Here is a 144,179-nt window from a genome sequence, read left to right as displayed (position 1 = left end):
GTGGTCATAAAGCTTACAATTTGCAGCATCACAGTGGTTGCTACTGCAAAACCCCTTTTTAGAGTTGTGTATAACCTTCATGAATGACAGAAGGGGTTCTGCATCTTACTTCATATTGGAATTTGGAGGGGCAGTGGAAAGGGTGCTATCTTCAAATTGCAATTTACAATGACATATATCAATGGTTTTCAAACGCAATGGCAATCGCAAACCATTGATCTGATACCAATACTGAGCTGCAGTTGGTACATGATTCAGAAAAGAAAAGTTGTCCCTTTGGGATAGCTTTCCCTTCGTGAATCATGGAAGGCGACAGTGAGTACAGACAGTGGTCCAGGGGCTACACTCGATGCTGCAATGAACATGAGGGACTACCCCATTGGAGCTCAAGGCGTAAACTCTTTAATGCGTCTCATAAGCAGACCCTTCTGTAATACTAGTGCTTATGGTGCAAAAAACAGGCATATCGTGTGTGGTGCAGACACTTCTGTTCAGTTTTAACTCTTTTTCAGTTGTCAACAAAATATTTTAATTCATATTTTGGTTTCCATTGTTAACTGTTTTTAAATATATCCAATATTTTATTTTAGAAATAATGGATATATTAAAAAACGTATAACAACAGTTAACAATGGAAACCAAAATATGAATTAAAATATTTTGTTGACAACTGAAAAAGAGTTAAAACTGATTATTCCCATGGAAAAGAAATTGATGAAACTTTAATGTTCGCTGAAAAGTGTGTGGAAAATTATTACGATTTTGGTAAACATTATCTGCGCCATCTTGCCTTTTCCCGGATGCCACACTTTTGTCGTGCGCACCCGCCATTTTTGGTGCCTCGATCAGAACCACCCTCTGCACGCCACTGACCCCCCAGCATAACCCTTCACCCCCGCAAAGGCCCGCGCGCTGACAACCCCCCCCGCTCTCACATGCCTTGGGTCATAAACCCCTCTCTAGCGCAGCTCTGCCTCAAAGCCCCATCCTGTTCCCAGCGCGACCCCTCCCTTCATTCTTTTCATAGTCCCAGGCCCTTTGATGCAAAACCCCTTTTCCTGTGCCCGTTTGTCTTCCTCGTTCCCAGGCCGACACTTAGCTCTGCCGACACTATCTATTGCCCCTCCCCGTACAGTAGAAAGCCTCCCACATCAAAGGACCCCCGAGTTGATCAAAGCCCCCACCCCACGAGATCCGATCGAAACCCCCGCATTCCGTGAATCGGCGGAATGTCCAGCTGCGCGATAATCATCACCTGTTGTGACCAGGGTGGGGACTTCAACTGTAAATGTGTGTGGGAACGGGCTTGGAGCGGGGATTCCGAGAATGTCTTTCCGTACATCAAAGTATCGCCAAGAATGTGTTATATGTAATAAAGCAGTAAACCAGTATATAAGAGGCCAGGCCTCAGAAATGCAGTTAGAGCACCTCATGACGATACCTGCTGTCTAACTGATGTGTTCTCCTCCGGAGAGAATAAACCTTGTTTCCTGCCTTCCCGTCTCCAGCGCCTGCCTCTTCATTGATTAATAATTCGTGGGTTAAAAGGCGATACCGCCGGGCAAATATCGATTGTCCCCGACCTAGTTTCAACAATTGGCGTCCCAAGCGTGGGGCCCATCAGCGACTCGTGGATCCAGTGGGAGAGGTCCTGACGACAGAGTGAACGACTGCAACGATCGGGAGAGCTCTTGCCCAATAGACCCTCGTCTGGCAGCCGATCATCCGAACTTCACTAGTTCCGAACAGACCTCTCTCGAGTGATCTACGGTCCTGACTGGGAACCATTAGGAGTGCCGCGAGGAATACGAGAAAAAGAGGACGATCGGGCGCTGGATTCGGAAGACAAGAAACTGTCCATACGGTCCGGGTAAGGTCGTGTAAACACGACAAACCGCAAAATAATTGTTTGATTGTTCAGAAAATACTAGTATTACTCTTTGTTGACCTATTTGGAGATTCACTGTCTGCACACGGAGAAACAGTAGGCTCTTTCCCTTTTGCAAACAGTGAAGGATAGGTAACGCAGCCGTCGTGCCTATTTTTCTCCCCCACTGATTAATTATTTATTTTAACGGACGCTGATTAACTGTTTTTGACCCCGAGCTACTGTTCGCGGATTGTTTTCTGGAGGTTCTCTGTCTACAAACAGGAAAGAACAGGTTCCCCTTTGCAGATAGTGAAAGGGTAGAGGACGCAGACTTTTGCGGATCTACTTACTCTCCCCACTGATCATTTATCTATTCATTGTTTTGTTATTGGTTCATGAGGTATTCACTGCCTGCAAACAACGTAGAATAGAAATATTCTGTCTAGTCTTTGCACACAGTGATAAGATAGGCAGTGCTGACTTTTTGTCCCTCGTTGCGAGCCGTCATGTCTGTCTTCTCCCCACTGGTCGATAGCTGGTTCAGCCCGGACCGTTTATTAGAGGTGGATCATCTAGCTCCGCTGGAAGGCACCCCTAATAAAGACATGTTCATAAACTATGGATTAGTTACCATAGCCTATAATAAATTGTGGCACAGGTATACCAAAGAAAGTCGAGACAAACAGTGGCCACTGGTAGGATCCTTCGATCTTGACAAAATAGAAACGTTAGAAATAGCCCTTCGTAATAATAAGACAACGCCTATTATGCTCGACTGCCTCGGTATGTGGCGCAAAGAAGCAATGCAATGAAAGAAAAGAGACGAGGACAGAGCAGGTAGAGGAATATATCAACAGGACAACCCCTGGACACCACGACCCGAAAGTTATCCCCCGACACTACACACAGGACGGCCAGACTTAGGGCAAAACCAATGTGCTTTTTGTAGATATGCCGGGCACTGGAAAGCCCAATGCCCGACTCTACTGAGCGTGAGTAGGAGCAGAGGGCCGACAGGAATAACAGGCCGGCAGAAAGGGAAAAGGCGCGAGACAAAGATGAATCGGACTGACTTGGACAGGCCAGATAGAACCACCACGTTCGATTATGCCCGATGGCACAGATTTCGCCAAGCCGATTTCAGTGACATGCTCGAGTTTTCATAGATCGGACAATGATAAGACGGGAACCCAATCTAGCTCTAAATCAACAGACAGAAAGAGATAATTATGGCCAATCACTGTTTTATGTTTGTCTTTGGGTCTTTGTGTGTCATACTTTTACTGTCTCCCCGTCTGAGTTTGTGTGTACGTAATGTAAGAATCTGCGTCATTCCTCTGCCTGTGTTACCGTGGTACTTAAACTTCTGTTAACAGAAATTTTAGCATGAAACAACCTGGAAAGAAAGGAATGGGAAACGAAATCAGTAAGCCACTGATGAACACGAACTTTTATTTAACATAACAAGCAAGAAACAATAACGTTAGAAACAAGAACGGTAAACTGTAGAAAATAAAAGTCAGCAGAACACCCCCCCATTCTGGAACCTTCCAAAGTAGGGCAGGGTTACGGCTACGCCCAACCGGCGGCAACCCATATAAGGCGGGCCCTGCTGCCAACACTCGGTCAGGAAATCTTAACATGTGGGGGAGCCAGAGGAGAGGCAGGGGCCAGCGGTCCGGCCACGGTGGCACGTGACAGTTGCAGGTAGTCCCGCCACATGCCTCCCCCGGCCCGGCCACCAATGGCCAGGGACTGGGGCCAGCTGGATCCGGCTGCAGCCGATGAGCCAAAGAACCCGTTCATGGGGCCAGAGCAAGGGGCGTCCGGCCGACATCCGCCGGAAGCCCGGTCCAGAGAAGGACAGGACACTTCTTCCTTTTCTCCTCCGTTATGGCAGCAGCAGCACGCCAGGCGCCACTTCTATCATGAACAATGGCCGCGACAACTCTGGGGAGGAAGGGATGTCCTGTACATACCTCCACGAAAATTAGTCCTGGTCGGGCTGGGAGGGAGAGGCGACGCGGACGAGCCTCTCCCACCTCCACAGATAGGAGGCTTCCCAGCCCCAGTCCGGCCATCACAAATACCTCTGCAGAAATGTGTCCAGGTTGGGCTGGGAGGGAGAGGCGACGCGGATGAGCCTCTCCCACCTCCACGGATAGGAGGTTTCCCAGCCCCCGGCCCAGCGCCGAACTCCTCCAGCCAGGCGGTGGTGCCAATACTTGCGCAGCACCGAACATGCAACGGTGCCCATATTTTCGCAGCACCGAATATACAATGGCTGCACCGATACTTGTGCAGCACCGAATGTGCGCCGCAGGTGGCCATACTTCCACAGCACTGAGCATGAGACTTGTGGAGCACAGGATGTGGAGAGACCTTCGTGCAGGCCCATGAAAAAGAGCAGCGTGGAGTGCACCGGGAGAGGGAGACGGCGCAAACGAGTCTCCCCCCGCTCCCCAGGTGGGGGCGCCACGGCTGCACCCTAGCTGAATGTCCTGCTCCTACGACACAGAGTTCCTTTTCTTTCACTCCAAAGGGTCTCTTCCACTCTTGCAGGCTCGACGAAGGGTGGCCCCTGCAGGGCCTTAAAATGGCGTCTGAGCCCCTGGAAGGCGGGTCTAGGCCGCTAGAGTAACTTTGAACAGCAATGTAACTCGGACGCTTGCCCACCGGGGCACGAGCCCCCACCTCCGACAGCATCTCCACAGCCTTGAAGATTCTACAAAAAAATCCCCGGAGGAGCCCTCAGCCCCTGCAGGCTTCCGGTAAAGGACAACTGCCTTGATCACTAACGAAATAAGCATGACATAGCCACTCCTTCTGTTAGCATGAATTCTCGAACTGCCGAAAAGGACTCTGGTCCAACTGCCGGTTGTATGAAACATTTTTTTCCTGATGCTACTTCCGGACTAACCCGGCCCCGCCCAAAATGGCGCCGGTATCAATAGGAACTTACGAACACCTCGTGGTGTTCCTTTGCACTAATACAAAACTTGATGTTCTGAGACATATATATGATCCTTTGTACACTTGACAAGAAAGAAGGAGAGCTCACTCGACGAACATGTAAAAGGATCCCGTTAAAAATGTTGATTACAAATGTACGATGTATTATATTTTTATTATAGCCGATGTATAACCTCGCTTATGACGCACGCACATGGTATGCATATAGGAAACCTGATTACAACTAGTCTGACTATGCTTCTAAATTATGAAATAAATGCCCCCGATCCCCCAACCAATTGATAGACGTTTTAGTTTCCTACGAATTAATGAATAAATCCTTCAAATGTTTTTATCGCTGCAAAACAACACCCCACTGTACGCACTTTAGCCATTGCCGTGCCCGGCCAAGTACGACTGCACCCTCATATCCTACGTACTGAATGATTTTGCAAAATAAAGGTTTTCGAAACTATGAACGGGTATTGCATGCTTTATTTAAAATATGGGATCGGCGGGAGAGTTCTTTTCTGTGCACCCTACTCTGCTCTCTCTTTAAGGTTATTAGAAGATGGTTACCCAGCCCCGGATGAAGGATCGGATCTACGACACGATACTCTGCCTTCAGATACGCGACTGACTCATGAACTCACGCATGGAGAAAGACCTCGACTTCTGAGGATGGGTAAAACGAAACGGTATAAATGATGGAATGTAAAAGATGGGTAAAATGAAACGATGTAAATGTTATAAAAATACGACGCTCAAAGGTATTAGGGAACAGAGTTGACCGAAGAACTGATAAACCTTAGAACGTCACAGCGTTGAAAGAGATTTAAGGACCCCGATAGCGAGATACATCTACCAACTAGATACCTCGCACTAGGTACCTCTAGTTTCCTTTTTACGTTTCCCTGCACCCGACCTATAAGGACGCACTACCCCACCCCTTCCCCGGCTTCGGAAACTAAGACCTCAGGGATTCTATCCCGAGGAGAAGAGACGAGTATGAGGTAAATAAAGAACTTTTGTGCCCATGCATCGAAATGCGCGAATGTTGTCTCCCCCCCCCCCTTTTTTCCTCCCTCTGCAGGTTACATTAGAATCACGACTTCGGTATGATGGAGATCCGAAGTCGCGCCATGCCTGATGCACGAAGCGGACTAACGTTGCCAGATGGCACCTAAGCACACCTGCAAATTTCCCTTGTAGTGGGAGAGCCAAGAGGTCGTATGATACGATAAAACACGGTCACCCCTGTGCCGTGTTGCGTGAATGGGCACGTGTCACGTATGTCTGAACCTGTGCCGTGTTACGTGAATGGACACGTGCCGCGTATGTCTGAACCTATGAGGAAATGTTTTTGTACGACTGAGACGTGGACTTGACTGATCGAAGGTCCGAGAATGCGAGAAGTGCGATACAATGGTGTTTTTCACTACTTAAAGCATGTCCCCTCTACCCTGCCTAATGTTTGCCCGTCCTGAACCGCATGCCTTCAAAATACTAACACCGACCCGCGATGTCTCGTGTCAAGTAATGCGCTGAATAGTCTATCTTAAATACACGGCCGCTCCCTATGTTGCACGTGTACTATCTAGCACATCTCTCTCTCTCTCTCTCTCTCTCCCTCTCTCTCTCCCTCTCTCTCTCTCTCGACTCTTCCGAACGACTAGCACCTAAATTGGCAAACCGCCACCCCTAGCATACCACCCAATTGGCTCCAAATACCGCCAGTATTTGCACAAAACTTGTCTTTAATAAACCCACCCTGACGCCTTGTCACTACCTCTCCTTTCTGCTAAAATTGATGGAACCGAGGTTTGGCTATTAGGGAAAGGACGGGTAAGACGACTGAGGTTCCCTAATCTGACCTGAAATAAAAGGGAACTACATGTCAACGGCTCCTGTGTTATAAAAAGATGCCTCAGATAAACGCGACCTTCCCCGTCTCGAATTGTCGAAATACCCAAACAGAATGATCGAAACATCCTCATGTTCCAGGAACGCCCCCTGTTTCGTATCAGCTGCCCCAGACGAGAGTTATAAAACTGTCCCTCACCCCCGGTCATAAGAGATGGGTCTACTCACGCCCTTACCACCGTTTCCTATGTCCCTAATTGTTTCCCATAAGACCCTTGTCCTTTCTAATTAAGTAATCAGGTCGTAAGAGGCTATGTAGGAACCAGAATGATGTTTTACAAAGTTAAAGATTAGGCCGAAGCGAAGAAAATCATTGCAATGAACCCTGTTGAAAGCAAAAAATGTTTAGTTAAAAGGCAGGATGCATTGATAGAAAAAATGTTTAGCCTATGTTCGTCCCTCAGCAAGATACCTATCAGACCATGTTGATAGCTCACAGCACCCTTTATAAATATAAAGCCCTGGAGAACGGTGTAGCTTTGTAAGGCTCATATTACGAAGGTGGGTCTCCATCAGAAGAACTGTCGTAACTGTAATAAAAAAAAAAAGGGGTACCAGATCCCGCACCACGACCAACAAACACCAAAGAAATAGTCGTGAAGGAAAGTCATAGTAAATCCAGCAGGCCCATCATCGATCATTTACATGTTAATTGTGAACCCTAAAATAACGGACGTTTTCATTTTTTGCCTGGAGCTGGGAGAGAAATAGACTTATGTGATTACCTTCCTCTGCCAATTCTCTAAAGACTGTCTTTTCAAACTCATTTAAGGGTACGACTGCCGGAGGAAAGAAGGACCGGATGTGGGAGCACGTGGCCTGGCTACGGACTATGGAACATCTGCGACATTGGCCAAGGCGAGACCGCGACGATGAGGAGCTGCGGGACGAGGCACTGTTTTCGACAAAATAAGAGGAAAGGGCTGGCCTGATGCCCCTGCTCGACGTCCGACGTGTGCCGAAAAGCCCCCGCTCTCTGAACTCGGTCATGAGCCTGCCTATCTGAAATTTTCCGTCCCCCTAGTCTGTTCCCGATCTGGCCCTGCTCCATCCCCCTTTTTTCTCCGACCTACCCTAAAGGACTGCTCACACGCACCCTTCTTCCATCTGAACTTTTTGACAATCAACTCAAAGGACACAGGGAGAAAGGGACCTTTCTGACCAGAAATGCGAGGGAAAGGTCGTGCCCTGCAAAGCGGGACCTAGAATAGAGCTGGACCCGTAGCTCCACCGCCGGTGCTCCACAGCGCCAACAAAAGACGACAAAGAATACTGAGAACTCATTAACTTCGAACATTTGACACCCTCAGTCATCGTTTCTACTACGTCTCATTTCTCTCCCAGCCACCATTGTATTGATTATGCTCCAATCCAAATCTGATCAGAACTTGTATATGTAATAACCTATCAGTTCACATTATGAAATGTACTCACTGCTCTCGCTACAGAATCGTTTTTGTATTGCATTACTATGACTTTCCTGCGAACAAGTTTTTCGATAGACCCGCCTCCTAAAACGAAAGATTTTAAATGTAATGTTTATAGCTCCTTCACCTGGGTTCCTACTTACTTATGATCGCCACAATAGACATGAATAGGAAATAGACCAGCAAGATGTCTTGGATATGTTAAAGGGAGGACTGTGGAAAATTAGTACGATTTTGGTAAACATTATCTGCGCCATCTTGCCTTTTCCCGGATGCCACACTTTTGTCGTGCGCACCCGCCATTTTTGGTGCCTCGATCAGAACCACCCTCTGCACGCCACTGACCCCCCAGCATAACCCTTCACCCCCGCAAAGGCCCGCGCGCTGACAACCCCCCCCGCTCTCACATGCCTTGGGTCATAAACCCCTCTCTAGCGCAGCTCTGCCTCAAAGCCCCATCCTGTTCCCAGCGCGACCCCTCCCTTCATTCTTTTCATAGTCCCAGGCCCTTTGATGCAAACCCCTTTTCCTGTGCCCGTTTGTCTTCCTCGTTCCCAGGCCGACACTTAGCTCTGCCGACACTATCTATTGCCCCTCCCCGTACAGTAGAAAGCCTCCCACATCAAAGGACCCCCGAGTTGATCAAAGCCCCCACCCCACGAGATCCGATCGAAACCCCCGCATTCCGTGAATCGGCGGAATGTCCAGCTGCGCGATAATCATCACCTGTTGTGACCAGGGTGGGGACTTCAACTGTAAATGTGTGTGGGAACGGGCTTGGAGCGGGGATTCCGAGAATGTCTTTCCGTACATCAAAGTATCGCCAAGAATGTGTTATATGTAATAAAGCAGTAAACCAGTATATAAGAGGCCAGGCCTCAGAAATGCAGTTAGAGCACCTCATGACGATACCTGCTGTCTAACTGATGTGTTCTCCTCCGGAGAGAATAAACCTTGTTTCCTGCCTTCCCGTCTCCAGCGCCTGCCTCTTCATTGATTAATAATTCGTGGGTTAAAAGGCGATACCGCCGGGCAAATATCGATTGTCCCCGACCTAGTTTCAACAAGTGCACACATCCATCGGAACAGAAGTGTCTGCACCACACACGATATGGTATACGAAAGGGCACCTAAAGAGTAGGTACCAGGATGTAGCAGCACCAACAAAAGAAAGGAATATAGCTTGAGTACGAATAAATCACGAGTGCACAGAAGGACTTTCCAATTGATCTCGCAAAAAACAGGCAGACACACCCATTGCATCTCTGGGCGAATTGTGTAATTCGGTGCCGGCGTTAATGAGGCTTTGATGGTTTTCACCCTTCCTCGGGCCCCTGCCTGCAGCTCCACTCTTCCTTAGCTTGAAAAATGTAACCCCCACCCCCCGAAATTCGACTCTAGGTGCGCCTCTGCTTCAAGCTGTGGGAGCAGGCAGCCAGGCCCGGACCTTCTCTCTTGCCCATCAGCAACAGTTTTCCCGCTCATCAAGCAGGACCGTCATTGCAAGCGCTTACTCACGCTTTTAAAATTGACGGCCCTGCAGACAAACACCACTGTGGGGGCTATCAATAGTGACGGACCGGTGTTCCAGGGGGGGGGCAAGTCTAATCAGACAAAGAGCTTAAATAAACAAAGAAACCCATGGGGTGGGAGAAAAATCATGTGAGACTTCACAGCAGATTACCTGGCAACCACAATGAAACAGAGGAAAAAACAAACAAGCATTGGCATAGCCAATAGGTCTCGCCTTTGGGACCTTATAAGTGTTTAGCCATGCAACACTTGAAGTTGTTGCACCAAGGATATTGTACTAGACAACTAAACACCTATAAGGTCCCAAAGGGGAGACCTATTGGCTATGTCAATGCTGTTTTTTTTTTTAAATGACGAGCAGTGCTATATGGCTCCGGCTGCCACTTAGTCCACCACATCCCACGTAGATGCTGCAGCCATCTTTGAATGGTTTTAAAGCCAATTCAAAAGCTGTCACCAGTATATGTTAATCCCTATCTCAACTGTGAGACTGCTCTCCTGCTTCCCAATTCTATTAAATACAAATGATGTAAAAAGAACATCCCTTTCTGAGCTGCACGGCTCATCCTACCCACGTTTCATACGCAGATTTAAAATACTGATGGTTTGGGCTTCCCGGAATTCAACTGGTTGAGAGGTAGACAGGTGTAGAGAGGTAGAGAGAGAGAGGTGTAGAGAGGTAGAGAGACAGAGCTAGAGAGAAGTAGAAAGAGAGGTAGAGAGAGAGAGGTAGAGAGAGAGAGGTAGAAAGAGGTAGAGGTAGGGAGAGAGAGAGAGGTAGAGAGAGAGGTAGAGGTATAAAAGTAGAGAGAGGTATAGAGATAGAGGGAGAGGTAGAGAGAGGTAGAGAGAGAGAGGTAGAGAGAGAGAGAGAGAGAGAGAGAGAGAGAGAGAGAGGTAGAGGGAGTGAGGTAGAGGGAGAGAGGTAGAGAGAGAGGTAGAGGTAGAGAGGTAGAGGTAGAGAGGTAGAGAGAGAGAGTGGGAGAGGTAGAGAGGGTGAGAGAGGTAAAGAGATAAAGAGGTAGAGAGAGAGGTAGAGAGAGAGAGGTAGAGACAGAGAGGAAGAGAGAGAGGTAGAGAGAGGTAGAGAGGGGTAGAGTGAGAGGTAGAGAGAGGTAGGGAGAGAGGTAGAGAGAGAGAGGTAGAGGTAGAGAGGTAGAGGTAGAGAGGTAGAGAGAGAAAGAGGGGTAGAGCGAGAGAGAGGTAGAGAGAGAGAGAGAGGTAGAGGTAGAGAGAGAGAGAGAAGAGAGAGCAGTAGAGAGAGACGTACAGGTAGAGCGAGAGAGAGAGAGAGTGGTAGAGAGAGAGAGGTAGAGAGAGAGAGAGAGGTAGAGTAATAGAGGTAGAGAGAGAGGTTTTCACCCTTCCTCTGGCCCCTGCCTGCAGCTCCACTCTTCCTTAGCTTGAAAATGTAACCCCCACCCCCCGAAATTCGACTCTAGGTGCGCCTCTGCTTCAAGCTGTGGGAGCAGGCAGCCAGGCCCGGACCTTCTCTCTTGCCCATCAGCATCAGTTTTCCCGCTCATCAGCAGGACCGTCATTGCAAGCGCTTTCTCACGCTTTTAAAATTGACGGCCCTGCAGACAAACACCACTGTGGGGGCTATCAATAGTGACGGACCAGTGTTCCAGGGGGGGGGGGCAAGTGCCCCCCCTTGCCCTCCCCTGCGGACGCCCATGTCTGGTAGCCCCGTCTCTGGAGACACGCTAAAGAGGCTCTCGTCAGGCCGAGCCCGCGCTCTGTTATTAATTTCCTGTTTATTTTTACAATTCATTAATCTTTTCTCTTCAATGTATTGCAAGAATAAATAAGAGAGCGCTGGCTCCGCTAGGTCTGTCACGGCGACGAGAGCCTCGTCAGCATCTACAGAAATAAAGTCTTCTCCTCTCTGGAGTTTGCAATAGCCACTACCTGGGCTGGATTCCACAGATGACACCAGCAGTGGTGCACCTTTTAATCATTTTTTAAAAATAAAATAATGCGATTTTGGGAAACAGCAAAACAAACAAAAAACGGAAAAAACGGGATATGGGTAGCAGTGCTCTCAAATGTTTCACTTGCGACTTTTATATTATGAATGGAGAACGAATCATGTGGTCCCAGGCAGGGCCGGTCCTAGGATATGTGGGGCCCCGGGCAGAATAGGAAGATGTGAGGCCCCTAAGCAGAGGCCACGCGGAATCGGATCGGGCCGGCCAAAGAAAGTTTTTTTTTATAATTAAAATTAAACCAAATTGCACACCCTCGACTGGGTTTTGTCAATGGTTGTTAGCTGTTTAAGCTAAATGAGCAACTACAATAAATTATTTTCCTTTCACCTTGTTGCGTTGACCAAAAAGTAGCTCTTTCACACACATTTGCATAGAATCACAACTGGAATGCAGGACCATTGCTCTTTGTGCTCTGCAGAGAGGCCATATTTTGAATGATCATGTAATCTGAACACCCTTTGACCCACAGACAGGCATAATGTGAACGTTGTAATTCCTTCATCCTCAACTCCGAAGTGCTCAACTGTAGCCCGTTATAAACACCTGGAGGCGACAGTACAAAGGGTGCATCATCCAAGAGTAATATGCTGTGAAATGAAATACAGAAACACACATGCTGAAAATAGCTAGCAATCTTGAGGAAAGAAAGATTAATTAAAGCATGTGAAATATAAACAGGAACAAAATCACTGCAAAGTTTTACCCTAACATCAGGACCACTGGAATTATGTGGCAGGGTGAGTAAATGATGCGGCATGAAAATGCAAATTATGCGGCATAATCGGCACATTTTGAAATAGTATTACTTCATTTTTTGCCATTTTTAAACTTGGTAACACTGTTTGGGAACCGGTTGCACCCCATTAGTACCATTTTAACACCCAAATTTAGCCGTGAGAAATAGGAGATTGACTATTCCAGCTTTTCAAAGGGCCTTCCCACATGCGCAAGACGTGTTGCTGTGTTTTTAGTAACTTTTGAACTGTTTGAGATGGAAAGCAATTTTGTTGTTAAAATCTGTAGATTATGCAGCAGATGATGGATTATGTGGCAAATGCGTCAAATGCATAATTGTGCAGAAATTGCTGCACAATCGCATTATTCCAGTGGCCCTGCCTAACATGCAGCATCAGACTGGGAAAGAAAATAGGCCCCAGTACCAAAATAAAAGGGGCCCCCATTAGTGAGTTAGTTAGCTAGAAAAGTGTCTCATGTTTGCAAACTAGGGCAGTTTTAAACTTATGAAGCCCTGTTGTATAAGTTTTTTGTAAGGTATGGAAGACTGCACTGATTTTAGTTTTCTGCAGGCAATAAAAGCTTTAATATCATGAAAATCAACCGTAAAAACGGGCTCACCTGACCATAAAGCAGGTCAACAACTAGCCAAAAAAACGGCCAACATACTGACCTGACAGCAGGGCTTTAAGTGGGATGAAAAAACTAATGGGGTCTTTCAAAGGGGCATGGCTAATGTAGTTAAGGGAGTGGCTTAAAAACATGTAAGCTATATAAATCTATACTTAGCATAGTGCGCCGCCCAACTGGTATTTTGCTGCTTCTGTCATTGCCTCCAGATAAATATTACAACAAGTAAAATTACACCTATAACATGCCAGTACTATTGGCTTTGTCAGTGATTATCAGTTGCATACGATAAAAAAGCAACATCTATGGCTTCCTTGTATATAATATCGAAAATGCTCCAGTTCTGACATGATGAGACTGTGAAAGAACTATAACGAGTGTTGTTGAAGTTGCATTAAAGGCAGCAGAGAGTTGTGCTGCTGCAGAGTTAAGATTTGTGTTTTCACTCTGAGGGTGACTGCAAAAATGGAGAGCGGCCCGTCTCATCACCTGCTTTTCTGAACTTTCATTTGTTTTGCAGACACTTGATTGATGTTTTTGCAGGAAAAGTTAAGGCCCCTTTTCAATGTCCATATTAATTTAATACCAGGTCTAAGACTCGAGTAACCCAGCAGACTTTAAACTCTGCTCCATCCACTTTTGCATGCTGATACTGCTCCTCTGCATGCACCTCTTGTCTCGTTGCCATACTCACACCTATCTGCTCCAACCCCCCTTTATTCTGTTTATCTTACCCCTGTTATTCACCCCCTGCTCCCCTTCCACTTGTCCTAGGTGAGGAGTTTCCATTGTGATGCGCCGCCATTCTTTTGCTCTGCGCCCAGCAGGATATCTTGCCTTTCATTCATACAGGGGCAGGGCGCACTTCCCAGGCAAGGGCACTTCAATTAACTTTCTAATCACTGTCATCGACATGCAGATGCAGCCATTAGGCCCACAGAGACAGGACTGCAGGGGAGAGTGATAAAAAAGAAGAAATGTAATCTCTTAGGGGGCCCCCTGGACCTCGGAACTCTGGAGTCCTTAAAGGCGCGAGGCCCCAAGGCTGCCAGCAGGCACGGGGGCCCTGGGCAGCTGCCCATGCTGCCCATGCCTAGCGCAGGCCCTGGTCCCAGGAATAGGATCTGCAAACAAATTGTGAGAGCTAATTCGTTAGTATCACATTTTTTCCCCCAAAACTCTAAAACAGCCTTCTTTATTAATGCATTCTTGATAGAACAGTATTACTTCAATGAAGGGCCCCATTCACATGACAAAAAACACAAAAGGCTTTATGAATCAGAAACACTACAGCTCTTCATAAGGAGTTATAGCAAATAATGAAGATTAATTCAGGCATGCAAAGTGTTAATTTTCCGCATTGATTAGATTGTAAACAACATATGTACAGGTGCCCAAACAGTTTCTTAGGAGAACACCACTTATTCTCCTCCCTGCCATCCTCCACCATTGACATCACACACTGATTGCATAGTGATTTCTAAGCTAGATCCCTCCTCTCTATTTCAGGGAGAGAAGTTCTTTCTTGCCACTATTCTGAACTTCTTACGTTTAACTCAGCCTGAGGCAAGGCACAATCACTGGCATTTTGTTTTGAAAACGTTTTGGATGAGAAAAAAACAACATTTCACAATATGCGCGCCAAAGCACAGTGAGCATTAAATTCCTACTTCATTGTATTTGGTTGATTGCTGTAGCATATATCCTATCTGGCAAAATGGCCAATGTTTAAGCAGCAAATAAGGAAATAACCTTTACAACGCAGTCATTACATTGCACTACACTTACAACACAGTCATTACATCGCAACATCCTTTACAACGAATGTCACTACAACGCAGGCATTACAACGCATACAATTACAACGCATGACACTACATCGCGTGTCACTACAACGCAGGTTTTACAAAGCATACCATTACAACACATACCATTACAACGCATAGTACCCCGACACTATCCAACACTTAACCTACTGTTGCACCCCCTAGAGTTAGAATAGTAATTTGTATCCCTACACTATCCAACACTTACCCTACTGTTGCACCCCCTGTAGTTAGAATAGTAATTGTTACCCCTACACTATCCAATACTTACCGTAAATGCAATGTAATGGTATGCATTGTAAAGGTAGTATGCGATGTAATGGAATGCATTGTACAGGTAGTTTCTAAAAATGCGATGTAGTGTCCTGCGTTGTGAAGGATGTTGCGATGTAAAAACTGCGTTGTAAAGGCATGCGTTGTAAATGTATGCGTTGTAACATACATTCCAGTAAATATTCAACTAACTGGTACTGCCAGTGCTTAAGTTGTAAATAAATAAACGCCGGTGCCTGAAGCTCTGCTCAAAAGCCCACGGCCGGTGGAATCATTGCTAATCTGTGTACATGTTTAGCACTCTTTAACTGGGCCATCCGTTCTCGTTCTCATACAGTGTGCCGACCACTTTCAGCTCTGCCAATGAAAAGAAATTCTGTCGTAATTGTGCATTATGTATATATACATCTTTATACTACAGACTTGTCAAAACCGTGTTGTATAGAGTGGTTGTGTAAGATCTGTTCGCATCTCTATACTCCAGGCCAAGAGCAGATGTTTTGTTCTGCCTCTACATTCCATGTATAAATATGTTTTTACTGGGCTTTGGTAGTATTCATAAAATGTGTTGATGAGGGTGGTTTGTAGCATCTGTACAACCTGTCTTTCTACATCTTTATACCGCAGACAATACAATGGGAGCACATTTGGAAGTGCGGGGGGAGGGGGGGCAGGGTCAACGAGATGTCCTCAGCATAAAATCAACTTTCAGGGATATCAGTGTCCACCGTGTCTCTCTAGTGGTGGATGGCGATGGCAAGGGGTTCTAGTAAATCCCATCGAATTCCGCAAAACCACATCCCTGTACTTAACGTTACCTAATATTCCCCATCCGATTTATTCATGCCATACACAGAGTGAGTTGCCTCGGGTTTTACCAGCAGTAGCAAAATGTACTGCCTGCCCCATCAAACTCACCACGCCTACAGCTTTAGCCACAACATGCCACTGTACAGCACAAAATACTATTCCATATAATTAAGCTCCATAACACAGGATCCCATTCTACATAATTAAAATGCACTCAATGCCACATAATTAATTTCCACAGCTCAACATGCCACATAATTCCACTGCACAAATCCACTTCACACCGCACAATTCCACAGCTAGCAATTCCAACCCACCCATTCCACTCCACACCACAAACATCCGTTCTACTACATACCAAAACGTATAGGTAAAAAACATTGTCATTTAGAACGCAAATAGCTCTCTCACAAATGGGAGACCTACTGCATTGCAAATGCTTGTGTGTCTTGCATTCTGAAACAGGACGTGTCCCTCCGGCCTAAATCAGATTTGTTTCCCTTCCTTCTCCCATCTACATCACTTCCTGCCACTGTCACTCCCATCCCTCCTTCCTCCTGTAATGTCCTTTCAGGTCAGTTTCACCTAGTGTTGCCCCTCCATCCAACCCCTAGCCAGCATGGATATGTCGTGGCTGCTATGAGTCTGCCTGCTGCTGGTGATCCCCTACATACTTATGGAGATGAACAGCGTTCTCAAATTTCACTTCAATAGAGTGTCTTGGCTACTCCTCCTTTCTCTTCCTCAAGGACTGGCGGGACGCTTTTCACAGAACAGCCATGAGGGGAACGGCCGACATCGCTGCGCTGCTCATTACCCCTTGAGCCGTGAGGGGAACGGCGGCATTACTTCACTCGTCTTCCCGAGCCGTGAGGGGAACGGCGGCCAAAGAACTTCATCCCCCAGTAGCCCCTGGGAGCGGGCGCAGGGAGGCGGCGTCACTGCGGCCCTGAAAGGCGCCCAGCCCTCACGTATTAAATTGGCTTATTACCTCAGTCCTGCGGGACGCGCGCGGGCGAGCGCCGGGCTAAACACGGGCAAAAGGCGGGCCCTCTGAGGCCCTCAGAGTCCTGAGGAGACTAGGCTGGGCCACAGACCCTGATTTCGTCCCTAACTGTTTACTAACTGCTTGATTCACGTGAGACTTTGGTGTTTTTTTTGTAATTTTTACTTGTGTAAAGTGCTTTAGATATTTTCCGGTTGTGTTTTCATTGTCCACATCTCCCATTGTGTAAGGATAACACTATGTAATGTCCAAATGTAAAAAAGATAAGTCTGCTCCCGGTTTGGGCACCATGGATAACTATTTGGGTAAAAAGGTGACCCAAATCAACAATGATAGAAGGACTTCTCTGGGTCGAGTGAGTCTCCCCTTGTTACTTGATGAGGCTTCGCCTCCACTGGGGGACATCGCACTAGAAAATAGTGATGTTATAAGTGACCGGGATACTATAACCACAGTAGTACAGGTACATAGGGAGACACCTGATGTACTGCCTGATACTTCTATTGAGGAATTAGAGCAGGTGCCACCAGTAACCAGACCTGTGAGATTCTGTAGAAAATTTCAATCTAAACGTGGGGTGAAGTACAGCAAAAAAAGAGAAGATCCTCCACGAGTAGTTTGCAATGGCCCTATCCCAGGACCTTGTCCTGTGGATGGAAATAAAGAAGGGGATACGCTCATACATTCGGAACAATTTGCCCTACTTGTTAGCTCTATAGTAGCAAAAATAGAGGCTAAAATGGAAGATCTGTTGAGACCCCTGACCACTAAGCTGGACACTGTGTTGCTAGAAGTGGATAAACTGAGTGGAATAGTGTCAGCATATCTAGCCACAGCCCCAGTTGCTCCACCCAAGGTAGTAGATAAGGGTCAGAGACCCGGAGAGAGAATGTGCAGCAGATCTGTCAGCAAGTACCTGCCACTGAATCTGCTCCCCCTGCCCAACCACTAGCAATTGAGCAAAATAGACAACCCATAGTAGAGTCTGACTTCAAACATATAAGGAAAAGCCGCTATATTAATTTGCCCCCTGATTGTGCTCCTTATGTGGTGGTTTTAACAAATGTTCCGCCTATCAATGACTTTTCTGCCCAGCTTCATGGGGAATCTCACGATTCCTTAAAAAACAAAAGAGTTGCGTGGTTGAGTAAAAATTGTGGATTTCCAACCAAATACTCTAATCAAATACTATCAGCGCGAAGGGTGAATTGGATTGGTCCGCCTAGTAAAACCACCAGTGGGGATTGTATTGTCGCAAATTTCAGACACCCGCAACATGTGGCAACAGTATTATTAAGGGCGGCCTCTCTAGTATATAACGTGACTAGCGTATGTGCCCGCCCACTTGGCTATTTTAATGCCCATCTGAATGTAGCCCCACCTGTCCCCAGGAAATTTAGATCACTGACTCAGTCCTTGACACCGGCACTGAAGACATCTTATCTGTATAATGTTAACGGCCACCGTTGGAATGACCCTAATGTGGAAACACATAATAGACATAATGCTGCTATCCATTGTGGGAATGGTTATAATGTGGACATTCAGAACAGATATGACTTGCTCTCTGGCCTGGAGGCGTGTGATTGACGCAACTAGTGTGAGGGGCAAGGAAAGGACTATGTGATAGAAGAAGGTCATGAAGGGACTGTCGAGGCTATAAGGAATGGTAACAATGTAATCTGTTGGAACATTGCAGGATTGGGTTCAAAGATGGGAGATTGTAATTGGAACAGGTTCATTAAGCAATATCAGATCATCTGTCTTCAGGAGACCTGGTCAGTTGGATGTGATTTCTTCCTTGAAGGTTATAAATCATTTTATGTTCCCGCGTCTCCATCTAGCAGGGGTAGGCCAAAGGGGGGATTAGTTATTTTAATTTCTGTTGCTTTACCTTGTAATATACGTAGAGTTTCAACGGACAACCCAGGTATTATTGGGTTGATATTAACTGGAGTTAACTGTTCGGCTGGCCTGGTTAATTTTTACAATGGTGTAAATTTTTGCTCAGCTCTCAGCCAAGTATGGGCACTAAATGATTTTATTCGCTCCTCTATGAAAGAATGTCTTCATAACCTCCTGATTATGGGTGATTTTAATGTCCATCCTTCTGGCGACCTCTTGCTGAAATGCATTTCGGATTTGCATTGTGTATGATCCCAGGGCCTGCACATGGAACACACAGTCGAAGGGGAATTACTCAATGATCTATTGAATGATCTAGACTTAATAATAGCTATGGAATTGAGGGACCCTACTAAGTGTTTTTATATCCCTACCTTTAAAGGGCATGGATGGGGAACCTTCATTGACTATGTGTTACTCACATTGCCAATGCAGTCCTTTGTGGACTCTTTCTCTATTGAAAATAGTGAATTTAGCGATCATAACCCACTCACCGTTCAGTTGAAGGGTCCCTGGGTAGTTAAGGAAAACCTGAATTGTGTTTCAGGTAGGCTTAGCACAACTGATGGAAGACGCCGCCTTAGATGGTCTATGATTGATGCTGATTTGCTGTACAAAAAAATAACAGCTACTTGTACAGATGAAATCTTGAGATGTACCACAGCTGGGAATGAACCAATTAGGGTCCTGGGTGCTTTTCAAAATTTGTTGGATAAAGTATCTCAGTTGATGTTGGCCTCTGCAAAAAACATAGAAGTCAGGGGACCAAGATGGTTTAACCAGGCTTGCTCTAAAGCAGCACGCAATTTAAGGCTGGCTCTGGTAGCCAACCCCAGAGTAAAATCGACTGTTCAAGCGTGTAGGAAAGAATATAAATCAGTTATTGCCACTCGCAAGGACTTTTTAAGAGAGGAGGAATGGAATGAGATTCTTGATCCAGATACCTTGAAGTGTAGCTCTAGATTCTGGGCATTGGTAAAGAAACCTTTCCTGGTGCAGGATTCGGGTGATGGTCTGGAATGTTGCATAACTTAGGATGAGTGGGTAAATCATTTAAAAAAATTATACTGCTGCACATCGATGGAAATCCCCAATTTTCCCCCTTGCGACAGTGAAAGCATTATTAGGTTTGAAAGAAGCGAGATTTTGGAGGGCATAGTCGGATTGACAGCTGGGAAGGCTCCGGGCCCTGATGGGATCCCCCCAGACTTGTATAGGTCTGACATACTGGAGGCGGTCTTCAATGCAGCTGCAACAGCTGGTTGTCCACAATCATGGGGGGTCTCCACAATTGTTCCAGTCTTCAGGAAGGGGGACAGGAGTAGCCCACTCTGTTATAGGCCAATCTCATTAATAGATTCTATGGTCAAAATAGTAGGTAGAATACTACTGCAGAGACTGTCGGACTGGGCGTTGGCAAATAACATCATGTCCATCGCACAGTATGGCTTCTGCGGTGGACGTTCGACTATAACACAGTGCCTTAATCTCTTCCTAATTCTAAGCAAGTACACTGTAGCGAAGAGGGGTACAATCCACCTTGCCTTCATGGACTTGTCCTCTGCTTTCGACTGTGTTAACAGGGGAAAGCTTTGGCAGTCCATGAGGGAAAAGGGTGTTGATAATGGGATTGTTAATTTCCTTGTTGACCTACACAGTAATACTAGTGCCAATGTAAGGTATTCTCAGGATCTGGGCGTAACTAGTAATTTTGACATCAGAAAGGTTGTGCGTCAAGGTTGTATCCTTGCCCCCTTTCTTTTCAAATTTTATATTAACGACCTAGATAGCGACCTGCAGAATATTCATGCCGACTGTCCTAGAGTCGGTAGGCGGGGTATTCCTGTTCTTTTATATGCAGATGATGTGGTTTTAATCTCTAGAGGGGACTCCAAGCTCTACTTAATGCTTTTAAACTGTTCATGTCAGACAGAGACTTATTGGTCAACAATTCCAAATCATTCATTATGTAAGTTGGCCAACAACCAAGTAGAAACTTCTTGTTTAAGCTAGATGATGTAGTGATCCCTGTATCGAAATCATTCTTGTATCTTGGGGTTATTTTCGATAATAAACTTTTTTTGGGGTCCACATCTTGTTAAGAAGAAAGGTGAATTGGCCAGGGTGAATGCCTCCATTTTTAACTTTGCGGCAAAACTGGGTAAAAAACCTACTAGTGCCATGATGAAACTTTACAATGCGAAATCAGTGGCTACTGCTGTTTATGGCAGTGAACTGTGGGGATATGTCGTGGGGGAGCAGTTACAGACTGTTGAAAATTCTTTCATGAAGCGTCTCTTGTGTGTCCCAGTTGGAACTTCTAACTTTGCTGTACATGCAGAGCTGGGGGCACAATATTTAAACGACATTTTTTCTTTACGCCCGCTGACTTGTTGGCTAAACTTGTGGCTAAATGTGGACATTCTATTGACTCATTTGATCATGAAAGACTTTTTGTCCCAGGATAAGGCAATGGGCACCCCATGGGTAAATTACTTGAAATCTAGTTTCTCCAGGCTCGGGCGTTTGGATTTGTTTGAACATCCGAGCAGGATTGTAAAAGGGGATGTGGAGGTGATTAAACAGGCTTTCTTAATGGACAGGAATATGCAAAGGGAAGGTGTGGAGCTTCAAAAACCAACTGTAAGAAAATCTGTAATGCTAATATCATGTGAATCAATGGAGCCATATTTGACTGGCTCATTGACTGACTTCACATGAGAAGTTCTTGCTAACAAGGTTTAGGCTAAATCTTTACCATCATCTGCTGATTAGACCCAAAAGTGACATTTTTAATAAACTTTCAGCCACTTGGCTGTGACGGAAAGTCTCCACAGGATATGCTGCATTTTATATTTTTATGTAGATTTTATGATTACCCATGTAAACGCTATCTGGTTTCTCTTTTAAAAAAACTTAATTTTAATCAGATCAGACCAGCCCTTATGTACCTAAAACCTTTGCATAAGGACAGCATCCTTCAAGTTACTGAATTTTTAAAGCTATGTATAAAGATGAGAAACTGTTTGGATCAGTGATGGTCCTCTCTGTTGATTTATTTCTCTCATGAATTTACTTATTGTATGTAAATAACTGACCCTCGTACTTTGTGCACTTTACGGTTTACTTTTATATATTGAATTTTCAATCTGCCTTGTTGCATATGTGCTTTTATGGTTTGATACAAAACCGAAATAAAGTCTCAATTGAATTGAATTGAATTGAGTGTCTTACACTACGCCCTGCTTGGTGTTGTCCCTGGCAGTGTCTTTCTGTCTGATAAAGAGTGGAGGCAGAAATGTGGAAGAAGTAATGTGGAGGCAATGAGGCAAGTTCTGTCGTGCTTTTAGACTAACTGGATGTTATTGTGCTTTTGATATCAATACTTTAAATTGTACCGGGCTCCTCAATATAGTAATCTGATTGTGCACTGTGTATGTGGAGTCAATATGGAACAGCTGGCTAATCACTTAAATGTGCATGTGGCGTTTAGTCAGTTTATTTTCTAGCTTCACTTTTAACTATTATGGTAAGGGATGCAGAGGTGTGTGAAATAAGTGGCCAAATCACAGTTTGCAGCTTGGATTTCCTGGTCCTGAAACCTGGTGATAAAATCCTAGATCAATACATGTTGATTCCCAATTGGAACAAAATTGGCACTCATTACTGGTGCCAGTCCCTGACAAGAAAGCAGTCCATTCATTACTTTGACTGTAGGTACTGTTATGTTATAATGGCGATCGGGGGATTGCCATAGTGAAAGCTCAACCTTTTAAAAATCCTAAATAAACAAATAGAGACGTAATGCTTTAAAAAGGCAAGCAAACACGTTGGGGCACTTAGGCTAACATATCTGAACATGGCAAACATAAATTATTGACTTGACTTTGATAACCAGGTGAGTGGGTAAGTTTTCTAGCATAGAACACATTTCACACAGAATCGCATCCAGCTTTTTTGGGAGTACATTAGTCCTTGTGAAACGCGCCTGTTTGTGAACAAAGGAAACAGAAATCAACTATGTGATAGCAAACATTTTTGTATTGGCACATAGCTGACAAGTGACCCTATGGTTTGTGTGACACTCTCTGTCAGTCCTGGCATTTAGCTAACAGCACTTTTGCTGACATTTGTAAGCTAATGAGTATGATGGTGAAACCAAAACAAGTTCAACAAGCATTTGCAATGCAATGGGTCTCGCATTGGAGGAAGTTTGAGGTTTTGGCATAGCAAATAATAATGCAACGACAATAGCTCAAACTTTCAGTGATGGGAGACGTATTGCATTGCAAATGCGTGTTGTAAATAGTATTTGATGGTATGAGGCTATTTATTTTTGCTGTTGTTTTGAGTACATGGGGATTATTTCCAGAGACTAGTTTTCTACAGTGATAGTGAGTGGTCTGCCAAAAGCATTTGGATAGCGATTTGGTAGTTTTACATTTATATTTGTTTTTGCAGACTTGTGCCCTCATTGCCAGTGATCGCTGCTTGGTGAGATAACCTTGAACATGTGGAAGCGAAATCACAAGTCCTGGAATTTAGTTAGGGTGCGAATTTTATCGTAACAACCGGGCGCGATGATCATCCCAACACCTATAATTTCGATCTCCAAGCAAACGGTGTGTGAGTGTGTGTGCATGTGTATGTGCCACTCGCAACGAGGGCCCCTGAGAGGATCAAGGGTTAGATGTAGTCTTTACATTGACAGCGATTTGAAGTAGCAGGTGTAGGTTGCGTCACCATAATGAGGTCAGATGAGAAAAAAGTCATCAAGGCAAGAGCCTTTTAAGAACCTAATACTGCAGATGTCATAATTGTTGCAACTGGTTTAGAGTAGACCATAAATGTTAGTCATTGTGTTGTCAATTGGCCCACGTGGTAGGAGGAGGTGGAAAACTTTGTGGAAAAGTAAACTGACAAACACATAGGGTGCAAGTTATAGTTGGAGCGTCACACTTAGGTCCTCATTACGAGTTGGCCTTTAAATACTGATATGGGCATTAACTTTTATTATGGTAAATCTGCTGGTATTTATTGTTGGATATTGCCTGGTTAATTCCAGAACATGCACATAGGGGCTGAATATGTAATCCTAATTTACTGGTACAGAATCAGAAATCAGCAACACAAAGCCCTTATTATGATAGAGCAGACAGCAGTGTAGAACGAAATATTTCCCTTCAAGTTCAAGCGATATAATTTCCTTCAAGCCTGGTGCCCAGGTTAGGTGGGTTTACTGTACCAAGGACGGATGAATGTCAATCTAAGTTGTGTTACATCTGATCAGGAGGTGTAATCATCATATCTATAGACATTTTTTAAATTTCGTTTAATTCGGCATTTTCAACTTTGGATACACGTTAAAAACGTCTAATAAAGTATAGAAGAACCACAGGAAAATGTACCACCACAAATGAGGTGGGTTAGGATGCCAGACGTCTTCAAGAGGACTGAGTGGATGGTAGTTGATGAGCCCATCTAATGCCAGAGGTTAGCAACATATAACTTCATTGAGGACAAGTAAGTCGTGTGAATTAGATCCAGGCACAACAATGGAACCAAAATATTGAGTAAGTTTGTTACCTAACTAAAGGACAAGCTTGGGTCAATACCAGTGAACAGTGTGTTATGGCATAGATAGAGGTTATGGAATAAGATAGCAGTGATATGAGTCAGTAGAAGAAGGGCAGAGGGAGGCCAAGCAAAAGACTGAAGTAGAAGGGGATGACTGAAGTTGGCAGCTTTGGACATGAGCATGCTATGGACAGACCGGTGTATGTTGCAATACAGAGCCTGATTCTGTAACTTATGGGAAATATATCTTCTGGAGGTAGGCGTCTAATTTAAACCAGATATGAGTAGGTGGGCGATTTCAATCTTCAATTGAGGGTGTGGGCTCTTGGACTCCTCTCAAGTATGTGAGCCAGGCCCACCAAGTGTGTGTAGATAGTCGCCCCACAGATTTCCATTCTGAAAGGATGAGTTTATTAGTGACAGCCAGGGCCGGACTGGTCATAGCGGGCACCGGGAGTTTCCCCGGTGGGCCGCTAGCCTGGGGGCCGGTTTTGGGCCCCTGGAGGGCTGTTTTTGTTACCGGGGGTCGGCAATATCGGCCCCCTGTAACAAAATCGGCCGAAACCGGCCCTCGCAAACTGATCGGCTGCGCTCCCCCTTACCGCAGGGGGGGCCGGCTGAGCAGTGTGCCAAGGCCGGTTTCTGTTCCCAGTCCGACCCTGGTGACAGCATACTGAGCTCTACGAGGGAAAGGTAGGTGAGTCTAAAAGCAGTTTTGCCGTAGCAGTGTGTACACCAAGTGTTGCTGAGGGAAACTCCAGATTGAGTTGTATTTTAAAATGTCTTTAATGTGTGCAACTGCTAACGCGGGATTACTGGTTACTAATTATCTTACCAAATCCCAAACTATGTCGACTGAATCGTTGGTACCTGTCGTTGAGTAAAAGGTAATCTCGCAATAAGTCAATCAATTTAAGAACTTACACCACGCTAAATGACCACTGACCAAATTTTAGTTTTAAAGATTTAATATAAAGTCAAAGATAACTGAAGATACAAACTTCTCAAAATGAGATTCAAAAGGTAAATTGGTATCACTATAAACATGAACTTCTTGAATAATCTAAGTCTGAAGAACAAAATAATAAGTACAAGCTCAAAAACCATAAGGGTTGTCAAAATAGAAATAAGTTGCAATCTCAAAGTCATTACAGAAAAGAAAATTAAGGTTAGTCTGTCCCTACGCTATACTAAGTGACATCCCTACTTAGCAAGATCTTAACCCTCTAGGTGTCAGCCGTGGTGACTTCCTAAGAAGATCACGCACTTCTCTTTGTCTCTTCTCTGATAATGGGTCTCTCCTGATCAGCCTATCTGCCTACCCATCCGCTTCCTTAGGCTCCCAAAATCATCTGCTCTGCTCTCTTCCCGGGTCTCTTTCCCTAATACCAAATCACATTTTCAATAGAAACGCCCCTTGGGACGCCCCTCACGTGGTACATCTTTGCGCGGCAAACTCCATGATGGTACTCTTGAAGACCCTCGTTAAAGTTGACCTTGGTTCCCAGGCTTCTTCTCCAGTGCGCTGATACCCCCTGAAATTCCTGGAAACTCCTACAGGCCTGCGCAAGGCGCCACTGAACAAAGTCCCTTTCATTCGAGCTGATTAGGACCCTCGCACCTGCATACAGCTCGTCCTGCAGTGGGCCTCAAATTCCAGACTCCACCATATCTTAAGTCGTAAAACACTCTCAAAGCTCGGTGCTGGACACCTCGCGACCTCTTCTCTAACGAGCACATGACGATTTACACGACATGACATTATCTCCTCTGGCCTACTTGATTTACATGCAGCAGGTCCCTGCACTCTTAAAACGTTAACTTGATTTAAACAGCAAACATTCTTAACTAGCATACGTTTCTAAAATAACACATCTATAAAGCATATACTTTTAACCCTAAGTTCAATAGTACATTTGGAAGAACCATGTCAACCTTATCTCACATTAATTTAGCAGCACGTTCAGGTTTGCTGTGAATTGCCCTAAGGCCTACACATTATACTGGATTTTAAAGTTACATTTAATTCGGACATGATTCTTTTAACATGAGAACATGAGGTTTTCACATATATTCCAACATTTCTACATTAATCTCACACCGTTATAATTATAGTTACTCTACTTAACATTCTATACATTTCACTACTGAATATAAACCACTCTGTATATTTCACTCCTGGATATAAAACACTCGTGTGCAAAACATGTTTAAACTAACTACGTGCTTGTAAATATGGCGTACTTATACATTTTTTTCCCAAACTTGTGCTCTCTCAGTCCCCCCTTTGATGACCTTCAGGGGTCATCATCACCAAGACACTAAAAATGTAGAACCCTTCAAAGTGAAGACAGGGCAGTTCCACCTCTTTTCATACTCTCTAATGCTTTCAGACTCTTATATTGAGTGTCCTGCATCGCTGTCAACTCTTCTTCCTGTTTCTTCATAGCTCTCTGTAACCTATTTGCTCTATAACATTGATACAAACGCACCAATCCCCACAAAGTGATTACACAAATCACAATTATGATGATGGGTTTCAGTATGTACCAAACGATACCCTTTCCTAAGTTGGCAAACCAACTTCCAACTTTACCCATTCCATGACCTACTTTTTCCCACACATTTACCTTTGCTAGGTCCTCAATTTCGTAGTGTATGGCAGTGATGTTTTGTATATACTTCTCTAGAGGTTTTGAATTGTCTGGAATGTAAGTACAGCATTCCTGGACCTTCAAAGCCTTACAGACTCCTCCCTCTTTTGCTAACAGAACGTCTAGAGCAAGTCGGTTCTGAAGAACCATTGCCCTAATCGATTGCATCTCACCTTCTATCAGCATCAATGATCTTGCAGTACTAGCAGATAGCCTATCTACGACTGTAGCTAACCTCCTAATTTTGATGTCATTCATTATCAATCCTAAGAAAGGGAATGCAGCACCTAGTACATCTCCAACTAGTTCTGCTGCACCCAGCCCTCGTTTCCATCTAGTTGATATTTCTTTCTTAGGCGTGTCTAAATTCTCAACATGATATATTTTAGGGAAGACAACAGCCAAATAACATGATCCGTACCAATTATCTGGTAACTTCACATAGGCATTTCTTCCACATACAAAATATACATTTGGTATTGCTTGCATCCCTTTCAAAAAGTTCTTAGAGTAATACTCCAATTGAAAGGCATGTTCACAATGGACTTGACCTACATAAAAGTTTTCATAATAGGAGTAACTCCTGTGAATGCACAGTTTTCCCCGTTTATCCTTATCCAAAGCAATTGGACCAATACTACCCTTTCTTTGATGTGCCCTCTCCTCCTTGGTCCAATCTGTTTCCCATTGTCCTGATGCTTTCAAAATCTTCTGCCTCCTGTATCTAGTATCTACCTGTGCTATAAACTTTTTCTCAACCTCTGATATTTGACAAGTCAGATTGTTTCTTCGAGCATGTGAAGTATCTAACGTTTTCCATGGAATAAACCATTTGTGTAATCTGTCTTCGCTTTTGTAGTAGTCCCATTTGTTCAAATGCTTGAAATTCGGAACCTCTGGCAATGTCGAGTCGAAATTCGAGAAATAATACTCGAATCCTTCTCGTCCATAAAACATGCTCAACAATAAACTGCACGTTATTCCATATGTCAACGGAAGATGATGGTATCTGATACCCTCCTCCACTGAAGCTGGTAATTGCATACAAACGTAACAATCCTTCACTTCCATGGCATCAACATATTCATAAAGCAATTTAGCATAAGCATTTGACTTGTAATTTCCCTGTGACTCATCTGTGTGAAGCCTTTTTATTTCTGCATCTAACAATGCTTTGTCTTTCTCATTGATGTTTCCCTTCTCTTTAATAATGGTAGTTTTCGGTGTTGATACTCCCTTATCCTCCTTGACTGCGGTTTCATCCCCTTCGTGTCCCGCTAGGAATGAAACAGTTACCACTAAAATTATAAGATAAACCACTACTCCTAAAAGTGTAACAGCTATACATTTTGCCCTGCGGTTCGGGTTGCCAGCCTCCATGTTCTCAAACAGTGTAGTTCTTGACTTTCTTCCAGCATTCACTTCTTCTCCTTTCTTTCTCGCAATGTCTTTCTTTTGAACACTTGGAAGCTTGACAATTTATTCCCACAAAACAGTTCAAAGTCCAGTAGAAAATAGACAACCCTAGCCCTTCTCCATCCACTAAAATGAAACCCCTACCATTTTTCTTCTTCCACTCGGCGCTAGGTTATCTTGCAAAAAATTTTTACAATTTCTTTTCAACAGTCTTATTTTCGTCTGAAGTTATGTATGACTCAAGGAGTGACACTACGTCTTCATAAATGTCCATCCGAAGTATCATTCCCTCAGGTTCTGGGCAGTTCGTACCACAACATGGAAAGTCAACTTTTTCTAGGATTATTCTCCTTATTTCGCTCAAGACAAGTGGACGGACAAAATTGAGAGTTAGCGTTTTTTCAATTTCCACTCCTGGTACTATCAGTTCTACATCCACAATTACAAAGGGGTCCGTTCTAATCAAGATCACTTTCTTCACCTTTCCAGTTCTGCGCCCCTTTGAAGACATTCACAATATGGTATTAATCCACAACAATAAGCGCTCCTAGCATTTCTACTATTCGCTCAAGCATTTCCAAACGAAGAAGAGTTCCCTCCAATATTGGATATCGTGAACAGCAAACTGGAAACTCAACTGTCTCTAAAATCAATTTTCTTATTCCACTCAGGAGAGCAGGATGAACGATGTTGAGTGTCAGCAACCTTTCGGTCTCCGCTCCTGGCAGTAGAAACCTTATTTGCACTGTGATGATCGGGTCAGTTCTGATCAGTTCCACTTCCCTGATCCTCCCTGTTCTGTGTCTCCCAGACATCTGCAACAAGGTAGGTCCAGTCGGGAGTAGAGTATCTTCTGCTAGGCACTCGCACCCTTCTTGATCTTCTAAGACCCTCCTCGGCTTGATCCTGGATATCTTCTTCTGGATCCGAGTCTTCGGATATAGGAGCAAGCGTTTCTTCTTGGGCCGACCTCAAACTTAGCCTTCTTCTCCTTGCTGGCCAAGTGGCAGCTCCAAGCCTTATTCTCCTATTCCTTGTCCTCTCACTTGGTTCTTGGTCGCTCTGATACGGATCTGAGTCTGAGTCGTATTCACTTCTGCTCTCTCCTTCAGTTGCGTCTTCTGTCTCACTGCCGTCCTGCCTTCGCTCTTCTTCTGAATCCGTTGCGTTCCCAACTTCTTCTGACACCCCCTCAGCTGCCTCAATCCCTTCTTGCGACTCTTCTTCCACTTCCGGGCTTTCGTCTGGGATGGGAGCTGTTCCTTCTAGAGGTGCTGGAACTCTTCGAGTATGGGAAGCATGGATCCAATTTGGCAGCCCCCCGCACTTCACCGCGGTGTTCGTTATCAGGATTACCTGAAAGGGCCCACGCCAGCGAACATCTAGGCAGTTCTTCCGGACGTGTTTTTTAACTAAGACCCAGTCCCCTGGGTTCAGGTCATGACACAGGTTCCTCGATGCTGGAACTTCAGCCGCATGCACCTGAAGGGACACAGAATGGATGGCGTCAGACAGTCCTTTACAATAATCCAAGATCAGATCATGTGTAATATTCAATAGAGCAGTAGTTGGAACTGTAGGAAGTCTCATGGCCCTCCCCATCAGGATCTCGTGGGAAGAGAGACCTGTCCTCCTGTCAGGTGTGCTGCGCATGCTCATGAGCACTAAAGAAAGAGCATCTGGCCAACTCAAAGATGTGGATGCCACTACTTTAGCCAATCTATTCTTCAAAGTACCATTCACTTGTTCCACAATTCCTGAAGCTTCTGGTCGATAACTACAATGCAGCTTTTGATCGATATTCAGTGTGGAGCACAACATCTTCACTATTTCGCTGTTAAAATGTTTTCCTCTGTCCGATTCCAAAGAGGCAGGCACCCCGAAGCGCGGTATCAACTCCCTGAGCAACAATTTAGCCACTGTGAGTGTATCGCACCTACGTGTAGGGTACGCTTCAACCCATCTGGAAAATACGCATACAATCACCAACACATACCTAAGGCGATTGACTCTTGGCATTTCGATGAAATCTAATTGCATTCTATTGAAAGGCCCCCCCGACCTCCCAATGTGACTCAGTGTGACTGGTGTTCGTTTGCCTACGTTCAGTTGTTGGCAGGTAACACATCTCTTACATACTGATTCTGCTGCTATTCTAAATTTAGGGCAATACCAAGTTTGCCTAAACACTCTCATCATAGCATCCCTTCCTAGATGTACTGGACCATGTATTTCTCTCGCCATGGGATTGGCTAATTCTTCAGGTAACACAGCTCTCCCATCTGCTGAAACCCAAAAATCCATTTCACTTCGCACACAACCTGCTATTTCCCATGCCTTTTTCTCTGTTTCAGGTGCGTTCTCCTGCATTATTCTTAAATCCTCCCAAGTGTCTACAGTTTCTAACATCATACTTAATTCAGTCTTTTCTTCTGCACCTTCTATTTCCACCTTTGGGAAAGAATAATTTTGTTCCGCACAATAGCGTGCGACTTCATCAGCGTATCTATTGCCTTGTGACACAAAATCTGTATTCTTAGTATGAGCTACACATTTAACTATTGCGATGTCAACTGGACCTTGCAATGCTTCTAACAACAGCCGCACAAATTCTCCATTTCGAATGGGCGAACCAGAGGAGGTCATGTAACCCCTCTGAGACCACAACTGCCCGAAATCATGAACCACACCGAAACCATATTGGCTGTCCGTGTAGATGGTGACTCTCTTTCCGTTTCCTGCTATGCAGGCACGAGTTAGGGCAATAATTTCTGCTACCTGTGCGGAATGTACTCCTTCCAGGCAAGCGGCTTCCACAACTCCAGTAATAGTACAAACAGCATAAGCTGCTCTCAACCGACCAGTATCGTCTCTTAAACATGAGCCATCAACAAAATAAATTTCATCGGGGTCAGACGATGGCTCATCCACAATATCTGGTCTGGGTTTCGTGCATAGTTCAGTCACATCAAGGCAATCGTGGTCTTCACATCCTTCGCCTTCTATTACAGTAGGTAATGGCATCAAAGTAGCAGGATTCAAGACAGAGCATCTCCTGAGAGTCACGTTCTCTGCGGCAAGTATAACTTGCTCGTAGCGCGTGAGCCTACTATTGGTCAGATGCTGCGTCTTCGTCCTGGTCATTAGCAATTCAACTGAATGTGGTACATACACCACCACTGGATGTCCCATCACAATACTCTCGCTCCTTTCAATGCTGACACCCGTTGCAGCAACGGATTTGAGACATCCGGGCAACGCTGCGGCTACTGGATCTAATGTAGCCGAAAAATATGCAACTGGTCTACGGGCATTTCCGTGGGTCTGTGCCAAGACTGACAAAGCACATCCCTCTCTCTCACAGCAATAGAGTGAAAATGACTTTTCGTAATCTGGCATTCCCAGAGCCGGAGCACGACATAAATCGTCTCTCAGCTGTAAAAACGCCACCAAACATTCTTCATCCCATGGTACCGGATCACTCACCTCCTTGTGCGTCAGTTTCTGTAAGGGCTTTGCTTTCAGTGAAAAGTTAACTATCCACTGTCGGCAGTAACCCACCATTCCTAGGAACATTCTAACTTCTCTCTGTGTTGTAGGCGCATTCATTTTCATTATCGCCTCAATCCTCTCTGGTGACACCTTACGTTTTCCTTTCTCTAACCGGTGCCCTAAATACTGTACTTCTGTCAGACAATACTGCAACTTGCTTGGAGATACCTTATGTCCATTTTCGGCTAAATGGTTCAGTAAGGCAATTGAATCTGCTTTACAAGCTTCCTCTGTCTCTGACGCAACAAGTAGGTCATCTATGTACTGTACCAGAACCGAATTCTGTGGCAGTACTAGATTTTCGAGATTCTTCTTCAACAACTGGTTGAAGATGGATGGGCTATCTGTGAATCCTTGTGGGATTCGACACCATGTTAAAACGCGATCTTCCATTTTAAAAGCAAAAAGATACCTGCTCTCTTCATCCAATGGGATTGAAAAGAAAGCCTGACAAAGATCTATCACTGTGAACCATTCTGCTTGACATGGTATTTGAAACAATATCACTGATGGATTCGGTACCACGGGACAACATGAAACGACTATGTTGTTAATTTTTCGTAAATCCTGAACTATCCTAAACTTCCCGCTAGGTTTCTGCAAACCCATAATCGGGGAGTTACAAGGACTACCCACGATTTCTTTCAGTATTCCCTGCTGTATCATTGACTCGATCACAGGCTTTATTCCTGCAATCGTTTCCTGTGACAATTTGTATTGAGGCGTTCTTGGAAACTCAACATTTGGTTTTACCAAAATTTTTACCGGCTCTACCCCCTTAATCAATCCTATTTCTTCTCCTGTGAAATCCCATACCTCTGACGCCACTGCATCTCGTAGGTCTTGGGGAAGATCTTCTATTGTCAGAGTAGGATATAGTTCTACACATGATTTCGAATTGGCCACCTTAAAAGTAGCATCTTCGTCGGTAGTCTGTACCTCCACTCCTTGCGGGGTGCAGTATATGGTGCAGTTCAATTTGCACAACAAATCCCTTCCTAACAGACATACCGGACTCGAGTCACAAACCACAAACTGATGTTCGTTCATGTGGTTTCCAATTTTCACAGACACTGGTTCTGTCAAAGGACTAGTCATTCTTTTATTTGCGACTCCTACCACCTGAATTGTTTCCCCTGACATCGGCAAGTCTGGAACCACCGCTGATCTCAGAGTCGAACGAGTAGCCCCAGTGTCCACTAAGAACGTAGTGGGACACCCTGCCACTTCTGCCTCAACAAATGGCCCTCTCTGATCCACTTCTAGGACTGCCCCAAGGGTACAATCCTCTTCACTGCTCACCCGTTGTCCTGTCAATGGATCAATGTAATAACACTTTTCTTCCTCGATAAACAGAGGCATCTGCTTAAAGACCTTACCCCCTGTCGCTACCTTCGGTGGCTGTGGGAACTGGGCCCGTGGAGCCGAAGTCCCCCCTTTGGCCACCTTATTACTTGGGACTGTCACCTTTTGCACTGGGACTTCTTGGACCTGCTCTTCTACTTCCAGCTCTCCATTTTCAGGGTTAAAGGGACACTCTCGTCGCCAATGCCCCACCTGGTGACACTGATGACACTTAGTCGTTTTCTTTAAGGTGGCAAAGTCTATCCTAGGTCTCTGCCCTTCCTCATTGTCCTTATTCTGACCGTTTGGCTTTCGTCCCATCCCCTGTTTCTGCTGGCCACCCTTCCCAGCGGACTGCATTTGCACCACCATCAATTTCTCCTTTAGATTCTTGGCTTTAGAATCTATCTCGTCACTGCAGTACCTCGCATAACGTAAAATCTCATCTAGTGGTTTGTTCTGCCAACAGATTAAATGTTGCTGTATCATCAAACAAATATCAGGTCTCAACCCCAAGACAAACTTTGACACAAACTGCCCTATATCTTTGGGATCCATTACATCTAGTCCACTGTATTGCTTGAATGTTTTCAATAATCTTTCATAAAACTCGTGAACTGTCTCCTTGGGTTCCTGCCTTGTTCGGTCTATTTTTACCCAATCTATGTCCTGTGGTGGTAACTTATCTTTCAGCCATGCTATTACCCTTTCATACTTTTGCATGACAATCTCGGACGGTCCATTAGTCCGAGCATCCCTCACTGGTTCAGTATTTGGCCATTCAACACTAGTCTTGCACGGGGTCCACAGATCAGATGGGACCACGATGTCAAACAACGTGTTCAAATCAATCCACAATACCTTCGAAATTTTAACAAACCTTTCTACCTGCTTATACCACTCTACTGGATTGTCCCGCAACTTCGGAAATGAGTTGGTAAATGCAGCTAAATCTCCTCTACTCCAGGGCACATGTACATAATTTCCGTTTGATATTTCTCGCAAAGGGAATGCCTCCATGTGCATTACCCTTCCCTCGGGGGTCATCACATTTGCACTTCGTCTAACTGTGCCCTTTTTCGACCACCTTTCTTCCCATTTATCCAGTTCTCTCCACACTCTTATCCCTGATACCAGCTCTCTTATGTGTGTTTTTAATCCAGTAGTTCTCTTCTCATCTAGATCCTGGTCTGCGTACTGTAATCTGTGGTTACTCTGTAATGCCCTTGTCCTAGATAAATCCACGGCATACCTGTCTGCCAAATCAGTCAATTTCTCATGAAACGCTCTAGCTTTCCTAGTAATATCCTTTGCCATGAACAATAACTCATCCTGTTCATACAATTCTATCCTTTCCAAAGGTAATGTTCCATCTATTATCTCGTCAACATCTGATTTTAAACTAGTAACATCAAGCCTTTTTGCCTTAATTTCAGCTTTCAAGACACTCAATTTAGCTCCTCCATCCGCATCTCTCCCATCCCAGCTCCGAGATCTCCGTTTAGGTATTGGTGAGTTATAGGGAGTCCTCCCCTGTTCCCATCTCTCTAGGTCCCATGCCTTTCCATCTTCTCGGGGTGGGTGGTGAAACACTCCTTCATGCCTCATAGCACCTCTCTCCCCATCCTGACTAGTTTCACGGGATGCAGGGTAAGATGTTCCATTACTCCCTCTTTCTTCCCTACTTCCCTGTGATTCCTGATTATTCGAGGCGTGGCGGGACCTATCGCTGTTCTCCTTTCTCCAATGTTGAACGTCTTCCCCAAGTGTATGATGAAGGCACCTAAACCTATTCTGAAAAGCCCGTACCGCCTCATCTCCTCCTTTCCCCCAGAGACGGGACATTTCCTCACATTCTACAATCCTAGTATTTTGTTCCGGCTGTTCTCTCTGATTTGTAGGACATGCATCCCCTCTATTCTCTTGACTTTGGCCTTCCCGGCCCTGACTGCTTTCGCTGGCCCCGCAATGAGATACAGTCCCGTTACCCCTGTTTTCCCACTCTGGTTCTGTTCTTGTCCTGTTACTTGGAGATACTATGGACCCGTCCCATTCCCTCAAATCAGCTCTTAACTCTGAAAAAGATCTTGGCCGTGGTCCCCTTAGATCCATTGGTCCTCTCGGACCTCCCTGTTCTGAATTGGGACCGACAGTTGTGTCTAATGGGGTGTTCCATGTTACCGAACCTGGCAATTGTTTCCATGCATTTGTCACATTATTCCTCCTTTCCATCTCAATCCTTTCCCTATCCAATTGCCTTTGTTGTTCCCCTCTATCTCTCTCAGAATTATAGATCGAAACTATGGGTCCTATGGTAACAGGCACTTGAAGAGCGTCTGGCAATCCCACAGACTCAACCCTTTCTGTGGTTGGCGTTTTCTGCACCACAAACCTTCCCACTACACTCTGTACAGTGTTGTTTGGAGGTGTTTCTCCGCCTTTGATAGGTGTCCATTCCGATATAGGGAGTGGTGTATATCCCTCTATGTCATTTCCATCTTCCCTTGCGAGCCCTCTATCTTCTATTAACCCCACTCTCGGAGGTGGTCTATCCATTAACAATCTGTTTATCAGATTGTCCTCCGACTCGCTTTCCTCGTCTTCTTCCATGAGGTTTCCTCCTCCTGACACCTCCCTCATCGGATACATTTTCTCCACCTCAATAGTCTGTACTCTCCAACGCTTTTCCTCCTCATCCCATTTGGAATCTCGCACTGCCCTTACCGATCGCGTCAGCCTTTGTTGACGCCTGTTCAAATTTCGGTCGTGTGCAGCCTTAATCCATGCATTAAGAGCCTCAAACTGTGTTGGTCTGGGCGAGGGTTTCAATGAGGACATGGTTGCTTTTAGCCGATGTAACACCTCTAATTTAAACGTCCCGTACCTCGGGAACTGCATTTCCTCATTTCCTTCCGTAAGCTTATTCCAAGCCCCAATCCATAATATGGTATGCAGCCCCACATTCGTTGCCATATAATGAGCTGGCGTACCCTCCGGCGGAGCCTCTTCCCCGTAATAATGTTCACTTCGTTTACGTTTAAAAATCCCTTTCAAACACTTAAAACACTTCATGATTTCTCTTTTCTCCGCGTTTGTTTACTTCCTGATGACACTCCACCAATCTCAGCGCCGTTCTCACTAACTGGCCTATCCGTACGCGACTTTCCTCCGACGTCACTCTAGCCGCCCAACCAGAGCGCGGCTCTAGCTAACGTCACACCAACCGCTCAATCAGAGCGCGGCTCTAGCCGACGTCACCCGTCCCCCTTCGCAGCAGTTCCCCTCCTTTCTCAGCTCGTCTCCTCGGTCATGCACGCATCCCATTCATACTCTGAAAAATGATTACTTCCGTCCAAGCGATCACCTTTCTTTGACTGTACGCCCACAGTCTTTCTGTAGTTGTCACCTTAACTTGGCGAAATGTCTTTCCGTTTACTTCCAGACAATCGCCTTCTCCGATAGGTTACTCACACACAGTAACTTTCGACCAGCGTCCGTTACTCATACACTCACTCTTACACTCCCCCTATCTTGGATCCACGGCGGTCAATGGTACCTCGTGACCTCCGTACTATGGTCGACAACTACCCTGGATGTTCGATACACCCAAAACCACTTAAGCTCTGGCCTGAACTTAAGATTTCACCAGTTCACCCGTTTACCAGGTTACCAGCTTACCAGGTTGCGCGCGCTCACAACCTTCTCTCATTCACACTACAGGCATTCAACTCCGCAAGACATTACAATACAAATACAACACAAAACACCGCAATCTGTTCACGCATGACCCTTTTTATACTCACTCTCCGATACTGCTGCTTTTCTCGCACCGTCTGCACCTTTCGGCACACGATTCTTCCGCTGCTCGTCTCTCGACGTCTCGGGCCTTGGGGTAAACTAACCTCTCTAGATTACCTTCCTCAAGAAGATAACCATCCTCACTCTGCTACCAACTGCTAACGCGGGATTACTGGTTACTAATTATCTTACCAAATCCCAAACTATGTCGACTGAATCGTTGGTACCTGTCGTTGAGTAAAAGGTAATCTCGCAATAAGTCAATCAATTTAAGAACTTACACCACGCTAAATGACCACTGACCAAATTTTAGTTTTAAAGATTTAATATAAAGTCAAAGATAACTGAAGATACAAACTTCTCAAAATGAGATTCAAAAGGTAAATTGGTATCACTATAAACATGAACTTCTTGAATAATCTAAGTCTGAAGAACAAAATAATAAGTACAAGCTCAAAAACCATAAGGGTTGTCAAAATAGAAATAAGTTGCAATCTCAAAGTCATTACAGAAAAGAAAATTAAGGTTAGTCTGTCCCTACGCTATACTAAGTGACATCCCTACTTAGCAAGATCTTAACCCTCTAGGTGTCAGCCGTGGTGACTTCCTAAGAAGATCACGCACTTCTCTTTGTCTCTTCTCTGATAATGGGTCTCTCCTGATCAGCCTATCTGCCTACCCATCCGCTTCCTTAGGCTCCCAAAATCATCTGCTCTGCTCTCTTCCCGGGTCTCTTTCCCTAATACCAAATCACATTTTCAATAGAAACGCCCCTTGGGACGCCCCTCACGTGGTACATCTTTGTGCGGCAAACTCCATGATGGTACTCTTGAAGACCCTCGTTAAAGTTGACCTTGGTTCCCAGGCTTCTTCTCCAGTGCGCTGATACCCCCTGAAATTCCTGGAAACTCCTACAGGCCTGCGCAAGGCGCCACTGAACAAAGTCCCTTTCATTCGAGCTGATTAGGACCCTCGCACCTGCATACAGCTCGTCCTGCAGTGGGCCTCAAATTCCAGACTCCACCATATCTTAAGTCGTAAAACACTCTCAAAGCTCGGTGCTGGACACCTCGCGACCTCTTCTCTAACGAGCACATGACGATTTACACGACATGACATTATCTCCTCTGGCCTACTTGATTTACATGCAGCAGGTCCCTGCACTCTTAAAACGTTAACTTGATTTAAACAGCAAACATTCTTAACTAGCATACGTTTCTAAAATAACACATCTATAAAGCATATACTTTTAACCCTAAGTTCAATAGTACATTTGGAAGAACCATGTCAACCTTATCTCACATTAATTTAGCAGCACGTTCAGGTTTGCTGTGAATTGCCCTAAGGCCTACACATTATACTGGATTTTAAAGTTACATTTAATTCGGACATGATTCTTTTAACATGAGAACATGAGGTTTTCACATATATTCCAACATTTCTACATTAATCTCACACCGTTATAATTATAGTTACTCTACTTAACATTCTATACATTTCACTACTGAATATAAACCACTCTGTATATTTCACTCCTGGATATAAAACACTCGTGTGCAAAACATGTTTAAACTAACTACGTGCTTGTAAATATGGCGTACTTATACATTTTTTTCCCAAACTTGTGCTCTCTCACACCAATAAGGCCACAAGGAGGGTGCATACATTGGCAGCTGAAGAGCCTACTTCATCTTGAGAGCGCCAGCATTTGTCAGACCGTATCAGCCCCTAATTTGGCTAATTTAGCTAGAGTCCAAAAGGTTTGACGGAGCAAGAAAAGGTTAGAGTGGGAGAGCGAAGGAATTGTTTTGTTTTTGGCAAGTGTTAGGGTAGATGTCCCGCCTGACTTCATTGGTAAAGGGAGGTCTGTGTATGGCACTTATTAAACTGTTCCATTTGCAGTAGGCAGTTTATTCTAATCATTTGCCTTGATAATCTTGTACATTTTCGATGCTAATTGTCCAAATTTGCTAATTTTGTTGACTAGGATAGATAGGTGTGGAGGCCTCACTCAGCGCAGTTTGGGTATTTTAGTTTTAAATTGAAGGAATCTGTAGAATTTCGTGTTGTTGAGTGAGTGCAGGTCTTGAAATTCTGCAAAAGAAAGAGGCCTGTCCACAATTTCAAGGTCCTTAACTACAAAGCTACTTTATCTATTTGAATTGACCAATGGGTGGTTTTGTTGTTCTTCTCCATTCCCTTGTTCATTGCTATTGATATCATTCACAAGATATGATGTGATTTGCAACATCTTAGTAGTGTGAACCGTGTGCCATTCTACTCTGGCTTGAAATTTCAGGAATTCATGTAGGCAAGTTGCCACTGGTTTGAAGGTTGCCCATAGTGGATTCCCTTTATTGCTATACACCTTGTATATTGCTTTTCCTGATGCGGCCAGCTGTGGCAATTAGAATGTGATCCAAATAGATTTATTTTACAGTCTATAGATGTCCATTTTGGTCCTAGGCCTAACTACGGTCATTATTTTTGCATACAAAACTCTCCATGTTTGTCCAGTGAAAGGCACACCTTTCTTCTTCACAGTGGCTGTTCCTTAGGACGTCGCAGGACACAGAGGAAAAGCAGAGGTAGGATTTCTCTAAATCGACAGGGGGTGCCTCTCTCAGGCGAGGTTAGGGCCACTGGCCACAGAAATACAATATTAGGTACATTTATTACTTCAAAAATACTGTAATATCATCACTTTTACAAAAACAGCTGAAAAATAATGTTGTCTGGTTTGATTAGAAAAAAGAAAGGCCATGCCCAGAGGGAATCTGGCTGCGAAGTGGACTCATTGTTTATTTGCAGAAGACATATACACATGATTTATATTTAGCATCTGCTAATCTTGCTGATGGAGAACAAATGTCTCTCCAAATTCCTCCTGAACTAAAGACTGGCAAGCCTCAATACTCCTCCCCATGGGTATCCACAACATGGAGAGGTGATGCCCTTGAAACGTGCTCTCCTGCAGAGGATAAGTGCAGAGTCCTTCATAATGGACCCAGCCCTGCATTATCCGGGTCAACTGCCTGGGATAGAGAGAAGGCAGAAGGACAGCTCTTCAGGATCCTGAGAAGGTTAGATGGAACTCCTTCCTGGTCTGACATTTTGAGAGCGGTAAGGAAAGTTCTACCAGGCATGAGCCAGAGGGGGAGGCCCCAGGAACATGTTACACTGTGAATGGCACTCTGGCTCCTCTCCTCATATCTACTGGACTGGATAGCCCCAGAATAACCCAAAGTTTGGGGAAAAAACACGACTGTGCCTTTCGTTGCTCCTGCTCTCCAAAGCAAACACTCTGGAATCCTCAGTAGAAAATAAGCTTATTAGTTACATATCAATAACTCCTATTGTATTAGCCTCTTTGTGTCAACTGGTTAATAGTTCATAAGTGTGTTTTCTAACCCTTGTTGTCAGTGGTGACTCAACAAAGGCAGTCATGCTGGCCACATGGAAATCTGTAATGAATTTTAACCTATTTATAGACATCACCCTCAGCCACTCAGATAGCCAGGCATTAGGGAAAGGGTCACTTTTACTCAAAGGGAACATCCATCTGTAATCACAGGAACCCCTAAGGATCTCGTGTTACTCGTAGGGTGCAGAGAACATGAGAAGAGGCAACAACAGAGGCAAATATGTGTCAGAGAGGGTTCAGCGCCCCTGGGCCCAAACGTTGGATCCACCCAATAATCAGGCAGCACCCAAGATCCCTGACTTTGAGTCAGTGGATTAACACCCATGGGAAGATTCCACCATCTAGGTGTGGAGTGAAGTCATACCTGCCCCATTGCATCCACCCTAGCCCTAAAAGTGAGGATGTGCCATGTATTGCCCACTGGAGTGGATATCCCTAAATGCCCTGCAGGAGTCCAGACAATCCTGGTTCCCGTCTGCTATCTCCCACTTCCAGCCTTTCTACAAGCTGCCAAAGTGGTGAGAGGCCCGCGAGCCTTGGACAATCAGGACCCTCGAAACGTAAACAAACCTATTGCTGGTCCATCCCGAGGGTCCCGTCTCATGTCATGAAGAGCTCATACCAGGCTGAACCACATGAGAGAAAATCTTCCCGCCCTAAACCTGCTCTGTTGGTTCTTCTCACCCTCATGCCAAGCCCAGTTTCAACCAATCGTCCCCCAGCAAGCGCTGCCATTTAGTCTATAGGCTAGGCCTGCATCCTACCTACAACAGCCACAACCCTCCCACAAAAATACCACATCTTCCATGTCACACCCAGGTTCATCATACTACACTTGCATCCATCCCTGAAGGCAAGTACTCCTGACATGTTACAGTATTCCGAAATGTGGCAGCAGGATCATTGGACCACAATATTCAAGCTGAGTGTTACTGTACGCTGTTGAATTACTTTTACAGATTTGTCACTTACCCCGACCACACAGTAAAAAAAAAACAATACAACGGATTAATATTTCATTAAGCATTTATTCAGCAAAATCAATTTTCTTTAAGCAAAAAAACACTTTACCTGGCAGAAATAGTAGCATTGTAGAGTGTAAGGAGTACAGATTCCTATTTTGCATTGCATCTATATAGTGTTTATATAGCCTTCGTTATATGCATTTAACAAAGTCTGCTAAAGGTTGATGATACACAGGAAGTGTGGGTTGAGCAATCAAATAAGGCAGCATAAAAACCGGAAAATACTATTTCTATTATTACTTTCATAACCTAGATTTGTGGCTCTGAACCTGTGGTCCGGGGACCGATGGGGGTTCGCCAAGCCTGCTCAGATTAATAAAGTGTATAGAAATAAAGAAGCAAAATGTAAAGCTGAAAATTAAAAAAAAGTTGTGTAAATGTGAAGGAATTTGAAATTGGAGGCTAAAAATTAGGTTAGTATCCTAAGATTGATTCATGAAAGCAGTGCAAGTGCATCACACAGAAAATAGTACGGACGATCAGTGGCCTCAATTGAATCAAGTAAAGTTCCACACTTCCGGGATTTTTTTTTTTTTAATGTATTATTTGGTGAATTAAATAAAACATTTAATAATTTGTGTATTTCTTCCAAAAATGCTTGTTTTTGTGTGTATTGTTTCTGGTTAAAATAATGGGAAATGCTTATTACTGGGCCCCTCCAGTAATGACTCTGTGGGAGTCCCTTGATTCCAATAATGAGTTAGTGGGAGGCCCGGGTTCCAGAAATGATTAACTGGGGGTCGACAGAAGTCAAAAGGTTAAGAACCACTGACCTAGATATTAAGTAAATAATCTGCCATTCAGACATATTAAAAAGATGTTCACGTGACTTTCAGGAAATTTGAATAGCGTTGAAGGTAGGCAGGTACAGTAGCTTCATCACGACTGAAAAAAGCATAACTCGCATAGCTTGAACAGGTCGCAGTCTCTAACTGTGCACCGCTTACTGGTCGTACCTCTTCTTTCGGGAAGATCTATGGACATAGCATAAGAGAAATGTTATGCTTTCACTCATCATTCCTTCACCACATATGTTCTGCGTCACGAGTTTCTCATTTTATAGACGAGGCCACACGCCAAGGTTATCAATTTGCATTAAATGTTTACAGTCGAATACATTTTAAGTGAACTGGGTCCTGCCTTGGTAGGTTCTTCGGTCTTCATGACGTCACTATCAATCACACCCTTTCAAATTCCACCTTTCTTTGAGGCGAACCCACTTGAGAATAAAGCCACTCCTGTGCCCAGACATGACGACAAATATTTCTAGCCCCTATCCCGCCATTTTCATGGAAGGGGCAAATGCGGGATTTGTGAAGGTGGGGTGTTTGACATCAGTAGAATGGTACCACTGAGGGCCCACATTTTGAAGCGGAAGGGGGTGGTGAGGTTATACTACCCTCTACATCTCCGCCTCCTCAACAATCAACTTGATGGAAGATAATGGCACAAAACATATAGATTTAGGCCTCATACTGAGGGACCAGTGTGCATGACCATTCCACGTACAAACTTCACCTTAAAGGGTTAAACCTCTTATTTTACTAATAAACGGGAACCATGTTTAGGTCTCACCTGAGACAGCACATGCACAGTCACTTGTCAGTCTATTGTTTTAAAAACAACTCTAAAAAGGACTCAGAAAGATCCATTACTTACTGGTTGGATTCTTTGTCACTGTCTTTTTCTTTTGTCTTCATTTGTCAGTGAAACTGGTTAAGTCAATCCTGGGCAGCACATGCGCTGATTTGCGAGGCATGGTGTATTGGAGTATGGACTTGAAGCCCTGTCCACTCTCCACCCATATTTGTCATTGGCTTGTGTCATTGTCCTTCGTAAATGGTGGCTTCTGATTAGTTAATAGGCGTGTTAGTCCCTCCTTAGTAACGCCTTGTCTTCATTTGTAACCTCCCATGAGGTCTGGCCCTTTTACTTCGGTTGTTAGACAGTACGTCTTATTTAGTCTGTAAGCACTATTTTAATGCGGTTCTCCTACTGCAGGCACTACATGCTTTCCTGCAACATTCAGGCATTCAGCGGGCCAAGCGCGTTTTCATGGAACGCTTTTACAAAAAAAAAAGCATTTGTTTGTCAACTTGACAAACACATGCTTTTTTGGTAAAAACGCCCCATACCACACTTTCACTTTAATAGTGGCCAGTCCTTTCTTTAGACACAGCTCTTTTAAAGAAAGGGGTGTGCCCTCTATTAACGGGAAAGCATAGCATGGGGCCTTGTAAACAACAAGCATTTGCGAAGCAAAAGGTCTCGCATTTTAGAAACTTTGATAATTTGGTATTGTAAATTACAATGCCAGTTGCTCAAAATCTCACACTTGTGAGACCTATTGCATGGACAATGCTTGTTTTCTTTTTCTGGTCACTCCAAACTGCTTTTGGAAGATTTAGGTTTTAAATTGTATTGTATTGTAATTGCATTTATATAACACTTACTACCCCTGACAAGGCGTCGAAGCGCTTTTTCCACGAGTAGCACGCTACTCCGGGACCCATAGAGGATTAGTGTTGAATTAGTATAGTCAAACATGCAAGTACATTTTAAGTAGTTGATAGGTTAGTCAGTTATTTGGATTTTGAATGATAGCAGAAGGATAGAGGAGGACAAAGGTTTGTATTTATATAGCGCTTGTTGACGCACGCTATTCAGGAAGCCTACAAAGGATTAGTGGTGAATTAATATGGTGAAATATGAAGTAATTTCGGTGGTGGATATTAGTCAGTTACTTGGAGTGAGAAGGATAGCGGATGGATAAAAGGGGAAGAAAGATTTGCATTCATATAGCACTTGTTACCCCTGATGGGTGTTGAATCGCTTTTCTGGCGAGTAGCACGCCACTCAGGAACCCATAAAGGATTACTGTTGAAAATTAGTCTAGTCAAAAAATATGAAGTAATTTGAGTAGTGGATATGTTATTCAGTTTTTTGGGTAGTATATTAGTATAGTTTATTATGGATTTGAGAAGTGAACATGTTAGTCTGTTAATTTCGATTGAAAAGGATAGTGGAGGGATAAAAGAGTGAAAGATTTCTTTTTTTTTTTAGGTCTTAGCAATAGGAGGAGGCTTTTGGATGAGTAAAAACGAGTTTTGGAGGGGAGGACTCAGAGGAAAGAGTTTAGAAAGGTTTGTTTTAGGAGATCGGTATAGTAAAAGAGGTGTCAGATGATGCAAGGAGGGGTAGAGTAGGAGAGAGTCTAGAAAGGGTTATTTTGGCAATCATAGTAGTGGTATGGGGTTTGGGATAAATGAGAGAGTAGATGTAGAGGATATATTGATAGATGTATAGGATTAGACATAGGGTAGTGCATTGGATGGAGTAGTAGAAGAAGTTTCAGATGAGTCAGAAGGTTGGGCTAGAAGATATATTGAGCGAAGTATAGGCTTAGAAATAGGGTAGTGCATTGGAAATGCTAAATTAGAAGAAAGTGATAAACATATAGATCCATAATTACATTGAAAGTATATAGATACATAAAGGAGGTAAGTATATGTAGATTAAAGATATTGATAGAGGCAAAGGATGAGAAATAGGGTAGTGCATTGGATATGCTTTTTCTGGAGAAAAGTAACAGACACACAGATCCAAGTACTTGGAAGGTACATAGATGCACAATGGAAGTATGTACATGTAGACCAAAGATGATTTTTATGTATTTATTATTATTTTTTCTCTCAACAACATAATTATTTTACATGTTTATACAAATACACAAAGATAGATACATATCTATAGTGAAAAAAATGCTTGTATATAGAGGTGTAAATTTCTGTTTGCATCCCCAAATGCGATGCAGTGAGGGCAACAAAATTAGTTTTATTTATGTATATGTTTACTTACCTGTAAAACTCTGTAATGCATACATTACTACCCCCCACCCTGCCCCTCCCACTCCCCACGTCACTGCCCTGCAGGTACACCCACTACCGACCGCGGCTGCACTTTCATTTTCTTTACTTATAGCCATGTTACACAGAGGTCACGCTGCTCTGCAACATGGCTAAAAAATATTGACAAAGCCAGTAGAGCTCGCAAAGGCGAGACCTATTGCCTTTGCCAATCCTTGCTAGTAAACATTGTTGAGCCAACAGAAAAGTCGGTCAGAGGCAAGCTATTCAAAATGCTTCTGGAACGGGTCGATACTTTCTAAGAAAGGGACAGCTAATTAATTCACTGCAGTCTTGGTATCAACACTTTCATATTTAGGAGTATAGAATTTGCACCAACCCATCCAAGCTTCACATTTTAGCCATTTTATCGGCTCCACAAAAAAAGAGCAAAGCAAGGATCCACCATTATGATGCAACTGTTCTGACCTGGTAAGATCTGCTGTAGCTTGGTTATATCTTCACCCTTCTTCAAGCAGCAAACAAAATAATAAATTAAATGTGCTTGTAAACACCAAACAAAGAAAGAGCCGCCTGACATCAAATTGCATCTGCCGGACCCTTAAAAAAGACATAACAAATTAAGTAAAGAAATTGTGGTGTAGAGGGCAGGGAAGCAACGGAGGAGCGGGTAGGATGATCTTTTTTTTACTTGTCAATGCCAGCAGGGCCGGACTGGCTACCGGGCAGTTGTGTGACCTGCCGAGCAGGGGGATGATTTCTTTGTTGGGGACCTGTGTGTGCAAAACAAAATTCGTTTTGCTTTTTTTATTTCAAAGCGCACGCAAGTCCCCATCAACGAAATAAGCCCACACCACAGAGAAATTAGCCCCCAGCTCGGCAGCACACACAACTGCCCGGTAGCTAGTCCGGCCCTGAATGCCAGGACAGAGGGTGTGGAGCAGCAGGGAGCAGGGGGTCGAGGGAGCAGTGGAAGAGTATGGAGGGTGACAAAGAAATTGTAAAAAGCTGCAAAGCTGGACTGTGTGTATTGGGAGAAGCAGTGGACGAGTTAAGGGAAGGACTAAGCAGCACAGAGAGTGCAGGAGTGAGGGGGATCTGGTGGGGGAAGAAGCACACATTGAAGAGAACAAGAAAACACATGCACTCTCATGGATTTCTAAAATCAAAATATAAAAGTAGTTCCTTGAAGGTGAGCAGTGTAAGGATACAAGCCATCAATCAAAAGGAAGATACAAAAATGTATGCTCGAGGAGAGGGACAAACGTAACTGGAGAAGGGAAACTATTGAATAAGAAATATGCAGATATAAGTTACATGACAGCAAACCGATGGTAAGCAGTGGGCTGACCCAGAGCCCACATTATGTGTTTGTGCTGTCCTACAACAGGTGACACCTAGCAGTAGCTGGGATGGCATAAAAGATCTTGGTAGCATATACTAGATGCTAATTTTCAACCTCAACAATAATGGACATTGCCATTTATTACATCTTCATCCTCACAAGAACAGTATATATTTATTTGAGTTTGGTGCTTCTAGGCAGAGGGTGGTCCACCACTCCTACCAGGGACTGACCTGTTTTTTTAAACATTTATGTATGATTCTGGTCCCAGCACTTAGCAAAATGTATCTCCCATTCACTAAGCAAGCACTTTGTGGGTCATATCCTGGCCAGAAGGCCAACTTTACTATAGACCACCCTCCCATGCCCAACATTGGGACCAAAAACTGCTGTTCTGGTTTAGATAAGACACCTGCAGGTGTATTACATAAAGTGCCCCGGGTGCAACGGGTGTTTGTGCCTGCTTTGCGTGCTCCTGGGCACTTTGGTATTACAGAAGGGGCAGTAGACGCTTGTGCGGCCCCTTCTGTAATGCCAATAGCGCTGGTGCACATAAAGCGCCAGTGCTATCGGCAGGGGGCGTTCCCTCATTTGCATGGGAGGACATCCCTGTGCCCTGTGGCCATGCCGTATTACCGATGCGGGCGCAGAGGCAAAGAAGACCTCAGGAGGTGCACTGTCAGTGCGCCTCCTGAGAGCAGCCCTTTGAAGGTGTAAGGGTGGTCCCATGGACCTCCAGACATCCCCTTACAGGTGGGCGGAGCCACTGACAGCAGCCACCTGCAAGGGGATCTCTAATCCCCTTCAAAGGTGCAGGTGGGTTGTCACCTTCACAGTGAAACACAGAGCGGCCGTAAAGCAGACATTCCGTATTTCGCAAGAATGCGGTGCCCCCAGGGCAGCACGAGTAAGCGGCTGCCGTGGGGGCAGCACAATCCCCATAATTCGGCCCACTTTCCTTCATTGCGCCGGGTGCAACTTTTGAAAGGTGCGCCCGGCGCAATGAAGGAGAGTGTGCTGCATGTGTAATGCAGCCCCTGGATTCGGAAATCTGAATTCCTACTATCCACCAAACAGTGCACAAGTAACCGGCATGCATGACATGTCTTCCAGATTTTATTGTGAAAAGGAAAGAGATGGACCAGAGTACTGCTCCACTGAATATATTTGTGCCAGTAACAAACTGTTAAAAGATGAGCTCCTGGCCTATTGATTGGTATCATTGAACAGTTTAACGTTGGATTTTATAATTTAAATTGTAATTGCTAACCATTTTGTCAGCTGAAGAAAGTTGTGAATTAGTTAAGTGAAAAACAAACTCAAAAGTCATCATGCAGCATGGTGGGTGGAGAGACACTAGATACAGCCATTTGACGTGGAAAGAATCGCCTCATGGAGCATAAAACACTTTGCCACTTTGAGTCTTTGCTCCTCTTGCATTTATGATTGTAGGGGCGTTTTTACAAATTAGAAAATGATGCCTAATTTAGATGTGCTTTAGTTAGCCTGACTAGGCCTCAAGCATCGTACATTGACATTCATATACATAAGAATTAAAAAAATGTACACTTTTATTTGATGTGAATGAGCCTTTACACAAGCATGTCTCTGAGTGCTTTTCAATTTCAGAAAATCAGCAAAAAAAAGACTACGCCAGGGTCTCTGTATTCATAATTTGTACATATGTGCGTTCCTTACAAGGAAGCCATGCTAAGGATGTCTCTCTTTTCTAACTTTCGAAATGCTTAGCTCAAGCCATTTCTGTGAACTGTCTATTGTAGTTCTGTAGTATATCAATGTGATAAAAGCTCCTTAATTTCCCATACACACCTTATTAATTAATATGCAGAAAAGAAGGTGTTTATAGATGCCTCTTTTTTAATGTATCTCATGTTTTCGAATGTTCATTGGTTTACTAGACTGCCACATTGCTAGTTCAACCCTATTACATCATAGCTCACCATGCATGTGTTTGGCTTTTCTAAACCCTATAAAAGATTACATTTTTGGGATATGTAAAAGACTTTCTTTGCCCTTTAAACAGACTCTGTCTGTCGTAGCCTGTTTGTTTGCTTTATATTTAGGTCTGGCTATTGATTTGATTCAGAGCCTGACCATGTGTTAGTCCTCTTGCAGGTTATGACTGTGTTTATTTTGATTAAGCTAATTAATAATGTATTAACTGATCACTTTTTGCCTGCTGTAATGATTTTAATTTTGATAAACCTATATGGGTTGACATGAAATTCAAATTCTGTCTCACATAAGCCATGTGATTTGGCTTTGTACTCAGTCTTATGAAGTCTCACACAGTCTTATCAAGACTTGGATAGACCTAATATAGGGGCAGATTATGATTGCGGTGAATCCGCATCCTCCGGGCCGGCGGAGGCCACCGCCGGCCCGGAGGATGCGGATTCACCGCTGCGTTGTTTGTAAAGACCCCCCCGCCAGATTAGGATGGCTGGGGGGTCATCGGCGGACAGGGAGACCGTCCGCCGCTTTTCCGCCGCGGTCGCCTTCAGACCGCGGCGGAAAAGCTCTAATATGGTGGCGGTGTCTATCAGACACCGCCAGCCATATTAGGATTAGCCTTGGGACATGCCTTTCCGCGGCAGCAATGCCGCCACGAAAAGGCATACGGTCTTTTCTTTAGGGGCCCGTTGCGGGCCCCCCGGATGAAGGGGGGGTGTGGGTGCACATGGGGGGTACGTATGGTACCCCCCTGCATTTGCATGCACGAAGCGGCAGGCACCGCGCGGTGCCTGCCGCTTTGTGCATGCAAATGCACTGCATGCAGTTTTAACATTGCGGCGGGTGCTGCTTCAAGCAGCACCCGCCGCAATGTTAAAAATACAGGATGTGACCGCCAGGGTGGCGGTCACATCCTAATTCGCACGGAGGGACCGCCGCTGCACCTGCGGACGGTCCCTCCACCTCTGGGGTGGCGGACGGACGCAGGTCCGTCCGCCATCCTAATAGGCCCCTTAATGTCTCGATCCTCGTAAATATTTAAGCAGAGCATCCACACTAGAATGTCTCTGTTGTGTGAAGCAGCTGCTTGCTAAACAACATGGGGGTGTCCCACTCCTGTATGATGCGTTTCCAACAAGTAAAGAATGCAGTGAAGCGTTTGCTACCTAATCTCCCAAAACGTGTCTCAGTAGAACTCTCACCGACAAAGTTACACTGGCTTCCTATGAAGCAGAGGGTCTCATTCACAGCAATGTGCTATTGCTGCAAAGCCCTAACAAACACTGGACCTCGGTACATACAGTCTTTCATTACCCTACACTCCTCTGAGGAATCTTAAATCCTCGGGGACTAGAAGGGTCTACATTCCGAAAGTGAGAAGAGTGTGCTTTGGTGGCAGCTCCTTTAGCTTTCTGGAAACAAATCTATAGAAATCACTGCCTCTTTCTGTCTGACACGCCACCTCTTTTTAGAAAAAAACAAAAAACCTGGTTGTTTAGACAGTCTGATTCTGTCACCTTTTGCAAGTGTGTAACTTGGGGTAGCTTGGACCGCAGCATGGGACACTTCTTCGAAGTAGCTATCTGCTTTATAAGTTGCATTATTATTATTTATTATTAAGAATTGGAGACAAGCAGCCACCATTTTATTGGACATGAGGTATCTTGATGTACATGCTCTGGGGAGATATGTGAATGAAATGTTATTGAGGACTTGAATTTAGAAAGTGTTTTATGTAGAAGGTTAAAGGAATTGGGTTGTTATTTATCTGTTTTTATCTGATAGTTAGTTTTATAGGATATTTATAGTTTTTTGAGTTTTGGAAGAATTGTTTGAAGGCCAAGGTCTAAATAAACAAAAAGTTGACTGGCTGACTGCACTGTTTAAAGTCACAAGACACTTCACAAAACAATCAGGTAAGAAGAGAGTTCTTCATCGGAATCCACTGAGAACCACCCCGAGAAATACAGCTGACTGGCTTAGACTCTCACTCCAAATGCCACTGGAGACACCAGAATTGCACATATCTATTGCATTGCCCCTTCTCATTCCCTAGTTCTACCTGGCCTCCCGTTATAAACCAGCATGTAGGCTCATCACTCCTGAGTGAACTTCCCCTTACTCTCACCATTTCCTAAGGCCAAGTCCTTTTGAGCCCTTGTCTAACATATAGTGTGATAACAATTAAGCAAATATAAATACAACAAGCAATGTTACCTGAAATTGCTGTTCCATATTAAAAAATATTGTAATTAGAGAGTGGTTCTGGACCTTGTACAGGGGTTCTGCCCCAAGACTTTCCAAGGCCTTAACAGGCCCAAACAGAGAAGTTACCACAGGCAGGAGTCCTATATCTATGACAGCTTTAAAAGCACTCCCATGGAAAAGGACACCTTGAGTAAGTCACCTGATGTGCATGTGTTTACTCTGCAGTAATCAGGGAAAGGGCGGTGAGATAAGAGTTATAAATATATGATTAGGATGCAACTTCTAGTGCCTATCTATAAAGCTTCACAGATTTAGTAGAATTTCGGCCTGCTGAGTGAGGCGAGGACAGGTAATTTGAACCTGCTGGTCTGTGCTTCAATGCAATCCACAGGACATTGAGGATTAGGGAGGCATTCCCCTGCAGACATGTGCATTATGTGACTACTCCAGTGTTTAAATTTAAGAAAAAAAGTAAGTGTTGAAGACCAACATTTTTCTTCCACCAGCGCTGTGACCCACTTCCACCAGGCACAGCACACTTCCACCACTGGCATGGCCCAAGTCCGGTGGACTCATTGTCATTCAGCTTTTACGTTCTCAAGTAAAATAGTGCGTGTGTTGGACAACATAACCATCAGAACTGAGAGAGACTGATTCCATCCAAAATGTACAGATATGTTGACCTAAGTCCTGCTAACTCACAGTGCCCCATCTGTACCCCTAACCTCCAGAGTAACAAATGGATGTGCAACCTCACAATGACAACAATGATTCCCAAAGGAACTCGTGGTAACAGATCTAGAATCCTTTCACTTGGCTACTGTTGCATATCCAAAGAGACCTACACAATGAGCAGATCAGAATTTGCTTTTCTAGACCTTAATATCTATGCGGCGGAAGGGGCACTCAAAACCACAACTCATTTCAAACCAACCGGTAAGAATTGTCTCCTTCTGTTCGACAGTTTCCATCCGGGACACCTAAAGGAGAATCTCCCTTTCGGACAGTTCCTTAGACTCACAAGAAACTGCACAGAAATGAGGGACTATGAAGCAAAGGCCAAAGACTTGACCGAAAAACTGAGGAGGAGAAAATAGCCTTCTAACATCATTAAAAAGGCAAAGAAAAGAGCAACCAACAACCATAGGGACACTCTCCTGGAAACCAATGAGCGACAGGACACAGAAAAGGACAAGAGACCCATCTGTATTACAACCTATAACATAGCATCAGAGAGGGACCAAGATAGTGAAAAAACACTGGCTTATCCTGAACAGCAGAAAACTGAACATATCAACAACAATGTTCTCGCATAGGAGAGGAAAAAATGTCAGAGATATCCTAGTGCACACCCGCCCAAAACCTCAACCCAAACACAACCAACAGGTAATCAGTACCTTACCTACAGGACACCCCTCATGTGGCAATAGTAGTGTGTGCCATCTCACTACAACCAGCAAAAAGGTCACCTTCAACACAGGAACGTCATGGGAATTAAGGAAATTCACCACCTGCAACACCTCTGGGGTTGTGTATCTGATTACATGCTGCTGTGACCTTCTCTATGTAGGTATGACCACCAGGAAAGTTATAACAAGGATCTGCGTGCATAGTAGCAACATTAGATGCCACAGGGCTAGTACAAGGATGACAGCACAATTCAACTAAATGAAACACACCCCAAATGACATGCCGTGGGTAGTGTTGGAACATATCAAACCCTGTGACAACTTAGAAAAGAAAGTGCTGGAAAAAGAACAAAGATGGGTGTTCAAATTGCACACAGACACTGCAGGCCTGAATGACAATATTCCATTGGGGCAATTCACAAGATGAACCTCAGTATCGAGACATAAGACACCCAGCAATTTTGCATGAATACCATCCTGATTAAGTCCTTTAGACTGCAGCTCCAACTTGAACTTCTGTTTTATATTACCTTTATTGTATTTTATTTCATTTATTTTCATTCATTTTTATTCTCTTTTTTGTGGTCCCACCATCAAAATGTTTTAGGCTGCTACATAATAGACCTATGGGGCACAATGACACCCCTTGCAATAAGCTCCCACTGTGTGACATCACTACACTTAGGAACTAGCCCAAGGTGGCCACCGCATTCTAATGCTTTCTCAGCCCTCGACTGTACTTGAGGTTTCGAGCTAAACCTTCACTTTATTTATTTTTATTTTTACCTTTATTTCGATTTAATTTGTGGTCCAACCATCCACCGTAACCCTGGGCGCTTTATAGTCCTTTAATGCTCACGATAGTGGGATATACCCCCAACATGGCGCGGATCAATTGCCAATGCCACGCTCTAGCCTTAGGCTGCACATGAGCATGACTTGGCTTTCTTTTCACTATTTAGCTCGCACCAGGAGCTAAGATGCGGTCTGCCGGGGCAGCGAGTAGGTCATACTGATGGAGGAGTGCTGAGCCAAGTAAGTTTCTCTTTCTCCATAGTGGAACCAGCGAAGGAGAGATTAATATATAAAAAACACTGTTTTTTTGTACTTTTAAGCATCTCTACCCTCCATGTATAGGGGATGGCTGACAGCAACCCCCTTATCCTAACTCCTATACTATATTTACTTCTGTAGGGTTACTACAAGCCCCTCCACCCAGGGAGGCCATGAGGCCTATTAAAGCATGGGAGTAAGTATGTTCCAAGAAACGACAAACATTATATGTTATGTGTTTTATCTGTCATGTGTTGTCCTTTTTTCATGAGTGCTTTAAAAACCATTTAACTATGCTTTTTCACAACAGAGACATTTAATGTGTATCATATTGTCACATTGGATTAAAGCACTAACGTAATTTTAATTCTAAGGGTACCTACACCATCTTTAGAGGAGTACATTGATCTAAGCACCGCACATGGTATCCACCTGCCCACGTGAGAGGTAGGCAGGCAGTATGTACTAATTTGCATTATGTTTTATACCCTGAACAGATACTACGAGTCTAATTTGAAACTGTGTGTATTTTACTTGATGCCCACACATTAGGTGTACATATGTTTGTCTTTATTATAGTTTTTCCTTATTATAGGTTTTTTCACGGAGTGGTAGGCATGGGGATGGTCCCCATGTGGTCCTGAAGAAGAGGTTTAGGGGACACCTCGAAACATGTAGACAAAATGCTAGGGACTGTAATCACATAACTGTTACTTTTTTCCCTAATCTTAACCCCCTTTTTTATCCATACCAACTAGCAGCAAGAATAAAACATTAGCTCACTAGCTAGGTATTTTTTTTTTTAACTCTTTTTATTTTATAAGAAAACAAACAATCAAGGCAAAAAGGACATTACAATACAGGCGCTATTTCGGAGCAGGAAGGAAAGGCAATAGCATTACAATGCAAGGCAATGAACAAAAATCAAGAGGGGGGTAGAATCGGGAGAAAAAGACTAAAGATTTAAAAACCTATGAATCAAAACAAGTCATGGAACGTCTGGATTAGGGCGAATGTGAATCATCGGATACGTCAGGAAGGGGTGGTGTGCATATATCCCCGCTGTAGGAGTTCCATTGATTCCAAACTTTCCCCCATTTTTGGGGCCTACCTCGTGCTACACATACCGTCTTCTCTCTAAACATACACCAATCCATATTTTCCTTCCACACCGAGACCGTCGGCGGGCGGGGAGCGCCCCACAATTGTGCAATGTCTCGTTTAGCAATCATGTTGGCCAGGGTCGCCCACCGGGTCTGAGTCACATCATAGTCATTCGGTTCCCATACATTCAACAGACACCGCCTAGCTTCCGGTTGTATCTCGACTCCCGTAACCTCTTTCATGACAGCATGCACTCTATTCCAAAATACAGCAACCTCCGGACATTCCCAAATGATGTGAAGAGAAGTAGCAAGCTGACCACAACCACGGATACATAGCCCATCAACAGAATAACCCATTCGAATCAGTCGCGGGCCAGTGACATACACACGGTGCAAAATCTTGAGTTGGACTAGTCGAAGACGGGCCGGTATCGCGGCCTCCTTGTGTGAGGAAATCGCAGATTGCCAGTCCTCGTCATCTAATAGTAGACCGTCTCTGGTCCAGACCTCCCTTAAATGCGTTAACAGGGCAGACGATCATTAATTAATTTCTTATAAATCAAAGAAATCGTGCTATCGGGTACATGTCCATCAAGTATCCGATCCTCCAACGGGGAAGATTCCAGAATAACGGTCCCCACGGGGAAAACTGAGCCCAACGCATGACGAATCTGTAAATAGCGAAAAAAGTCCCAATCACTCAAGTCATATTCCGCCTTCAGGACCTCAAAAGTCTTAATCATATCCTTAACCCAGAGATCGCCCACTCTACTGATACCAATTATATCCCATTTCTCAAAGCCTTTTGTCTGCCATAAACTTCCCAGCTTACAAGAATCGTACAAGGGGGTCGCCCGGGTCAGTCTCCCGCTCCACCCCATTGCCGCATTCGCACAATTCCACACCTGCACGGCGATCTTCAGCTAGGTATTTTTAACATAACTTTACACCACTCCCCCAACACTGCACTACACATATTTTCACATTAAAGTGCTCCAACGTAATTCCGCAAGTCGCAGCACACCCCAAAAGGTAGCTGCTTGGGATGGCTCTAATGATGAAGCATGTCACTGAGGGTTAACCCTTGGTGAGTGAGGGGACTCAAGAAAAGGTTTTTTCTTTTCTCAGTACAGGGGTGTGTTTCGCACATTAAGCTGAACCCCCACTCCCTTGGTTAGGTTCATGGATCCGTCATTCACAGTTTTTGTTACATTATCCAAAGAGATGCACAAGAAATACACAACATGCAGTTTCAATATTTATTGAAGCATTGAGATTCTTGAGTATAATATATGCGCTGCAATGATTAATATAAGGAAGCTTAATAAGGTAATTAGCATTACGAGAATGGTGAAAAAGATGTATAGTTCAACCATTTTGCTACAACAGGGAAGACATGCTTGCATATATGTACTGTAATATATTGTACTCTTACTTAGCGCATTCTAACCTAGTATTCCTAGTGTGAGTTAACCTGCCAAATCTCTGTAGGGTGATCAAACTCCCTGTTACATGTAGGTAAGTGTCATAAAGCTGCCCATCTTGGTGTGGAGCTCGACAGCATCCCTCGCATGAGGTAAACAGGAATCAGCTGGGCTAAGATTCCAGCATGGGTCGGTATCTCAGTGCCAGCGAAATGCTCCTCTGAATCAACAAAGGCTTGATGTCATATATATACTAACATCTTCCCTGTTACTATGCCGAAGCCCCAGTCAGGCCGCTAATGTTTATCCCATTGTGATAAGCCTGTCGCCGAGCGGCCAAAAACAAATTACATCTTGTGTGCTGAACTTAGCCTATGTACAAATTGTTTAAGGTGTTCTGATAGAATGCCTACGTAGCGGTACTGTAAGCAAACTAAGTTTGAAGAATATTATCCTGCATTTGCACGCAAATTAATGTTTGTCAAATGGCAGCGTGTTTAGGGAAAGAAGGTAACTTAAGAATGTGAGCATGTAAAGACGGCGTTAACCAGGTCTAATACCTCTATGTGACATCATCCCGATTTCCCCTCTGGAATGGCCCACTTCCATCAAGCACATCTCACTGGGCATAGACCACTTTCACCAGATGCAGCCCGCTTCCATCATAAGATTGTCTCTGTTTTAAAAGGCCCTTTTGTAGGGTGCTTCCAATCAACGTTTTGCTTTTCCCGTTCCCAATTTTCTGCTGATCTAGATGCTAGCCATAGGACTTTGAGCGTGTTTGACACTGCCATTCAGTGTCAAAGCGATGTGCTCATCATATACATACTGGTGTTTGGTGTATACATGATTGGCTGATTCAAGTTAGCTGTAAGATATATACCCAGGGCATGTATCTTGAATGCCCCACTGTGGGCCTGCAGCACTGGTTGTGCCATCCATGGAGGTTGCTCATTGATTGTGCCACAGCTTTGCCCTGGTGGGGCCTGTGTGCACAGGTTACTGTTACTTGGCTTGGCATTTCAAAAGCTAAGTACCAAGGTTCTACATGTCTCTTGCTATATCGGAGTTCTCCCTAGTGACAGGGTGTGGTGTTGGAAAGAGTTAGGGCATGTGCATGTGTGCGTGGCATGCAAGGGTTCTGAATGACACTGGATGGTGTGTTCGATACGACTAGGCCGGCTTCTCTCATTGGATTAGCATAGGGAATGTAGGGTAAGGCCATTGAGCAGTATTTCCCATGGGCAGAACAGTAGCAGTATCTTGTTTGATATTGATGAGTTAGTAATGTCGAATCCTCTCCAGTAGTGTGAGTGGATCCGACATTATTTGGGAAAGTGGGCATTTCGATGCTCATGGCTCTGTGAGCCTGTCAGCTTGTCTCCAATTCACATATCAGTGCTAGGGGGACAGCTACATCTGTGCATTCCTAGTAGAAGGCCATAAACTAGGGCTCAAGGTAAACTGCGGACCTCTGACTCAGAGGGGCCTTTTGGGACAGTTACAAGGAGGTGGAATTGGCACCTGCATTCCAAGGAGCAGGGTCTTGGCCCCACTAAAGATAATGATCAAACCTCCTGGGGTAGGATGGCAGACAGGACACATTTGGAGCGGGCCTATGCATTTCAAAGGTGGCCTTTTGAACTGATCAGATTTTTAAAGGCCAATGTGGGTAAAATGTTAATCTCTCCTCTGTTCTGTCGTCTCACTTGGTGTTCATCTTAGCGCTGGACGCCCCGTTGCTGGGGCAGCCATGCGCTCTACAAATACCTTAACATAACTACTCGGGCTCCGGCCTCTGAAAGTAAAGATGCTTTGGGATTTGGAACTAGACTACGCTGGTTTAGTGCTTGGACATCGACACAAGGAATCATTAGGGCAGGAGTGACTGCAACTGGATTATCCGCAGACTTGAGGTGTTGTGGTGACCTGGAGCTTGTCGTGGTCCAAGAGGATGACTATCACTAGGTGAATTTTGCCTATAAGTTGCTGGCCTGCAGCTATGTGTCAACTGTCGTGGCCCGAGTCCTGAAGTACTCTCCACCTGTCCATGAGATCCCAGGGACACAAATAATCTCACTGTTTCCACAAGATTGTAAGGACCGCACTGGGTGCGACAGAAATGGGTGGAAGTGATCATCATTTCGCAAGGACCGACCTGACGTACACCGTCATAACACTGTGTGTTCGTAAAGATCAGCAGCCACCTGAGGTGCTGAGACGTAAGGAGACCTGTGCTAGTTTGCACTCCTGATTCAGAAAAGGGGGTGGTGATGAACAGAGTGTCTGAATTAAGCAGACCACTCTTACCCAGTCCAAAGATCAGGGCTTGATCCATCACCGTTATCTAGCTCACTGCCCCATCCCAGCTCAGAACCTGGCTATATGCAAATGAGTCTGTCCCTGGCCCAGTGCATCATGGGAACAGGGCAGACCAAACTACCAAGCCAATTCTTCACCAGAAAGGAGACAAGCTTCCGGGGACCGGTTTCTGCCATTTCAGGCGTCTTCGGCCCGGCTTGCTTGAATCCTGATGGAGCAGTGAGCAAGGGACTCATGTCTGAGTATACCCTGCCACACCTATAGTGGCCAAAAACGATTCAGAAAAGGGGGTGGTGATGAACAGAGTGTCTGAATTAAGCAGACCACTCTTACCCAGTCCAAAGATCAGGGCTTGATCATGGTGCAATGAGCTAAAAAACGGTGTTGGATCTAGCCCTGATCTCTTGACTGGGTGAGAGTATTCTGCTTAATTCAGAGACTCTGTCCATCACCACCCCTTGTTGTAAATAAGTTTGCACTCCTGAGCGTATGGTGTCCGAGGGGTGTTGGGAGCACTTAGCTAGGAGCTAAGACTGTCTTTGACCTCAAGATCGGGAGGACGACAGTACCCTACATTGTGGCCTCCATCCGAGGTCGCCGGCTCACTCTACCTTTTTTGTGGAGAACATTGTGATGGGGCACCTACGACTGGCTGTCGGGAGCTATGGTAGCTCGCACCTCCGCCTGAGGGAAACATTTCTCCAGACTTGGAAGCGCACCAGCTTCATGGGTCACAACCTTGTGTCTACTGGTGGATACCGATCCTGCACTCATGCAGGTGCCGCTGGGCACCTGGAAGGCAAATCCAGAAAGACAAAATTAGGTAACTGTTTTTTCCATTTTAGCTGATTCTGACTGTCTAGCCAACAGGGTGTCAACAGGGGCAACATGTATCTTTGGCTGGTGTACTTGAATGACTGAGGGGTTGGGTCACGAGGTGAAGTCAAAGATCTGTGACTGCTTGACTTTTCTGCTAGTGGGAAAGTTCAACAATTGCATATAACTACATAGTGCATATACAATATGTATCTCATGTTGATTTCAATGGGAAAGTTCGACAATTGCATAAAAGCGTAAAGTGTATATACAATGTGTATCTTGTGATTTGAATGTGTGTGTAATACAAAGATCAGTGTTTTATACATACGTGTGGAGTCTTTTTGTGATGTACGCAATGTGTTGCGAGGGTGGTGGTTTACACTTGGGCCCTGAGGATAAGCCTGACTACTCGGTGCCAAGTTACCTAAGGGTGAGCACAGGTTATCGTAAACGTGTACAGTACTCATCCTATCTAGAGCGGTGGATTCTGACCAGCTTTGATGCTTCCCAGCCAGCCAGAAACCGATGGGTCTAACAGTCTAATTTCCATCAGGGTCAATCTACTTCCATCACTGGGCGGTCTCACTTCCACCAGTCAAACCCACTTCCACCATTGGCAATGCTCCAATTTCAACATGCACAGTCCACTTTCACTACTGGCCTTGCTTCCCTGTGTGTTCTCTACTATTTCTCCACTATGTATCCCCTCATACTTGCGGGATGGACTATCTTTTTTTCCACTTTTTTCATCCATGGTGTGTCCCCTCAAGCCCTCCATCTCTAATTTACCTCTCACCCTCCGTTCTACCCTCATCACTCCGTCCACCAACGCACTGCTCTGTCTCCAGTATACTCCAACTCGTTTCTGTCTCATCAGCAATTTCTCCACTTTACTCCAGCTCTGCTGCTTTTCTCTACCCCATCTCTCCTCTTTTTAATTTCTGCCTGCTCCTCTTCATTCCTCTGTTCTCTTCCTATGGCTCTTTCCTTCATATAGCTGGTCTACTTTCTCTCTCCCTCTATATTTGATTGCTCTACTCTCTCCCTTCTATATTGCTTTCTTTTATCTATCCTTGTAGTGATATATGCTTTTTTGTGCATTGTGAGATCATGTGATGACCTTTGACTACAGGTGTTTTAATTGACTCCATGTGTTTTAACTTCTTCTATCTTGAACATACAACATCATTATTGTGCTGTTGTACTGGAAGGATCACCTTCCAATACAAAACCAAGCTAGACTCACACACACACCCTTGGACTACGGTGCAAACATGTATGCATGGCACTAGGCAGCCTAATTGTGCCCCAGCGCTAGGGAGAGGGCAGGATAGGGCCAAATCAGGAGAGATTGCCACTGCTCTATGATCCCCTTATCCGATGCAACCCCACTAGCCTTGATTAGCTCCTTGCTGCTGGGACTCAGCTCCACCCTCCACTCAGTCAATGTGTGAGACGCCAAGCTGGTAACCAGCCCCATTGATCAGCACCCCACAGTTTTGCAAAGAGGTCACCCTACTCATCTCGTGGAGGCCTCTGTCATCAGCCCGTGCTGTTTTAAAAAAAAAACTATGGGAAGCAACACAACGGGCGGGAGAGGAGGGGGGAGCAGCAACAACAGGAGGGGGAAGAGCAAAATGAGGGAAGTGCAGGGGAGGAGGAAGGGAGCAGCAGACGGGGCAGCAACATGGAGAAGGGATGGGTGGGATGGGAAAGAAGAAATAGTACCTCTATAACTGTGCGAGCAGTGGTCTGGCACTAATTAAATTCAGGGAATCTGTGCTTAGTCCATGCTCCACAGAAAGGAACAAAAGTGTCGCTCGGCCTGCTCTGGCAATTTAGAGACAGCAAAGAAGAGTGACACATAAGCTAACAAATGGTAAGCAATGGGTTCCATCCAACAGTTTATTGTAAACAAAATGTCTCTCAAGCAAGAGCACGTGCAGCACATGTGCTGTTGCAGGCTTGACCTAAAAATTTATATTTTAAAATAATTTTCATAGCACGTGCCCCCACATTTTACTGTGAATGTTTGCACACAAAACTCCAGGCTTCTGCAAGGATAGGTGAATGCGGCCAGTAAGCAAATGTAGACTAACCTTTTCTTCATAAGATTGTTCAGCATCCTCTTCACTTTTTTAGACTCTGAATTGAGACATCGCTTCTCCCCAAACGCTTTCATGGTCGCACTGCAAATAATAATAATATAGTTCAGAGAACAGTAAATGCAGTCAGTGACTTTACCTTCACATTAAAGGTGCTTAAATGTGATGAGCGGGGATCTGATTTGTTCTAGAAAATAATTTGTCATCGTAGTCATGATGTGATTGGTGGGGGTATTGGATGGTAAGAAGTAAAGCTTGGAAAGAGAGTGCTGACACATTAACACCAGACATACCCAGATTGCATGGGGAAATTGTTTTGTGCATTGATCTTCCATTTCATTCGTACAATAAATGAAAGCCAAGAGTAGGTCCCATTAGAAAATCATGTGTTTTAATTTTGTACACTTTTAACCACCAAATTCTGTCTCTATTGCTGCACAACATTTGAAAAAACTTGTAAGTACATACAATCATTGGTAATGTGCTGTTTCAGGCTGCAGGATGAAATAGATATATTTTTTATTTTAAGTAATAGTTTCTTTGAGGTTAAAACAAATTCCATTTTCGACGTTCTTTAATAACATTTATTAGGAAGTGGATGATTAGCTAGTCAAAAGACCAATGGATGAGCTCTTTACAAAGTTAGACAAGCTAATGTATAGAACTGCCTTTCCCAACTAGAGGTTGGCGACCCACTGGTGGGTCCCGCTCCGAATTTTTGTGGGTCGCCAAAGTCCAGGAAATAAATTAAGATGTCAATGTCGTTAAATTCTGTTTTCATCGTGTCACATTTGCTACACTTTAAAGACAAAGGTCAAATGTCACGGTTGTCTTGTGCTGCTTATTATTTTAATGGAGGGTTAGTGTCAGTCAAAGACTTTATTCGATTATATTTCATAACCATAAAAGTACGTCAGATCACATAATGAAAAATTACATCATCAAAAAAAGGAATTAACATTAAAGACAATATACACAATATATACATAGGCCAAAGGTTAAAATTGCAAAAAATCACATAATCGTTGTCCAAGATAATTAAAAGTGGGGAGAAAAGGCCACTCCAAACTAGTCCCAATCTACCCTTCATGTGATTACTTTGCGCTTATTGACATAGGGACGGGACATATAATGTTCTGGGGTAGAAATCAGTTATGCTCCAGGTGGAAATGGGACCATCACCTCTTTGTGGCCGCCATAATTCAAGATATGGGATGACATATTTGCTCCTAAATTTTACCAGTATCAGATCTCCTGCAATGTCTTTTGGTAAAGATCCTAGCCAGCCCACCCTTCTGACAGATAGTATAGTACCATCGATGTTGGTTGGCAGAGGTCTATTTTTGCTTAGCCAAAACGTGACTGTATTTGTTAGATCCTGTTGGCTTTCAATTTTCCCTTTGGTCAATTCTGGTGCTCCTGCGAGGATGCACACAAAAGGAGCGGCCTCCGGTGGCAAATGTAGGAGATTGGTTTTGTGTGACGTAATCTCATTGTTTGCCCGTAGCCCCTTGTGCAACCTAGATGCTTTATTTGGCCCTGATCTATAGTAGGAGCTCCGAGTAGTTGAGCCTCCTTTCGGAGGTTTACAGCTGTTTTTTGTGGATAGGCTAAGTGATTATGGGTAGTCTCACATTGTGTGACGGATTCAGTCGTTTCTAAGGCGAATGGGCGCTGTGGCTGGGAAGGTTCTGGCAGGTTTTTTATGAGTGGCGGGTTAACCTTAATCGCATCCTCGACACCCGTGAGCCTATCCCCTAAGCTGATTACTTTTTCTATCAGGGGTGAAATTAACGCTTCCAACATTCTTTCGATTGAGGCCAATAGAGAAGCCTCAACGGGTGCTGTAGGGGCAGTACTAACAGTGATGGGAGTGTTTGGCAGAGAAGAATTGGGTTTTAGTTTCTATTGCTTTGCCTGACTCCCCATTTGTATAACCCCAACTCTCTTCCTTTTGGTGGAGGAAATCTGTGGTGGCCCTGTAGGTTTGAGATTTGGCTCTAATTGTACTGAAAGGGGAGTAGCCTGGGAGTTATTAATTAGTTGGGATTGGGATTGGCTACAGGGCTCAGGACTAATGGGTGCTAAGGTGAAAATAGGAGCGTTGATTTGCATATTACCTGAATCCAGAGGGGCATATGTAGACTTACATAATTTATTTAATTCATCAAATAGCGATAAGCTCGGTGCTGGATCAGGGGTCTGTATAGGCGAACATATACTAGGGGGACATTCAATAACGGGGGATCGTTCTATTCTCTCTAGTTCTTTTAAAATAGGGAGAGTTACCCTGTTAACGAAATAGTCCATTGTCCCCTTAAGCATGTGTCTCTGGGACGGAGTATTTCTGGTCTCCTCCTCCCCACGTGTCATGGCACAAGGATTCTGGCAGTTACAATTGAGTCTGAATTGATCGGCTGCGTAACGATTCAGCTGACTTAAGGCTCTGCAGAAACCTGTGAGGAGCCTGGGGAGTAGCCGTAAATAACTGTACCTTATGTCTTTCGTGTGATCCTACTCCGAGGTCCAGAGTGATGTAAGGTGGGGTGCCCCGTCCCGTCCTCCTCTGGCCTCCGAGGGCCACAGAGGGCCCGCCCTTTGCCCGGGCTTATCCCGGCGAGTCCCGCGCGCGCCCCGCGGCGCGGGAGATAGTCGATGTTAAGTAATGACAAAGAGGATGTGGGCGGATCCAAGCACAGGTGGTGACCCGCACGGACTCCTGGTGAGTGGAGTCCCGTGCAATCTGGAATGTTGACCCCACAGCGCTTGCAGCGCAAGTTCTGTTGCACGGACCCCCCTCCTGGGGCAGCAGTCAGTTCTGATGGCAGTAAGCTGACTCGGCGAAGCGGGACCCGCGCCAGCAGGTTCCGCGAGGTCCTTTGAAACGGGAAAGAGGATGTGGGCGGATCCAAGCACAGGTGGTGACCCGCACGGACTCCTGGTCAGTGGAGTCCCGTGCAATCTGGAATGTTGACCCCACAGCGCTTGCAGCGCAAGTTCTGTTGCACGGACCCCCCTCCTGGGGCAGTAGTCAGTTCTGATGGCAGTAAGCTGACTCGGCGAAGCGGGACCCCAGGGTTAGTGTTTACAAACGCCTCACACTTTCCAGTCAAAGAAAGATTAGTAAAAAGAATTATGTGAGAAGCCTGCTGGGGTACATGAAATGTGAAAGGAAAGACTGTAGGATTTAATCTATTTCTAAGGCACAACAAAGTGTAAACACCTGTGAATGAGCTGTACAAATTCAGAAGTTAGGAAAGCAAAAATAAAGCACATCTTTTTTGTAATTCTGACAGAGATTTTAATGGGATCAGAACGAATCAAGACAATTTACTCAAAGATGCACAAATGATAGGTATTCACTGAAACCCGACTTCCATACATTATCATTTGTGTGCAATATAGCGTTACCTATAAAACTGTATGTCTGTGTAAATTTACTGCCAATTTCAATAGAAAAGGTGCTCCCTGCAAATAATGTGCTAGCACGTGATGTTTAGTTACATTAGAAAAATCACCCGCCTCATGTCCATTAAAGCTAAGTGTGTCACAAAAGGCCTTCGCTTTAAAAAGTGGGTTGTGGTTCTTAAACGTTTGAGAAGCACTGGTCTAGAAGCAAAACAGGGTTCAGTGCAGAAAATTCGGCTAGTCCTTGCCAGCTCTGGGTCAACTACCAAGGGTCCAGCAAAGTCCTTTCTCAAATGTTCTCCTGGTACTTCTCCAAAGATACTCTCACATGCATTATCTCCCTTTGAAGTTCAGTGAGGAGGTCTTTCGTGACCCATGAGAATGACCTGCAGAACTTTAGTTCAAGAGAAGAGGCTGCAGACCGCCAGACCTTACTCAGGACAACAGAGTATCTCTGATAGCAGTTTTCTTCTTCTTGTTTTCTGCAAATTTCCAGTACGGATTCCGATTATCAGTTGATAGGGGACCCAAGTTATAAGGAAACACAGGCGTTGATGGTGAAAATTCCTGAAATTCACAATGTCCCTAAACAGTGCCCTCACTCGCCTCTTACCCTCCCTCTGTCTTATAGCCAAACTGTCTCAGAAAGCATTATTGCGAATACTTTCCAAGATGGTGGAAGGCTAACTAGGCTACCTCAGCTGCATCAACATGCTCATGGGCTTGCGTGGTAAAATGAGGTATCGCTCTCTCCACTACAATAGAAATCCTACTCAAATTGGTCAAATGCCTATTGTACCCCTTTGAGTGAGAGGAGCCAGTGATTAGCCAGCGAAACTATAGAAAAGCCTGCATCAAAGCTTCAGTCACACTATACTGTGTAGATGAAACTTCCAAATGTTCCTAATTGCCCCTTGTGATGAGCATTTGTCTCAAAGTCTCTTCCTCCTCCACACATGTCTGATAATAACAGGGTGGTGCTCAATGGAAGGTGAATGACAAAAATATAAAATCAAAAATATCGGGTGATATGGCTATTGTGTCAAAAATATCATCATCGCACATCAGAGCCTTCTCTTCAATTCTTGAATTCTGGAAGAAACTGAAGACTTGGCTCTTTAAATAATCCCTCTATCTGTTCTAAGGGAAGATAGAATCACACCTACTCAGCACCAGGATACCATCCCCAGTGATAAGGCTCTCTACAAATACGTATAACATAACATACAAAAAGATTGTGGGCCAAAATATAAAAGTTAAGAATAGGTGTTCATAGGCAGTAGCGGTCGGTGGTGGGAGTAGCTGCCGGGCAGTGATGTGGGGAGGGAGAGGGGTAGGGTGGGGGTAGTAATCTATGGATTACGGAGGATTACAGGTAAGTAATTATATAAATAAATAAAACAAATTTAATTGCGCGCACTGCATCCCCAAATCCCACAGGTCTGTGTAAGCTCAAGTTCCACGCCCGCCCAGAATGACACAATGACGGGGTACTGCCAGACCATATGGTAAAAGTCCGCTGGAGCTTGGTCACATCGTGTACAAGTTAGGGATGGTCGCAGTCGAGCTCTGTACAAACACGCAGGAGTTAAATATGCCATATGTAAATAGTAGATTTGAATTAGGCGCAGTTTGGAGGAGGTCGTCAAGGTCTTGGGGGCCATGAGAGCGTCCCGCCAGTCCGCGTCCTCCAAGGGGCCCGGCCAGTCCTTCCAGTGGACACGCAGTGAGTCTAGGGTCGTGGGCCGTTTTTTACTAGGGAGCGGTAGATCCGCAGCACCCCTCCTTTACCCAGGTTCCCCATCATCACTTGGGCCTCAAAGGGACTGAATTCGGGGAGGGAGGTGTGAGAAGTAATGTGTGCATTGAGGGCGTGCCGAAGCTGCAGGTATTTGTAGAACTGGGAGGCATGAAGGAAATATCGCTGCTGCAATTCTGAGAAGGCCCTGATGTGGTCCCCTACCCAGACGTCCCAGGGAAGTGAGATCCCAATGCGGTCCCATTGACGAAAGTCCCAGAGAGTTGAAGTCTCACGCAGCCAGGTACCATGCCACAGGGGTGTATGTTGGGTAAGCCTCCCGTCCCATTTTGTGTGGCGCAGGGCAGTGCACCATGCCAGTAGGACTCTCCTAGTAATAGGGGAAGGACTTTTGGTATATGGGCCCCGTACAAGTAGGCTTGGAGTTGTGAGAAGTCCATAGACCGGCGCTCGACCTAGTACGCCGGGTTGGACCAACCGCCGGCAAACCAGTCATGCACCACAATAAGTCTTGGGCCAGGTAGTAAATGTGAAGATTGGTTACCCGCACGTCCCCATCACAGGGAAGTATCCAACAGTGAGCCAGGGCCCTACGCGGCCTCCCACCTGTCCATAAAAACTGGGTGAGCAGTCCATCAATCTCACCGAACCAGCTCCCTGGGAGATGAAAGGTTATGTTTTGAAGAATATATAAAAAGCGGGGGAGAACCATCACTTTAAAAAGCGGACTTCTGCCCAGGAGATTAAGAGGAAGGGACTACCTTGGCCCTGGTAACCAGGGGCATAAGGTTGAGGGCCCATTCAAGTTCGGGGAGCCAGGTTACCCAGACTCCCAAATACTTGAAGGACTGCCTGTGCAGGGGAATAGTCATTTGCCAGTCGAAACATGCTTGTGATGGGTGGAGGGGAACCAGAGTGGATTTCACCAGGTTGAGCCGCAGGCTGGAGACTCGTTCAATGGCGGACAGGATGTCCAAGCACCATGGGCCGGAGTCCTCGGGATCTGCTAAGAAAAGCAGGATGTCGTCCGCATAAAGGGCAACCTTGTTGACCCAACAGGGGTCCCAGGCCCAGCCCTGGATGCGGGAATTGTTGCATATGAGAGAGGCCAGGAGCTCCATTTCTAGCGCGAATAAAAGTGGTCATCCACCAAATCATGCGGATTCCCTCGGGCCCGCCAGAGACGGAGGTAGACCGGGGAATGATTGGAGATACCCCGGGGAAGGATATTAACTCCCGACACCAACTGGCGATCGGTGGCCGGCAACAGGAGCAAGTCAATACAGGAGTGGGTAAGGTGGGCTGCCGAAGTGTGAGTATGTGAGTATGCTGTTCTCGGCGGGGGTTCTAGACCCTCCAAGCGTCGCAGAGACCCAGGGCAGAGAACCAATCAGAAAGGTGATTAGCAGAAGCAAGGTGGGACGCGGAGGGAATACCTGTTGTATTGCGAGAAGGCTGCAAAACAGCATTGAAGTCGCCCCCAGTGACTGTCAGACCCTGAGGTAAAATTCGAGATTAATAGTGAAAGTCGTCGGAGGGCAGAGAGCACTGTGGTGGGGGAATGTATGCACACATGAGATTGAGAGGATGACCCTCGATCGCACCAATTAGAGCTACGTAACACCCCTGCATGTCGGCCTCCACTTGTGTCAAATTATAGGGGAGACTCCTACGAATCAATATGGCCACTCCCCGATTGCCCCGTGCGAGATCAGACTGCCAGACCCTGTCAAACCCATATCGGGCGAGGAAGGTGTGTTTCTTGTAGGAAGAGAATGTCAGGTGCTTGGCGTTGGGCACTGTGGAGCACCGCGGTTCGCTTTATACGGTCTAGTAGGCCGTTGACGTTCCATGACAGAATGTGGAGTGGTGTGTGTGTGGACCAGAAAGAGGGAACCCCGGTCCCATGGGAGGTAACATCTCATAGCCTGAGTGTAGGGATAGAGCTCGTGTATTATGGTAGGTCTCATGTCATTGGAATTGGTGTGTGTGCTCAGGGAGATGTCATGAAAAACAAAAACCAGTGGCCCGAACGTGGCCAGAAACGATAAACAATTAGAAGACAATGGTCCTCCCACCCCTCCTGCCCCCCAACACCCCCACCCAACACTTCTGAAATTGAAGCATCTGTCGCCCTGAAAAAGAATTCAACAAAAACAATACAAACAAGTCTGAGTGCTAAGCTAAAACGAGTAGCAGAGCATGGTCTTGGCGAAGATGGACCCCTCCATGTAGATGGAAAAAGATATTGTTAACAGCTGCTAGAGATTTTAAGACAATTTGTGGTCCTAAGTCCATCTGGCTTCAGGGTCAGACTCCGTCGTCTTCCTCTGATCCTCGAAGTGCAGGGCTCCTAGACAGGTCAGAGTCAGACATGGCAGGGCGCAGTGTTTCGGAGGGGTCTGAGACCCGGCTCAGGTCAATCATGGACCCAGTCAGGCTGTGAGTCCCAGACACCGGAGGTAATCCAGAGATAATGAGTAAGTGTGACACTGCTTCTGGTGATCGTGAGGCCCCGCTTCGTCGGTCACCCTTCTTGCAGGACCGAGTGCGGCACTGCTGCGGCTTAGGAAGGGTTGGTTGAGGTTGCTTAGGCCCATGTCAAGCAGGGGAAGAGACGGGACGAGTCCGGAGGGGGTGCTCCTCGTGAGCCAAGTCCAGGCCGCTTGGGGGGCATCAAAGAAGAGTGTCTTGTTTTGAAAAACAACTCTGAGCCAGGCCGGAAAGAGGAGTCCATAGCGGAGACCCAGATTCCAGAGCTTCTGTTTGATGTCATCGTAAGTTTGTCGCTGGGCCTGCACCTCCCTGGTATAGTCCGGGAAAAGCATGATTGTGCTGTTTTGGTAAGTCACTGGACCCTGCGACCTCGCCGCCCTGAGGATAGCGTCTCTGTCCTGGAAGCTGAGGACCCTCATAATGATGGGCCGTGGTGGAGCCCCAGGGCGGAGGCCGGGGAGCCAGGGAGCGATGGGTGCTCAACCGCAAACCACGGAGAGAGGGACTCCTTAGGTACCCATGATCTCATCCAGGTCTCCATGAACGTGTACGCTCGACCTTGTTCAACCCCCTCGGGAAATCCTATGAGGCGTAGGTTATTCCGTCTTGACCTGTTTTCAGCGTTTTCGGCCTGCCTGTGAAGTTCAGAGGTCTGAGACTGGAGCCGGGCCACCTGGGTCTTTAGTTGGCCTATGCCGTCCTCGGCAGTGGAGATGCGCTTCCGCCTCCGAGATCCGAGCCATCGCTTTGAGCAGGTCCTGACGAATAAGGGCCATGACAACCCTCACCTCACCAATCTTATTTTCTACTGAAGTTTGTGAATTGCCGATTGCTTGAAGGATTGTGGAGAGATCACCCCCAGCGGGGGCAGGGGTATTCGACACCCCCCTCTGGGGTCCCGGTCGCTGGTGGTGTATTGGTCCATTTTTGTTTGGGTCTGTGGAGCAGTTGTCTTTGGGGCACGGTCCCTGCCCATCGCGACCGTGGATAGAGGCCCCTGTTGCCGACTGGGTGGGGGAGGTAGTCGGAAATCGCAAAAGGAGGGGAGCTGACACACAGACCCTCAATACTCTGGCCAAGGCGTCAAGGCCGAGCCTCCTAGGGCCTCCTCAACTCCTGGGACAAACAGCACGAGTCTGGGGACTCCACACATGCCTCCGCCTGATGCGACGGCCGATAGTAAGATGGCACCGCCTGCCGTCTCAGGGTGCGTGGCAAGAGGTCGGTGCGGGGGCCCAGAAAGCCAGTCCGCTGCTCCCCAGCACAGTCAGCCGGTAGTTATTCCTGGTACCTCTAGCTTGTCGCGTGTGGGTGTCCAGTGCCACTCAATGGATGCGGTTGAGGGCAGACAATGGGTGCCAAGCACTGGGATGCAGGCGGGGACCAGGTCCAAGTGAGTGGATAGTGAGAGGGGGTGTTGATATCAAGACCCCACGCTGCCCGACATCGACGGCTGAGATCAGTCCCGCAGTAGAAGTTCTCCGACCAACAGAGGAGGCCAAGGGGAGGAAAAGAAGGGTCTGCTCCGCGGCGGACCCCCAGCTCTGGCAGGGGGCAGGCCCAGGACAGGGACGGCCAGGAAGGCCCACCGCGTGTTCACAAGTCGACGGTCGCCGAAATGCACCCCCAGATATGATGTGTGTCGTAGAGTTTGAGAAGGGGTGAGTCAGTGAGGGAGGGAGGGAGAGGGGGGCGGGAGCGCCAACATCGCCCCTCCACACCGCCACCCGACATGGCAGCCGATCCCAATCCCCACTGTAGACGGAGGCCTCGGGGGAGCTCTTGTTGCCCCCAGCAGCCAGCAACTCTTGGGAGCAGGGGGTGAGGCCTCAACACCGACACAGAGCGTGAAAGATGGGAGGGCCCAAACAAGGCCGAATCTGGCGTCCATACAACAGTGGGCCAAACCAGTGAGCCACTAGGAAGGGCCCCCCCCCTGGTGAGCAGAAGTCCGCACCAAGGGCCAAGTTCAGTGTCACCCCCTCCGTCCGGCGGGGCACAGCGATGGAGGGCGGGGACACAGCCCCCAGAGGGCCGGGGCGACCTCCCCCACTTCCAGACCTGGGGGATGGGCCGGCCAAACACGGGACAGAGGAGGCCACTGTAGCAAGGAAGAGAGATGGGCCCGATCCCCACGCCGCTACCCGCCCACCGTAGCCAGCACTGCAAGCCCTCACTCACCGGACAGACGCTCTCAAGGTGTTTCTGGGCAGAGCCCCTCTGAAGACATCCAGCAGGTTCAGGAGTCAGGGGTAGATGTATAGTTTGACTACTAATTTATATTTTAGTAGAGGGCTCTCCGGTTTGCAGGGAAACAGGGCGGGAGGTTATTAAACTTATTTTTTATTTTACAAATTAACAGGACATGGTGACACACAAAGGGGCTCCAAAGCAGCAAACTGAAGGATCCAGCACATGCTATTACACCTGCAGAAGCTTCAGCAGGTCACAGTGACTTAAGAAAGTCCAGCCCAGGCAGAGCAGGGTGGCACATAGACTTCGAAGGGGACAGGGCACACAAAGGGGCTATAAAGTTGCATCATCTATCAGCACATCCACAATTATACACCAATGATCATGCGCCAACACGCCCAACATCAAACTTATACACAAACAACATTGTACAACAACACGCTCATCAACATGCCTCTAGACAACCCAAATAAGCCAACACACGCGCTATTACAGGCCAACACACTCACTATCATATGCTGATACTCACTATCATAAGCCAATACATACACTAACACACAGAACATCATTCATCCACATAAAAAACATCATATGCCGAAACACAGCCACCATGAGTCCACAGAACCAATAACACAAACCAACACAATCATACACCAATGTAACTGCTATTCCATGCACACACAGCCAACATCACCAACACACAAAACAGCAATAAAATACTACAAACCATTACATTCTCTACAACATACTAATGTTGAAAGTAAGCAAAGGTAGGTTAATATGCTAACAGTGGATTTTCCATAAAAATAAAAAGCAATGAAACTCAGAAGGTAGGTTTCTACGTTCACATCATTGACTACCTCCTACATGAGCAGACCCACCATCAACTACATGTTGGCACAACCAACCTCACAAGTCAACAAACCCCCAGTTCACCATTATATGCAAACGTACCCACCTTCATACATGTCAACCCACAATCATATGCTGGCACACCCACAATAGTAGGGCCTCCGAACCTTCATAATATTTGACTGCACAACCACCATCATAGCTGCACAACCACCTGTATAAGGCCACATACCCCCATCAAACAATCACGCAGGTATGTTCGTACCAAAAGCAACATCATATGCCCACACTGCCACCATCATATACCAACACATTTGGCACCATACAAATAAGCACCCGCGATTATATGCCAACACTCAGGTACCTAAATACCCACAAAGCCACCATTTAACAAAAGTGTTCGGTGTCACTCCAAATACTTAATCACGCTATAATACGTAATTGTACACATTTATAAACACAGTCAATGATCTCCCAAACAAATCTCATTTCATAATATCAGCTAAGGGATTTAAGTTTGAATTATTACAGTGTTACTGGGACATGAAGTGAAAGTAGCATCTCGACTCATGAATTGTATGACTCCTTAGCTTCTTATGGCAAAGCCACTCTTAAAATATTTGGCAACCCTAAGTCCCTTTCAATAATTCCATATGAATCAATTTAACTAGAACTTTCTGACAAAGAAATCCTAACTGACTTTAAATGTTTTTGCTATGTATGTATTAAAACTGGAACAAACAGTTTTGCCTCAAACCTAGGGTGGCATTTAGAGTTTGGCAGATGCAGTACACTCACATTAAATTGCCAGATGTTATGTCAGTCCTATTCAGAGTATATGCAAATGTATCCTTTACAAATATGGCAAAACATATTGTCAGAAGTCGGGTGTCCCGGACCGACTTCCTCCATTCTCTTCTTTCTCTCCCCAGCCTTACGACACGGAAGCGCCTGCTGCCGACCTCGAGTGGCCTTCCGGTTACTGGCCCTTTAACTTTGATCAAGACGGAGCCGATGATCCAGCCTTTGGGGCGGGGCCTCCGATGGTGAGTGAGGTCAAAGTCCCGACGCCCAATGAGGACAGCGAAACGGAGAAGCAGGAAGCGTCCAGTGCTGCCGATCCAGACGCCGGAACCGTAGGACGAGAGACGAGTGTTCAGCTCCCGGAGGGAACCGCAACCAGACCGCCAGAGCCAGGAGGCTAACCTCACGCTTCGCCCCGCCACTTTCACGGAGGAAAGTGGCTCCAACAGGTGCGTCAACGTCTCCTGGGTCCCGGGAAGAGGGAGGATCGCCCCTACTTGGGTGGGGAAGCCGGGGAATCTCCTGGGTAGCCGGTTCTCTCACTGCTCCCGGTGTTATTCCCCCCCCCTTCACGCCTCGTAGGACATGGGTGATCCCTCAACTCCCTTCCACACGCCGTAATAACTGTGCCTGATACCTAAGGCTTTTCTTTTTCTTTTATCCACATCCCCGCTGCCTGGAATGGAGATGACAGAACCAACCGGTCGCCGTGAGCCAAACAGGCCAGACCCAGATCCCGGCTAGAACCCCAGTGGAGAAGACGCTGCGGACCTCAGTTAAAAGACTCTGTGTACTTAATTCCCCAATAGCTGGGTTGAGAACAGCAACTAAATAAAGAGTACCTTAAGAAACTGATAACTTTCTACGTCCTCTATCCCCCGCTCGTGACACATATGTATGCACTCTAAATTGGGCGGAGGGACACCTCCCAATATACAAATGTGTGGATGTTCCACATCCACCAAATGCCAAATGAAGGGCTTAGTCCCATCTTTTATATCTTAAAAGAAAAGGAAATTAGAAATGTGCTCTCTCCCTTTCTAACTATGTAAATAATTAAAATATCAGGGGGGGTGACTCCACTATGGTAGAGGAACTTCGCCCCACTGCTACCCAGCAGAGGCAACAGTGAAAAATAAAATGATTTTTATAATCATTTTATTTTTCACTGATCCAGCAGAGTCACAGGGTGGGGTCGAGCGGGGTTGTGCAATCCTGGGCTTCAGGGAGGAGGAGTGATGACCACTGCTAAGTGTGCATGTCGGTCGTGCAAGCCATCTTATGGTGGCGAAAATGACATGCACACTTAGAACCCGAGCTGTGTTGCACCGCCAGGTGGAGAACAGACACAGGCTCCCAGGATGTGTCTGAGCACCAAACCAGGCCGCTCAGACCAATCCCAGCGCTTCTCTCATGCTGGGTAAAAGTATTTCCAGCATGAGAGCAGCATAGGGATTAGCATCTGGGAGCCTGTGCAGTGCTCCAGTTGAGGATCGGGAGAGGAGCAAGGCGGCAGACGCATAGTTAGGTAAGTGATATTTTATGTTTTTTAATGTGTTTGTGTGTTTTATTTTTATATTCCTCCCTCTGCTGCTGGTCAACTACGTTGCACTGAGAGCAGCCGCCACTGGAAAATATAGCATCAAATCGGTTTACCCTATGTTTTGGAGTGGTGCAAAACTTTAGTTAGGAGAAAGTACTGTTTGCTCAATTTACCAAATAAGCAACAAAAATGATGCAAATGGAAAATCCTATTTTATTTTCTATACACCGGTGTAGAGGGTTTGTAATAGACAACGAAAGTATCATGACCAGATGCATTGGCTCAGCACCAGTAGCCGCCCGTAGTAGGAGTGCTGCTGGGCGCTGACGTGGGGCGGAGGAGGGGCAGGGCAGGGGGTAGTAAACTACGGATTACGGTCTATTATAGGTAATTAAACATATAAATAATTTAAAGTAATTTCGTAGCGCGTTGTGCATCGCATTTGGCAATGCAGCGCGTGCAACGAAATTCGTTTTTTTATTTATATGTTTACTTGCCTCTAATCGGCCGTAATCCGTAGTTTACTACCCCCCACCCTGCCCCGACCCACATCAGCGCCCAGCAGCACCCCAACCATGGGCCGCTACTGCTCAGCACAGAGCGGAGCACCTGTTTTTATGCGCTTGCACTGCCTAACGTCCATCATTTAAACCAATATTTCTCAGAATTAGTGCATTATTTCCAGAAAGAACAGCTTGGGACAGAAATAGGCAAATGCTGCTTACTGTTTTGATGCTGTGTCGTCTGGATATCAAGCTTTAACTCAGAGGTAGTCTAGGTTAAATTAATACTCGGACCAAGATCCCAGAAGGTGTTCCGTACATTTTACGGGTCTGGTAGTCTCTCTCAGCTGTATGGTGTGGATTTTCTCCTGACTTAACTCTTCCACAGTAGTCTCTTTCGACAGCCCTTCTTGTGGTGCCTGACCCTACTGAGCGGGCCTTTCCAGTAGACAACAGAGTTGCCATGTTTTTTGTCTTCCTTGTTTCTTGTCTGGCTAATACGGTTGGCCCATATATTCCTGCTCCAAGAAATGGAGGGCAAGCTGTGGACAGTTACTGGAATCTGGAGACTTGAAATTGTTTGCCTTCCCCGTCCTGTTTTCGGAACCCGTGTTCGTTGGGACTCTGTGCACTTTACGACCCCGAACCAGTGCTTAAGTGCTTGTGCGATCCCCTTAAAACATGGTAAAATTAGTTTCCAACCAATTGGCACATTTAATTTACTTGTAAGTCCCTATCTAAATGGTACTAGGTGCACGCATAGCCTGTGATTTAAATGCTACATTTGGCCTGCTGCATTGATTGTGCCAGCCACTTTAGTAGCCATTTAAACATGTCTCAGGCCCACCATTGCAGTCTGTGTGTGCAGCTTTACACTGCCTCTTCGACTTTGCAAAATAAATGTCTTGCTAAGCCTAAACCTTCCCTTTTAATATATATAGGTTACCCATAGATAGACCCTAAACAGCCCCTAGGGCAGGGTGCAGTGTATTCAAAATGTTGGACATATATGTTTAAGTTTTACTCTTAAATTCGTTTTCCCCTACTGCAAGGCCTACCTCTCCGATAGGATAACATTGGGTTACCTTAATACTTTTAATAAATGCTAACTTTCAATTTGGAGCCAGTAGGAATATCACGTTTGGGGTATTCCGATTTGTAATTTAAGACCCTTTTTAATGGTCAAGTCAGATTTTAAATCACATTTCTGAAAATGCTACTTTTAGCAGTGAGACAAACAGGAGAATAGGTGTTGGCAGGATGGGCCATCTCTGACTTGATGAGGGGGAGGAGCTGTCACCTACTACACTTGCACATCACAAAGGTTCTGCCTCAGCCTGCTCACACAGAGTTTGCCTCTAGTGTTTTGTGCCCCCAGGCAAACTTGGGGCAGGGGACGGAAGGATAACATTCCAAACACCTCTGAGGATGGAAACCTTCCGAACCTTCTGTAGCTTCAAAACTTGCACTAAGTATTAAATTTGGACCCTCAGACCCAACTCTTCAATACACCTCTGGATCTTTAGATACTACAGAAGAAGGACAGCTGTGCTGCTCTGCTGCCAGAAGGACTGCTACTCTGCTGTCCTTCTACTCTGCTGCCTCATTCCCTTCATTGCTGAGAAGGAAGACTGGACAGGACTGCTACTCTGCTGTCCTTCTACTCTGTTGCCTCATTCCCTTCATTGCTGAGAAGGAAGACTGGACTTGCACCCTTCATTCTAGGTGAAAGTAACTCAAGGGTCATCTGACTGACTTCCTGCTCTTACCTACGGGAACATAACAAACTCCAGAGACCTCCCTGCCCCTGCCCTCCTGACCTGCGGCCTGGACCTTCAACTCGACCAGTCTGAGCCCTGTTGGCCTCTGTTAGAGTGAGTTCCTGATCCCCAAGAGGTGCCTTTCACCCCCTAGACCCTTGGTGTGGCATCAGTTGTGCTCCCTCTATAGGAAAAATAGAAATCCTGACATTTTAGGATACTTGTGACCATCACTGGGTCTTTTCGCGCCAAGATCTTGCTGCCCGTGTCGGCCAACAACGTGAAGCTCCTGTGAACCTGACTCTTCGTGCCACAGCAACCACCAGGGATGAGAGGAAACATTTCGATTTGCACTTCAGCTTCAACAGCCCGCGGTGACCGCCAATGCTAACCTCCAGCAAAGACCATCTGCGATGCCCGACAGGATCTTTGTGCTACAGCAATGACCATTCGCAACAACCGGCCTGCTCTTCGCGCTACAGCAATGGCTATCCAAAATGCCCTCCATGCTTCTTGCAGTCCCCTCCACCACGAATGGCACTCTTCGTGCTGGACTTTAGAAGGTAACTCTTTCAGCAGAACTAACCTGGTCCCTGTGTTCCAGCCCATCGCAGTGTACCTGAGCTTATGACTTTCATCCGGTCTTTCATAACCAGATAACCGATAGTGGCGTTTTGTGCTTTCTGGTGCTATACTTACTAAAGTGCATATGTCCGCTTCTACTGATTCGATTTTTGCCATTTTGGTCTCAAATAATTTATTACATTTTCCTTTATTTTACTAAATTGCTGTGGCATTTTTCTTGTCTTTTGCTTTCATGTTATTACTGTTTGAAGTGCTGCATATACATTCTTCACACATTGCCTCCAAGTTAAGTCTGACTGCTTTTGTGCCAAGCTACCAGATGGTTAAGCACAGGTTAAAGTGGGAATGTCTTGTGGTTCACGCTGACAAGAGTTGTGGTTGCTTCTTGAGTAGGGTTTCACCCCTCTCAACCAGTGACTCAATTTCCTACAGTGTTACACAAAAAAGTATGGGTTATCTGCTCGGGGTATTGGTTATGGTTTATTTCTTGTTTTAATTAATGAAGACTTTCCCTGCACAAACTGTTTCTGTGGCCACTTGTGGGGTATAATTGGAGCATTTCCAGGTATAGAATGGTTACCACATTTAAAATGCTAAAATCGGAATTAGTGCAATTTGCATACGACTCCCTTAAAAGGCTCGATCATTACAATGCCCAAAAGTGAAAGTTTAATGTATAATGCTATCTTGAGTTGCACTAACCATTGCAAGGCGTCACTCCTTCTTTCTTTGCCAGCCGCACCCAGTTTTGCATTCCCGGAAGAAGATTTAATTCCACTGGTCTTCACTTGCAGAAAGACTCTGACATCTGCAGGGCCAGAATGGGTGGTTGTGACGTCTCCCCTGTCCCTTCTACTGCATGGAACGCTCTTTCATATTAGGACCACCCCACTTTCCATCGGGCCCGATTCACAAAGGTAAAATGAGACGAACGTCTAACCTTACGACTTTCGGTATTCAAAAAGGGCATTTACTACTCGTAAATTTTCCTTTGTGAATACCAAAAGTCGTAACGTTCAACTTTTGGTAAGCACAAAGGGTCTTTACGAGTAGTAAATGCCCTTTGTGAATATCAAATATACAACATAATCAAGATTGAAGTTGTACCTATTTCATTCTCTAAAGATCTTTTACAAGCTTTTATTTTGATCTAATCTGAACTATTCTTGTTGTTTTCAATGCTGGTCTGTCTAAAAAAAGTCAAATACTTGTCCAAACTTTTCTCTACGTTGCTGGGAGTATTCTCTTCATCCTTAAATATACAAATCAAATACTTCCTTAGCCTTCTCGCCTTCACCGGCTCCTCTCACTTCTTCGTTGCCCAGGGTAGTTATGTATGATCTTTACATTACTTGCTCCTTCATATCTCTCGCATCTTCTTACCTCTTACTGACCTACTTGTGATCTTTAAGAGTTCTCAAGCAGGCAAATCCATCCATCGAGCCCAGTCAGTGCTCTGGCTTGGCCCTAAGAACAGCACAAGTGCAGACAGCACCAGAAAGATGTGGCAGGTCAATCATGCAACAAATGTCAGTCAGATATATGATAAAACTCCTCAAAGCTCATTTCGTTTTTTTTTTAAAGCATTTGAGTCGCAATATAAGAAAGTATATTACATCAGTGCATTGAGTGAAATTTATTGAAAATAATAATTTTAATAATTTCTAAACATAAACCTAAAGACATTCAACAATACCTCTGATTACTAACAATATTACTGTGGCGCTCTCAGATTAGTCGTGCATGGAAAACGAGGCACTGTGTGACATAAAAAGATTTGACTGGGACCGCGAAAATGTAGTCAATTGAAAAAGCTGAAATAAGAGCGCAGGTTTTTAGGTTACTCTTGGCAATTCAGCCGCAGGACGGATACCTCCCTTCATCTTCCATTTCACAACATAATGTAAATACAAACATAACTTTGGGAAATATTTTTGTATGTGTATGTGTGCACGTGGGCTTGTGTTTCAATAAGAGCAATAGATTTCAAAGCAAGATGGCCTCGGACATCTCCCTGAAGATGTTCTGTTCTGGGTTATTACAGGTCTTCATGAGATACATGTAAAGTGTAGCTGGTCACCAAGAGGCGTTCATTAAAATGCTATACCAATAGATGTCTCAGCTGACCTGCTTCTAACAAGCCCTTAAATTTTACTAAAATTATATATATATATATATATTCACTGAAAAAACCATAGGTTTCAGGAGTTATATAGTTAGGAATTCGTTTTTAAAAAACCTTTGAAATTCACTCAAAAAACTATAAGTTTTAGTGGTGTTATAGTTAGCTGGACATTTTACTCATACAAAACCAATGAAATTGCTCCTATATAGTTAGTTGTACTAACTATATTTCGCGCACCCGCAATCCACTGCTGATGATGTCACATATTAGATCATTCATGACTTGGTCAGTGACATCACTGATGACATCTCAAATGACATCACTGATGACATCACTGATGACATCATCCAGTGAATGTGGTTTGCTTCGTTATTTAAATATGCATTATATATATAGCAATTTACATTGAAGAATGAGTGGATATATATAAATAAATATTTGGATGGAGGATTTAGTAGCAGTGTAATTGACTGTTTACTTGACCAATTTATAATGACTCACTAAATATAGTGGATAGTGACTAAACTGTGTGAATATCTGTATCACTTTGTCAGTTGTAGTGTAAACTGATTCTACAGTTGGTTACTAGCTATGTGAAAGTCTATATTAGTTATTGATTAGTTAACTGAGTATTTGTATGGGAGTGTGAAAGTGTGTGTGGTTCGGTGGGGGGTGTGTGACTGTCCAAAGATGTGTGAATAGTTGATTCAGTAGATATATGAAGTTAAAACTACATGTTCTAACAGTTTGGGTGAGGGAATCTCTTAATGGTTGTGGTGATGAGCAAATATATTCCTCAAAGGTACAGGTCCAAAAAACTAGAAAAATAAAAGGCAGTGTATGTGTCAGTTGTTGTATATAAATAAGTATACATAAGACACAATGATTGTGTGAGTGACTGTATGGATAACTGTATACTTGTAATAATGATTTTATAATTCACTAAGTATGACTTACTATCTAAATGAATAGAAGAAGTGGTGTTTGTATAAGTGTTTTGCTAAGTAAATATGTAAGTATGATCCATTGTTTGCATAAGTGAGTAGGATGACTTCATATGTGAATAGGATGCGTGCTGTTGTTTAATATCGATATAGATGTATAAGTATTTTTGATAGTGTTCTATTGTTCATTGACTGCATGTATGAGTGAATCCATAGGTAAGTGATTAGATGTGTGTATACATCTATGAATCACTGAGTGGATTTTTAGATACTTGTATTGCTGTGACAATGGATTTAAATATGATACTCTGTATTTTACAAACAGTGATGAAAAATTGTAATAGTGTATGAAAAGGTGTATGTGATTGTCACGTGGATGATGTCATCAGTGATGTCATCAGTGATGTCATTTGAGATGTCATCAGTGATGTCACTGACCATGTCATGAATAGTCTAATATGTGACATCATCAGCAGTGGATTGCGGGTGCGCGAAATATAGTTAGTACAACTAACTATATAGGAGCAATTTCATTGGTTTTGTATGAGTAAAATGTTCAGCTAACTATAACACCACTAAAACTTATAGTTTTTTTAGTGAATTTCAAAGGTTTTTTAAAAACTAATTCCTAACTATATAACTCCTGAAACCTATGGTTTTTTCAGTGAATTTCAAAGGTTTTTTTAAATGCTAATTCCTAACTATATAAGGCCTGAAACCTATGGTTTTTTCAGTGAATTTCAAAGGTTTTTTAAATGCTGATTCCTAACTATATAAGGCCTGAAACCTATGGTTTTTTTCAGTGAATTTCAAAGGTTTTTTAAATGCTAATTCCTAACTATATAAGGCCTGAAACCTATGGTTTTTTCGGTGAATTTCAAAGGTTTTTAAAATGCTAATTCCTAACTATATAAGGCCTGAAACCTATGGTTTTTTCAGTGTTTTTAAAAAAAAATTGATTGGTTAACTCGCTTATTAAGTGTATCTTAGTGAATACATATATTAGCGAGTAATGTTTAAATATTTAAATATATGCATGAGTGATGTAATATGTGACGTCATCAGCAGTGCATTGCAGACGTGCAAGTTATAGTGAGTCCAACTAACTATAACGTGGGAATTTCAATGGTTTTATGCGAGTAAAATTTCCAGCTAACTATAACTGGTGTGAAACCTATGGTTTTTTCAGTGAATTTCAAAGGTTTTTTAAATGCTAATTCCTAACTATAACTGGTGTGTAACCTATGGTTTTTTCAGTGAATATATATATATATAAAATTTCTATGGCAAAATGAAAACCCTCATTTTGTTCCTTTTCAAATTAAATGTATTAAGTGTTACCACTTTATTCCAATCAAGATAACTTCAGGTGTGCCATACTTTTGTCATAAGTAAGACTGTTAGCGTTCTAGTTGTTCTTTAGAACACTCTGGGACATTCTGTCATTGGGCTATAGTTGGGCTACATCTGGCTGATATTTGGGCTACATTTGGGCTCTTTTGTCTCTGGTGGCCATCTTGGGAGACTGCATATCAGAATTTTTTTAACGAAATATAAGAGGATTTGAGAAGTCACTCAAAATGTGCCCTAATTTTTCTTTCTTCAGCACTAATCATAATTTCTATGGCAAAATGAACCCCCTCATTTTGTTCCTTTGCAAATTAAATGTTTTAAGTGTTAACACTTTATTCCAATCAAGATGACTTCAGGTGTGCCATACTTTTGTCATAAGTAAGACTGTTAGAGCTCTAGTTGTTCTTTAGAACACTCTGGGACATTCTGTCATTGGTCTATAGTAGGGCTACATCTGCTGATATTTGGGCTACATTTGTTTTTTTTGTCTCTGGTGGCCATCTTTAGGCTACACTGGGCTACATTGGGCTACATTGGGCTACATTTGGGCTCTAACATATATATAGCCCAATGTAGCCCAATATATATTTTTTCAAAGTTAATTTTTGTAAAAACCACTGGAGCACATATCTTGAGACATAGAAAAGGCACATCGGGCTACCAGTCCCTACAATTTTGCCAAGTTTGGTGGAAAACCATTCAGCCGTTCGGGCTAAAAGTGAGTCCAACCGCCCTATGGAAATTAACATGGGGAAAACACGTTTTGGGACCCCCCTTTTATCTCGGCCCCCGCTTGACGAATCCCCCCCAAACTTTCAGGGAAGGAGGGGAGCGCCACGAGGCAAAGTTAAGGGAAAATTTCAGGAAGATTCCTCAACCGGCGCCAAAGTTATTCCCAATAGAATGTTGCGATTTCCCTATGGAAAGCAATCCTAACTATATATTACCTACTGGCGATAGTCAGTAGGTATATATAGTTAGGATTGTACCGCTTTGTAGTGCTCGATGGCAAACTCCGCACACAATGCAGTCCTGAATTGCATTGTGCGTCGCTGTCTCTGAAAGTTCATGGCTTCCGACGAAGCCGTGTCAGACCCGCATGATCGCGGCGAGTCTTCCTTGTCAGGCGTGCAAGCCCCAAAAATCCTTCAAACCAGGAAGCACAGATTAAATGAACTTACTTGGCGAAGCGATGCTTTCACCTTCTTTTAACTGCCACTGATGAAGGAATGATGAATTCCAGAAACGCGTCTGGCTGATGAAATTACCAAAGATGCCTGTTTTGAAGATTTTAAGACTGCTGGCAAGTGTTCGTTTCATCAAATAAAACTCATGTCAAGCTGACTGCGGTTTTCCTTAATCTGTGCTTCCTGGTTTGAAGGATATATATATATATATATATATTACCTACTGGCGGTCGCCAGTAGGTATATATAGTTAGGATTTTTTCTCTATGGGATTTTTGAAAATTCTATGTCGAATAACTTTGGCGTTTGAGGACGGAATTGGCTGAAATTTTCAGGAAAATGGAACATTTTGTTTCTGAGCAGCCCCTGAAAATTTGGGGGGGTTTCGTCAAGGGGGGGGCGAGAAAAAAGGGGGGTCCCAAAACGTGTTTTTCCCATGCAATTTTCCATAGGGCGGTTGGACTCACTTTTAGCTCGAAAGGCTGAATGGATTTCCACGAAACTTGGCAAAATTGTAGGGACTGGTAGCCCGATGTGCCTTTGCTAGGTCTCAATATATGTGCTCCAGTGGATTTTGAGAAATTAACGTTCCCAAAAATATATATATCTGTAAGCGCGCTCCGGGCAGCGCCCCGGTTCGCGTACCTGACGCGTAACGGAACTTCGCGAAGCGAAGTGTCTGTCAACATTCTAAATAGTCCAGAGCGGCCGCCATCTTGTCTCTCGGTAGGATCGAGAGACAAGAGGAGGCCAAAACAAAGGGGTAAATGACCATAAGGGGGCATAGCAGATCCTCCCTGACCCCCTAGGTTTGATGTGGAGGCTTTAAAAGGGCCCCGCGGGGGGGGGAAAAAAAAATCTTTTTTTTTACGTGGGGAGTGCCCGGTACGCGCACCGGGAAGCGGTCTGGGGAGCGTACTATAAGGAAAAAGGAATGATAGACTTTTTAAATATTGTATGTTTATTGATTGTTCATTTTGTTGTTTTTTTTGTTGTTTTTTTTTATTAAATATAAATTTATTTTTGTGATTCTTTTTCCAAATTTAACAGAACATTTAGCAACACATTGTCGGAAATGTCCTCATTTTCAATCAGCGAATCTACTGCATCTACACATTGAACTAATTCATGGTCCCGTGATTCATCCATGAAATCTGAGTCATCATTGTCCTCAATATCTTTTTCTGTGTTGTTCTCCAGAACAATTTTGAAGGAAATATTCTGCTCTCCTTCCATTTTCTTGCTGTAATTTGCATAAAAAATAAATATATCAGTAGAGATAGGGCACTGTTGGGTTTAAGTTCAGACAGGTACTTGTGAGTTTATAACAGAGAAGTAATCTATGGGCACTGTATGGTTTCAGGCGTGAAGTAGTACTATTAAAAAGTGCCTGTGAAGAAGCCTAAGTAAATTCATAATTATACCACAGAAACCTAAATCAATCCATAATTATAATAAACAAGCCTTTCTCAATGTCTAACTCTTACAGAGGGACAGTATATAACTATCTAAAAATGTTTTCCCAAATTAATTTAAAGTGCATGACATAGTTCTCCTTTCAAATTTACAAAATAACATCTTACCTTTTAAAAACAAGTTTAAGTTGTCAGTGAAAATGCTCTTGCAATGTACTTCAGGAAGTAGTAGTCAAAATGGCTGTGTTTCTCTCTCTTTCTTTATATATATTCAGGTACATAACCAATCAAATGTCAGGTAAAAAAAGTAGAAAATGACAGTATCATTTTAATTGGTTGTCAATTCCAACAATTCAGATGTGTTTTGTGAAGTAATTTACCTCAGGGTATTTAGAGAGGTCTACAGGCTAAATGGCTAAATGGAATTCCAACCAAATTTGTGAAAATGGTAGGGATTGGTATGTAGTATGAGCTAATCTATATTTGGTGAAAGTGTCTCCAGTGGTTTTTCTGTATATTACTTTCCCACCTTTTTTGAGCGAGCGCTTCCCGGGGCGCGCCCCGGTACGCGAACCGGCAGCGTTACGGGAGTCCTCCATTTTGTGTTTCGGTAGATTTGAGATACAAGATGGAGGGCAAATAATGTTGAGAATGGGTAGAAGGGGGCACGGTAGACGTATCCTGACCCCCTAGGTTTTCTGAGGGTGGCTGAGGAGGCCCATATGTGCGGAAAAAAACATTTTTTTTCAAATTTTTGCACGGTTAGCGTCCGGTGCGCATACCGGGTAGCGCTCCGGGGAGCGTACTTTGGTGAAAATTAGTGAAAAAAGTTAGAGTAAAATAATAATTGTGAGTGATCAGATGTAGGGTAGCTCTGAAAAGAGCTTTTGGGTCCTGTGGCTGATTTAGGTACCTACAAGTAGGTACCAATGCACAGTCTTAAATTCAGGATGAAAATTCTGTTCCCCTCATCTGAGAAGTGAACTCCATCTCTTCTGTAGATATCTTGCATGTAGTAACGCAAGTTATTGTTGTAGATGGAGCCCATTCCATGGTCTCTCATGTAAGCTGAAACAGACTTATGTACATGCTTCCTCGATTTCTCAATTTGTGGACAAAATTGGTTGGACCACCTCCCTTTCTGTCTTTGGCATATATTTGAATATACCAAGGCAGTTTGAGGAAAAAGTGCCATCAATTGGTCAAGGTGTCTTTTAAAAGCATTTCCAGACCTACCCCAGTCAAAGTGCCCAAGTCATTGCCTCCACAGTGCACAATTAACAGGTCAGGTTTTGGCAAATGCAAAAAGGTTTTCACCAATGGTATCAATTGGTGACATCTTAATCCTCTGTGGCCAATCCAGTTGATTTCCACATTTTGTAAATTGAGGTTGTGTAAATTTCTGTTATCGGCATACCTTTGAGCCCAGTGGATATCACTATGTCCAACAATCCAGACAGAAAACATGGTGAGAGGAGGTTCTGCTGCAGTCAGATGAAGTGTGGGAATGAAATGGCAGTTGGAACAGTAGGAGTATGTAATGAAAAAAACTGTGGAGTTTCTGTGGTAATTAATCAGTAGCAGTGATTGGTGGATTTTGATTGCTGAACACAGAAAGTTAGGGTGCATGGATGAGTTCTTTGAAAGATGTAATTTGAATGGTCAAGAAAAAATCATTTTATGAAAGATTGCACTGGATACGCAGGTGTACTGAGAGTTCAGAGTTCAATTGAAACATTGTTGTGTGAACTTGCAAACATGAGAGGTCTTTCAGGAGGTGGTTGCTATGGAAAAAAGGCAGAAAGGGCAGAAGGGGGAAGGGTGTTGATTTGAAAAAAGTGAGGGAAGAGTTTTGATTGGGTGACATGAGAGATATGTGTGATGAATTACAGCATTTCTGTGCCATTGTTGGTTGCAGCCTCTGGAGTGCATACCTTTTGCTCTGCTGAAGACAAATTGGTGTGTGTCTGAGACTGTTTTGAAACTCAAAAAGTATTTGCTAAGGTGAGAAAAGATTCATTTAATTTAGATAGAGAATAGTATGCTTTAGGGAGAAAATTATGAAGAAAGTTGTGTATTTAAAATGTTGCTTTGTTTCATAGTTTGCTTGGGGCATATTTACAAGGCCTTTGAGTCCCTTTGATGTTATTTTTCCCATTTTAATTTAAGACATTTCCCCGTGGTGCAAGGTCCTTGTAAATACGCCCCCATGTGTGCTTGGCAAATTTAGATTTTGTTTCTTTGAGTTACATAGCCATGTTAAAAGTGATGCAAAAATGGTTTAAGGGCCTTCAAAATACGCTTTCATGTGTGTTAGGGCATTTTAAGTCACTTCCCCATGAATGTAGTTGAATAACTGCTTTACTTGATGTGTTTAAAAACGTTTATTGAAGTCATTTAAGTTTCTTGATATGTACTGCTAAAGTTTCATAGGCTGCTTGGGGCATATTTACAAGGCCTTTGAGTCCCTTTGATGTTATTTTTCCCATTTTAATTTAAGTCATTTCCCCGTGGTGCAAGGTCCTTGTAAATACGCCCCCATGTGTGCTTGGCAAATTTAGATTTTGTTTCTTTGAGTTACATAGCCATGTTAAAAGTGATGGAAAAATGGTGCAAGGGCCTTCAAAATACGCTTTCATGTGTGTTAGGGCATTTTAAGTCACTTCCCCTTGAATGTAGTTGAATAACTGCTTTACTTGATGTGTTTAAAAACGTTTATTGAAGTCATTTAAGTTTCTTGATATGTACTGCTAGAGTTTCATAGGCTGCTTGGGGCATATTTACAAGGCCTTTGAGTCCCTTTGATGTTATTTTCCCCATTTTAATTTAAGTCATTTCCCCGTGGTGCAAGGTCCTTGTAAATACGCCCCCATGTGTGCTTGGCAAATCTAGATTTTGTTTCTTTGAGTTACATAGCCATGTTAAAAGTGATGGAAAAATGGTGCAAGGGCCTTCAAAATACGCTTTAATGTGTGTTAGGGCATTTTAAGTCACTTCCCCTTGAATGTAGTTAAATAACTGCTTTACTTGATGTGTTTAAAAACGTTTATTGAAGTCATTTAAGTTTCTTGATATGTACTGCTAGAGTTTCATAGGTTGCTTGGGGCATATTTATAAGGCCTTTGAGTCTCTCTGATGTTATTTTTCCCATTTTAATTTAAGACCTTTCCCTGTGGTGCAAGGTCCTTGTAAATACGCCCCCATGTGTGCTTGGCAAATTTAGATTTTGATTATTTGACTTACATAGCCATGTTCCATACAGTTCTAACCTTCTGCGTAGTCTTTGATATGCTAGACTCCATCTGCACTATGAGATACCTAAGCAAAGGAAACACAGGTGATGTGATTGTGAAATGAGGAAAAGAAACTCCACATTTTTCAATTACATCACCTGTGTTTCCTAAGTTTACGAATGATATTGTGCAGATGAGGTTTAGGCCTGTCCACGGACACAGAAGAGGTCTGGCCTTTGTTCAAGAGTGAAGTGGACATGACTTACTTCATTGGTAGGCTTTCACATGTATTATCTCCTCTGTACTCTTCAACAAGCGTACATTTCATCTGCAACCCTGAGTAGGCCTCACCTTAAACAAACCTCTGGATAGGCCACACCTTATCGTCATCCTGAATCAATCATTTAAAATGTTAGGGACAGATTTATGATAGGTGTATGCCTCTTTTGCGTCACTGTGCGTCACTTTTGTGACGCAGCGGCGGTGCAAAAGATTTGCTATGTGGTGACATATTTACAACTTGATGCATCTAGGCAGATGTGTCATGCTGTAAAGTCCCGTGCCACATGAAACTGATGCAGCAGTGATGCAAAAGATGCACCATGTTGCAAGACAGGCCTCATTTCATCTCCAACAAGATAAGAAGCTGAATCTTCTGTAAATGTCAAGATTGTTGTATTCACTGCTCAACTTATGTGTACTCTTTGATATGCTAGAGTCCATCTGCACTATGAGATACCTAAGCAAAGGAAACACAGGTGATGTGATTGTGAAATGAGGAAAAGAAACTCCACATTTTTCAATTACATCACCTGTGTTTCCTAAGTTTACGAATGACATTGTGCAGATGAAGTTTAGGTCTGTCCACGGACACAGAAAAGGTCTGGCCTTTGTTCAAGAGTGAAGTGGACATGACTTACTTCATTGGTAGGCCTTCACATGTATTATCTCCTCTGTACTCTTCAACAAGCGTAAATTTCATCTGCAACCCTGAGTAGGCCTCACCTCAAACAAACCTCTGGATAGGCCACACTTTATCGTCATCCTGAATCAATCATTTAAAATGTTACGGACAGATTTATGAAAGGGTTAAGCGTATTTTGCGTCACTGTGCGTGACTTTTGTGACGCAGCGGCGGTGAAAAAGATTTGCTATGTGGCGACATATTTACAACTTGATGCATCTAGGCAGATGTGTCATGCTGTAAAGTCCCGTGCCACATGAAACCGATGCACCAGTGATGCAAAACATGCACCATGTTGCAAGACAGGCCTCATTTCATCTCCAACAAGATAAGAAGCTGAATCTTCTGTAAATGTGAAAATTGTTGTATACACTGCTCAACTTATGTGTACTCTTTGATATGCTAGAGTCCATCTGCACTATGAGATACCTAAGCAAAGGAAACACAGGTGATGTGATTGTGAAATGAGGAAAAGAAACTCCACATTTTTCAATTACATCACCTGTGTTTCCTAAGTTTACGAATGACATTGTGCAGATGAGGTTTAGGCCTGTCCACGGACACAGAAGAGGTCTGGCCTTTGTTCAAGAGTGAAGTGGACATGACTTACTTCATTGGTAGGCTTTCACATGTATTATCTCCTCTGTACTCTTCAACAAGCGTAAATTTCATCTGCAACCCTGAGTAGGCCTCACCTTAAACAAACCTCTGGATAGGCCACACCTTATCGTCATCCTGAATCAATCATTTAAAATTGTTAGGGACAGATTTATGATAGGTGTATGCCTCTTTTGCGTCACTGTGCGTCACTTTTGTGACGCAGCGGCGGTGCAAAAGATTTGCTATGTGGTGACATATTTACAACTTGATGCATCTAGGCAGATGTGTCATGCTGTAAAGTCCTGTGCCACATGAAACCGATGCAGCAGTGATGCAAAAGATGCACCATGTTGCAAGACAGGCCTCATTTAATCTCCAACAAGATAAGAAGCTGAATCTTCTGTAAATGTCAAAATTGTTGTATACACTGCTCAACTTATGTGTACTCTTTGATATGCTAGAGTCCATCTGCACTATGAGATACCTAAGCAAAGGAAACACAGGTGATGTGATTGTGAAATGAGGAAAAGAAACTCCACATTTTTCAATTACATCACCTGTGTTTCCTAAGTTTACGAATGACATTGTGCAGATGAAGTTTAGGTCTGTCCAAGGACACAGAAAAGGTCTGGCCTTTGTTCAAGAGTGAAGTGGATATGACTTACTTCATTGGTAGGCCTTCACATGTATTATCTCCTCTGTACTCTTCAACAAGCGTAAATTTCATCTGCAACCCTGAGTAGGACTCACCTCAAACAAACCTCTGGATAGGCCACACTTTATCGTAATCTTGAATCAATCATTTAAAATGTTAGGGACAGATTTATGATAGGTGTATGTCTCTTTTGCGTCACTTTTGTGACGCAGCGGCGGTGCAAAAGATTTGCTATGTGGCGACATATTTACAACTTGATGCATCTAGGCAGATGTGTCATGCTGTAAAGTCCTGTGCCACATGAAACCTGCGTCAGTTTTCATATAGGTGTTTTGTTGCAAGGTATGCATTAATTTGCATGAAAGCCCTGTAAAACTAACACAGTGAAATTTAGAAGATTTCACTGAGTCAGCTTTATAGCATTGCTGAATCAAATCCTTACGCCTGTTTGAAACAGGCATAAGAAGTGATGCACCATGCAATGTGAGGCTTCCTCCTGTGCATTGCAGTAGACATGTCGCGCTTATGACGTGATTCCTGCAATGTGCTGCTTTTGCGGCACAGATGCGTGACGCATCTGTGCTGTTTTTGCTCAATGGTGCTCCACATTGTAAATGCGGCACACTATGGGTGGCAGAGCAGCGGTGCACATTAACTGGTGCATCCGTGGGGATGCGCCACTTAGCATAAATCTGCCCCTGAACATTTAAGTATGAGCAGGGGACACAGAGTCGGTGAGGCTTATCCAAGGTTAAGAAGAGATGAGTCCTGTTCACTGAAAACGTGGACATAGGCCTCACCTCCTCAGCATCGCTGGACATGGCTAAATAATAGCTGCAAAATGTTACTCTTGTTAAACAATTTTACTATTATAATGTCTGAGATTTGTCTCTTACTCTGCAACATCTCATTGTTGTTCTCTTTCTTTAAAGATAACGACAACATCAACCATGAGTGACAATCAGCAATCAGTTGATCTCGACCTCATCATTGAACTTGTAATTGAAACGTCAGTGGAAGTAGATCCCTTGGATGATTTAAATCCTGAGGATGATGAAGAACATGATGAGGATGCCGATTTGTCAGAATTGTATGACATAGGGTGGGAAGCTGACCTGCTTGAGCCTATGGAACTATAAACATTTATTTTTAAAATTTACAATAAATGAAAAGTAAAAATGTAAACCGTTTCATTTAAAATTAAACACACCTTCAAAAACAGGTTATGTGTAGTGTCTTCAATAAAAAATTAAAATATGCTCATAAAATTAGATCAGATTCACATATAAAACAGGACAGGTAAAATGAAGAAGAATTCCATTTCTTTTCTGCTATTTGTGTATTCTAAATTTGCCAAAGCACTAAAAAATACTCTATGTAAAAATGTCAAGTAGTGTGTTAAGTTTTTGATGACTGTTATTGATTTACTGTTTGGTAATAGTGGTTAATAACATTTTTTATTATATTTTACCACAGATTCAACTGCAGATCATTTCAAATTTTGAGAATGCCAACTAAGGATAGAATGAGAAAGGCTACAAAACGTCAAAGACAGCAGGTCCATCATTTACTGCAGCAGTCCTCTACAATAAAAAATCGTCAAGTCACCAAGAAAGCACCGGGTAAGACCACGAAAACATTCATAAGAAACATTTCTAGAAAAAAAAGTAGTACTACAGAAAAAATTTTTGTCCAGAAAAAGAGAAGCAATTTAAACGGAAAGGAAAGGCCAATCAAAAATGTTACTGCTAGAGCAAGAGATAACTCTGTGCATGATAGTAGAAGGAAACAACAGTTTAGGGACATTCGTAAACGAATGTTCCGCAACAGGATAATTGGCAATTTGTTAAAAAATATTAAGAAAGGTCAACAGAAAGTGGTTTTTTATAAGAGAAAAAAAAAAGTTGAGAAAGTTATTGATCAGGCATTTGAAATTAAACGAAAGTTATTTATTTTGATAATCAATAGAATTAGGAAGCTAAACAAGGCAATTTATGATATCAAAAGAAATAGTAGATGGAAGAGAATAGTTAATCGTAGTAATTTTTGTGAAGTTTTTTCCGGAGAATGGATGCATAGTTCAAGTTGTGAGGCATTTTTCAATGAGGAGAGTTATTTCCAGGATAATGATTTGGTGCATGCAGTTGACACCAGCGGTCGAGCTTATGAGGTGAAAGATGGTTGTCCGGTTGAAAAAGAAAAACTTGTGACAACAGAGGCAGAAGAGATGTTAGGTAATGAGGTTTTAGGAAGACGTCCTAAGGGACCTGTGTACACCTGGAAGTGTAGTAGTATTTGCAGTGTGCGACAGGATTCCATCAATTTGCTTTGTGATTTTGTACGGACATTTAATAAGAAAAGTTTGAAGCAGAAAATGAAGTTGTTGCAAGAATTAGATCCTTGCAGAGTGAGAGAAGTGACAGGTTTGCATGGTCATTCACTGGCTTGTCTTTCCAGGAGAGTATGCCAGAGTGTTTTTCATCATTTCAGGATGGTAGCAGTGCATCATAATAAAGTGAGGAAATTAGTTAGAATGTTGTATTATGCTAAGAGTCCAGCAGTTATGCTTAAACAATTATGCGCTGCTCTTTTGCATGGTTCTGAAATAGATGTGAAGAATATGTGTGAAGAAATTGAGTTTTGTTACTTTGGAAGTAAAGAGGAGAATGTTGAAACTGACCCAGAAGAAGAGGGTAATGTGGAAGATAATGTACAGGTTTCCAGTACAGATAATTTTCAGAAGGAAATTACCACGTTTCAGGTGAAATCAAGTGAGAGGCCTAATTTCACTTGTGTGTGTTGTCGATGCACTTATTATAAGAATCAGACTAAGTTAGTGGATTTATATGCAAAAAGTGAAAGGGAAAATAATAGTGAATGGAAGGATTTCGCTACATACTTGATGGTAGAAAATTGTTTTGATTTGGGATCGGATCAACGTGTGTGTACTTATTGTTGTAATAAATTAAATCAAAACCAGATGCCTGCTAGAGCGGTTCATAATAATCTGGAATTGGTTGAGATTCCTTCTGAATTGAAGGATTTAAATATTAATGAATCTATTTTGATTCAAAGTATCCATCCCTTTCAGGCTATTGTAAGAATGGAGCCAAAGACAGGGAAATTGCCTCCATCAGATTTACAGAGAGGATTAAAGGGAAGAGTTGTTTATTTGCCTCTAGATTTGAAGAAAAACATTAACACAATTGGAGTAGAAAAAGTGGAAGAGGAACCTCTGGTTATCTTAGTTAATGGGGTTCCGACAAAGAATAAAAAAATATGGCAAGATTTAGTGGATGTTAGGAAAGTCAAAAAGGCAACATTGTATTTGAAAAAAAATAATAAGTACTATAAGAATGTATATGTTGCAGAAGAGGAAGTAAGTGAGGAAGAGGATAGCGATTTGTGTGCTGGTCAAATTGAGAAAGTAGAACCCTCTAAAAGTGAAGAAATATATGAACATTATAGTGTTCATCCTTTGCATTCCAAGGAAGTCATGGGGAATGCTATTGAGTTGATTCAAATGAAACAAGCCAAAGGGAGTCCCATTAGTGTCTGGGAGGAAAGTTTGGAAGCTCGGTGTTTCCCACAGCTATTTCCAACAGGTCAAGGAGGAAGATATGATGAGCGACCTCATCAAATTCCTGCTTCTGAATACCGGACTTTACGATTGTATGTAGAAGATGCTAGGTTTCGACAATGCATTCCCTATTTGTTTCATCTCCTGTTTGAAAGCGATCTGTCTGGACTGTCATATGCAGTGAACCACATCTTGAAAAGTGGTATACAGATGCAAAACATCTCGGCAAGTGACTTTATGGATAAAGTCAATGTCCAAGACAGTATTTTGGATTGTCACCTGATTAATCTCATGGCGTGTCAGCGTGATACTAATGAGTACTGGTACCGTCGTCATGGTGATTTAAAATGTATGCTGAGGAACTTAGGAACTCCCACATGGTTCCTCACTCTGAGCTGTGCCGAGTATGGCTGGGAAGACTTACTTGAATTTCTACGAGAGGCAAATGGAAACATCGAAAACATCGAATTCAAGACACCCGGAGAACTGTGCTCTTTGGATCCAGTGAATGTATGCAGGTACTTCAATCATAGATTTGAAGCTATGATGTCTTTCATCATGAATAAGAAGAATCCACCTCTTGGAGAGGTGTTGGATTTCTTCTGGAGAAAGGAGTACCAAGCAAGAGGTGCTCCTCATATACATATGCTGCTGTGGATCAAGGATGCACCTAAATTTGGAACAGATCCAGAAGACTTAGTGATGAGTTTCATAGAACAGTATTCTACATGTGCTGTTCCAAACGCAAAGGAGGACAAAAGCCTAAGAGAACAAGTTCTACGCTTCCAAAGCCATCGTTGCGGAAAGTACTGTCGTCGTAAATTCAGAAACAAGGACAAGTTCTACACCAAATGTCGTTTCGCCTTTCCACGACCGGTGATTTCTAAAGGAAGAGTGAACAGTTTGATGTCTTCGCTGCGACATAATGTGATGAAGAAATCACCTAAAAACACATACAATTTGAAGAGGAACGAAGAGTCCAAGTACATCAAAGACTACAACCCAGTGATTTTGTCCATGTGGAATGCTAACATGGATATACAGTTTGTGGCTGATAACTGTATGGCTGTGGCTCGGTATGTGACATCTTACATCACCAAAAAAGAAAAGACAGAATTGAAGGATATGTGGGAGGACATTTCCCATGAAAAGAGCCTCAGTAAGAAGTTGTACAGTTTCAGTCTGAAGATGTTGTCGCATCGAGAAATCGGAGCTTACGAATGTTCTGACCGGTTGTCTTCAGCAAGTCTCTATGCCAAATCTAGGAGTATCGTTTGGGCGAGTCTTGGTCTTGCTGCAACGCGTAATCGAGTTCTGAAACCTGTGCGGGAAATTGAGTATTTGGCGGAAAAGGAGCCAAACAGTACCGACATTTTGAAGACCAACATGTTGGATACATATTATCCAAATCGAAGCAGTCACCTCGAGAATGTTTGTCTGTATGAGGTTCTACAAAATTACATATTCAAGAGGAACATCAAAGAAGATATTGATAAAGGAGTGTATGCTGTAATTGGAAGTGAGGGATGTCTGGTCAAGCAAAGAAAATGCCACTTGGTAAACCATCGAAAATTGAGTGGCGAATCTCCTGAAAAAAAGGAGTTTTTCTATTTAGCACTTTTGCAACTTTTCAAGCCTTGGCGTGCAGAAGAGGAACTGCTTGGAGATTTCCTCTGTTACGAAGACTCTTTCACTGCCGCCAAGGAGACCATAGAATGTCCTGCTTTTCCCAAATATGTAGAAATGTTGAATTCGGAAATCGAGCAGGAAGCAACGATTGCAGCCGAGATTGCCAGAGACAGTTCTCAGGACAGTCAGAGTTCTGTTTCATTGAGTCAGGATCCACTAGGAGGACCTGTTATCGAAAATGAAGCTGCCACTGCCATGAATGAAGTGGAAAGAGCCATGGCACATGCTCAGGAGGATGCGGTTAACTTAGAAGACTTGGAAAGACAACTCAACGTTGAGCAGAGGAAAATATATGACGAAGTTACCAAGCAAATTGATCATGGATTAAGTCATGAGAAGAAAGAGTGCTCATGTACGTCGTTGAAGCCTGTCCGACTGTACGTGAGTGGAGAAGCGGGAACTGGAAAGAGTTTCCTCATTAAAGCAATTTCATGTTATTTGAAGGAAAGGACTGAGTCATCGCTGTCTTGTGTTGTCACCGCTCCAACTGGACTGGCAGCACATAACATTAAAGGTATTACTTTGCATCGTCTACTGATGCTGCCAGTGGAGCATGATAACAAATTACAATACCACAAGTTATCTGGAGATGCTTGTTGTGAAGTTTCAAGAGTCTTGAGGAAAATGAAACTTCTTATCATTGACGAAGTAAGCATGGTTTCCAATGTCATGCTTGCCTTTGTGCATTTGAGAATGCAAGAAGTTCTTAAAACAGAGTATGATGTGTTATTTGGTGGCAAACACATCATTGTTTTCGGAGATCTTCTGCAGCTGACACCAGTGAAAGGACAACCTGTGTTCAAAATGCTCACGCATGAAGATACCAGGAAGTGCCTAGGGAGCATTGGCAACGTCAATATATGGTTAAACTTCAATTATGCTGAACTGCATGAAAATATGCGTCAGGCGAAGGATGAAGTTTACAAGAATATTCTACAAGATGTTAGAATTGGAAAAGTGACCGAGCATGGGAAACAAGCTTTACATGCACGATTACTGTCAAATTTATATCCAGAACAAGACGTTGTGCCTGAGAATATTTTTCAGAAAATTACTGAGAAGAAATCTGGAATATGTTTGATGCCAACTCTTGCAGAATGTGCCATCTTCAACAACAAAATGTTGCATTTAGAAAACCAAGAGATTGTGAAACTGGAAGCTATTGACAGAGTAGAGCATATGGGATCAACAATTATTTTGTCTGAGAATTTGAAAACAAAATTGGATTCATTAGAGAAGACTATATCTAAAACTGCAGGTTTTGAAAAGACTCTGAATGTGTGCTTAAATTGCCGTATAATTTTAAGAAGGAATTTACATGTTGAAAGAGGTCTGGTAAATGGATCAATGGGTAATGTTGTTGATTTTGTGAAATACAGAAATAGAGATGGAATTGAATTTTTAAAAATTAAATTTGATGGCATTGAGGAAGTACAGCTAATTGGTCGTTGTTCTGCTAGATTTTTGCTTGTAAAAGACTTATATGTTCGCCGTAAGCAGTTTCCTGTTTGCTTGGCATATGCGGTGACAATCCATAAATCACAAGGTTTAAGTGTAGACAGTGCATTGGTGAATATTGGCAGTTCTGTGTTCAAGGAGGGTATGGCATATGTGGCATTGTCACGAGTTAGAACTTTATCGGGATTGTACTTGATTGAGTGTGATGTCACAAACATTTGTGCGGATCTAGATTGTGTTAAGGAATACAATAGGTTAAGAAGAGAGTATGCGCCACATTTGCCTCAATATCCTTTGTTTGAGAAACGTGTGGTAGGCCGGAAACGAAGAAATGTGACCAATACTAGGGAGGTTGTAGCAAAAAGACGAAAAGTCGATGAACCTGAAATTATAAGCAGAAAGAAAAAGGATTCTGTTGAAGATGTTGTTGGTTTTCAATTTGAAAACAGTTCTGGTGTCAACTGCTATGCTAATGTAGTGGTTAATGTTTTGTTTTCTCTAGAAAATGTAAAAGAAGAGATTGTGGTCAATTCGGATCACAGATTTTGCAGTTTGTTAAACTCTGTGTTAGAGAAATGTAGCACTGATAGAACAAAAATAGAAAGTGTGTCTGAAATTGGAAATCTGTTAGACAGATGTTCAGGTCAAACACAATTCTCTCAAAATATTCAGCAAGATTGTCAGGAGTTTTTAATGTATATGCTTGATGTATTGCATGCTGAAGGTGTAGATGTAGATCACCTGTTTGGGCTTTCTTATCAATGGCAGCATGACTGCGAGAACTGTAGGGTATCAAGTACTACTAGTGTAGACTCAGAAAGATTTATATATTTAACTTTGCCAGACAGTAAATCAGTGTCCTTTAATAAGCTAGTAAAAGCAGCTGATCACAACATGGAGTGTAGCCAATGTAAATCTGAAATGATGTCAACATTATTTATACGAACATATGGCCAGTATGTCATTTTAATGTTCCAACGATGTAGGCCTGATGGAACAAAATTGACAACTTTAATTAAAAATGTTGTAGCTTCGCAGTTGTCAATATCAGGAAGGACTTTTGTAACTGCAGCAATTATATATCATGACGGTCCTTCAATAACATCAGGACATTACACAGCTTATTTAAAGTCTAGAAACGGCTGGTCATTCTGCAATGATTCTGTTTTAACTTTCAAAAAACAATTGCCGTATGACCTTAAAAATTCTTACCTGGTGTTTTTAAAACCAAAATTTTAGGGAAAGAATCTCGGGATGTGCTCTGAGGAATTTCAAAAGGTTCTAATGGCTCCTACACGATTTGGCCTTGAGGATAAGTGTAGTACAGAGACATAAGTTATTTTTGAGTATTAAATAGTTCCTGGAAAAAAAGAAGATTTTCTTACAGAAAGTGGTGGGCACAGATTAGTTGAAGGACAACAGAGTATTTCCCAAAGCAAACGGTCTTCTTACCATAACACTTGACGTCATGGAAAAATAACTGCACTTTGAATGAGTTCAGAAAAACTGTTTCTTTTTATAAGCTAATTCAAGCAGCCAATCAAAACATGGAGTAGAGGGAATGTAAGTCTGCAATGCTGTCTAGATTATTGGTCCAAACTTTTGATTATAATGTCATTTTAAAAATCCAACTATATAAACCTGATGAAAGTAAGTCTTCAACTTTAATTACAAATGTTGTGGCTACACAGTCGTTGATTTTAGGAAGAACATTTGTAACTGCAGCTATTATATGGCATGATGGTCATTTGACAGATCCGCTTATTACACAGCTTAAAATGTAAAAAAAATTGCTGTTTCGGAAATTATTCCCATTTGACTACGATACAATGTTGCCTTTTTATTTAAAAATATTCTTACTTTCTGTTTTCAGAAAAGAGAATTTAGGGTAGGTAACTGGCGTATAATGATTCTAGGGGTTGATATCATTTTATCTACTGTTTTATATTGCTTTGTGATTAAAAGTGATGTAGACAATTAAATAATTGTAGTAGTCATAGAGGTAGTGTAAGTCTGCTTCATAGTAAGCAGTATCAGTGTCATAGGAAATGTAGAACATGAGTGAGCAAGAAGGGTAAGATATTACTAGTCCAGGATTGTGAAAGTGATCTTGAACGTTTTCTTTCTGAAAGTTGCGGAAATACAAAATGACGGGATTTGCTTACAAGAATTCCAAGAGTTATAAATGGCTCTTACATGATTTGGCCTTGTGGAAACATGTGGTAGAGAGCGAGAAGTCATTTATTGTATGTAACATATTTTTCAAAACGATGGAGGTTTTCTTTCAGAAAGTGGCGGGCTGAAAATAAAAACAGCACAACCGAGTGTAAGCTGTTCATAGGACATCCTTCGACGTCATGGAAAGTAAGTTACTTTTGAGGAGTTCTGATTTCTGATTGGTTATGTTATATGGGTTTTTTAAACACAATCATTTTGATTGTGGGTTTTTTTCCCCGCTGTTATATGATGAATACCTTCAAGTCACTGTTTTTAGTGAAATTTGATAAATTCTGAGAACAGCAAAAATAAACCATTTAACATGTATAATTAATTCTGTACTTTTTGTATTTATGATATACATTTAAAACTGTGTAGGGGGCATGCAGAAGCTGAGGCTTCAGTAAGTGTCAAAGTTGTTGCATGCAGTGCGTACTCTTTCATGTGCTGGACTACATCTGCACAATGAGATACCTAACCAAAGGAAACACAAGTGATGTGATTGTGAAATGAGCAAAAGAAATTGCACGTTTTTCAAATACATTACCTGTGTTTCCTAACATTACGAATCACATTGTGCAGATGAAGTTTAGGCTTGTCCAGGGAAACAGAGGAGGTCTGAACTTTATTGGTAGGCCTGCACGTGTATTATCTCCTCTGTACTCTTCAACAAGCGTAAATTTCATCTGCAACCCTGAGTAGACCTCACCTGAAACAAACGTCTGGATAGGACACACCTTATTGCCATCTTGAAACAATCATTTAAAATGTTAGGAACAGTTTTATGATGATTGTGCACCTCTTTTGCGCTGCCATTGCGTCACTTTTGTGAGACAACAGCAGTGCAAAAGATGCACCATGTTCCAAGATAGGCCTCACTTCATCTGCATCAAGATACTGTTAGTTTAAAATGTATATCTTTATGACTGTGTAGGGGGCCTGGAGAAGCAGAAGCTTCTGTAAGTGTCAAAGTTGTTGAAAAACTGTTTGTCCTTCAATCTTTTCCCTTGTCTTTTCTAATTTTTAAATACATGTTTTAATATTTTTCAAATGTTTGTTCTCTCTTTCACAGATTGAAAGTATAAAAATAACAAGTGACTAAGTTAACGACAATTATAAGGTAAATGTTTTGTACTCTTTTCATTACATTTCTATCACATTTAACTACTATTAGTTCCACTGCTTCATTTCTTTAACCCTCACTTTCCTGCCTTTGCTACTTCCCTCATTCCTTTCTCTATTACTTACTTACTCTACTCCTTCCACTCCTTTTCTCAGTCCATCTCTCCTCATAGTTCCTCACTCTTGTTCACTCACTCCGTCTCTATTACTCTTAGTGTCTTTGACTGATCACTCTTTCAGTACTTGTTCATTATGCTTTCTCTGTGTAGTTGAAGCACACTAAGGGGCATATTATGAACAGAGCCAATAAAATTATTGCTGTTTTTATCGGCAGAAAACTGCTGCAAAAGCGGTTTTAGCGGCAGTTTTCTGCCGCAAAAGCGGCTTTAGCGACACATTTCTGCCGATAAAAGCTGCAAAACTTTTATTGCCCATGTTGATAATATGGGCCTATGTTATTTACATTTCTTTGCTGTTTCAATTATTCTTTTTCTGTTACTTCTTCTTTTCTGCTTTCTGTTTTTTCTCTCTGTTATTCCACATGTTTTAATCTTATTTTGAACATTCACTCACATTCTCTAAGAAACTCTTCTGTGTTATTCTTCTACTCTCCTTTTTTTCTTTCATTTCCTTATCTATTTTGTTTTTCACAATTATATCCTCTTCCATCTTTTCTTCGGTAAATAAATCTATTAAACAGTATCTCTGGTTTAGTCCCTATAGCTGTCTTTCTTTTAACATTACTCTCTGTTTACTTCCCTTATACTTACTCTTCTTTTTTTTTTTTTTATTTGTTTTGGTTCGCTCCCGGTTTGCGTACCGGCGAGCGAACCGGGAAGCGAACCAAAAGAAATAGAGCTTGCCAGAGTGCTAAACATTCTAGCAATTTTTTTATAAAGGGGAGGTAGTTCTGAAAAGAACTTTTTTTATGTTTTTGTTGTTTTATATATATATATTTTTTTCTGAACATTTTTTGTTTTTTTTGTATTTTTTGAGCAATTTTATGTTTTTTTGGGTTTTTGGGGGGGGGAAACAACAAAAAACAGGCATTGGAAAGGGCTCAACAGGAGCAAAAAATTTTTTTCTTTTTTGGGGCGTTTAGAGCACTTGTGGTTTTCAAATGCTCTGTTTATTAAGTTAATGCTCATATTGGCACATGAGAGTAAGGTACCGCAATATAAACAGACAATCTTCATGTGGATAAAGTTATCCTGAATGTTTGGCACTGTTTCCCGTGCCTCTGGCCCCGACAGAGATACCTGTGCCGATGTCCTGGCCACAGGAGTTGGTGGGTTGTCCTGGAGGTCACGCATCTGTGCCCGGCTGTAATTTAGTGGATGCCACCTCAGCATGTGACGGTGCATAGTATAGTTGCCGTAACTATACTTCTTATCTGTGCCTCTAGATAAGTCCTCTTTGCATATGAGGCACGTCACATACCGAGCATTAACTTTTTTCTGTCCTTCAGGAAAAGAAAAAAACTGCCAAATGAAACTATTTTTATGATGAGATACCCGGGGCTCCTCTTGTAAAAACTGTGTTCCCTGTATTTCCTCTTCCTCTTCTTGATCCTCTTCCTCCTCTGTGTTGGGAAGGAACTGTGGAGGTGGTCCTCTCTTCCTATGAGGAGGTGGTGGTGGTGGTGGGGGTGCACCAGCTGCAGCTACTAGTGAAGCCATTTTCCACTGAGCAAAATAGGTCTTCCTTTCACAAAGTTGAAAGTCAGAGTGAGAAAAAAGGTGGGGGCTTTCATCATTTGGGAAAAAAATTGTTCTAAACCAATGAAAAGTGTTATTTTTAGGTCACCTGACCTAGCCTTACATCATTAGGAAACCAAAAGTGAAATGAACCAATGAAAAGTTGTGTTAACAAGTCACATGACCTGTTACGCTTATGTTACGCGCTGCGGAACGCGCCCCGGATCGCTTCCGGGCAGCTGCGCTTCGCGCCTCGGTTCGCGCTCCGGAGCACTTCCGGGTGCGCTAACGCGGCGCGTCATAAGACGCATTACGCGGCAACGCGATACATCGCGCTTTCGCGACGCGCCCCGGATCGCTTCCGGGGAGCTGCGCTTCGCGTCTCAGATCGCGTACCGGAGCACTTCCGGGTGCGCTAACGCGGCGCGTCATAAGACGCATTACGCGACAACGTGATACGTCGTGCTTCCGCGACGCGTCACGATGTTGATTTCTAACGCGGTAGTTGCGCAAACGGAACGTTTACCGGTTCGCGGACCGGGTTGCGGCACCAAATTGAGCTAACGGGAAGCTTCCCGGTTCGCGAACCGGGAGCGAACAAAAAAAAATAATAATTAAAAAAATTATTAATAAACATATAAAATATATTTTTTGATTTAAAGAAGAATACATTTTACAGCTATAGATATTAGCTTTTAAAAAACCAATGAAATTCACTGAAAAAACCATAGGTTATAGACCATATATAGTTAGGAATTAGCATTTACAAAACCTTGAAAATTCACTGAAAAAACCATAGGTTATAGACCATATATAGTTAGGAATTAGCATTTAAAAAACCTTTTTTTACTCACACAAAACCATTGAAATTCCATATATAGTTAGTTGTACTAACTATATATCGCGCACCCGCAATCCACTGCTGATCATGTCACATATTACATCATTCATGACATGGTCAGTGACATCACTGATGACATCACTGATGATATCTCAAATGACATCACTGATGACATCACTGATGACATCTCAAATGACATCACTGATGACATCACTGATGACAACATCCAGTGACTGTATGTTTCTGTAAAGTTAAAATATGTCTTACATATTGAAGAATGAGTGGATGTATAAGTGTCTGAATGAAGGATTTAGTAGGTGCATGACTGACTGTATGAGTGAGTGAATAAATGTGTGTCACTGAGTGCATGGGTTAGTGACTAAACTGTCTTAATTTGTGCATCATTATGTCTGTTGTTCTGTAAACTGTTGCATGTGTTGATCAGTAGCTATATGAGTAAGTATATGGGTTATTGATTGGTTGCCCAATTATTTGTATGGGAGACTGAGTGTGTGTGTGTGGGTGGCTGGGAGGTGTATGACTCTGTGCATAGATGTGTGAGCAGTTGATTCACTAGATGTATGGGTTCAAAAGTGCATGTAGAAACACCTGTATGGGCGGTTGACTGAGTGCATTGGTGAGTGAATGGATATCTCAGTGCTACATGTCAAAGTAAGTACATATGTAAAACACAGTACATGTGACAGTTGACATATATAAATAACTGTGCATAAGAGCCAGTGAATGTGTGAGTGGCTGTATTGATCATTGTGAACTTGTATCAGGCATTGTAAAAGAGAGTAAATATGTGTTAGTATATGTTTGAATAAGTAAGGTGTGTATAACTGTATAGTTGAGGAAATGGAGGTGTGATTGATTCTTTGCATGACTGACTAGGTGTGTGAGTAACTCCATGGATGAGTGACAGTCTGTGAGTGTCTGTTTACACTGAGTGTATCTAAGGTTATATTAGAGTCTGAAGAGGTTCATCGTATTATCACATGAATGATGTCATCAGTGATGTGATCAGTAATGTCAAATGAGATGTCATCAGTGATGTGATCAGTAATGTCAAATGAGATGTCATCAGTGATGTCATCAGTGATGTCATTTGAGATGTTATCAGTGATGTCATTTGAGATGTCATCAGTGATGTCATTTGAGATGTCATCAGTGATGTCATCAGTGATGTCATTTGAGATGTCATCAGTGATGTCATCAGTGATGTCACTGACCATGTCATGAATGATGTAATATGTGACATGATCAGCAGTGGATTGCGGGTGCGCGATATATAGTTAGTACAACTAACTATATATGGAATTTCAATGGTTTTGTGTGAGTAAAAAAAGTTTTTTTAAATGCTAATTCCTAACTATATATGGTCTATAACCTATGGTTTTTTCAGTGAATATATATATATATATATATTCACTGAAAAAACCATAGGTTATAGACCATATATAGTTAGGAATTAGCATTTAAAAAACCTTATTTTACTCACACAAAACCATTGAAATTCCATATATAGTTAGTTGCACTAACTATATATCGCGCACCCGCAATCCACTGCTGATCATGTCACATATTACATCATTCATGACATGGTCAGTGACATCACTGATGACATCACTGATGACATCTCAAATGACATCACTGATGACATCACTGATGACATCTCAAATGACATCACTGATGACATCACTGATGACATCTCAAATGACATCACTGATGACTACATCCAGTGACTGTATAATTCTGTAAAGTTAAAATATGTCTTACATATTGAAGAATGAGTGGATGTATAAGTGTCTTGATGAAGGATTTAGTAGGGGCATGGCTGACTGTATGAGTGACTGATTAAATGTGTCTCACTGAGTGCATGGGTTAGTGACTAAACTGTCTTAATTTGTGCATCATTATGTCTGTTGTTCTGTAAACTGCTGCATGTGTTGATCATTAGCTATATGATTAACTGTATGGGTTATTGATTGGTTGCCCAAGCATTTGTATGGGAGACTGAGTGTGTGTGTGGGTGGCTGGGAGGTGTATGACTCTCTGCATAGATGTGTGAGCAGTTGATTGACTAGATGTATGGGTTCAAAAGTGCATGTGGAAACAGCTGTATGGGCGGTTGACTGTGTGCATGAGTGTATTGGTGAGTGAATGGATATCTCAGTGCTACATGTCAAAGTAAGTACATATGTAAAACACAGTACATGTGAGAGTTGACATATATAAATAACTGTGCATAAGAGCCAGTGAATGTGTGAGTGGCTGTATGGATCATTGTGAACTTGTATCCAGGATTGTATAAGTGAGTAAATATGTTTTAGTATATGTTTGAATAAGTAAGGTGTGTATAACTGTATAGTTGAGGAAATGGAGGTGTGATTGATTCTTTGCATGACTGACTAAGTGTCTGAGTAACTCCATGGATGAGTGACAGTCTATGAGTGTCTGTTTACACTGAGTGTATCTAAGGTTATATTAGAGTCTGAAGAGGTTCATCGTATTATCACATGAATGATGTCATCAGTGATGTGATCAGTAATGTCAAATGAGATGTCATCAGTGATGTCATCAGTGATGTCATTTGAGATGTCATCAGTGATGTCATCAGTGATGTCATTTGAGATGTCATCAGTGATGTCATCAGTGATGTCATTTGAGATGTCATCAGTGATGTCATCAGTGATGTCATTTGAGATATCATCAGTGATGTCATCAGTGATGTCACTGACCATGTCATGAATGATGTAATATGTGACATGATCAGCAGTGGATTGCGGGTGCGCGATATATAGTTAGTGCAACTAACTATATATGGAATTTCAATGGTTTTGTGTGAGTAAAATAAGGTTTTTTAAATGCTAATTCCTAACTATATATGGTCTATAACCTATGGTTTTTTCAGTGAATTTTCAAGGTTTTGTAAATGCTAATTCCTAACTATATATGGTCTATAACCTATGGTTTTTTTCAGTGAATTTCAATGGTTTTTTAATAGCAAATATCATAAGCTGTCGAATGTCAAGTACGTGGTAAGTGAAAACATTTTCGTGTTTATGCACACTGATCTGCTTTGAATGGTGCCCCCCCCCCCTCATTTCTATTAGGAGTACTCTCTCTTTGCAGATAGTGAAAGGTAGTTAACGCAGGCCTTTGCCCCCGTTGTAATCCGTCGTGCCTGCTTCTCTCTCCATTTGATTGATTGTTATCCAAGTATTTACTGTTTTAGAATTAGTTCTCTTTGGTTCATTCTCTATTTACAAACAAACACAGAGTCGCAATACTCTTTGCAGATAACGAAAAATCGTGTAAAAAAAAAGAAAAGGAATCGAGCAAAATCAGTAGGCCACTAATGGGATCTCTTTTTGACCTCGCTAAAATAGAAACATTAGGAACAACCCCTCATGACAAATACAAAACTAGTGAGATGAACTGAACTCCACACAATGATGGCTGCAAAACAGCTCGGCTCCGCCACCCACCCCGCCCAAAATAACGATAAAGAGCGGCTGCCATGATTGGTTGCGGAATGGCCACGACGGAGCTACGAAATGGTACTGCTCTCATGTTAACCCCAGCTTCAGTCTGAAACATCCAGAAACACTGTAGACTACCAATTCGATCAGTTCCGGTAGCGCCCCAATGTAACCCGGTAGAGAAGAACTAGCCCTCCCCTCTTTGACTGATGGTTCTTGTTGCCTGTCCCTTCTGTTGTCATTTAACAGAACTATTTAGCCTGCTGAAAGGGGTTGTGTTCCGACCGCTGGTTGGTGGAGACATTTTGACTATATTCTGGACCTGCGTTGTCGCGTAATGCGTCATATGACGCGCCGCGTTAGCGCATCCGGAAGTCATCCGGGGCGCGCAGCGCGTAACGTAAGCATAACAAGTCATGTGACTTGTTAATAAAACTTTTCATTGGTTCATTTTACTTTTCTTATTGTAATGATGAAAGGCTTGGTCATATGACCTAAAAATTACGCTTTTCATTACTTCCGAACATTATTTTTTCTTAAATATATGTTATAATGTTCCAGGCTAATGTACTTTCCCGGAAATTTTACAACTGTCCTGCAAGTAAAATATATTCTTTTTTCGAGAAAAAGAGCGTTTCTTCGTCCCATGACGGAGCCGTTGAGCAAAAGAGGGTCGACCTGCTGTCTTAGTCGCCGATACGCCTGAATATGAGATTCTTATCGATCACTTTATGTTGCAGGAATAGAAAACACAACAGCCCTTGACCATTTATCTTTACTGCGTTCCTTCGTATTATACCTTTTACCCTTCATGTAATTGGTCTGCTTTATTTCACTTGCCTTTTAATGATTCTAAAACAGTGACTATTATTAAAAACTTTACCAATGTACATACTACTACCATGTTTTCTTTTAAAAACCTTTATTGTGAAAATTTCATTATACAAATACGAGCCTATAACCACGTGGGCCTGCCACGGAGCAAACTGTAATCGTATATGATGAATAGACATTTACACTGTAGAGGAACGTAACGGGCGGGCCATTAGGTTGCAAGAACTAAGGTGTCTAACAGTTACGGAATCGGTGGACGTACATTTTATAATTAAAATACGACATGGCCAGTTACAATAAAATTATCTAGATATACATTTGCGGGCAAGTACCATGGGTGACGTTAATTCGAACTTTCAACAGTACAGTAATCAATAACACATCAGAACTTAATATCAATAGGGATGTCAAAATATTCAATCAATTCTCGTCCCCGCCCGCCATGTGCTTCAAAACTGCATACGTATCTCGTGATTTCAAGGTTCTGCAACCAGTACACAACAAGGAGCTACGAGTCCCATTTATTCCGGCGCCATTTTGGGCGAGGACGGGCAGGTCCAGGATATAGTCAAAATGTCTCTACCAACCATCGACTATGATGATGTTCATATGCTGTATTTATTAGAGTAACACTCATCTGTCCACATGAAATTAATTTGCCACAATCTAAACATGTCATTTTAATCTTTCCAAAGTTCTTCTAAATATTTGGGACCGTTTCCCTTGCCTCTGAAGCTCTCAGTGCCACTTCTTTGATGAATGTACTAGCAGGTCAGGGGTTCTCCTCCAAATCTCTCTTTTATGCAGCACTATAATTAATTGGTGCCACCTCTCCATATGACGATGCATGGTATAGTTACCACAACTATATATTTTTTCGGTTCCTCTGGAGAGTTCATCGTGGCAGATGAAGCGTGTAACGTACCGGGCATTTACCTTTTTTTGCATGTACAGGAAAGGAAAAAAAAATCAAGCGTCCGAGTTCTAAGGTGTCCCAGGGCCATTTTAGTGGACCAGGCCCAAATCCAAAGAACAGGCCGCCATTTTGAGAGTCCTCTTGCAGCCGCCTGTCGCTGTAGCATCAAGAGCAGCCGAAACTCAGCTGAATGGCAACTGAAACGGTAAAGGGGCGCCCCACTACAGCAGACGAGCCTCCACCTAGGAAGGCCCATTCACGCCGCCTCCCCCCCCCCCCCCTTCGGGCACCCCACGCCGTTATTCGGAGCAGTATTGTAGGATGGCCACACCAGTGCGGCAACTTGCTAGACATCACCTCGGTGGTAACCGAATCTCAACGCCTTGTGGTGTCTTCTATTCAGAAAACATTGTTATGCTGCCTTCGACCTATTCGCCGCAAGTGCGCACACAACTCAACTGCATAGCTTGCTAGACACCACCTCGGTGCCATCCGGATCTTGGAATGTCAGCGCCTGTTGGTGTCTTCTCTTCAGAAAATATTGTTGCGCTGCCTTTGGCCCCATTCGCACATCAGTCCGCTACTGACGCCATCTCACAGGCTAATGGGGCGCCCCACGCCGACTTTCAGCATTGTAGGATGATCACACCAGTACAGCAACTTGCTAGACATCACCTCGGTGCCATCCGGATCTCGGCGCCCCACTGCAGATGAAGTGCCTCTCAACTATGAAACCACCACGGTGACATCCGGATCTTGGCGCGTTGTGCTGCCTTCGGCCTATTCGCACATCGGTCCGCTACTGACGCCATCTCACAGGCTAATGGGGCGACCCACGCCGAGTTTCAGCATTGTAGGATGACCACACCAGTACAGCAACTTGCTAGACATCACCTCGGTGCCATCCGAATCTTGGCATCTCAACGCCTAGTGGTATCTTCCATACAGATAATATTGTTACGCTGCCTTTGGCCCCATTCGCACATCAGTCCGCAACTTAGACATCACCTCAGTGCCATCCGGATCTTGGCATCCCAGCGCCTTGTGGTGTCAGTCAGAAAATATTGTTGTTCTGCCTTTGGCCCCATTCGCACATCAGTCCGCTACTGACACCATCTCACAGGCCAACAGGGCGCCCCACGCCGACTTTTACCATTGTACGATGGCCACACCAGTGCCACAACTTGCTAGACACCACCTCGGTGCCATCCGGATCTTGGCATCTCAGCGCCTTGTGGTGTCTTCAAATCAGAAAATATTGTTGCGCTGCCTTTGGCCCCATTCGCAGATCGGTCCGCTACTGACGCCATCTCACAGGCCAACGGGGCGCCCCACGCCGACTTTCAACATTGTAGGATGGCCACAGAAGTGCGACAACTTACTAGACACCACCTCGGTGCCATCCGGATCTTGGCGCGTTGTGCTGCCTTCGGCCTATTCGCACATCGGTCCGCTACTGACGCAAACTCACAGGCCAACGGGGCGCCCCACGCCGACTTTCAGCATTGTAGGATGGCCACACCAGTGCGGCAACTTGCTACACACCACCTCGGTGCCATCCGGATCTTGGCATCTTAGCGCCTAGTGGTGTCTTCTATTCCGAAAATATTGTTGCGCTGCCTTCGGCCCCATTCACACATCGGTCCGCTACTGACGCCATCTCACAGGCCAACGGGGCGCCCCACGCCGACTTTCAGCATTGTAGGATGGCCACACCAGTGCGGCAACTTACTAGACACCACCTCGGTGCCATCCGGATCTTGGCGCGTTGTGCTGCCTTCGGCCTATTCGCACATCGGTCCGCTACTGACGCAAACTCACAGGCCAACGGGGCGCCCCACGCCGACTTTCAGCATTGTTGGATGGCCACACCAGTGCGGCAACTTACTAGACACCACCTCGGTGCCATCCGGATCTTGGCGCGTTGTGCTGCCTTCGGCCTATTCGCACATCGGTCCGCTACTGACGCAAACTCACAGGCCAACGGGGCACCCCACGCCGACTTTCAGCATTGTAGGATGGCCACACCAGTGCTGCAACTTGCTGGACACCACCTCGGTGCCATCCGGATCTTGGCGCGTTGTATTGCCTTCGGCCTATTCGCACATCGGTCCGCTACTGACGCCGCCTCACGTGCCAACGTATTTTCTCCGCATTTTATACCCTATGCCGCATAACAGGTCATGTGACTTGTTTATAAAACTTTTCATTGGTTCATTTTACTTTTTGGTTTCCTAATGATGGAAGGCTTGATCATATGACCTAAAAACAACACTTTTCATTGGATGAAAACTTTTTTTTTTCCCCAAACGATGAAAGCCCCACCTTGTTTCTGGATGTTTCAGACTGAAGCTGGCGTCAGCATGAGAGCACCACCATCTCGTAGCTCCGTCGTGGTCATTCCGCGAGCAATCATGGCAGCCGCTCCCCACCAGAAGCCTGCAGGAGTCGGGGCCCCCAAAACTTTTGATGAATTCTCAAGGCGGAGGGGACGCTTTCGAGAATGGGGTCCAAGACCTAGCAGACAAGCGTCCGATTTCCAAGGTGTCCCAGGGCCATTTCAGTGGACCAGGCCCAAAAAGGAAAGAGCCTGCCGCCATTTTGAGAGTCCTGTGACAGCCGCCTATCGCTGCACCGCAAGAGTGGGCGCAACTCAGCTGAATTGCGGCTTTTGACACAGTGGACCAAAAACGGACGGAATGGCAACTAAAACGGTAAAGGGGCGCCCCACTACAACAGATGACACTCCACCTGGAGAGGCCCGTTCACGCCGCCTCCCCCGGGGCGCCCCACGCCGTTATTCGGAGCAGCATTGTAGGATACCAAAACCAGTGCGGCAACTTACTGGACATCACCTTGGTGCCATCGTTCTGCTGCCTTGGAACTATTCGCACAACAGTTTGCTACTGATGACCCACCCCCCGCGACGCCCCACGCCGTTATTTGCTGGGTGGCAACTTACTAGACATCACTTTCGTGTCATCTAGATTTCAGCGCGTTCTGCTGCCTTGGAACTATTCGCACAACAGTTTGCTACTGATGACCCACCCCCCGCGACGCCCCACGCCGGAAATCTGGACGTTGTGCTGCGTTGGGACTATTCGCACAGCCGACCGCTACTTCGTAGTTTTTCCCTAAAAATGTTTATATGTTATTACTATTTGTGTTTTCTTGTATATATTTATAAATTATTAAAGTTTTATCATCTTACTACTTTGTCGGAGTGCTATATATTTTTAATGTGACACATAATTGTAAAAACTTTGATGTACAAAGAGTCAACCCTGGAATCTTCCGCTTCAGGCTCGGTCCCCTCCCCAATCACAATACAGGATGGTTTTCAGATAATAGCAACGCTTCTGCTGTGACGGATCTCATCGAGTGTGGGCCTTGATCTACTATAACTCCTTTGAAGAGGGGTGATTCTTTACAGCTGTGGCCATAAACTACATCTGCAGGGCTAGCTGATACCCTAGGACCAGCCTGGACAATCGGACACAGAGGAAAAGGAGTGTCAGAGGGTGCGGTAGTGAATAGGGCGAAAGGGAGGTGTCGGGCGGGCACAGGGTGTGATTCTCAGGGAAGAGCAGCGCAGATGGGGGGAGGTTTATTACCCATGCATAAGACAGAGAGCGGGGGTGACCACTGCCTGGGGGAGATGCTTGCGAGGGTGGGGAGCCATGCTAAGGATCGACAGCGTGCACAGAGTGGGTCTGGTCAAGGCATCTAAAATGGCTGCCGTGCACGACAAAAGTGTGGCATTTGAAAAAAGACAAGATGGCGCAGACAATGTTTTTCAACACTTCCTGATTTCCTTCTAATCGAACGTTAACAGACGTTGGGGCATATTACCAAAGTTAAGCGATATTTATCCCTAACGATGCTTAGCAACGATTTTTTTACCGTCAGAAATTATCGCAGATAAACCTTGCTATTATCAAGGTTTATCGCAAATACGATAAAAAATGACCGCAATGCATTAATATCGCTGAAAACTCAGCGATATTCATGCATTACCGAGCTAATGCTCTTAGCCATGTTATCCACCTCCCATTGGATAACATGGCTAAGAACTGCTCAGGGCAGGTGCTAGCTTTTGGAGATATTCGCGCTTATCTCGAATATTTCCAAAAGTTGATAATAGGAGATAGCGATGTTAGCGACTGTTTCCAGTCGCTAACATCTTGGCATGCCCACTTTGCATGTCATTAGTGATAAATATCACTCACATGCAAAGTGGGGCCCAAGATGGTCGCTATCTCCTACTAGCCGTCGCTAACTGGTGTTAGCAACAGCTAGGTAATACAGATATAATTTTATCTCCGCGAAGCGGAGCGCTGTTACAGATATATATCTTGTTTTTGAACGTTAATTTCTCAAAATGCACTGAAGCACATATATTGAGACCTAGCAAAGGCACATCGGGCTACCAGTCCCTAATATTTTACCAAGTTTCGTGCAAATCCATTCAGCCGTTCGATTATTATTATTATTTATTTTTTTTGCCCCGCGGGGCCCTTTTAAAACCTCCACATCAAACCTAGGGGGTCAGCGAGGATCTACTATGCCCCCTTATGGTCATTTGCCCCTTCGCTTTGGCCTCCTCTTGTCTCTCGATCCTACCGAGAGACAAGATGGCGGCCGCTACGGACTGTTTGGAATGTTTACAGACACCGGAGAGCCAATCAGCTTCGCTTCGCAAAGCTCCGTAACGCGAAAAGTACGGGAAGCGGTGCGCTGTTACAGATATATATCTTTTTTTGAACGTTAATTTCTCAAAATCCACTGGAGCACATATATTGAGATCTAGCAAAGGCACATCGGGCTACCAGTCCCTACAATTTTGCCAAGTTTCGTGCAAATCTATTCAGCTGTTCGATTATTATTATTTTTTTATTTTTTTGCCCCGCGGGCCCTTTTAAAACCTCCACATCAAACCTAAACGGTCAGGGAGGATCTACTATGCCCCCTTATGGTCATTTGCCCCTTCGGTTTGGCCTCCGCTTGTCTCTCGATCCTACCGAGAGACAAGATGGCGGCCGCTACGGACTGTTTGGAATGTTTACAGACGCCGGAGAACCAATCAGCTTCGCTTCACAAAGCTCCGTTGCGCGAAAAGTACGCGAACTGGAGCGCTGCCCGGTCCGCTGTTACAGATATATATCTTTTTTTAAACGTTAATTTCTCAAAATCCACTGGAGCACATATATTGAGACCTACAAAAGGCACATCGGGCTACCAGTCTCTACAATTTTGCCAAGTTTCGTGCAAATCCATTCAGCCGTTCGGGCTAAAAGTGAGGCCAACCGCCCTATGGAAAACTCAATGTTAAAAACACGTTTTGGGACCCCCCTTTTTTCTCGACCCCCCCTGGACGAACCCCCCCCCCAATTTTCAGGGGCTGCTCAGAAACAAAATGTGCCATTTTCCTGAAAATTTCAGCCAATTCCGTCCACAAACACCAAAGTTATTAGACATAGAATTTTCAAAAAACCCATAGAGAAAAAATCCTAACTATATATACCTACTGGCGACCGCCAGTAGGTAATATATATATATATAACGCTCCAAATCCTTTCAGTCTTTCCCAGAAAGAACAAAACAGCACTCGAGGATGGAGTTTTCGACACGCTAGATTTTATTCAGCGGAGGGGTGCACACAGACGCGTTTCGGCGGTCTGCCTTCGTCAGTGTGTGATGCACTGTGTTTAAACCCGACATTATTTTAAACAATATATATTACCTACTGGCGGTCGCCAGTAGGTATATATAGTTAGGATTTTTTCACTATGGGATTTTTGAAAATTCTATGTCTAATAACTTTGGCGTTTATGGACGGAATTGGCTGAAATTTTCAGGAAAATGGCACATTTTGTTTCTGAGCAGCCCTTAAAAATTTGGGGGGGGGGTTCGTCAAGGGGGGGCCGAGAAAAAAGGGGGGTCCCAAAACGTGTTTTTAACATTGAGTTTTCCATAGGGCGGTTGGCCTCACTTTTAGCCCGAACGGCTGAATGGATTTGCACGAAACTTGGCAAAATTGTAGGGACTGGTAGCCCGATGTGCCTTTTGTAGGTCTCAATATATGTGCTACAGTGGATTTTGAGAAATTAACGTTTAAAAAAAGATATATATCTGTAACAGCGGACCGGGCAGCGCTCCAGGACGCGTACTTTTCGCGCAACGGAGCTTTGTGAAGCGAAGCTGATTGGTTCTCCGGCGTCTGTCAACATTCCAAACAGTCCGTAGCGGCCGCCATCTTGTCTCTCGGTAGGATCGAGAGACAAGAGGAGGCGAAAGCGAAGGGGCAAATGACCATAAGGGGGAATAGTAGATCCTCGCTGACCCCCTAGGTTTGATGTGGAGGTTTTAAAAGGGCCCCGCGGGGCAAAAAAAAAATATAATAATAATAATCGAACGGCTGAATGGATTTGCACGAAACTTGGTAAAATATTAGGGACTGGTAGCCCGATGTGCCTTTGCTAGGTCTCAATATATGTGCTCCAGTGGATTTTGAGAAATTAACGTTCAAAAAAAGATATATATCTGTAACAGCGCTCCGCTTCGCGTAACGGAGGTTTGCGAAGCTGATTGGTCATTCTGTCACTGGGCTATAGTTGGGCTACATCTGGCTGATATTTGGGCTACATTTGTTTTTTTTCGTCTCTGGCGGCCATCTTTGCGCTACATTGGGCTACATTGGGCTTCATTGGGCTTCATTGGGCTACATTGGGCTACATTTGGGCTCCAACATATATATAGGCCAATGTAGCCCAATATATATTTTTCAAAGTTAATTTTCGTAAAAACCACTGGAGCATATATCTTGAGACATAGCAAAGGCACATCGGGCTACCAGTCCCTACAATTTTGCCAAGTTTCGTGGAAATCCATTCAGCCGTTCGAGCTAAAAGTGAGTCCAACCGCCCTATGGAAATGAAGGAAATGAATGGGTAATTTGTAATTAGCAAATAGCTCATCGCAAACTAGGAATGGTAAAGAATCGCTATTTATTCCTTAAAGTTCGCTATTTAGGAAATGCAAAAAACTTTGATGATACATATGGCGGTTCATCTCTAACAAGATAAGAAGCATAGGGATAGATTTATGATGACTGGCGCATCACCAGGGATGTGTTAGTCATTCTGTGCCGCTGTTCCGTCACCTATGGTGTGCTGCATTTACAATGCGGCGCATCATGGGGCAAAAACAGCACAGATGCGTGATGTATCTGTGCCGTAAAGGTGGCGCATTGCTGGAGTTGTATCGCAAGTGTGATGAAGCTCCAGCAAGGGTCGGGGGTGCCCCTGTCGCAGGGTTTCTGTTCTCACACAGAACTGTGGACAGAGGATTGGAACCTCGGCGAATTAGGGTGTCCCAAAACTCACCTTAGTAATCAAAAACCCCTTAGCAAGCTAGGTACAGTGTCACATTGGATATAACAAACTCTCAATGTTTAGACAATCCAGAATATGAACTTATAGTACCTCAGGATACGTGGAACTCATGAACAGTCGGTCGTTATATATTTCTTAGAAACCAGAACATGGAGTTAAGAAGAACACATGTGTATTTGAAATGTTTATTTACTAATGCCGTCTTCTCAGGCGTAGTATCTTAGATAATACAAGTACACATATTATCAGTAGCAAAATTACCAGCATAGTTACTAGTACATAAAAAGCGAATGGTGACAGTATGTTAACATGCTGTAAATGAATAAGAGTTAGCAACACTTATAAGCAGCCGCGGGCCGTGGAGGGAGTTACGGTGGGGCAGGGAGGCGGGGAGGGGGAGGGGCAAGGTGGAGAGGGCTCCACCCTGCTTCTCCCCCTCCCCGCCTCCCTGCCTCACCGTAACTCCCTCCACGGCCCGCGGCTGCTTATATCTCACCCTCCCTAATACACATATTATATTATTTGCTAAGAAGGTCTCTTTGTGTTGGTTTAGGGCGTGCCCATACTTTAGTGTCTTAGATTTGAAGGAATCACATCAGCATACACCAGCTCTCTCTTCATGTGAACCGCATCAAGTGTTGTGTATGTGTGTTCGGCAAAGCAATATAAAACCCGCCTCATGCCCAGAATTGGCAGAAGTTGCACTTATGTTATGAGTATGAAGTCGTGGAGATCAGACCTCATAACAATTCTGTATCGTGTTGTTCTTGAAACTTTAGCACTCGCTGTACAGATATAGTTTAACAAGCAAAGCAGATAGTAGAGCAATAACATATTATTCTCATGTAAACCACGATGAACTACTAGGTTGAAAGCTAAAGCAACAACTAAGTGTCGTGTGCAGAAGTTGCAAAAAAGGAAAAATGGCGTTTAAACCGGTAATGAGCCCATGCTAACTTAACACAGTGTAAAGATATCCAGGACCTAGATGACACCTCCCCATGATCCGGAAACGAACTGAATAAGATAATAGAAGTGCCATCTCATGAGAGCAGATTGCAAGTTTATATGTGGACGGTCCGCAAGGTAAAGCATTAAAAACTAGGAAAATTTAATGCTAAAGAAAAATAAAACAGCCAAGTACTTTATCGAGTCTTAAGCCAATAGGCAAGGTAAATAATAAAAACTTGACAAATAAGTCAATGAATTGTCAATGAAATGCTAGTACTCAGCATATCAAACATGAAAAAGGTCTATGACATAACTGTGTATGCAAAATAAGCTGCAACAGCCTCCAATAGGAAGTCACCGTCTTCTTCCGAAAACAGTTCAGCCATCCAATTTAAAAGCGGAAAAGAACATACGTGCTCTCCCAGCACCGGATCCTCTATCACCATCAGAGGACAGCTCGGTGGGTTTTCAAGAAAGCTCTGTTCCAAGAAAGACTGTGTTGCCGCCAGTAAATTCCAGGGACCAATTAGTCCATGCATCAATGCCACAGCCATAATCCTTTCGCCAGGACAAACCAACTCGTGAGTAATGATAGGAGTCATCAGCTGATTAAAGTCGACGTCAGGAGAAACCGGTCCGCAGAGACACAAATCAATGGCCCAATCGAAATCACAGGTCAGGCAGTGAAATACAGGCTGGACACAGGTGAAGTAGGAGAATCGAAAAGATAATCCATATGCCGTGCTTAATATCGCCAACGGCATTGTGCCATAATATTCTAGCATGCGATTGCGGAACAGTGTCAGCAGCTGCAGGGCGGGAGGTTGCATAGGAGGGACATCCATATTTAAAAATGTAAAAAAGCACAAGAGCGTCCGCTGGTAATGCAAGTAAAAATGGCAATCCACGAAGCAGAGTGGAAAAAATAGAATGAAAGAAAGCAGGGATGACTCCAAAGATTTTCTCAAATGAAGTCACGAGACCACTGGTAACAACTTTAAAAAAGTGCGCCAGGGCCTTTGTGGAGGATGCGTTAAAGATAGTCCGAACCATCTTGCTGAAATGGAAAGGCAAATCTGAATTGAAAAGGGTCTGCACCTCTGTACGGGTGTTCGCTATGTGAAGCACGAAAGTTTCACGGGCCGAACTCAAGGCCACCTCTCTCTGAGACAAAAGAGCTCTTATTCTTGCCATGCCGTTGAAATCTGCTCCCAAGGTTGGTATTTGTGGCGATATTGAATACTCCCTATGTTCATGTGTGGGAGGAAATAGAACATTTCTGCAGCAAATAACCCGTTCACTTACTGTTACGATAAAAGGAATACTTTTAATTAACCCAGAACAATCTTCATTATTGAGCATCAAATAACTACCATTTTCCAACAACTTGAACGTGGGGATGATAGCAGGAACTGGCGTGCCTTGCAACACGCAAGCCATATTTGGTCGGTGTTTGTTGCATGAACCGTGTAACTGTATGTGCCTACACATTAGTGAATGATCTGGCGTCTCAGTGCATTCCTCTCCATTCAGATTAACTTCTTGATCATCTTTGAAACATCTGTATGTGTATGGAAGCGACCAGACCTCATGAAGAAAAGCACTACCTAAAGGTTCATAACGACCTATTGGTATATATTTCATACAATTTGAAAACTTATATAAAAAAAAAGGCAGCGTTATTAAACCGTGGATAAGGCACGTTGCCAAAAAACCCGCAATCCTCTGCTGATGATGTCACTGAGCATGTCATGAATGATGTAATATGTGACATCATCAGCAGTGGATTACGGGTAATAGTATCTCTAGTTTACTCCCCTATAGCTGTCTTTCTTTTAACATAAGTGTCTGTTTCCTTCCCTTATACTTACTGTTTTTGGTTCGCTTCCGGTTCGCGTACCGGCGAGCGAACTGGGAAGCGAACTAAGAGAAATAGAGGTTGGCACAGTTCCAAATATTGTACCAATTTTTTAATAACGGGGAGGTAGTTCTGAAAAGAACATTTTTTTTTATTGTTTTTGTTGTTTTATATTTTTTTTATTATTTTTCGGAACATTTTTTTACTTTTTTTGAATTTTTCTGAACAGTTTTATATTTTTTGGGGTTTTTCTTGGAGGGGGCAATGAAAACGATTCATTGTAAAGGGCTCAACAGGAGCAACAAAACAAAAAAAAGTATTTATTATTTTGGGCGTTTCGTACAAACTTGCATATGATAGTCAATAGCTCTGTTGATCAGAGTGATGCTTCTTTCTCCGTAGCAAATGAATCCATCGCAAAATACGCAGATGTGTTTTACTTCACCAAATCTCATTTGTATATTTGGCACCATCTCCCTGCCCTCTGGTCCCGTTACTTCCGGTACAACAGATCTTCTGGCCATAATAGGGAGATTATCTAGGTCGTTCCGAAACTGTGCAGCACTGTAGTTGTTAGGATGACACCTAGTCATATGGCGATGCATTGTGTAGTTTCCGAAACTGTATTTTTTCTCGGTTCCTCTGGACAGTCTATCTTGACATATAAGGCAAGTTACGTATCTTGCATTTACTTTTTTCTGACCTTTGGGAATTTTAAAAAATTGCCAAATGAAGTTTTCTTTCCGGTGAGACGTCCTGGGCTCCTCAGGCAAAAACTGCCTCTCTTCGTGCTCGTCGTTCTGTTCCTCTTCTTCCTCTTCTTGTTGAATTATAACTTGAGCAGGTGGTCCACTCTTCCTTGGATGTGGTGGAGGTGGTGGGGAAGCACCAGCTGAAGCTACTAAAGAAGCCATTGCTCAGTGATCACAAAGGGTCTTTCTCTCACAATGATGAAAGTCAGAGTGAGGAAAAAAGGAGGGATTTTCATCATTTGGGAAAAACAAGAGTTCTCAACCAATGAAAAGTGTTCATTTTAGATTATATGACCTAGTCTTACATCATTAGGAAACCAAAAGTGAAATGAACCAATGAAAAGTGTTATTACCAAGTCACATGACCTGCTGTGTTTACGTTAAGCGCTTTGCAGGGCCTCCCGGTTTGCTTCCAGAAACCTGCGCTTTGCGACTCGCTTCGCGTACCAGTTCGCTAACGTAGCACGTCATATGACGTATCACGCGACAACGCGAAACGTCATGCGGACGGGAGGCGTCACGATGTTGTTTTCTAACGCGGCAGTTGCGGTAAAGAAACGTTTACCGGCTCGCGGTCTATTTCGCGGCATCAAGGTCAGCTAACGGGAAGCTTCCCGATTCGCGAAGCGGGAACGAAGAAAAAAAAATATTTTAAAAAAAAATTTATTCATAAACATATAAAATATATTTTTGGATTTAAAGAAGAATACATTTTACAGCTACAGATATTAGCTGTTAACCACATCGATGCTCGATGAGTTCCAGCCCTGTGCTGGAATATGCAAAAACCCATTATTCATGACGAGCTGGGCTCGTCATGAGCGTGCTGGGAGGCTACTGCATGACGAGCCCAGCTCGTCATGAGTGTGGAAGGGGTTAAAAAACCAATGAAATTCACTGAAAAAACCATAGGTTATAGACCATATATAGTTAGGAATTAGCATTTACAAAACCTTGAAAATTCACTGAAAAAACCATAGGTTATAGACCATATATAGTTAGGAATTAGCATTTACAAAACCTTATTTTACTCACACAAAACCATTGAAATTCCATATATAGTTAGTTGCACTAACTATATATCGCGCACCCGCAATCCACTGCTGATGATGTCACATATTACATCATTCATGACATGGTCAGTGACATCACTGATGACATCACTGATGACATCTCAAATGACATCACTGATGACATCACTGATGACATCTCAAATGACATCACTGATGACATCATGACACACCAATACCAGTTACTACATACGCACTCACTGATTCCTACGTCTACACACACATTCACTCATTCACCCATACAATCACTCATACATACAGTCACTCATTATTACAACACTATCATATGCACTCATACACCTATGCAGACACTCACACACTGCCACTCATCCATGGAGTTACTCACACACCTAGTCAGTCCTGTAAAGAATCAATCACACTTCCATTTCCTCATCTATACAGTTAAACACAGAACACCATACTTCAGTGACATCACTGATGACATCACTGATGACACCTCAAATGACATCACTGATGACATCTCAAATGACATCACTGATGACATCATGACACACCAATACCAGTTACTACATACGCACTCACTGATTCCTACGTCTACACACACATTCACTCATTCACCCATACAATCACTCATACATACAGTCACTCATTATTACAACACTATCATATGCACTCATACACCTAGTCAGTCCTGTGAAGAATCAATCACACTTCGATTTCCTCATCTATACAGTTAAACACAGAACACCATACTTTTTCACACATATACTAACATATACTTACTCTCTTATACAATCACTGATACAAGTACACATTGATATGCACAGAGTCACACACCTCCCAGCCAGCCACACACACACTCAGTCTTCCATACATCCACTCATTCTTCAATATGTAAAACATATTTAAACTTTACAAAAACACACAGACACTAGATGATGTCATTTGAGATGTCATCAGTGATGTCATCAGTGATGTCATTTGAGATGTCATCAGTGATGTCATCAGTGATGTCACTGACCATGTCATGAATGATGTAATATGTGACATCATCAGCAGTGGATTGCGGGTGCGCGATATATAGTTAGTGCAACTAACTATATATGGAATTTCAATGGTTTTGTGTGAGTAAAATAAGGTTTTGTAAATGCTAATTCCTAACTATATATGGTCTATAACCTATGGTTTTTTCAGTGAATATATATATATATATTATACTGAAGTAGAGGGGCTTTCAGCCAGCCCTCTGCATCCATTGATCTGTTATTGTAGGGTTCCTATTTTTCTTCCATCTATTATAGCATGGAGCAAGGGGTGAGCCCCCTTGGCTAACTTCACTGTGAGTAATGCCATTCTGCCCTTTCACAAAAAGCTCATGCAAACACAAAGTGTTACCATGACTTGCAGATGCCTACTACAGCAATGGGTGCCTTTTGAGACCCAAAACATATTTGTGCTTTTAGCCACAATTTGTTTAGACTGATGGGGCCCTGTAGCTTCCCAAGCAATATTGTTTTGTAACACCCATGACAAATAAAAACAAGCATTGACAACGTCAAAATCTTTCAGCAGAGCCCAGACCTATTTGATTTGCCAATGCTTGCTGATTGTATACTATGTTTCCAAAGTTCAAGCACTTTGGATAAACGTGCTATATAAATTAAACAAATAAACAACTATGTGGAACACTCCTGAATGATTAAAAGTATTGAGCTGGATACAGCTGTCATTTCATGCCTCTCGCAGTTACTTACATGACCTCATTCTGGTCGCAGACAGCACTCTTCGGAAAGACTTCAATCTTAGATACTAACTTCGGATCCAAGGAATCAGCCCCAATGCCCGGGCACAGACAACGCCCTCTGCCGCCAATGGACAGGCCTGCAGGTACAGAATGGTTATTAGTGCAGAGACAAAGGATAGGTGTATGTACTGTACCTTTAAGTTGAGGCTACTGGAAGTATACGGCAGTTAAGAGCCAAAGGTATGCTGCATAGCTTACTAAAGAAAAAGGAAATGAAAATTATGCAGCACATTCTGTGGCAATGTTCTCTCGCTATTTTGTGACTTTACTTCACATTGATACAAAAGGGATCTAACACTATGCAACACACAAAGGTTTAAGAAAGAAAAGTATATGTATTCACCAGATCCAACTGAAAATGCTACTCACTTATAAATAACGTTTTTGTCTGTAATGGAAGCATAGGATCAATATTTTATTTAAAGTTTCATAAATTCCAGAATAAAGTAGTTTGTTTAAAACATACAATGTTGTATGCGGCAGAAAACAAGCCTACATGTGCAGACCTCATGCAATAAAAGGCGGGCATCACCTACTCTGCAAACTAATGTTTAATTAAATATAAACTGTTCTTATCAGACAGGAGAACTCTACACTTATGTTTTAGAAGTGGTATTCACTTTGGTATTCACTCTGTGTCCTCATAATTTTCCATAGAAACACCCCTTTTCCTTAAGAAGCAGTGAAACAGTTTGTAGAACTTATTTTTACACAATACGCATAGGGGTATATTCACAAGAACAGCCGCGGCCCGTGGAGGGAGTTACGGTGGGGCAGGGAGGCGGGGAGGGGGAGGGGCGGGGTGGAGGGTGCTAAAAACCGGCATATGGATAATTGCAGGTAAGTAAACAATTTAATTAATAAACCGATTTTCGTAGCGCGCACTGCATGACATTTTGCGATGCAAGGCGCACTACCAAATTTTTTTTATTAATTAAATTGTTTACTTACCTGCAATTATCCATATGCCGGTTTTTAGCACCCTCCACCCTGCCCCTCCCCCTCCCCGCCTCCCTGCCCCACCGTAACTCCCTCCACGGGCCGTGGCTGCACAAGAACATGTGCTATGTACCGCAAGAGTAGCGTACGGCAACTTTCAACATCGCTGCCCATCTCAGGAAAACAACTCTGTGACAACGTGGAATTCACAACACGGTGGTAGCATGCAATAGTCTGCCGACACTGTGGCCAATGCCCGCAACACAACCACCTCGACGGAGATAAAATCACAAACCCCAACGCGAAAAAAACAGCGATGGGCAAAAGCACGATAAGAAACCAGTGACAACCAGCGCGAGGGCAGCAATACACCCGCGCAATGCGGGAAAAAGCACAAGTACAGCATACTGAAAAAGACACAGAACTAAATCCAACAACAGCGGAGTAGCACAGATGCACCATGGCCAACTCAGAGGACTACATGTACACCACAACTACCTAGCACCGTGGAAGAACAGAACCGGCAGGCACACCGCATGAAAGAGACCAGTGGCAGACAAACAGAGCCGCACGAGTGACACACCCACCGTGCAGCATACGCACATAGGCAGGAATGCACCTCGACATTGACAACATCCCGGTACAAACAGCCCCCCCACCACATTTAAACACAGGACACAACTGATTCCGCAAATGTGCACGACCTGGAAAATTACACTGCACATGATACATCAGTGCACAGTTCCCTCATCAATGAATAGAGTATATAGAGCTTGGCGAAGAAGGTTCTCTGCCACAAATGCGACGCCCAACTGAAGGTGGGTACCTGATTTACATTTTTTGACCTCAAGTATGTCAACAAGGGAGTCTACTTCGCCTTTGTCACTGACATACTCCTCTTATCGAGGGATGGAGTACGGCTCTTCGGACGTTTACAAATAACACCATCCACCCAATTTAGACTGGACTGTGTTATATGTTTTTTGTTGTTGCTGTTATTCACCAGTGACTGACAGTGAAAAAATATTGCCCCCCACACCATATGAGGCAACTCCCATATTTTCAGGGGTCATTCGTTCTTGGTTTTTGTAAACTAAAATCCCTCTTTAGGATATTGATTTAAAAAAAAGCAAAAACATGTTAAAAGTAGTGTCTGTCAAACCTTTAATACATTGATGGGTACCGCCGTGATGGCGATTCCTGCCAGTGTCACGAGATGTCTGTAGGGCCAGCAGACATCTCTAAAGATTGAGCATGGTTACTCCGTCAGGGCGACGCAGTAAAAAAACGGTATTCCACGGTTGAAATCAGACCCCACTTGTTAACGTAAATTACACAATTGGGGTGCCAGCCACGGCCGGTGGTAGGTGTAACTGCAGGGCGGTGACGTAGGGAGGGGCAGGGTTGTAATATATGGATTACGGACTTTAACAGGTAAGTAAACATATAAATAAATAAAACGAATTTCGTTGCGCGCACTGCATCGCATTTGGTGATGCAGTGCACACAACGAAATTCGTTTTATTAATTTATATGTTTACTTACCTGTTAAAGTTCGTAATCCATACATTACAACCCCCCACCATGCCCCTCCCCCTCCCTACGTCACCGCCCTGCAGTTACACCTACCACCGGCCGTGCACCGTAAAGGACCACTCAGTCTTAACTTTCTGGCCAATCCAAAACATATGCAAAGCCACGTGTCCACACTTTTCAGCTGGTGAAGGAAAAACATATGTAAAGCCAGACACGCTCCAACCTGCATCGTATGAAAGTTTCAGATGTGAATGCTGTGGAAAGTGTAGGAAAGCACACCAACATCAGGAGCGCTGGCATATTGTGAGGGACGTTCTCCTCAGCCTCGTAAATGTTTTGAAAAAATATCAGAATCTTCACAATCTTTTTATACTTTGCAAAAATTCCACCAAAGGAACTAGCGGCAGAAAGCATTACTCAAAGCAGCATTGTGGATTCAAACGTCGGAAAACAATTGTGATATTTGCTTCACAAAATATTTGCTAGAATACTCTCTAAAAAAATTCCCTAAAAAATATATACATTTTTTTAACAAACTTCCTCGTATGGCAAAGTTGTGTAAATGATTAGCTGTACCTAACATTTTCTAATGGGTGGTATGAGGAAGAGAGTTGGAGAAAAGTGATTAAAACTGAAATTGAAAATGAACTCAAAAGTTAAATTAGAAATTTTCGAGCCCTATCCATGCAGGGAAATTAGTGCAGTACCCTCATGCATGGGGTTAGAGAAACAATTTGAGTTTTTTCCATGAATTTCCTTTATGAATGCCTAGTATCTATGACAAGCGTACATCACACAGAGTAAGTGGGAAGGTTTATATTATGACCTTGCATGAATGCCATAATTAAAACCTGTTTTGTGAGCCTGGTCTAATAAGTTCACACTTGGCCACTCAGAGTCTTTAGAACAGAGAACAGTGAGTCGGCAGTTTGTCCTGTGATGGGGTTTGTTCTCACGAGTGACTGTGCACGTCTTTAAAGCAAGCCTATAGGGGCTAAACTCAATATGAGTCTTCTCATCTTTAAGAAAAATGCAACCTCTCAGTTTTGCCTCAATCCAGCCTTGTTGCCAGGTCATGGGGTTTAACTTCAGCCAACTCTGTTATTTTGGTGCACATCACTCTACCACTTTTCAACTGAACACCTTAATTATAATTAGGGCTCCCTGCTTTCCATTTTTACTGATGTTTACAGATAAATACAGGCAGAAAACTATTTATTTGTCTGTCTGTATTTATCTTTAAATACACAAATAAAGAAAATGGGTCTTCTTTGGATGATTTTTTTCTATAGTCAATCGTGAGTGTCAGGTCAGTAGGAGAACAGATTGAGAGGTAGGGGGGGTGAAAAAAGACCACAGATTTCCCAATTAAGTGCAGAACTACAGTTATTGATGCTATTTTACAATGCATTTTTTTCAGATAACGTTGTCGCGCTGTATACTGCTGAACACCTTTGGACATTCAAATGCGAGTATACATTTATCAGTCAAATGAATGTGGAAAAATACTTATTACAGCTTCATTTATACAGAAAACTTAAAATAAAAATGGATAAATGCAGATTTTATTTTAGCAAAAAATAAAGATGGATAAGTACAGACAGAAATGTCGAAAAAATAAATACCATGAAACCTGGAGCCCTAATTATAATATGACTTTTTTCCTCGGCACTGATTATAACTCAATATATAGTGATAATCCCTTTATCAGCCCCAGACACGTTACATTCTGATTCAACCATGTCAAGGTTTGAACCTGCAGCTCCGGGCTAAACCAGCCAATGAAGCGATGAACACATTAAGCCATTTATTAGAAACATATTCGCAAATGAGTGCTACAGAGGATGCAACCTCTTTCATCAATGGCAAGAAAAATGTAACATCCGCAAAAAACGTTGTAAGCCCTGCCGAGACTCGTTGGTGTTTTCCATGTAAAGTGTATCTGCTGGCTGGGAGGTGCTGGCTCGGTTCCATTACATGTAGAGCAGCCCTGCTGAGACACTGGGACTTTCAGATAAAGGAATAGCAGCATTGCTCAGAAGATTCGCTAAAACTCTTGTACCGTATAACGGATGTATGACGTTACAACGCATGCTTTTACCATGCATGCCTTTACAACGCAGGTTTTACAACGCAAGTCGTTACAACGACTTGGGTTTGGGGGCGCTGGATAGTGAATAGTTTAATTTACTATTCCAACTCCAGTCCCCGTGGATAGTAGGGAAGGTGTTGGATAGTAAATTAAACTATTCCCTATCCTAGAGCGCCCCCCAGCGCAATGCGTTGTAATAACTTGCGTTGTAAAAGTTGCGTCGTTGTAAAGGATGTTCCCCCCGTATAACATCTCAGAGGAGAAGTGCTGGTATTGCAAGACTAAAACTATAGCAGGCTTTGTGGAACTAGTGAAATTGTCTGATAAATGTATGGCAGTTCTTCCTGTCTATGAGAACTCTCTCTCTTCTGAGAAATGTTGTCACTGCTCGAAATGGGAAAATAAATTCTGCTAAGAAATGTTGGTACAAGAGATGAAAAACATAGGGGCCTTCTGAGACGTGTTGGCACTGACCGCGTATGAGCCTACCAATCCTGCAGAGAAGCGCTGGAAGTTTGCAAATAATATATGTCTTTCAGGATCAGAAATGTTGCCACTGTTCGATATGTGTATGTTATGCATGCTGGACTGTGTAAATCCTTTCATTGTAAATTATATGAGATCTATTGCTTTGTCCAATAGATTTATGGCTAAAAAGTGTTGGCATTGTATAATGCACACATGCCAGCCCTGCTGAGAGGTCCTAGTACTCTTCGTGAAAATAATAGCTGGCTGGCAGGAATCTGCTGCGCCAGACCCATACCGACTGAAAATGATCTTACCCAATGAGCATTTATAGGTAAAATCTGAAATTAATTTTTCCAAAAATTACTTCATAAAAAATTGCAAATTTTCATGTGCAAAACTGTATTTCAATTTCCATGAAAATTGCCATGAGTGATCACCATCACTTGAGATAGTTTAAAAGAGTATGGAGTACATATATATTGTGGTTCCAAAATGTTGTGGATTAAATATTGAGAACCACAATATGGTGGAGTTAAGTGCTTGTAGGTATCTACAGACCTACTATTCTTACGTCCACATCTAAGTATCTTGAAGATTTCTTCAGGGTACATATATGTGGAATGCTGATATGCACTTATCGACACTATATTTTGGTTGTGATATTCAGGCCACAATATTTTGGCACCACAATACTTAATACTTGATATTGTATTTGTATACCCATGAACTATTCTGTCAATTGTTCCCCATTGTTTTGCATCACAGTGCTTTATTTTCTGAGGATCCTAAATATTCCTGTTGGTAGAATGATTACCATAATTTAAGAAAGCAAAAAAAGTAATGCAGCTCGTTCAACTTCATAAAAGTTAAACATTTTTTTTCAAAAGGCAAAAACCCTGATTCTCTATCCAGGACACTCTTTTATATTGTTTTTTTTATGGGGACCATGTCCCCGAAAAATATACTATTGCCTACGGGTCTGGCCCTAATATAAAAGCCTAAAGAACAGGGATTGGTCTCTATAGAGTCGACGTCATAATTATCTCAGAAAATAAAAAAAAATACTACAGGCCAGACTGTAAAAGTAGTTAAACAGGTGTTCACATTTTCTCGTGTAATCCATTCCAGGCCGTTATTTAAATGCTCAAATAATGAAAGCTTCGAATAGCTCTTCGAGGCAGGTTCAAGCTCCTAACACCTATGTATGCTCACCTACCGCTTCGGACAGGGGCAGCAAGCGATTTGCCAAACATAACATATCGTCCCTTATTTAACTAAGGGTGTGTTTTATAAAAAAATATTGTGAAATGAGCGGTAAGCAGATTTTTCCGCTCAACAATACAATTTTGCTACATTACGAGAGAAGTGGTAACACGGCGTGATGAATGGGGTAATGCCTTGTCACTACACTGGAAAGACGTGCCTGTTAGCAGCAGAATAATGCCAGTACTAACTTTGGCGCTTTACATGCAGAAACACCATTTCCACATGATTTTCTCCATGTAATTCTATGTGCAGTAATGCCCCAGGTACCAGTTGCAGTAACACAATTCTTGAATCGTGGTTCTACTAAATGATCAAAAAACTCTACATGGCCGGCACTGTTTGGCATTTGACTTTAGACTCAAACTAACAACTCCTGACTGCAATCTCAGGGTCCCAAGCAATTGCCTGCTAACCCAGGGGAGGAGATGTGACCTAAGGGCCAGAGCTGCCTACCCTGGAAGTTGGGAACCGGGTTCCAATCCTGACTTCGGCTGCAGAAAATAGCTTAAATCTCCCCTTGCTAAAAAAAAAAAAAAAAAAAAAAAAAGGTGTCACTGGTGTGGTTCTGTGGTGGTAAGTTCGGCAACGCCTTCGGGAAAAATTGCGTGATTTAAACTACAAAACGCTTTAGATGAAAGGGATAGCACTGCAGTACCGGCACTTATTTTTTTCCCCATTTACAGCACTGGTTATAATCATGTAATATCTTTAAAAAGAGGTACTCTGGAGTACCTCTCTCCTTATAAACCATCAAAGTAGGTGTTCCATGTTTATAACGAAAGATACACCACTTTTAAGACAATCAGCGCATGACAAAAGAGAGAAAATAAGAAAAGAAGGAGTAGAACGATTTAAAAACAGTAACAAAAGGAGAAGCAACAGTGAAAAAGAACTTGTAGGAGAGAGATAAAGGTGCATGGAGAGTGTTTTGTGGCAGGAGGGAGAGTCATGAGGTGGGATCCAAACTGACCATCCTTTGTGTGTTCGCCATTGCCTCTTACCTTCAGTTTCTGCTGCCAGGAGCAGCACCGCACAGAGCACGAGCGCCCCCTTCATGTCAGTAGCAGAGTGCTCGCGCTGACCGCTCTTGGGTGTTAGTATAAAAGTGAGGGCGGAAGTATTCCCACGGCTGTATTTATCCTCACAATTCTAGTGCTCTGATTGGATAGGAAGGAACGGGGCCCGAGACGCCACACTGGGACCTATATTGCCTCTTTTTGGGAAGTCCCACGATTTCCGATCAGGGATCCAGTTCTCACTTCGCAGAAAGAGACGCTTTCTGTGAAATGGCCCAGAAGGCACACTGCCACTTTCACTAGGAGATTACGTTTCGTCTACCCTTCACACACGACCTTGAAACGGATGCGTCTGTGTTGTTTATGCTCTTTGCAGAAAGCATAGCTGTGTAAATCAATCAGCGTATAGGAAAGGTACAAGGTGTAGGAGTGACATGTCATCCATACTGGAAGGCAATTTAGTTTAAGAGCGCTTGGTCTGGAGAAGCACAAACTCGGAATTTAAAACGTAACTCCATTGTTAGGGGCTCTCTTTAATAACCAGGATTGATTTCTATTCAAATGAACCTTTTTTCCAACATTAGGATAAAGAAAGACTGGGGGGAAAAAAATCACGAGCTCTAATCTATACCGTGTGTTTGCCTGAAGCTGTTTGATGGCGGTTAATAGCTCACTGTTCTATGTTGGGATTTTAAATGCAAGTAACAAAAGGATCTATCAGATTAAAGCAGTAACCCACAGACCGATTTACATTATATGCACTTTGTGATCTGCGTGGTACACGTTCTTTGCAGCAGGCCTATTAAACTACTGTGCCACCTTACCATGAGTCAAAACGCCCACAAGACAAACCTCCGATCTCTATCTAGGGAGAACATTAATCACCAGAGTTATCTTGACATTTTTATTGTTGCCTGAAAATTGCTGGAGGCCAGGATGGCCAGCAGGTGCTTTTCAAACCATAATATTCTTGCAAATACAACGCCCCCACCGAAGAACCGGTCTGTTGTCGGTGGACCCCATCTGCAACCTCTAGCTCAAACTAAGCACTGCCCAAGTCTAAAAAAGTAGTGCGGTTCAGACTCCTAAGCATCACCAACCCTCAATTTCTTGCAGAGTGATGTAACAGTAAGTGGTGTAACAGACCTCATTTCAAGGAGAATAGATCCTTCCAAACTGTGTACCCAGATGACCCAATGTTATAAAGTAAACCGAATTATGCAAACATTTTTATATCATTGACGCATAATCTCCCCAAATCCGTTATCATTCATACTTTTTGTTGGTGCCTGTTATACAATTGAAGGATTTTTATTCCTATTACTTCAGACTTTTGGAAATCACTGTGCACTGCCTTTAGTTGCCACTGAGTTCTAAGGTCGTTGTATAGGTTTGTGTGAATGATCTATGTGGATCAGTGTTATTCCAACAGACAGAGGCAGCACCAAGCAGCCTTAGCCTTTCTTATGGTGATTTATTACAAACCCACTCTGATTATATCCAACAGTCCAGGGCAGTAGCGGCCCATGGAGGGAGTTCTGTGGGGCGGTGAGGCGGGACGGGCAGGGTGGGGGGTAGTAAACACTGGAATATGGATGACCAGAGGTAAGTAAACAATTAAATAAATAAAACGAATTTCATGGCGCGCGCGCAAATGCGATGCAGCACTCACGGAACTCCCTCCACGGGTCCCTACTGGTTCAGGGACTGTTGAAAACAGCAGTGTTGCCTTTACTCAGCCCAGAAATATAATTATTGGAATAGGCTCTGGTGCTCGACTCCCTAGCTGCTGTCAGTGCAGCATAAAACAGAAGATCTTGGTGAATGTGCTCGGCCATCTCTTCATGTCATGTAAGTGCGGTCCGCAGTCTCATCGTGAAACACATCTTGAACGGCCTACCAAATACTCATGTGGACCTTTTTTGCAAGTTGCTTGGGTCTATGTCAAGTACAGCACTGGGGCTATTAGCTTCAGTAAGTACAGATTTACAGTTCTAAACTTCAGATCTATTTACATTAAAAACATATAAAATTAAAGTGTATATGTGGAGTTAAGTATAGTAAACCTATACTTACCTCTACATACTTAGCTTCACAATATTAAAGTAGTCGATATTTTGGATTTAAAATTTTGGCAGAACAAGATTTAAAATATTGTGGTAGAACACACTCCTCACTTCACGTGACTCCTAATAGCTTCATGCCAGGCCAAAAAGAATCAGCCCTTTCTTCTCAACACCCATTAATTAATTAATAAATAAAATTATGCCAAAATGCCAAAAATCCAATCAATAGAACTGAAGATATGGAATTTTAAAAGTTTAAGTAAAAATAGCACCAAGAAGCAGAAAGTGCTAACTGTGGGGATCTGGTCATGCTAGGTCAGGACAAAGTTGCAAGTTCAGCCCACTCGCAATGGAATGGGATCTGGATACAGGGACCAGGTTAGTTCCACTGAAACGTTTACCTTCTGAAAGGCCAGCGCAGCGTTCAAAACTTCAGGATTTCACAGGAGGACCTCAACTGATGCCAGCCGGGGTCCAGGACCTAGGGAGGCACAATTTGTGGATCAGGAACTTACTCTTATAGAAGCCAGCAGGGCTCAGGCAGGTCCCGGCGCAGGTCCAGACAGGACAAGTTGCAGACCCATTTAGAGCCAGTTGCAACAGGTCAGCTGGGCTGTCTGGTGTTTGTTCTGTCCCTGTAGCTTAGAACTGGAATTCAGGCAATTGACACTTGGAGTCACTCTGGTAGTTCTCGGTTCAAGTTGATGGCCTTCTCTTTTTCAAGCAATAAGACAAGCTTCAAGCAGCAGGGCAGTCCTCCGAAGAACAAGGCATGCCTCAAGAAGCAGGGTTGTCCTCTGAGTGCCAAGCGGTCCTTCTGTAGTCTTCCACAGGTCCAGGAGTGTACTGAAGTGTTAATCTGAGGGGCCACTATTTATACCTGGTGCCATCTATGAAGTGAAAGGATCCTGGGGCAGAGCTTACCTTGCTCCAAGATGGCAGCTCATTAGAGTTGTTCTGTGAGCCCGGCTTACCTTCCGGCATAATCCTAGCACCCATCAAAACTTTTTTTGTCCCTAAGTCATTTAGTTTATGCCCTGCTCCTCCGACATCAGGAGCTGCTGTGAAATTTTGTCTGAAAGTGAAACGAGGATGCCGGTAACATCGCGGACTCCTGGGCGGCCACTGTTGCGGCCTAGTTTCCAGGTGGGCAGCTGGGTCTGGCCCTATTGCTGAGGGGCCACCAGATGCGCTGAAACAGCAAAGTGATGAAACCATTACTCTGGCAGTGAGCGAGGGACATTCGGAGCGCTCTGGTGGAGCTCATCAGTAGCTGCCTTGGGGAGCGTGACTCAGTGGAGGCGCTCTGCCTACCTGAGGGTGTGACGTATGGCCATATGGGTTGCCACAGTATGAGTAGGCCTGTGATGTGCCATGCAGATGCCTGACACAGCGCATTACACAGCAAGACCCTGGGCAGAGGTAAGGATGACCCAACTAGTTTGCTGAGGGGAGCCCTGGATTGGAGCCCTTGTACAATCGGATGTGCGTCCGTTCGGACTGTGCCTCCCCCGATGAAGTATGCAACCTCACCCTGCACCTCCCATAGAGACATTCTAGAGTGGTGTCTAAAACGTTCAGCTCTGTTGTGGCTGATGGACCCCTCTCTGGGAAAAAGTCTGCAAGAAAAATCTTACTATTGCCGCTGACCTGCGGCCTTCGGGCCCCACATGGCTGTGATCAGTGCTTGCTGGAGTTCTGCACCGACCGGCTGCTTCGCTCGCCTTGCTGCGCTGGCTGTGGGGGGGAGGGGGGGAGGGGCAGGTCTTACCTGGCACATCTGAACATTGCCTGACTCAGCGTAGGCTACCAAAGGGGATGATGGACAGAGCGTTTGAACAAATCAAACACTCACCCCCAGTCAACTGATCTGGGTTTAATACATCACCATTCTTTAGCTCACCCCACCACCCCAGTTCCGACATGGCCATATGCAAATCAGTCTGACCCTGTGCCTCATTGGAACAGTCCAGCCCGAACTGCCAAGCCATGTCTTTCCTGGAACGGAAACAAGCATCCTGGGACCGGTTTCGGATTCATAATCCTCATCAGCCAGGCTATCTTGAATCCAGTGGTAGAGTGAGCAAGGGACCCATGTCTGGGCATACCCTGCCAACTTAGGGTGAACAAAGCGATACCAATGGGGATGATTGACAGAGCGTTTGAGCAAATCAGACACTCACCCCCAGTCAACTGATCTGGGTTTAATCCATCACCATTCTTTAGCTCACTCCACCACCCCAGTTCCGACATGTCTATATGCAAATCAGTCTGACCCTGTGCCTCATGGGAAAAGTCCAGGCCAAACTGCCAACCCATGTCTTCCCTGGACCGGAAACAAGCATCCTGGGACTGGTTTCGGATTCATAATCCTCATCAGCCAGGCTATCTTGAATCCAGTGGTAGTGTGAGCAAGGGACCCACGTCGGGGAATACCCTGCCAACTTAGGGTGAACAAAGCGATACCAAAGGGGATGATGGGTGGAGCGTTTGAGCAAATCAAACACTCACCTCTAGTCAACTGATCTGGGTTTAATCCATCACCATTCTTTAGCTCACTCCACCACCCCAGTTCAGACATGGCCATATGCAAATCAGTCTGACCCTGTGCCTCATGGGAACAGCCCAGCCCGAACTGCCAAGCCATGTCTTCCCTGGACCAGAAACAAGCATCCTTGGACCGGTTTCGGATTCATAATCCTCATCAGCCAGGCTATCTTGAATCCAGTGGTAGAGTGAGCAAGGGACCCACTTCTGGGCATACCCTGCCAACTTAGGGCGAACAAAGCAATACCAAAGGGGATGATGGACGGAGCGTTTGAGGAAATCAAACACTCACCCCAGTCAACTGATCTGGGTTTAATCCATCACCATTCTTTAGCTCACTCCACCACCCCAGTTCAGACATGGCCATATGAAAATCAGTCTGACCCTGTGCATCATGGGAACAGTCCAGCCCGAACTCCCAAGCCATGTCTTCCCTGGACCGGAACAAGCATCCTGGGACCGGTTTCGGAATCATAATCCTCATCAGCCAGGCTATCTTGAATCCAGTGGTAGAGTGAGCAAGGGACCCACGTCTGGGCATACCCTGCCAACTTAGGGCAAACAAAGCGATACCAAAGGGGATGATGGACGGAACGTTTGAGCAAATCAAACACTCATCTCCAGTCAACTGATCTGGGTTTAATTCATCACCATTCTTTAGCTCACTCCACCACCCCAGTTCAGACATGGACTATATGCATATGTGTGGCCTTGCTATGCTGCACTCCTCATGCAATCTAGCGTGAAGCGAATATTGGAGGCGACTGGGATACCTGTATTTGCGGTAGTTCTCTTCAGGCTAAAATACAACACCCTGGAAATGGGTCAACACGGGCAAAATGGATGGATCATAATCTAAACTCCAATTTAAGCCAAGTTAGACTCCCAGGCACAAAGAGGCTATCGTTGATACAGCAGATTCAGGCTTGGAGTCAACAGATCCCAATCTGAATTTGGACTTAAAACAGATTCTAGCAGAGATGCAGCACAGCCTGTCAAAGATTGATGGGAAAATTGATGTTCTCTTTTTTTAAGAAGGACAGAATGCCAGAAAGATTAGATAAACATGCAGAGAGGCTGTATACTGTGGAAAGAAGAGTGTCTGATACTGAGGACATAGTAACTGCAGAAGCAACAGCGCATAGCAGAATGGATAAACTGCTTCATACACTCTAACCCAAAGCAGAGGATTTGGAATCTTGCTCTAGGCATAACAACATAAGGATTGTGGGTTTGGCGGAATCAACGAACATCAATATTCTGGAACAGTACGTGAAGCACCGCCTTATAACTTTGCTAGGGAAAGACTTGTTTCAGTTATCTTTGTTGTGAAGCACGCTCATCGTTTGCCGACCCCTAGGTTGGTTGCAGGGACCAACCCCCGCCAAATAAGTGCATGGCTTCTCAATTACGGAGACCGTGACTCTGCCCTCAGAGAGGCGAGGGAGTTAAAGGTTCGTCATACGAGGGCATGGGGTTGTCCATATGCACGGACTTTGCACAGCAAGTACAGGAAGTGCGTCACAAGTTTATTCCATTTAAGAGGAAGTAAATTTTAACTGGATACAGCATGCTGTACCCTGCCAAGTTACAGATTTTATCTTAAGGGAAATCACATTTTTTAACAGACCTTAAACAAGTTTTCCAGTCCCTTAAGCACAGGGAGGGTGCAGACTCCTGTAGTTGCTCCCCTAGGGCCTCGTCTGGTGTGGATGCTCACTCTCTAGACACGGGGGAACAATGAACTTGTCAGTGCTGTGCTTGGTAGACTGAAAACCTGCTCTGTTAGATGGCCTGGTGTGCTCCGGCAGGGGCATTGTGCGCCTTTACTCGAGGATTTGAGAATTTGGAGAGACTGTTCCTATAGTTTAACTGGATGAGCATCTAGTGTGAAGAGGATCAGGCTTTAAGTTGATTTTCCTCGATGCACAAATGAACTTAATTCACATATTACTCCTTTCATGTCTTGGATGAGGCAATTAGACATTATTTTGGGATCTCATTGGGAACTTTTTGATTAGTGATGGGTGGTGGATTAACTATGTCTCCATGGGGATAGTTCTCTATTGGTCCCGGGGTATATTGTATGGTTTTCTATGTTGCTGCTTTGTGGGCACCATGGGCCAAATGTAGGTAATCCCAGATTACCGATTCTTAAATACCGAATCATACCGATTCGGTATTTAAGAACTGCCAATCGGGATGTAGGTATTTTTACCGAATCCATTACCGAATCGGGAATATTCGGTAATTACCGAATCGGTAAATACCGATTCGGTAATTGCCATTGATTCCTATGGGCCTTGAGGCCCATAGGAACCTATGGCAATTACCGAATCGGTAAATACCGATTCTGTAAAATTACCGAATTGACAAGGGGGACAGGGTGTCACTTTGACACCCTGTTGCATCCCTGATTCAGGCTTGTGTGCCATGTGGCACACATACATGCCCTGAGGGCATGTATGTGTGTCACATGGCACAGGTGTACATGCACAGATGTGCATGTACACAGGAATTCGTTATTTACCATGCAATAGTATTGCATGGTAAATAACGAATTCTTAGGGGCCTGTGGCACTGTTTCCAGTGCCACCTACATATAGATTTACAGATTCGGTAAATTTACCGAATCGGTATTTTACAGAATCGGTAAATTTACCGAATCGGTAAATTTACAGATTCTGTAAAATATAGCCCCCCTACATCTCAATCACCAAATACCGGTCAGTAACGGCCGAAATCGGCCGTTACTGACCGGTATTTGGTGACCTACATCCGGCCCCATATGCCTTATGGATCCCAATGATGTACATCAATGACAGTTGCTGCATATGATACTATCTGCCCCTAAAGATGGTAAATGAAATATCTCAATTTGTGACTGTGACTACTCTCACGCGCTGTGTGACACAGCATGCTTCTGCTTAGCATTGTTCAACATTCTGTCTTTCCACCAGATTGTCATTCCTCAAACAATCCAATTCTCATGTCATAGGTCAAACCACAGACAATACCCTTTCAACCATGCACTCCAAAAGGCACATAAGAACTCAGTGCAAATTAGAGCAGGTCATACTTCACAACCTCATCAGAGGCATGAAGTGGTATATAAATAATACAACTGGACCACCCAGAAAGCGCCTTGGGGCTTGCAAGTGTTGGTTAAAGTGCTATATAAATATCAATACAATATAATACATGCACCTCTACTTGGTGTCTGTGAATGTAAAGCAGTTAATATTTTTGGCAAAACACAAACCTATGCTTAAAAAATGAATCTGGTATTGATAAAGACAAAATCAATTGCATAGTATGAAATAATGACAACACAAACCGTCATTAAAAAAAATGAAAAAATAAAAAATTGAGAGATGCTTAAGAAACTGTGCACACTTGACAGTTGTGATTTATGTTATGTGTAGGGGCGGGTGGAAAATTCAGCCACGCCGGCAGGGTTCACAGAGTTTTGCCTACTTCAAACTATGTAAGTATCGCGGAGTTCTGGCAAACCACCGCCAAGCGCCATGTGGCAGAGTGTTTTCGCATGCGTGGTTCACCACTGTTAAGGTACAAGTGAGAATTTGCATCCCCTAGTGTAATTTGTGGGTGCTAGAACACCTCCCGTACGTGTTGAGAATGCTGCTGCTCAAGTAGGAAATCTACTTGAGTGGCAAAAAGTAGCAGCATCCTCTGGATCACTGCGTGGTGCAGTTTGCACTGATTTTAAAGGGGAACAAGGTCCCGGTGTTAAAAATCAGTGTGAGCAGCGTGACATGCTGCATTCTTCCCACCTTCAGAACTCTGCGGAATATCGCAAAGTTTTTATGTAACTCTGTGGAGTTCCGTGGAGTAAAACTCTGCAAGCTCCACCCACCCCTAATTTTGAGCTCCTCAAAAGTATCGCAACCATGACATATGGGGCATTTATTTGTGATAGATGCAAAAGTATCATTCTCAAACAATGCTTATGCTCATGATATCCTTTTACACCTCTTTCAAGTGTCTTCATCTTTGCTTAAGCACTTTACAAATAATAGACATAAAAATGTCAAAAGAATATTTTAATTTCATTTTGGCTTTTAATAAATGACTTCTTTTCCAAATAAAAAAAGGGCACTTAAATGTCAAAAGAATATTTTAATTTCAATTTGGCTTTTAATAAATGACTTCTTTTCCAAATAAAAAAGGGCACTTAACTTAAAAAAAAAACACAAAGCAACGCTTTATCCAAATTAGCTGGTGTTTTTGGTAGCTACCTTTACAAGAACAGCCGTTTCTAAAATTAGTGGCCTAGTAGTTAGGGCTGTGTGAAGGAGAAACCTTCACTTGCAAAGTTAGAATGTTTGTGTTGGCATAAGTGGTCAAAAATTCACAACCTCACTAAACTTCACCAAGGTTTGCCTGGCAGTGGCCTACACAACTGGGTGGCTTGCCAGCTACATGATGCCTGCCTATCTAGGGCGAGAAATCCTGCCACTAGAAACAGCATGAAAGTTATTGAGTGAGTGGGAGACTGTCAACACAGACCAGAGACAGAAATGAAGGTAGACACAATGGGAGAGAAGGGACTCAAAAGGATAGATTTAGACAGGATGGGGGGGTGCATGGTACGGTGAGAGAGGAAGGAGACTGGTCAGAGAGAGCCACATGAGAAGGAGAGAAGTGAGGAGAAAAAAGAAGAAAAGAGCATAGATCAAAAGCAGATGAGTAAGCAATGTGAAACCTAAATAAGCATTGGGAGAGCCAACTGGCCTTCTTATTATGATAGAGCATGTTAGCAATTGACACTTTCCTGATGAAGGTGCCAGGAACATCAACACAGTGTGCATCACTTGTGACCAGAGTTAATGAGAATTCGTCACAAGATCCAAATGAAGTAGAAGGATATAGGCATAAGGTAAACTTATAGATTTTCACATTTTAGTTATTCTGAATATGTAATCTTGCATTATGACTCCATGTAGTTAATATTGAATGCATATCTAAGTATATCCAATCCAATCCAAAAAATCTTTATTTCGGTCAATAAGACCATAAAAGATACATGAGTATACATTTTAACAACCATTTAAAAAAAAAGAAAAAGGGATACAATTCTACATACACGTTACATAAAATGAGTGCGGGTCGTTCCAAACATGATGAGAGAAGAGGGAACATTCCCTAATCAGGGAAGAAACATACATGAATTAATTAAAACCACAGTCCAGATTTTAAAAACAAATTCATGGTTTAAGGTTTTATGAAATTAACAATTTTCTCCTGATGTGCCACATAGCCATGATGAATTTAGCCACAGCAAAGACTATGTGAGGCAGAGTACTAGTTCTTAAAACTCTGTAAGCATCTTTATGGCTCCTGAAACCCAAATTCCTGCACACGGGGACCAACCAGTATTTCCTTGGTCTATGGTATGCAGGACAGAAAAAGAAAAGGTGGGTTTCTTCCTCATCATGGGAATTACAACCCGGGCAGGTCTTATCTTCCCTCTGTAGCCATTTTGAGGTAAAAAATTTGATAGGTAAAGTACCAAACCTCCACTGAATAAACAGTTTTCTGGCTTGAATTGGGAAAATAATGTCCATAAAACCCTTAAATTCATAGGAGTTTTTGGATTGCAAAAAACGTTCAGTAAGGGTGCCGTTAGTAGTTGAGGTCATAAGTGAATCAAGGCTTTTTTCCTTGTAGATTTGGGCTAAGCGTTTCCGAGATAGCCTTTGGCAGCCCAATTCTGGAGCCTCCCAAAGCTCAGGCAATTTTAAACGGTACAATTCCTTCTTGACGAAGGCCAGCCATGGGATTCTATCTTGATGGTTCAAGGCCATTACGTGGGTGAGATCACTCCTATAGTGTTCGAGCTCGCTGGTGGACCAGAGCCTGTGCCAGAATCTTACTGGCTTGGACTCCAGCTCAGCAGTGATAGAAACTAAGCCCACATCCAGTCTCAGGGGAATCAGAGGTGTGCTGCGGGGGAGGGCTAGAAGACATCTGAGGAAGATGTTTTCTACTCTGGCGAAATCCGGTCCTGCCCTCCACATCTCACTGCCGTACATTGCAGCCGCTTTGGCTTGCGTTTTGTACAGTTCAAGGGCCGGACTTATAGGTTTGAAGGTTGAGGTGTTTGCAACCTTTAGTATTGCACCGGATAGTTGGGTCAGCTTTAACCGGGATTTCACTATCTGGGGGTCCCAAGACAGATTCTCGTGAAGAGTTACCCCCAGATATTGAAAAGTTGCAACCCTTTCCAGGCTGGCTGTCCCCAGAGTAGGATTAGGTCTGCTCTTTGAGGATGGGTTAAAAATCATGAATTTGGTCTTCTCTGTATTGATCTCTAAACCATGTTGTCTACAGAAAAGACCAAATCCGTCCAAAATCCTTTGGATCCCCATTGGGCTTTTAGAGAGCAGAAGGGTGTCGTCAGCAAACATAATGGCTGGCACCCTCCTGCCTGCCAGAAAAGGAGCATCGTTGTCTTTAACGTCATCAAGGTGAGATATAACGCTGTTGACAAAGAGGCAAAACAGGGTCGGCGCCAAGACGCAACCCTGCCTTACCCCTCTGAGAACAGGAAACCTTGATGAAATCGCTCCGTCCCTCCCACACCTAACCTGCGCATAGTTGCCATCGTGAAGCCTGATTATGGCATGCAACAGCTGGGTAGGAACACCCAACTCCCTTAGGACCTCCCATAGTTTTTTCCGTGGGACCAAGTCAAAGGCTGACCTCAGATCCACGAACACCATGTATAGCCTCCCCCCCTCAATCCTCACCGTTTTCCAATACAGGAGGATGAGGCGGAAGATCTGGTCCATGGTGGACGTGTTTTTTCTGAAGCCAGCCTGGAGAGGACTAAGGATTTCATTTGCCTCCATCCAATCAAGTAGCTGGTCCAAAAGGAGACGGGAGAAGAGTTTTTGGGAAACGTCTATGAGGCTAATCGGCCTGTAGTTGGCTGGGAGAAGAGGAGAGCCCTTTTTGTAGATTGGGACTATCTCTGCTCCCAGCCAAGTACAGGGGATTTCCATACCTCCTAGAATGGCATTAAACAGAATAAGGAGGTACGGACCCCAAATCTCAGGATATTGTCTAAAAAGATCCCCGGGCAGCCTGTCCAAACCCGGAGCCTTCCCCATTGCCAGTCTCTGTACAGCACCGACCGCCTCACCAAGAGTGAATTCCAAACCAACTGTAGGAGTGAGTATATCATCAGGAGCCACTTCGTTGGTGGACAATACAGTGTCCTGATAAAGTTTGCCAAAGTGGGCTTCCCATACAGATGGTGGTATATCTAAGTATAAGTTCTGTGCTTTAAGGTTGAAGCTGTAATGATTAGTGTCTGATATATCTTCCCAAATCAAGATGGCGCTCATGTTTTGAAGATCTCATGTCAAACAAGAATAACTGTAAACTTGAGTGTGGCTGTCATCTTTGAACTCTAGTATATCAACTTACTTACTTGAAGAACCTCACTTCCCAGCGGCAGTATTCTTGTCTGATCTTGTCTCGCTCAGTTGTAAGACTGATTTATGCTTCAAATCTTGTTGAATCATATTGTTGGAAACAGCCATCAGCTTCATGTGAACTGGAATTCTTCTTTAAAGGTGATATGTTTGTGATAGACTTTAATGAACTAAACTTACGTTCTTGACTTGGAGTGATCATTTCTCATTCCTTCTAAAGGATTTGTGTTCAAGATAATTTATTGGTTTTTGCAAGTGAAAAGACAATACAAAAAATATACATTGTTGGTATATATAATAAACACATACATAACCATAAAGTACTATTATTGCATTATATATATATGTATATAGATCAAGGGTGAAGTTTCCCGAAACGCGTATGGCAAATAGGGGAGAACGAACTGCCTGAACTGCCGTGTCAGTTACTCTGCAGCCTGCCAATAAAGAGGGAGAAAATCACGCTGCAAGTGGCGTTTTTAATTCAGAGTGTCTTCGTTTGGAATATATATATATATATATATATATATATATATATATATATATATATATATATATATATATATATATAACCGAGTAGGTCCAGACCTCAGAAGCCTCACGCCCAGCAGTAAAATACAGCCTCAAAAATACCAAGAATCCAGAATGGATAGCAGGGAAGACGGTTTATTAAATGAAGGATGACGCGTTTCGCTCCACAAGGGAGCTTGTATACATATATACATACATATATACATATATACATACATATAAATTCACTGAAGAAAGACAGGTTTCAGGGACGTAATAGTTAGTTGGACATTTCACTCGTACAAAACCATAGAAATTAGGCTGTTATAGTTAGTTGAGCTAACTATAACTTGCGCCCCCTCAATGAACTGCTGATGATGTCACATATTACATCACTCTTGACATGGTCAGTGACATCACTGATGACATCACTGATGACATCTCAAATGACATCACTGATGACATCATCCGGTGACTGATTGTTTCTGAAAAGTTTAAGAATATTATCTATATATACTCCAAGGTGTATTGACGAATGAGTGGGTTTATGAGTGTCTGTAGGGATGATTTTTGGGGTGCGTGACTTACGGTGTAAGTGAGTGATTAAACGTGTCTAAGTGAATGCATGGGTGAGTGACTGATCTGTGAATATCTGTATCAGTCTGTCAGTTGGTGTGTAAGTGGCTGCATAGGTTGGTGAGTAGCTACATGAGTGTCTATAGGGATTAATGATTGGTTGTCTGAGTACCTGTATGGGTGCCTGAGTGGGTGGGTGGGTGGGGGGTGTGTGACTCCCTGCATGGATGTGTGAGTGGGTAATTTACTGGGTGTATGGGTTCATGAGTGTGTCTGTGAGGGTCTGTATGGTTGGGTTAGTGTGTGTATGGCTGTGTTGTGAGTGAATGGATGTCTCAATGGTACATGTATGAGTAACTACATATGTGAAAGGCAGTATATGTGAGTGTTGGAGTATATAAGTGACTATATGTGAGAGTGAGTGATTGTGAGAGTAGCTGTATGGATGAGTGTGTACTTGTGTTAATAATTGTATAAGAGAGTAAGTATGTGTTAGTAACTGTATCAATAAGTGAGGTGGTGTGCGTATAACCGTTTAATAAGTAAATGGCAGTGTGATTGGTTCTTTGACTAGGTGTGTGAGTAACTGTATGGGTGAGTGGCGGTGTGTGAGTATCTGTACAGGTGTATGAGTGCATATATCAGTGTATTGATCAGTGACTGCTACATGACTGACTGTATCGGTGAGTGGATGTGTATGTAGACTTATGAATCAGTGAGTGGGATATACTAACTAGCATTGCTGTGTCTATGGTTTCGAGAATATTAGTTTGTATTTTTGAGAAGGTGTTTGAAAGGTTATATTAGGGTGTGAGGAGGTGTATCAGATATTAAGTGGATGATGTCATCAGTGATGTCATTTGAGTTGTCATCACTGATGTCATCAGTGATGTCATTGACCATGTCATGAGTGATGTAATATGTGACGTCATCAGTAGTGCATTGCGGGGCGCAAGTTATAGTTAGCTCAACTAACTATAACAGCCAAATTTCTCTGGTTTTGTACGAGTGAAATGTCCAACTAACTATAAATTCCATGAAACCTGTTTTTTTATCTGTAAAATTCTAAGGTTTTTTTAAATGCTAATTTCTAACTATAACGTAGTAGTCGCGCTTGCAGAGTGATCCAGAAAGGGCACTTGGCCTCTGACCAGCGCTCAGGAATTCAGTTACGTTGGACTTACAGGAGGTACCAGGAAGTCTTCTTAGCCCCCAAAGTCCCTCAGGAGTAAAGTGGACTTCATCCCCCAACCAGTACTGTGCCAGGAGGCGTGTTTGCAGAGTGGCGGAAAAAGGTGAGCGTGGCCTCCGAAGACCTCTTAGCAATCCCACTGAGTGGGACTTACTGGCGGTAACAGGAGGGTTAGTTGGCCACCAAAGACAACTTTGGGGGCCAACTACCCCTCCTATTACCTCCAGTAAGTCCCACACAGCAGCAAATTCTCATAGCAGGCCACGCCCCCTTTGCCCACCAGTCTGAAAACGCATTCCCTGGTGCGCTCTTGGATGGGGATTTCAGTTCCCTTCGCTGCTGGGGGTCCTTAGGGGCCAACTAGCCTACCTGATACCTTCAGAAAGCCCCAGATAGTGGGATTGCTGAGAGGTGGACACAGGCCAAGCCCCCTTTCTCCACCACTCTGCAAACAAGCCTCCTGGTGTCGCTCTTGGTTGGGGGATGAAGTCCCTTGCCTCCTGAGGGTCCCTGGGTGCCAACTAGCCCTCCTACTATCTCTAGGAAACCCAACACAGCTGGATTGCTGAGAGTGGTTCGAGGCGACGCCCTCTTTTTACACCACTGTGCAAACGCACCTCTTGGTGCACTGCTGCTTGGGGGATGAAGTCCGCTTTAGTCCTGAGGTCCTCAGGACACAAGTGGACCTCATCACCCCACCAGCAGTGTGCCAGGAAGTGTGTTTGCAGAATGGTATAAAAAGGGGCATGGCCTTGTACCCCCTCTCAGCAATCCCACTGTGTGGGGCCTACTAGAGGTACCTGGTCAGCTAGTTAGCCCCTAAGGACCCTTAGGATTCAAGGGGACTTAATCCCCAACCCAGAACATGCCAGGATGCACATTTGCAGAGTGGAACAGGGAGGGGGCGGGGCCTCCAGCAATATGCTAGCTTCTCTTTTCTTTGTATATTTTTAAAAGGGGGCCTGTGTAGCCCCCCTCCTCTTACAGTTTTTTTGGCCTTGGGGACCCCTTCCCTAGACCTTGAGCCATTTATTTAAACAGGAAGGGGGCCATGCGGCCTCTCTCCCATGGCCGATTTTGGCTTGGGGACCTAATCCCCTGGGGCATGGACACTTTTTACATTTAAAGAAGGCCCCTCCCCTAGGACCCTATCCCCTTGGACTTTGCCTTTTTAAAAAAAACATTTTTCTCATTT

At 43.6% G+C, this 144,179-nt stretch overlaps 1 protein-coding gene across 1 annotated transcript; it reads right to left on the bottom strand.

The window, feature by feature from the left end:
- Positions 1-41,654: 41,654 nt before the first annotated feature.
- On the bottom strand, positions 41,655-128,798 carry LOC144818720 (C-X-C motif chemokine 10-like). The gene is made up of 4 exons (XM_078676394.1): positions 128,616-128,798; positions 121,264-121,390; positions 61,297-61,386; positions 41,655-42,645 (listed from the first exon to the last, which is right to left on the bottom strand). The coding sequence occupies exons 1-4, from the start codon at positions 128,668-128,670 to the stop codon at positions 42,615-42,617; spliced, it is 303 nt and encodes a 100-aa protein (XP_078532520.1). The 5' UTR covers positions 128,671-128,798; the 3' UTR covers positions 41,655-42,614.
- Between the last annotated feature and the right edge of the window lie 15,381 nt (positions 128,799-144,179).

The sequence above is a fragment of the Lissotriton helveticus genome, chromosome 2_1 (assembly GCF_964261635.1).
Source record: "Lissotriton helveticus chromosome 2_1, aLisHel1.1, whole genome shotgun sequence".
Lineage (NCBI taxonomy): Eukaryota > Metazoa > Chordata > Amphibia > Caudata > Salamandridae > Lissotriton > Lissotriton helveticus.
The sequence above is the reverse complement of the archived record's forward strand: the minus strand, read 5'-3'. Positions and strand labels throughout refer to the sequence as shown.

Bases quoted from the DNA above. Each gene is read 5' to 3' on its own strand.
- LOC144818720 (XM_078676394.1), bottom strand. From the start codon at position 128,670: ATGAAGGGGGCGCTCGTGCTCTGTGCGGTGCTGCTCCTGGCAGCAGAA. The intron at 121,391-128,615 runs GTAAGAGGCAAT...CTGTACCTGCAG, and splicing joins CCTGGCAGCAGAAACTGAAG to GCCTGTCCATTGGCGGCAGA. The intron at 42,646-61,296 runs GTTAGTCTACAT...CTATGTCCATAG, and splicing joins AACAATCTTATGAAGAAAAG to ATCTTCCCGAAAGAAGAGGT.